This window comes from Argiope bruennichi, chromosome 1 (assembly GCF_947563725.1).
Source record: "Argiope bruennichi chromosome 1, qqArgBrue1.1, whole genome shotgun sequence".
NCBI classification, from domain to species: Eukaryota; Metazoa; Arthropoda; class Arachnida; order Araneae; family Araneidae; genus Argiope; species Argiope bruennichi.
The window spans coordinates 132,323,466-132,467,644 of record NC_079151.1 but is presented as its reverse complement, the minus strand read 5'-3'; the positions used below and the strand labels follow the sequence as shown (position 1 = coordinate 132,467,644).

The following is a 144,179-nucleotide window of genomic DNA, read 5'->3' as shown; positions in this document are numbered from 1 at the left end:
CTTGTTATTTCCAATCTTCGTGACAATATTTTAAACTCTTAATTTAATCCAAATTAATTTCCCAAACTTTATCTTAATTTAACCCAAAGTAAAATATTCTCTTATTTCGTGATCAAATTCCACTTTCGGTTTAATTAACACCTTTGTAAAAATAATGTGCCATCAATACTACGTATCAAATGAAAGTGATACTTTCGTTGCCCTTATCAGAGGTCAAAACGTATATTGAATTGGCGCGTGGCCGGAAATTCCATGTTATATAAGGCTAGTGATCATTTGTTTCGGGCCTTCTTTCTCTTCTTCTGCTTTTGTGGTGGACGTGCCTTGTCCGCGTCTCAGCTTGTAAATAATTATGCTTTCACGAAATGGATATTAAAATTAATTTAGAAATATCTGTTCAACGTCTTCGAACCTTCATTCTGCTTCAATCGAAAATAACATTACATATATATATATATATATATATATATATATATATATATATATATATATATATATACGTCAACTCTTTAAAAACGCACCTGCTGTTTAAGAAGCATACATAATAATAATGCAATACCGGTAAAAGCAGGTCAACCTTTTAAAAACGCATCTGCTTTCAAAGAGGCATATATAATAATAATGCAATACTGGTAAAAGCAGGTAAAAAAATATATGCGATTAAAAGACGATGATGAAATTTGCCATTTATATTTTATTCATTTCGCGATTTCAAGCTTCAATATTCATTGCCTACGCGATTTCAGAGCTTCAAAAACCCCTAACAAAAACAACATCATGTTCTCATATGATAAAAATCAAAACATCTGGGTAATAATTCGAAAGCCATTTTAAATTATAATTACCGACTATTTACCGATTCCAAATTCAGTTAGCCTTGTTTTAGCCAGACTGAATTTCCCATCGGTTAGGGAAAACGCGTTTTAGATTTTCCCTTTTTGGGTGTTACAGTGGTCCGAAGTAGTCACATCATGATGTCATGTTATTTAGCGGGATAAAATGCCATTTAAATGGTGTTTTTCATTTTTGAATGCAGTATTTAAACATTGAAAATCGCAGAGTTGATTGATTTTGCTCAAAATTCAACACAGTTATTCAATTTTCTTGAACAAACACATATTGAAATTTATTTCTAACTTATAGGAACTACTGTTGATAAGTGAATCTAAAATCCTTTTCAAGAAGATTACATTTAAAAAAAAAAGGGGGAGGGATGCTATCAAATAAAAAATACCATGAATTGAACTCTTATGTGACAAGAATCCAAAATCATTTCTTTCTTTCTTAAAATTATTTCTTCATTAAATCATTCGTGCCATTGTGAAAAATGTTTGGCAGCATTATCCTACTGTTGCCAAACTTATTCTAAAACATTTCATCGAGTTCTTGACAACTTATCTTCGCAAAAGTGCTGTCTCAACTTCAATTATTGTTTTTTTAAACTTAAATACATGGTTTAGTACATGGTTAACTTTAATACATGGATAATTGGTTTGGTTTGGTTTGGTTATATTAACGTCCCGTTTGAAGCAACACTAGGGCTATTTTGGGACGGACCTCGTAATTTTGAACCACGGTGAGATGACGAGGACGACACCTGAGCTGGCACCCCCCTCTCCACACCACACCATACCAGAGGGAGGACGTTTGGTCATGACGGATTTAACGTGCAACAGACCCCCTTACACGACGGTTCTTCGGTGGAATCGGGTCACGAACCTGAAACCCTTCGGTTCCGAAGCCGAGACCTTACCAACAGGCCACCGCGGCCTTACATGGATAATTAGAATTGACATAAGGCTAAAACTCCCAAATTTTAACCTTGATTTTGACTCTGTCATGGAGAAGAAAGCAATATCAAAATTCCCCTTGAGATTTGTATCTATTTATTTATTTTATTTTCAGTCTTGATCCCTCGTAAATTTTTATGTGAGTTTTGCAGTCTTCTAAACAATTCTACTAATATTAAAGAGGAATGTGTGTGTGTGTGTGTTGGCACCCTACAAGATAAATCAGATTTAAAATTTGTCATAGATATACTTTGGAAGGAGGTGTACTTTTTAAAAAAATCAAATAATTAAAGTTTAAGCGAAATTTTGGCACTTTTCATATAACTTTGGAAAATGCGTATAGTTCAGTATTAATAAAAAAAAGCAGCGACCGTTATGCCGTGTTTAAAATAATTTATGCAAAGTTTTTATTGTATTCAATTTTCATTTAATTCTGCAATTTGAAGACAAAAATAAAGTAGCATTCCTAGTAAACTGATTAAGTAATTACAGATTTAAGGAAATAAAATTAGAATTATTTACTTTTGAAATTATCGAAACCGTAATATCGTTTGGCGAATTGTCTTCTCAGCTTCATCAGTTTAAAAGAACTTTGCAAGCCTTCATTCGAATATCTTCTTTCTGAAACATAATCAATAGTTGTTCATTAGTTAATCCAGTTTTCAATTTACCTCTTACGCAGTTCTCCTTTTAAGGCTATAGTATATAGATTAAAAAACAAAGAAATATGGCAACCTATGAATTTAGTCGAAATAAAAAAACAAATTGTAATCAAAATTCAGGTATTCAAATGATACTTTTTTAAAAATCTACCAAATGAACCATAGTGACTATTTTTGGTGCATGGACGATGTTTATATCACGCTTAAAAAGAAAATCTTTTCTAATATATCACTCATTTTATTAGAGGATCAATTAAAACTTTCAGTTAATTATTGGTCTGAAGAATTCAATCAAAAGTTCATCCTTTGCCAATGTTGATTTTATTTTCATGTTTTAATATATTAGCTCACATTGATCCTACAATTAAAAAAAAATATATTTGGATTCAAGAAATCCCCCCCCCCAAACTTTAACTTCTTTGGGTTCAACGAAATAATTACAAAATTAACTATTCAACAACTCAATTAAAATATCCATCTTTGCTTTGTTTTTGATTTCATGTTGGAACAACTTAACCGGCGTTGATGCCCCGGTTAAAAGAAAAGATGTTTACACTTAGATGATTCGAACAGCTTTGAATACAATGCAAGTGACTTACATCCAACTGTATCAAATAATAATAATTCATTAAGGCACTGATACTTAACTGCATATGTGACTGACTATTTAAATACTTCGTACAAGAACATTAAAGAATGTGTATTCATAATATTAGTATTTTTGAGTATATCTACGCAATGATATCTCTTAATTTAAATTCTAGTTAATTTCCTAATCTTTATTTTAAATTAGTTCAAGTTAATTTCATTCTAAAATGTTCTCTTATTTCCTGATCCAATTTCCCCTATTTTTTTTATTTCATTAATTCTACGCGCATTGAATAAAAGTTATGATTTAAACATTTTCTCCCTCTACGAAAGAGGAGATAAAAATCCCTAATGCTTACAACATTCTTTTAAAGATACCTAAGATTCTCTTGCCTAAATCGACAAGCGGCAAAGAAATCCCTTTCCGAATCTCACTGTAAAATCACTGAAGGGACAAACTTCCCTCTCTTTTGCTCTTGTGTCGCGATATAGACTGGTGTATCTTTTATCGCTTTTTCTCTGTACAAATTATGATTCCCCTTGATGAAATGAATCTAAAATCCAAGTTAACATTATAAAAGTTTCTTCTATTCGGTCACGCAACTGCTAAAATATGATTACATATTTTAGTAAATACAAGATGATGTAAGCAAATTTTGTTGACGATACGAGCTTCCTTTTAGAATTCAATCCTGGCATAGATGCTTTTGTTTCCACTGACCGTTGCAATATTAATTTTTTTTTAAATCTTCACCACACCTAAAAAAAAAAGATCAACTTTTAATCATATGATTGTAATCTCAGTCGTTACGGTTTGTTGTACAACTTTATGCAATGTGAATATGTAATATAATACCTGTTGTGTCAGGAGCCATGGGTCATTGTTTAGGTGTCCATCACTCAGATTAATCGTCCCCGGACCGCTTTCACCCTCCAGTTTCTGCAACCTTGACTTGCCCAACCTTGGGCACGTCCCCAAAAGACAGAACAAACCTTGCCATCCCCCTCCCTATCAAGTGAAATAATCGAACGTGTGCTTTTGTTTCGAACCGCCGTAACAGTAGAAAGCGAAAATTGCATTATGATTATTTCCAGAGGGCATCTCGCTTTTATTATTTCTCATTTTCTTCTTTTTCTTTTTGATGTACCTCTCCACTTATTTTCGTCCGAATAAAAACTTTTATCCGTTCTTTTATTATCTCCGCCAACACGCATGTTTGGCTCCGCACGCAACCGGACCGGAAACCCCTCCATTGTTATCACGTGACTTTGGTGAAGGTTGTTGCGTCACACAGAGCAATGGCTTGGGGATTAGCCATTGACATTGCTGCAAACGAGAGACCCCAGAGAGAGAAGAATAAGAAAATAAACACGAACAAAAAGTCAACTCCTGCCCCTGACCACGAAACACCGTTGCATAAGAAGGCAGTAGGTCGTTAACAGGCATGTGGCACGGTGGGAGACCTTTTTAACTACAATTTTGCATCACTTCTGCTGGCAACAGTGAATTTAATTAGAATCTTTAAAGGGATGTTACTTAACCCCAAAAGAAAGAGCTTCTTGCAAAATAGTTTCATCATCAAATGCCTGTTTTGGACACACAGCATAGAGTTGTTTGTATCTTACTCAGATTCTTTAGAATGTAATTATAATTATCTTATTTAGAATTTAATTTAAGGAACTTGAATTGGTACATAAAAGTCGGCTTAAAAATTTAAAAATCTAACATATAACGCTAACATACATCGCATAGACATTGCTCTTATTATTTATTGCTGAATGGCAACAATAAAATGTAAACAAATGACTATACGAACGTTTTAAATTGATTCTTTGAATGTTTTTAATACTGCGCTTGATTCAATGTTTCTCTAATTAATGGAGATGAAAAATGTTTTGGAAAAAACAGCATGCCATTCAGTCAAAAAAAAAAAAAAAAGAAGTAAAAGAAAGAGACGTCAAATAGAACGTTTAACAAGCGCTAAAACAGGCTTAGCCAATACCAGATAGATAATTTCTATGATTTCATATAATCGTTTAAAACGTCAATAATTTGGATGAAGCTGGTCCCCGAATACTGTTAGTACAACATATACGTCACATAGCATGTCAGGTCATATATAAAATATGCAACATATACGTGACATAATGTATCATAAAACGTATCAAACCACACACATGTCATAAGACATACCACATACGTATTACATAAGGAGTCATAAAACACGTAAAAATATAATACATATCTGAGTATTTAATATAGATACATGGATATACAGCATTCAGAACAAACAATTATCAGAACATTATTATTAACAAACAATATTCAGAACATTATTATTAACAAACAATATTCAGAACATTATTATTAACAAACAATATTCAGAACAATTATCAGAACATGCTATTAACAAACAATATTCAGAACGATTAAGACATGGCAGTTTAAAACTAATTAATTTACAAATTCGTAAAACAAACTAAATTAATTTTATTGAAACTAAAATTTGAAAATAAAACTAAAATTAAAAATAAAATAAAAGATATTATAAATTAAAAAAAATAATTTACGATAGGATTGACCATAAGATTATTCAGTGGAAAGGAAAAATGATATATAAGTAAATAAGCATTAAAAAATATTTTTTAAAGCAGAGAAGCAGCCTGACTGTTACGGATTATAGTGTTAAAGAAGTAGGTGGCGCTGTATCTAGTCGCTTTCATTTATATATATTTATTTCATACTTTTTTTTCTTTGTACTTTGCTTACTGTTGTAAATACCACGTGCTGGAAACATGCGAATTTAAGAAAACATGCGAATTATTTGAGTTTTATCTTAACAATAATTAACCGGACATGCAGGCCAGCTGCAAGGAGTGAGCCCCTTAAGCCCCGTTTCGATGACCGTGTGCGCCTTTCATCCGGCTCATTTTGCCTTCTTTACATCTCATTTATGGTTATCCGGGGTTCTTTGATGTCTATTCATTTTACCGACAATTTGCGGGAAGCTCCCGATCGTCATCTACAGACGATAGTGGTCAATGGGTCATGATGATGAATTTACAACCAGACAACAGGCCGTCGGCATGGGGCTCTTCTGAAGCATTTCTACAAATCTTAAATATACCATCATTCATTCTGAGAAGTGTTCGCTTCAAAACATAAATTTGTTATTCGAAAATAAAAATCTTCTGATTTTAAGAAGACCACTCCCGCTGGTTTTTAAATCTTGGATTCTACTTGAGTCTATCGAACATTTCATTTGTTGATATCATGAAAAATGTAGCTTCGGTCCAAGTAATCTGAACCTGGGGATTATCTAAACAAAACTTCAATATTCTCAGTGTATATTGATATGTATCCAAAACAGTCGCTAAATATAAATATCATCATTTTTGGCTTACGCCAATGAATGTCAATATTCAGCATGCACTTATAATAAATGCCGAATAAAAATGTTTTTGTTGCGTTAAGAATAAACTGTATTTTTTTGTACATCTTTATAATTAGAGCACATTATCACATAGATATCAAAATAAAATAAAATAAATACCCAAACAAATGAATTGCTGAATCTAAAAGGAACAACACAAGGAACAAAAGAATTTAAATGACAAGAAATTAATAAATTTATACAGAAATTGTGTGATCAACGATATAATCTCTTATTATTTGTTGCAACTATTTAAATTGTCATGTTTGCATGTCTGGTTCGGATTTCTCATTTTAGCTCTTGTCAGAACTTATCGTCAAACACCAGCGATGTTTCGAATGCTTAAGAATGTAATAAAATGTTCGATCCTTCTTCGACCTACTATCTATTCTTAAAAAAGGAAACACTCCATGATTTTGCGCATGCTTCAGGAAGCGTTGATTTCATCAAAATAGGAATTAAATAAAAGAGGCGGAAGGAACAATGTTGAATTACTCAAGTGAGCAGTTACTACACAAGTTCCGACCAAAATAAAATTGTAGATTTCTAATTGACCACAGAAAGAAAAGAGCTGGGAGAAAATGCATCTATCGGAACAAAGGTTCGGCCTAAAAAGAACTCCAGAAATGCGCTGATTTTACTCATTGCTTATCACTCTTGTAAAATCATCCAAAACTGATAATCTCAAAGTTTTTGAAACGAACAGTATTTGATATGCGTAAATCGATATTCATCGGAAGAGAATAATGCCTTCTTTAATTTAATCCATTCTGTAATTTCAGCCTGACATGATACATCGAATAAAAATGCTAATTTTTAAAAAGATCTTAAATCTTAGGAAAAGAATCCCAAAAGCGCCAAAAATTAGATTAATATATATATATATATATATATATATATACACTTATAATAAAGCTCAATGTGTGTGTGTGTTGGCGCTCTACAGGCCAGACCATTCAACCTACAGCTACCAAATTTGGCACGTGTATACCTTGGAGGCCGGGAATGTGCACCTGGGGGTTATTTTTTCGAATTTTTAATTAGGATTTTATTTATTTGAAAATTAAGTGAAATTTTGGCGTGTTTCTGCTATAACTTCCGAAAATATTACCGCACAAAAAAGATTTTTACATGAAGTTAAAGATCAAAAATTTATCTTTTAAATGATACCAATGTTTTAACCTTAAAAATAATTTTCTATTTTTAATGAATTTTTAAATAAATATTTTAACTATATTTTTCAATAATTTTTTTTTGTACAAAATAAAAATAAAATTTAAGCTGCACCAGCACGTTTCGCATTCTTGGGAAAAAATTAGCTTTTTTCAAAGTGTTGCCATCACATTGATTAAAGCTCCAACTAAAAATAAATTAAATCTTTTTGGAAAGGAAATCTGCAAAAATATAATTTTCGGCACGTGTCTGTAGGAAATGAAACAAATATGAAATATTATTTTTTCTAAAAAATAAATTCAAGAAAACTCATTTTATGATGTTTTACACTCTCTATATTATTAATCCAATACATCAGTTTTATTTTAAGGCAAGTTTTGTTTAATATGAACAGGATATCCATTCAAATCAGGGCCACACAGCTAATTTGTAAACCTTTAGTAAGACACAGATTTGCTAAAATGGTCTAAATGGAAAATGATTATATTTTATGTAACTTGATTCAATAAATCCTCTAAAAAATAACGAGTTTTTGATTTTACATAAAGCTTCTGCTGTAGAAATCATGAATAACAAAATCTTCTTGAAACACTAATATTTTAAATAAAAAGAGTTAATTTCCAATCAACTAAATCAATCACTTAAACTGACTGATTTATGAAAATTTGAATATCACTATTCAATAAAAAAAAAGGATAATTTTAGATTTTCCATCGATCGTTTCAAAGGAAATACGCCAATCAGCGCGCAGGTTTCTCAAGATTAATTGGCCTAAGATTATGAAAATGTCGAGTTTTTCTAAATTTTTAACATTCAAAACTTCATAAATAAGTCTTAGCTGATCGTGGAAAATAGAAACATTCATTGATTTATTTAAAATTTGGTGTGTCCAGAATATTTCTCAGAATATGATACCTTACTGCATAAAATTTAGACTTCATAATTTTTGAAATATATTTATAGGCCGGAACAAAATATTATTATTGATTTCATTTCAATTCTTTTGAAAGCAAAACTAAAAACTGAATTTTATGCTGAATCTGAGAAATTTTTTTTGAATTATTGTTTGAGATATTACATAAATTATAAAAAATATTTTGTAGTTCACATAAGACTTAAATACCGAGCGATTCTGTTTGCAATACTCATATTCAATAATAATAATAATAAATAAATAACAATAAAGATGATAAATAAAATAAAACGCTTGGTTTTATTAAAAAATATCTTTATATTAATTGAAATTTCATCATTTCCACTTTAAATTAAAGTTGAAGTTTTACCGGAAATGACAACACATTAGCAAAATATATATAGTAAATTGAACGGAACAATCTAAACAACAGTATAAGTTTGGTATGACTATCAAAATTTGAAGATTAAAAAGGTTTTGTTTGAGAAGCTATTAAGAGACAAGTTATTTGAAATATTTAATTGAAAATTGTAGCGAGCGGTAATACTGGCGAACCGGCTGGTCGCCAAAGGCGGCTAGTATATATATAAAGATAATCTTTCAAGATTCAATTTACGATATTTTTAAGTCATATCAGCTACACTTGGCTTTTAAAAAAATTAAGAATAACGAATCGCTAGAAAATAGGGAAATGGTTTTTGATATATGCTGGTTCGAACCAACAGGCATCAATCATCAGGTTCCTACACGGACGCGGTGACAGCAAAGAAACAATGCTTCGACGCAAGTTTTATAAAGTATGCGTCTGATAACAATCTCAATCTCTTAATTCGTTGAAAGTAAATGGGACGTCATTTAAGAACGAGTGAAAGTCGCTTGGCTCTCTTTCTTGCATTTAGACAAGCTCTTTAATTGCTATCTGCTTTTACCGAATGTAAATGGTGGAGATCTTCAGAGATATGGCGAATATGTCAGCACTCTTCATTTTCTAACACGCGAGATCGGCAGTAAAGCCTTAATCACCATGCACTCGCTGCTCGCCAATTATTAGATCGAGAGGATGTTTCACACGTGAAGTCCATCACGTCCTGGCTTGAACGCTAGCCACACATGTGCATACTTTATACAGAATCCATTTGAGCGTTGCAAATAAATAGGGATTAAAAATGTCAACAGTAACTTTATGTGAACATTGTAGCAAATCGGAGAGTGGGAAATTTGTTGACTAGATTATTATTTATTACTCGTATTTGGTCACCAGATGGTTTGGCCGCAATGTTGTTTTCGATTAATATCACATATCTTGTATAGATAACCTGATGTCCATGATTTCTCCAAAAAAATATTGTTAAGTATCAGTTTGAGAAATTAGAGCCACGTTATTTTAATAGCTTTACATCTCTTCTGTTTATTGGGGATATAATCTTTCGTGAAAGATTAGAGTCCCATGACATCATTGAGTCATTAGGAATTTAAATGTTTGGGTAATATATTTCATATTGCGCGTTGTCTTTTTCGGTATTGTAATTTCACTTTCTGATTGTTCAAATAAACATGAATGATTAGCAGAATCTTTCTGACTTCAACAATGGACAAAAAATCACGCTATTAAATCTTCGATGAAGCAATGAAAACGGTTTGAATTTTAGAGCAATGGTATAATCTATTATTGGAAATTGGGCAGAAAAACATATTTTAAAAAACTCTCAAAATTCAGGGAAAAACCGGAACGGCAATCAAACCCATTAAAAAAATTTCAATTTTAAAATACTTACATTTTTTAAAATGTAAGAATCAAATTTCTGTTGTAATATTTTCAGAAGTTATGGCGGAAAAATACAAACTTTCGCTTAATTTTTAATTAAGTAAAATTAAATGAAAATCGCAATTGATATGCACATTTTCAGTATCCAAATCATATTTGTACTACATTTGGTATTTACAAATCAAATGATCTGACATGTAAAATGCCAACATTTGCACACGCACATCCTTTTTTATTATTAGTAGAGATATAAACAATCAGTCAAGTGAAAATTGCTCAGATGCTCAAAGAGTTAGTGCCTCTGCATCATAAACCCTCTCATCCTCATCTCGTTTAACCCTTTATTTACCGAATTATTTTACCATCAATTTTTCAAATTTAATTTTGAACTATTAGTTAAGTTTTGGTACAGAATAAACCCAGGAAGAAGAAAAAGACTTTTTTTAATTAATTAAAATAATTTATTAACTTAAATAATAATAAAAGATTTTTAATTCTATTTTTAGTTGATATCCACTGTTTTCAACTGGAAATACGTTCTTCGTGTTCGTTCATATACTTTTAGAAAAAATAGTCATATTGTGAAAATATCAGCCGATTTAAATGGTACTTTAAAGTACCGTCCGTAAATAGAGGGTTAACATGTGTGTTTCAAATCACTACTGAAAGAATAGTAGATACTTTATATAAACTGAAATGGTATGGCTAATTTAACATGGGTCTAATTTCGAAAGACTTATATTACATAATACCAATTTTGGGAGCAAGGTTTAAAATATTTTGTTTTTAAAGAAATTTCTACAAATATCAATATCGGTGAAAGTTCATGCATTAAAAACTTAATCAGAAGATATAACAAGACTTCCTTGTTGCAATACAAACAAAGTCCGTATGAAGCGGTTGGTTCTAAAAGAAGATGCGACACTTTTATTGCCTGATGACATTTACAAGGTTTAATCGAGCCTTTTTATACAACATCCGCATCATGTGATACCTACAGGATTCTTACAAAAGTGGAATTTTTTAGTTCTTAAAATTCTCGCAGTTTTTTTATGCAAGTGCTCATAAATTTTGAGATAAAATTTAAATAAGCAATTTTCTTATAAGGCATTTTTTACTAAGCCAAAATCTTCTCCCAAAATTTTAAGAAAATGATGTTTAATATGTAAGAACACTTTTATTATCCATTTTCAAGTAAACTTATCAATTTCAAGTGAATTTATACACTAATTAGTTGTTTTAATATGGTCCCAATTCACTCATATTCATTTCAATGCTTTTAAAAATTCTTGTTATAACGTAGGTATTTGACGAAGCATCACTTTCTTTTTTTTTAACTTCCGATAACATATTACTAGGAAGAAGATTTTGAAGGATATGATTTGGAATCACAATGATTTAATCCAAATACCAAATCAAATGTATAGAAAATTGAAAATAATAATTTTGTTTTCATAACAAAATTAAAATTTAGATAATTTTTAGTTAAATTTCTCTAAAAATAAAGAATCGATGCCACTCTAATAATTAATTTAATTTTTATAAAATTGATTTAAAATATCAAATATCCAGTAATTAGAAGTACTGTTTTATTTTCACATTTTTCTATATTTTAAGTTGCATGTGTATGGATAAAATTCAAGAAGGAACAAAAATGTACATATACTTTAATTAAGAAGCATTATTGCAATTTAAATGTGTAAATATGCATGCACCTATTTAATGTTATGCATTTATTTAAAATTAGCGAATGAATTTTAATAAAGTTTAATTATTGTTGTAACAATACAATAAACTAAAATGTTTATGAGATCTATAAAGTGCTCTTGTATAGATCTGCTCCTGCGTATTGTTCATCATATTGTTACGAATCTGTGATGCGGCTTCCCAGTATAGTTAGTTCCATAGGAGGTCCCAGAGCTTGGTGACAAAATTGGCGACTTTGGCGCCAAAATAGATTATACCCGAAACATCGAGAATTTTCCCGATCCGTCCAGTAAGTACCGAGTTATGCCTCGAACGTTCCTGATTGAATGAGAGGCTTCTAGCCCTGCCTCCTGAGACCTGTAAAAGGAGCAGCCTGCAGCTGCCGAGTCGTCGTGGACCAGTGGAGTCGTCGTAGTCGGAATCGACGGTAAAGAACTGGCTACCAGAGATAAGCAGAGCAGCGACGGAGTGAAGCTAGTGCTGAACTAAGCTTTGCGCTACTCTCTACAGTAGAGACTTGTTGTACGCTGCTGTTTATGCTGTTTTGTATGCTGTTGTATGCTGCACGTCTCGGCTGAAGATAATCGTCTGTTGTGCTGTATATAGTTGTCGTCTTTTTCTGTCCTGTGTGTCTTCGTGTAAATAAACGTCGTTGTTTTATTTTCTACTGTCGCCTGCTGATTGAGCGTTCTCCACACCATATAACTCCCATTATCCAAACGAACCGGAAATTTCGTAACAATATTATAAATCAAAACTGGATAATTTTATAGTTTTTGAGACATATTTTCAATAGTGTCCTAAAGACGTTTCACCATATAACACAAATTAAAATTATTTTCATTTCTTTAACAAATCTTTTTTTAAGAATTTTTTTCTATAAGAAATCAAAATATAAGCTCATTTTTGTCATTAATACAGCAATGCATCTATCTACGATTATTTTCTTTTCTTTCAATTAAAACATTATCTTTCTTCCCATAAGATTCTTCTCCACGTTCAGAAATGACAAATTAAAATTCTTTCTGCGAAGTGCGCTTTATCAGCGCTTGTAAACAATATCACCTCTTCCTGCATTTCCTTAAAGCCACAACAATTCAATAAGATGACAGCTCGTGTCACCCGCGCGGAAAACACAATAAATAATGCTCTTAAAGCCATTCAGTTTCTGTGAGAAACCACAACAGCTTTCTTCTGGGACTTGGTTATCAAAGACGATTTCAAAGAAAGTTGTTCGCTAAGTGTTACATTTTTTTATCTTTCCTTTTTATAGCTTTAGCAAGAACAATCAATGGTAATGTTCTTGAGAAATTCTGGCATCTGAGTCACTGTCTATTTACGGTCATACAATGCTTTAATTGGAGTGAAACTGAATCTTCATAAATATCGATTAAATGGGATGGAATGGCACTGGACGTTTCATGAATTATTGGTTTGTGGTTTATGCTTTTTGTGCGTCTGTTTTTACGTTGTGTTTTTTTTTAAAAGAAATTTTTACAGAGCTTTTAAAGCACAAAGCTTTTAAGGTGTACGTACACACTAGAAGATATTTTTTTAAATTTTAACTTTAAAAATCTCGTTTTTTCACAGTAGGCCATTAATATATGTTTAAACTCCTTTCAGTAAGAAAAAACCATATTACACTAATTATTAATTAATTAAATAATATTTAATGAGCTAATTAGCCTATTTTTTGAAACATGATATCTTAAATTCTAATTTGTACAGACACACAATTCTAGTTGGAAATGAGGCCTAATATTAGTCTTCATGTTGTCTGCCTCAATCAAGTTATAAAAATATATAGTTTTTTTTAAACAATTTTTTCATTAACGATGAATAGAAAAAGCGAGATTTTTCTCTGTCATTTTAACTTTTAAATAGCTATTAAAAATTTATTTCTATAAATATAACTTTAATTGAGGCGCAAAACATCTGCTATTTCATGCAGATTATTTTGATATATAAATAATTGTATTTGATTAATTTCTTGTTGAGTTATGATTGTTTGAATGAAGCAACATAGTGGAAAAATATCATTCTTCATAAAATGAGTTTTAAAATACACCGAAACTAGAGATTTTAATGAAAGCACCTCAAGAAAAATAATTATAACTCGAGAAATATTTCGAATATTGACAACATCTCGGTATCGTTTGAAAGCTAAAGGATCAGAGAACATTATTAAGTAATAAAAAAAAATTCGATATTTTGAACGATTTTCGAAGTTTAAAGTGTGTACATACACCTTAAGAAGTCTTGAATAAATTTCATATTCTTAACAAAAATTATGACATTGAAATGTATTTTTTCGTAACAAAATTAAAATTTAGACATTTCATGGTTAAATTTCCCAAAAAAATAAAGAATCGATATCACTCTAATAATTATTTTAATTCTTATTCCCTAAAAATGGATTCAAAATATCAAATATCCATGTTTTATATTTGGGCGTTTCATGAATTATTGTTTTGGGGCTTATTATTATTATTATTATTTTGCGCGTTTGTCTTTCTGCCTTGTTTTCTTCAAAGAATTTTTTGCAGAGCTGTTAAGACGTGAAAGCTTTTAAGAAACCTTGAGTAAATTTCTTATTTTGAATAAAAAGTATGACATTGAAATGTATTTAGAAATGTTCTATAAATTAAAAAAAGTATTAAAAATAAAGTTTGATTTTTCTGAAATAAATTGTTATTATAATGAATAAATTTTTAAGATTAAGCAGTGTTGAATTCCACGTAAATCTTTCGCCAATAAGCAAAAAACTTACTTTTTAAAAAAAAATCTATGTGCTCTCATGCAAATAAAATGACAAAACAGCGTAGCATTCAAAAAGTTATGTTATAAGTTTTGATTTTTTTATCATTTGTAAACATGCATGCAATAAAAGAATATATGCATGCATACTTACATGTATATAAATATAGATATAGATATAGATATTGATAGATAGATAGATATCGGTGAAATGTAATGCAACTTTTTGTTATTCGATATGTTTGGCCCAAAACTATTCAATCCATTTTTAAAATTTATATATTTCAGTACATTTATTGAATTTGTCAATAACTTTTCAAAATGTTATTATGTAAAATTAATTTATAATTTAATGCAATATGCAAACTAGGGTGTTTATAAAGTCCTGGACCCATTTTGATGTTTAATAACTCATAAAATAATAAAGATAGATTTAAATTAATAACATAAATGGTTAAATAGACTCAAAAAGTTTCATGACCCTTGTCAATGAACTTCCACGTGTGCCCACTTCGTCGCACGGAGAATAACAAGTCGATAGTCAATTTCACGCCAGGTAGCGACAAGCATGTCGGCATCCACAGAGCCATTTGCGCACATTATGGCGATTAACAATGCCAGAAACATGAAAGGATGTTTCATCGGAGAACATTATGCACTTCAGAAAATCAGCAGCATCTTCTATCCTTCTTAGCATATCTGTTGCAAAGGCCATCCTCCTAGACCTATCGTTCGGTTCCAAAACTTGAACAATTTGAACTTTGTATGCATGCAGTCTTAATTTTTTCTTAATAACCTTGTACACCGTCGAAATTGGTATATCCAATTCTGTTGCCGCTGATCTCACAGATATTCTAGGATTGTGTAAAAATGTCTCTCTGACACGCTCAACATCAAAATCACTTGTGAAAGGACGTCTGGAAAGTTTCTTATCTTCGATACTTCCAATTTCTAGAAAATTCTTTTTCCACCGCAAGATGCTGTTTTTGGATGGAGGATCTTTTTGGTAAATTCTTCTGAAATTTCTCTGTGCTTGCACTATCGATTTAATTTCTATGAACCACCATAAAATCTGTGCTTTCTCTTGTGGTGTATGCATTCTCCTTAATATCCGCTCGAATAAAACATCACATACAAAAGTACTACATAGAACAAACACATCAAAAGTAAACATAACATTGCAATAGTTGCCAAAAACAAAAGAGAGAAAAATGCAATTAATAAGTAGACAATATTTAGAAAAGTACAGATATTTAGACTGGAAAATGAAATTATCTGAAATTAACCACACGCGCAGACGATATTTACAAAAGTAAAAATATTCAAACCTGAAAAGGAAAATATATGAGTTATTCCATCAATAAATGCCATAAGTTTGTTTATATCTTTATTATTTTATGAGTTATTAAACATCAAAATGAGTCCGGGACTTTATAAACACCCTGTATATTTCAGTACATTTATTGAATTTGTCAATAACTTTTCAAAATGTTATTATGTAAAATTAATTTATAATTTAATGCAATATGCCAACTTCCTAAGCTTTTAAACTGTCTCTTTGAATTGATATATTCAAATATATTCATTTTAGATTCTCTTAAACAACTATTAAATTATTATTTCACAGTAGTCCATAGAAAATTATTCTATTATTATTAATGCTGATTATATGCTATAATAATTTTAATATAATAACCTTTACACATGGCGATACATTATGTAAATTGCATCGAGCAGTGCGTCGTTTAAAACGCTTAACGGAGTTATAAACAGAAATTTTAGCATCTAACTAGAAAGTACCATATTTGACTCGTGTTTACTTCTTGGGTTGAAGATGCTCATTGAAAAAAAAATGTTTTTCGATATTTTAATTAAAAGTTAATCAAAATGTTAGTCCTTTTCTTTATAACTTCTGTTAACCCCTCTGAAGACCAATCCGTCCCAACGGAACAAAGCTCTCACGATTTTATTTGCAGTGAAAGAATAAATATTATTGCACAAAAATTATTTTTACACTACATTAAAATACGAAAAAAAAAATCTTCGGAAATACAATTTCCTTATAATATTATTTCTCTAATTTTAGTAGTTTTTCAAAAAAAAAAAAAAAAAAAAAAATTATATCTTACAGAAACAGGTTTCATTATTTTAATTTCCGTGTTTATATATATTTGGACTTTGAAGTAATTTATATATATTTTTTTTCTGCCAACATGTTGCCACTCTATAATTAAGAATAATTTAACGTTTGACGAATCAAGTTTAAATAAAACAATGTCATGCTACGATGTTTCGGACTAGAAGTTCAATCTCCTTTAAATTTGTTTTAATTACTGATTTTATAGATAAATATATGATCTAAAATGTATTTCCTTACAAATCGTTTACAGTGCTTTTTAAATAAGAAAGCTTGATGGAACGTCGCGCGATATCACACACAATTGTATCTAAAAGTTCCTTCCTTGCTTTTTTTTTTTCCTTCCTATTCTGTTTTTATCGTTTGCTGTTTTGTTTAATGTCTTTTATTTTTTAAGGTCTATCTTGGCTTTGCTTTTAAACTAATGATGCGGTTAGTAACATTCGCATTTAAAGGTCAAAAGCTTCTGTATTTCCAATTAAATTTTTTTTCTAAGCACGATAAACGAAAACACTATGTAACAAACGAATAACTTCAAAATCTTATACATTTTTACGCCTCAAAGGGAATAAAATATATTTACCAGTTGTTCGTATAGCGATGAGTCATACGTTAAAGGGCATTTTCAATACATTTATGATGAAACTAAGCCTATTTTATTATATCAATAAACAGGCAGAAACACATCAAGTGATTTTTCTATGAGAATATCAGAATGAAATTCTTTTCAAAGAACTTATTTATTTCAGAAAATTTTACGATTGTTGATTCGAATGGATCGATCTCTTGTATAGAGCTTCATTAACTATTCGTTATTAGCTCAAATATGCAAAGATGTTTATAGTTAGATAAAGAACAAGGTTAAAAGGTCCTGATAATATGAAACAAGAAGGGTTTTTTTTTCACCGCCTATAAAAATAGTTTGATTAGAGTTGAATTATTTTCGTTATTTAGACACAAAAGCATTGTAACCAAACAACAATCCGAACGTTTTACGAGATCGTTAAATTCTTAATCCCTTTTGTAGAGTTTATGTAAATACAATCATCTCCATTGTACTTGTTTTGATAAAGAAACATAAACATTTCAAGATGAGATCTGCTAACATTTGTAGCCTGTTGTTCGGTTAACATGTGCTTAGCAACCGAGAAAAAGCAAAAAGATCTACGTTCTTTTAGCTTGTTAAATTTAAAATTATGTTGATAACTCCTCTTCTTAAGCCTGAATAACAGCATGACTATAATTGAATGTTTTCTAGAAAATTACAGGTATTGACCTTCATTTAAGGTTTCATAGTGAAGTCATGAATACCTTTGTATTTACAGGCAAAGATGATATCATTTGATCTGAGAAAAGAATGTCGTGCTCCTTTTTTATAAATTTTATTTCGTGAAATTATTTTTTTCTAAAAGCTAGAAATATATTTTCGCATATTTTTAAAATCAAATAATAATTATTAGAAGTAAAAAGTTCTAATAAACACTTTTTTCCCCCTTTCTTTCTTCCTTTTTTTAAAAAATTTTTTTGATCTAGTTAAAAAACAAACTGAAAACTTTTTTTTTAAAAAAAAACTCCATTTTTTTTTTTTTTTTTTTTTTTTTTTTTTTTGTAATGATGAAAAATGGAGCAGGCCATCATCGTTCAGGTAATTTGGTTTCCATTGGAAAGCTAGAAAAAGCATTTCAGATTTTAACTGTATCGCAAAAATTATTATGAACTTGCAGGAAAATAATTGTGTATTTCGTTTGCTACTTTCTTAGATATATAAACGAACCTCGCTTCAAATACGTGTTTTTTTCCCCGCATAAACAACTATTAATTTTTTTTTTACATCAACATGAAATATTCGGGAGAAAAAAAATCTTTGTTGGTTTTCAGACAAGTTCTTTCATTGAAACAAATTTTTCTGAAAAGTAATTATTTATATTTTGAATCACAAGCAACAATGAAACGAACAACAAATAAATGTATCAATAAGCAGGCAATAAAGTCTAGAATTAAATTAGAACGATTATTTCCAACTGTCTTCCATTTAGTTGAAAAATTTCAATTTTTATTAAAAGTTTTCTTGAACTAAATTTAATTGAAATAGACATTAAAAGAATGCTGTAGCCTATTTAAAAAAATTATTGCACTTGATAATGAAACAAATATATCCTTATTTTTTTTTTCCGACAGTCGAGTCATACAGCTTAACATTTCCAATAGTATAAATTTCGTTCATCAGATTTTATTTAAAATTCTTCATTGAATTAAAAAAAAATTATAAATGTAGTCTAAATCTATATGTTTTTGAAAGATGATATTTAAAAACTATTGCATATATCCATCAAAAATGCCATTTTATTTTAAAAATAATAAATGTTGCGTTTTCAAAAGGAAGAAAAACACTTTCAAAATGCACTTGCATTTGAAAAACTTTCTCTTTCATACTTCTAGCAAATTATAAGAATTTGTTATTTTTCCATATAAAACCTATTTCTGAAAAATAATTCTAGTCGCTACAATTAAATCCTCATTTTCTTCGTGTCTGCCAGTTTCAGATTTAGCAAACATTATCAAGGTAAGTTTCCTTTTTTAAGAAAAATAGAAACAAGAAATAATAAGAATTCTTCATTTGTTCGGCTTCACTGATCAGTTAAACTAAAAATGGCAACTTATTCAAACTCGATTAAACGAAACTGTTGTCAATAAACGATAAATTATGTTCTGAAGAACAAAAGAAAAAGAAAAAAAAAATAGAACACAAGTAACAAATTCAGCTGCTACAGACACAGGTGTAAAATTGATATGAGTATGGTTGAGCGCTGCACGATCAACTTCGTTAATTTTGTTCGTTTCGCTCTGATAATAATCGTGTCACGGCCATTACAGTTTTCTTGATTTCTGACATTTTGAAAAAAAATCGAGCCGCGTGGAAACAATTTTCTGGAATAACGATGTTTGATTCCCGATTTTTGTTTTTATTTTTCATTCGAAATCTATTTTATGGTTAATGTACTTGAGTTGTTAAACTTTTTGTAAATTCTTTCAACATCAAAGCAAAGGAAGCTAACTGTAAAGTTGCAATTGTGATGATCCGTTATTCTTTTATGGGTCAGTTTCGTTCATTAAGTTTAAAGAGGAAAAAAAGATTTCACACTTCATGAACTGAAAGAGGAGAGAGATGATTGGGAAAATAGAAAAAAAAAAGGATAATGCTTTTTAATGCTGTTGAACTCTATTTTACTATGAAAAAGGAAAAAATGTCACTGCATGGATGATATCTATTGTTGATTGATTAGTCAACTGTTTAAAGAAAAACTGCAAACGATCTTTGCAGTTTTGTTCAGTCCATATTGCCGTCGGGTTTTTTTTTTCCCCTTCATATTTATTTTATATTGTTTGCAGATTCTTTTCCTAAATATTTATTTGTGCCTAAAATTAAAGAAAAATTCTAATGATTGTAGAAAAGAATTTCAGTTTAGTGGATTTAAAAACGAAATTTGGTGGACTACATTTGCGAATGTAATTGATTATCAAGTTAGGATCAATAATCTGGTGATTTCAAATAATTTCCATCATTAAGGAAAATTCATGTTCATTCATGTTTAAATTTAAATTTGGCTCTGTAAGTTAAGATCTGTCAGTGTGTAAAAAAAAAAAAAAAAAAAAAAAAATCAAGAATCAAGAATTATTTTTCCGCATCCTGATTGTGAAGATTATTCTAAATATACACGAATTTGAAAAAAAAAAAAAAAAAAGATCAGAAAGAATTCGAAATAAAAAAAAAAATTATATTTCAGAATTCTTAAAAAAAAGTTTTCCGTAAAACAAATCATCATGGGCAAATATTTATGTTTCTTCTTTTTTTTTATATATATTTATTTAAAAATTCCGTTCATCTCTTATTTATAAAATCTTCACACTTCCCATTGCTGATAATAGTATTTGAAGATAATGTGTGGAATTCTTTTTCGAATTATTATAAATTTAAAAAATATATTAAATGAGAAAATTTGGAAATATGAAAAACAGCCTAAAAAAGCCTTCTTTTCTCAAAATTAAATTAACCGTCTTATAAAAGTGCCATCAAAGAAAACGATATTAAATTAAGATGAAAATAGTGTTGGAATAAATTATATGTGGGAAAAAATGACATTGCTTTACAAGAAAATACCAACCAAGTTTGTTATTATTCCTTATTTTTCATATACGGATTGCAGTAAAAAAATGAAATGTTCTATTTACACAGTTTGGAATAATCCAAAAAACAAATCACATAATAAGTAGAGGAGTAGAATAAAAATGAAATGCCTTATTTATAAGAACAGAAAGTAAGAAACAAAATATTATTTGTGCTGCTCTAGTATTAATGTAAATCAAAAGAATAAATCAAAAATGCTTTCTTTATTCCAGCGAAATGGTTAGAAAAGAGATGGCGCGAAAAAGTGTACTGTGAGTAGCAATAAAAAATTGTTTTTCGAAAACTGTGCGAATCTAATAAATATGCACAATAGTATTAAATACATAAGCGTAATAATATTTCTTTCTTTTACAAAGCTATATATCTGCATATTCTATTGAATCAATACAGAAATAGAAAAAAAAACCTTTTATAATGCTGAATTTCTGAATGATGCTGAAAATTAATTACAAATGCATAAAACTTTTAAAGATGAAAATAAAAAGCATACAGTAACTTCCAAAAATGTTCGCTCACTTACGAATTTTAATGAAATGCTGTTACATTACTGAAAATTAATATTCAGAATGAGAATTTTTTAATAATATCTACAACTGTTTATTAACAAAATTTAATTAAATATTTTAAGAGCACACACAAAATAAAACTTTTTTTGGAAATCAATATGTAAAAGGAAACTATATATATATAACTAAAGTTTTCGTAAACTTTAAAGAATTTTTACATCTTAATAAATATTGTGATATTACTGTCAAATTATATTTAATACGATATAATGCAGCATCTACAATACCTTTTTACTTTTGGGCATAGACTGTTCCTTTTTTTAAAAATTATTTTTCCATCAATGTTCCTCCATTTACCCATTTTTAATGTTTATAATTCGGTTTTAGTATTAATATTGTATCTTCAACTTTCAGTTCTCTTCAAACAAATTTTATTAGTTTTAAATACGGTGATTGAGGTGGGTTTTCAAATTTTGTGGACAAATATATAGACACCAGATGTTCGCTCAGAACAGTGTTTTTAAGTGTAACAGTGTGTAACTCTAAACCGTTACTCAGAAGCTTTAAAGATTGATAGAACGCGCTAAAACAAACCTTTTTTTTATGCATTAATATATGGCTGAAAAACCTTGTTTCCATGACCTGTGATTTGACTTCGTCGTATTTAGGTACCTATTGCTCCAGGCCAAGTAGTCTGATAAGTAAAGCATTTTGAGCGATTTTACATCATATATGTCACATCGCACACTACTCAGTTTATCGATAAAATCTAGCATTTAAGCATTGCCATTATAAAATAATAATAAAAAAAAACCCATTTAAAAAATAAAAAATTAAACATTTTGAAAAATTACTAAATAGAAAAACAGAATGGCTTTATAACATTTTTATCAATCTCGCGTATTATAATGAATTTAAAAGGATAATAAACGAAAAAAAAGTATCATAACAAACGGCATAATAATCCAAATCGGCAGTATCCAAATCTTTAACAAATTACATCTAATAAAACCTAACATTAAGGTATTAAAGAGCCTATTATCAAAGTCGCAAGAAGAGGTCATATTGTCTGGTCTACGAATTAGTCACAGTAGACTGACCCATATACATACACTTGGAAATGATCAGATCTTAAATGCAGGACTTGCCAATACCAATCTAACTTTTATCGCGTTTCCATCGAATAAACATCATTTCAGAGTGTTTTTTGATAGCAGTTTAAAGTAAAGTATCAGATGTTTAAGAAGATTTTAAATGGCACATCAATGAATTCCTTTTAGTTTTTGAACATTGTGTCAATGTAAACTGATCTCTTTTAAAATCTGAAACGATTTCATAGCTTTGGCGCGGTACCAAGCATCAAATCTTATGAAGTAACGTAACAAGAAGTAATCTATACTTATATATAAAGCTCAATGTGTGTGTGTGTGTGTTGGCGCTCTACAGAAAAGACCATTTGACCTACAGCTACCAATTTGGTACATGTATACCTTGGAGGTAGGAAATGCGCACCTGGGGTCCCTTTTTTGAATTTTTAATTAGAATTTAAATTGTTAATTAAAAACTAACTTTCCCGCCAAAAAAATCTTTTCATTTTCCCCACCACCAAATGAGTAAGGGTTCAGTTTTTTTCCCAACAGTAATGAGGCTAGGCTTAAGTTTCTTCGGCCGATTATTTCAAACGATTCTGTTTATTTTCTTAATGTTTGATGCATTTAAAATTAAACATTGTTAATGAATCGATCTTTCAGATTCATTCTGAAGTACTTTTGAATTAAAATAAAACAGAACAAAGGAAATTAAAAATCTCTAATCTGAATAGCGTTACCCCAACTGGCGTAGAAAACCTCACACATTTGCGTTACCGTAACTGGCGTTGAAAATTTACGCATGCGCATTGTGTTCTGATTGTTGACATGACAACCATTATCAACGGATGATTTAAATTATTTTTAGATTAGTTGCATGCTTTTGTAATTAAAGTGTATTTATGTTAGATATATATATTTTTGTATGTGCTTATAGTTTTAAGTCCATCGTTTTTTAAGTAGTTTTTTTAAACCTGTTTTCAACCGATTATTTTAAACGATTCGTTTTATTTTCTTAGTGTTTGATGCATTTAAAATGAAACATTGTTAATGAATAGATCTGGTCATGATGAATCTGAGGAAATTTTGTTGACAAATTCTTGAAATATTACATAAATTAAGAAAGATATTCTTTAGTGCCCATAAAGTTTAAACACTCAGTGACTGTTTTCAGTAATCATATTACAAAAAAACACTTTGTTTCAGTAAAAAATATTATTATATTAATTGCAGATTTATCCTTTCCACTTTAATTTAAAGTATAAATTCTACGGGAGCTAACAGAAAATGAGAGAGATACATATTACGTTATGACTGAAGGCGTTTATAATATTATGAGTAAATTATATGACTATCAAAATTTGAAGTTTTAAAATATTTTGATGAAGAAGCTATTAAAGTAGGAATCGCATAAAATATTTCATTATTAAAATTTTAACGAACATTAAGATTGGCGAACCGGCTGGTCGCCAAAGGTGGCTAGTATTAAAAATAATACAGATATTTAACTTAAGATTTTTTTTTAATTTACCGAAGATATTTATAATTTTATTTAACATTTATACGCAGCATGATTCTGTCTGAGAATTCTTTTTTATTAAGAATAACAAGAACAAAATCAATGAACAAGAAAAATTTGTATAAGTTGATATATTGTTTGACAACGGATTCTAAAACCCTCCGCGCTTTTGAACATGCGTTAGGATATGTTTAATTCATCAAAGTAGGGGTGAGAGGAAAATTTGAAAGGAGGGGATGTTTATATTTAACAATTAAATAAACTCGGATTACTTGCAGACTGAATTAAAATAAAACGGTCAGAAACAATATGATATTCGCTACACGTGAAAAAAAAAAAAAAAACTGAACAAAAATGTATCTAATAGGGCGAAAATCAAGGTCGAAGAATTCAGGAAATGCGGTCATCCTGCCACGTCTCTACCCTTAATGAGATAGAATCGTCGAAAAGTGGTCGTCTCAGAATACTGAAACCAACAGTACATGTAATTAAACGACAGTTATTAAAAATGTATTTATGTTTAATGGTATTTTAAATATTAAAATCGCCTTTATGCTTATTGGCATATCACCATGCAGGTGATATTTATTCCTCTTTTCATCGTGAACATTTAAATGCCAAAATGTGTTAAATCTTCAACGGCATGCCAAAAATTTGCATTGTTTTAAATTCTTTTTTGACATGTAATTTAGTATGATATGAATGACATTCTATCTATGAATTGAACCAAACGATAGGCATGATAAAATAACAGTTCAAAACGTTCTTCATTAATTAATTTTAAACCTACAGCAACCCGGTTTTACAAGTAATTATTTCTAAGGTATTAAGTGCTCGAAGAAAAAGTTGCAAGAAAAGTTTTTTTTTTTTTTTTTTTCCAAAACTGTGTCATATTTTTTAATAATTAAAAATAAATCGAAATTTGAACGTTTCTACTCAATAACTGCACAAAAATCATTTTCTAAAAACAATTTAAAACTCAAACGATTATTTTTAGAGTAATATCAATTTACATGTATTTTTTTCTTTGATTTTAATAAATTTTTCAAAATAAGTTTTAAAAACAATTTCGTAACGGTGATTTTCTTTCGCGTAACTACGCATAACAAAATATTAGGTTTGTGAGTAATCGTTGTGCAAGTGTTTCAATACCTTTTGCGTAATTAAATTAAAATAAATATTATATTCTTGAATTTATTTTTAACTCCTTAGCATAACATCGATGCATTATTAAAAATGACTAAGTCAAAAGCAAAGGAAGAATGAATTAATTAATGCAATTGTGTGAAAAAAGATAGGGCCAGTAAAAAAAAAGCATTTGTAAATTTTAAACAATTTGCGACAGTGAATTATAATTTTAAAAACAATAAGAACCTAAATAAATGCAATATTTGTAGTTATTTTGAATAATATTTCATTTAAATTTATTACAATTTTACCATTGTTAAAGTTTTGTACAGAAGAGAAATTGGGAAATAAAATAGGGCCAGTTACAAATTTGGCTCTCAAAACAGTTAATTATTCAGAAATGTGCTCTTTTTTTATATATAATTTCACCCTATCAAGATGCCATAGAATCAACAAATCTTTCTGAAAGTTGTTTCAATATTTTTTTCCACGAATATTCATTGACATGATTTATATTTGTTGGTGTAACAATGCCAGCCTACATAAATATCACGAGTCATTACACCTCATAAATTTTCTGTAGGGTCCAAGTCAAGTTTTTTGATGACTAGTCCAATATTTCATTTACCCTAGTCCCTAGTGGAAGACTAGTCTAGTCTTTTCTGTAAGGTCCAAGTCAGGGTTTTTTGATGACTAGTCCAATATTTCATTTACCCTAGTCCCTAGTGGAAGACTAGTCTAGTCTTATCTGTAGGGTCCAAGTCAGGGTTTTTTGATGACTAGTCCAATATTTCATTTACCCTAGTCCCTAGTGGAAGACTAATCTAGTCTTATCTGTAGGGTCCAAGTCAGGGTTTTTTGATGACTAGTCCAATATTTCATTTACCCTAGTTCCTAGTGGAAGACTTTTGATGACTAGCCCCTATTTCATTTACTTGAAACCACGACTTTTTAGATGAGTACACATGGAGAGGCAACAGTCTTGTCGAAAAATATAATGCCCATTTGCAATGAGAGAAGTTTCTCGTAATACTTTTTCAGAAAGTATGCCTTGATATCTTTCAAGGTTAGTTTTTGGTTTCAAAAATATCGAAAGCCGTCAGGTCCGTCCAAATGAATTTTCTTTCCCTCTGAGAAAATTACGTCATTCTAGTTATTCCCAAGGACAATATGCTGTTTTGCCTATTTTATACGATTAATCTTTTATAGTTTTCTTAAAGGAGACTGTTATCTCATTCTGATATATCTTACATGGGAAGATTTTAAAATTACACGACGAACTACTCTACTCGAAAAAGACAGATGCAATTCCTTTTTAGTTTGAGTCACAGAGAAGGAGAAAAGGTGTCTCAGAGAAGGCTCCTTCTCTGTGGTTTGAGTAGAAGATTGATGTTGGGAATTATAACTCTTTTTGATCGATTAGGCAGAGTTGTTTTTTATCAGATCATGTATATCGAGAAGAGTGGCCAGCATCTTTCAAGAAGTTATTCAAAACACTTTTTGAGCTCCTTAATCGTTTTGCAATTTCTCTAGAAAACAAACCATATTCTCTGAAATAAGAATTCTTCTTCGCTTTTCTTGATTACTCCTCTTCCCATAAAGGAGAAAATATTATGATTTCTTCAAAAATGCTTTTAGCTGAAAATTGAAATAATATTAATAAAAAAGTATTTGCTATAAAAATAAGAGGGGAAAAAAATAATAAATAAATATGACAACGAAGAACAAAAAATGTTTTTTTTAAAGATTAATACAAATTTTACAGTCAAAACATTGGGTGAAAACAAAAAATATCGTTTGCGATAGTAAAATTAACATGCACAGTTTATAATTTTTTAAAAAAATCATTTGCTTTTATAACTGAATTCTAATAAACTAAAATCGTTTGAAAAAGCTATTGTACCATCTAATAATTGATTCAGAATAAAGATAAATTAAGAAAATGTAAAAAAAAAAAAAAAAAAAAAAAAAACTTTCATGATCCTATTTTTGTTTCCAACTTCCACTCAATACAAATATTTTTTTAAAAAATGATTAAAACATAAAACATTAAAAAAAATTACTAAACTTTTACTATAAAATAGCATCTTTCTGCTAAATATTTAGCTCCCTAAAATATTTCGTATTTAATATTATAAAATTTAGTAAACATCGGAAAATGATATCTCTATGTTCAAGTTGCTCTAAAATATCATTCCTACAGAAAAAATCATGCTTATCAATGTATCACTAGTATATAATATATGCGGCACATATATTGATATGTACAATTTTTTTGCTATAAGAATGTTGTTTTAGAACAATAAGAGCACATTAATTTATTCCCCAACCCCATTTTTTTACTTCCACTTTTAGTTGTATTCTGATGATATTTGAAAAAGCTTAGTATTTTTTAACAAGGCGGTTTCATGTTTTTATCCTCTCTGTAAATTACCTGACATAAAAAAGTTACAAGATGCAAGAGCAGATGAAACCAAACGAAGCAACGATAGATGAGCTATCCTTACTGTTTTGCACTAGAGCTTCGAATTTACTCAAATGTTCTTTCAATAGCTATAGATTCAAACTTAGCATTTTAAAAATTTATTTGTTTGTATTTATCTATTATTTATTCATTATTTTCGTGGCCAGCTGATTGCCAATGAATGTCGCTGTAATCGCCAATATTGTCATCCATCTGCTTATAGCAACGCGGCGTGAAAGAGAAATAGTAAAGAAACATAGCATGGCATATGACAACGCGCCACCGCTGTCTTATGACGAAACAGAAATAATTAGAGTCAAACGATTGTATATATCGTCAAACGTAAATATTGCTTCGTAAATAATGTAAAAACTTAATTCCTGCATATAGAAGAATCGCCTACTTCCTTTATTGAACCCTTAATCAACTCGTATATTTGCTTGTTATTTATCGATTATTATTTATTTATTATCTATTAATTATTTTTAATTACTTTTATTTATTTTTTATTGTTGTCATCTAATGGGGTTAAATTTGGTTCGTTTTTTTATAGACTTATCAATTTTTTGTCTAGGATAAAATGAAGTCAACATATTTAACCCTTTAAAGGGCCATTTTTTTCTAGTCATATTATGTTTAAATATTTTTAGCCTTGAAATTAGAATAAGAAAAGGGATTCATTTAGCTTATTAGATAAATTTAATTTGATTAATTAATTCATTTGGTTAATTAATAATTAAGTAACAAATCAAAACACATCATTTTGTCTGAGATAAAGAACTGACTCGTCTAAGTTTCTGACTTACTAAAAAAAATTGTCAGAACTTATGCCAACCTACATAATTTCATACGAAGATTGATAAATTTGGTGGGACGCATACTTTCCACGGCCCTAGAAAGGGTTAACTTGTATTTCTTATTCCCGAATTTTTAATCTATATTTTAATTCTTATGAAAAAATCGAAGGTTGCTGTTAGAATGTAGTAGCTATAAATAATTTCTGTTTGAAAATTTTTGTTCCATATGTAGAAATTTTATTCGTCGTACTGAAGTGTAACAAAACAGAAAGTTAAGAAAGTTGTACAGACTAAGCAAAGTTGTAAACAAGCAAAAGCTAAAAGATTTTTTAATGAGATCATTTGATTACAGTTTGTTGTATACCTATTGTAAAATAATGGCAGAAAACCCAATGATATATGCTCCTTTTTTTTTAATTGAAAATCTTATTCATCTCTACTTAACTTTCCTATTCTTTTATTTATTTCCATATTTAGAGATTAATAAGAATTCATGCAAAAAAAAAAGTGGGTTTTCCTCTTAAAAAGCTTTTACTAAGCTAATTTATGTTCAGACAGCTTTAACTGTTAAAAATCTGGTTCCACATATTTGAATAAATAACTGAACGTAAGCAGAGTGAAACTTTTGCTATTCAGTGGACACAGAACATATGCATATCAACTATCAAATAAATAATAAACAATCCACTGTTCTTCCTGTCTTTCATTCACTTCGGAGAAGAATTACTTAATAGAACTGAACGGAAACTATCAAGAAACTTTTTCCTTTGACTTTCTTCTATTTTTTCACATCACGGAGCGTTTTGTGTTAAGCTTCATAATATAGTGAATAGAATAGAATAGGTGCAAAATTTGATTTGCACTCTCAAGCTTCTATGTATAGTGTTAAAATTCCTGGGGAAAAATTCAAAAATATAAACTGCAAGTTATTTATAATTTTTTTCAGAATACAACGATCGTTCATAATTAATTTTTAGCAATAAAACAGACTTAAACAAGCAAAGAAATAAATAAAATGTTTAAACATGTATTAAATTCGCACATCTTGTTCTAAAACGTTCCCCATCTCTATTAACACTTTTGAAAGTTTTAATAAATGAATCAAGTTTTTTTTTTTTTTTTTTTTCGAAATTGTTTATTTCGTCTTGTTCCATATTTTTTCGCCACATTATTATTTTCCGTTGTGCTTTCTTTATTATTTTATGAAACTGAACTTCTATTTCACATTCGAAAGATTTTTGTTTAGTGGCCATACTTGCTATAAGAAATATAAAGCTTAACCGAATTTAATATTAGAATTCATATCCAGGTTATGAATTTTTATTTTAACTTGGATAAATCCTTTGAATCTAACCAAGTCCTTTTCCGTCAAACGACGAGGACGACACCTGAGCTGGCACCAAGTTAATAATAAACCACTGTGATAAAGTGGCGTTGTGGGGTGAGCGGCCCTCAAGATATAACATGATTTAATGTAATTGGCGCTTGTCCTTTGAGCAAAAAAAAAAAAAAAAAAATGTTGTATCTTATTCTAATAGGATTATCTGTTCTATAAAATTCCACACTTTGAATGCCAGGTAATATAGTGATAACAGCGTAAAATGGTTAATTTACATTTTGTAATAATAGAGTTAATGCCATTAATTTTTTTTTGTTTCTTTATTATATTTGATTTCATAAAATGATATAAATGCACTAATGTTTCGTCTGAAGGCTCTCTCTAAGACTGGGGCCCAGGATTTCTATACCCTTTTGCCCCCAGTTGCTATGCCACTGGACAGATAACATAATGATAATTGGAGAATACATAAATATCCCGATAGCGACGGAACCTGTGTAATTTTTACAGTGCCCATAGCTTGTAAACAGTACCAAAAGATAACTAAACACACACACACACAAAAAAAAAAAAAAAAAAAAAGAAAGAAAGAAAGAAAAGAAAGAAACGGAACAAATGCGAAAAGTATACGAAATAAATCTGGCCCTGACCTTGTGGAACAGCAAACAAGCCACAACAGCTGTACACAAAAAAAAACCCGGGCGCTTCTAGCCATTAATGTCGAGCACGTAATAATTTCATCAAATGGAATAAATATCACGTAATTCGAGGTTGGTGGGGGGGACAGCTCATAGATCAGACTAAAAGAGCTTTTAGCGGCGGTCCCATGGCTTGACCTCTAGACAGGAAGAGCGAAGGTTTATCTCTTTTATGCACTTTTGTATCACCCGGAATGGACGTGGGTGCACATATAAATTCGGGACATTACCGCGAGTCGGTGGGGTCAAAACCGACAAGCTTATCAAGCTTCGGTTCGGGAACAGAAACGTTTAATATGTTTTCAAGTTGCTGTTTCTTTTTTGCCATTCTTTTATCTTTTGTCGGTGCCCGCGTTGTGTGATGGCGATAGGGCCGGAGAAGTCTCAATTAAGATTTTGCAAAAAAGTCACATTTAGCGTATCTTAATCGCTGGAAGGATTTATGTTGACCGATGGTGAGATGCCTTTTAGAGGAGGTTTGGTCTTCCAGATCACGTCGCATTCGGTGCCGAAATGTGTGAACTCGCATGTGTCGGACCCTTCGTTCTCAAAATAGGGTTGACGAGAAAGAAAACAAGAAACTTTTTATGACTGTTTTTGTCGTCTGCCAGTAATTTTTTAGAATTTCGATCACATTTTGGCATGCTTATGTCAGAGTTATTTTTCCCCCTTCGGCATTTTAAGTTATAACAAATAAAAAATTGAATTTTATACAAAGGATTTTAAAGAACATTCTGCGTTTTTATCTTTTGATACATCAAAGATAACAAATTTAAACTTGTTGATGGCCTAATTTGTGCGTTTACAGTTTGTGTGTTAGAGTTTGTTTAAAATCTGAAAAATATAAATCGTTTAATGTAGGATGCATTTAAAATGAAATAGTTGCTTTCTAAAATTGGGCAGAGACACTAAGAAAGGTTAAATTCGAATCTTATTGCGCAGTAAAGAATTAATAAATTGAAAGGTCCAAAACCAAAATTATCTCCTAGAATTAGTTTATTATTACGCTCAAAAATGATGGTATTTGTGAAATAGTAATTGCCCAAAAACATTGAAGAATCAACCAATACTTTAATTCAACATATTATGGTAGTTTCTATATAGTATTGTCATCAACACTAATTTTTCTAACTGATTTAAATTATATTTTCAATCACATAAATTTGATACAAAACATAAAATGAAATCTTATTTATTACTAGCCGCCTATGGCGACCAGCCGGTTCGCCAATCCTAATGTTCGTTAAAACTTTAATAATTAAATATTTTATGCAATTCCTACTTTAATAGCTTCTTCATCAAAATATTTTAAAACTTCAAATTTTGATAGTCATATAATTCACTCATATTATTATAAGCGCCTTCAGTCATAACGTAATATGTATCTCTCTAATTTTCTGTTAGTCCCCGTAGAATTTATACTATAAATTAAAGTGGAAAAGATTAATCTGCAATTAATATAATAATATTTTTTACTGAAACAAAGTATTTTTTTGTAATATGATTACTGAAAACAGTCACTGAGCGTTTAAACTTTATGGGCACTAAAGAATATCTTTCCTAATTTATGTAATATTTCAAGAATTTGTCAACAAAATATTCTCAGATTCATCATGACCAGATCGATTCATTAACAATGTTTAATGTTAAATGCATCAAACACTAAGAAAATAAAACGAATTGTTTAAAATAATCGGTCGAAAACAGGTTAAAAAAAAACGATGTACTTAAAACTATAAGCGTATATAAAAAATATATAACTAACATAAATACAATTTAATTACAAAAACTTGCAACTAACCTAAAAATAATTTAAATCATCCGTTAATAATGGTTGTCATGTCAACAATCAGAACACAATGCGCATGCGTGAATTTTCAACGCCAGTTACGGTAACGCAAATGCGTGAGTTTTTCTACGCCAGTTGGGGTAACGCTATGCAGATTAGAAATTTTTAATTTCCTTTATTCTGTTTTATTTTAATTCAAAAGTACTTAAGAATGAATCTGAAAGATCGATTCATTAACAATGTTTAATTTTAAATGCATCAAACATTAAGAAAATAAATAGAATCGTTTCAAATAATCAGCCGAAAAATCTTAAGCCTAGCCTCATGACTGTTGGGAAAAAAAACTGAAGCCGTACTCATTTGGCGATGGGGAAAATGAAAATATTTCTTTGGCGGGAAAGTTAGTTTTTAATTAATAATTAAATTTCTAATTAAAAATTCAAAAAAAGGGCTATCCTATCTTTTAAGTTAGATCAAACTGCACACGGTGTGCAAATTTGATTAAAATCGGTTAAGTAGTTTAGGAGTCCATCGCGGACAAACAACGTGACACGTAATTTATATATATTAAGATATTGTTTATTATGTAAAATGGCAATATAACCTGACACTAAATTCAGTGCAATAAACAATTATATATGCAATCGACCCTCTATTTAACAATTTCAAAATTCCTGGAAAAAATTCCATTTATAGAAATTTCAACATACAGATATATTGGAAGTCATTCTTCAATTTTTATTAAGAAGAATTAAGGATAGTTAATTTTTTAAGATTAAAAAAAAATTAAAATAAATAAATCGCCAAAAAATTAATTAAAAAAGTTTAAAAATAATTATCTAAAAAATTTACAAATAGCAATGATTTTTCAAAATTGCTTAACAAAACAGCAAATTTCAAAACAGCAAAAATTCCGACTTTTTTTTTCTACTTCTTCAATTTTCATTCATCTTTTCTAAGGTTTTTTTATATATATATATATAAAACTGTACCTCTATTTCATATTTAAAGATTTCCGTCTCGAGACCTTAGTCACTATAATATATCTAAAGCCGAACTGAGTTTAGAATAAAAATCTTACTCGAAGAGATCAGTAGAAAAGAAACTAAAAATAATATGTGACCCACCGGTAAAGTTTTTTTTTTTTTTTTTTTTTTTTGTGACCCGCCGACAAGATTTTTTTTTAAACAAGTATGGGAGAAAGACTTTTTTTCTTATTTAATTTATATTCTCTTTTATGAGCCAAGTAAATGGCGGATATTTCATTTCAATATATATATGCATAATGCATTTAAGAGAAAAATTTTCATTCCATATACAGATATCTTAGTCGATATATAGAAATTGTTTTTTTTTAACAAAAATCCACAATTCTTGGAAAAGTTAGATGCATAGAAATTTTTGATGTATTCAAATTTGATATATGGGATAATTACTATATATATCTCTAAAAGCATTCCATTAGGAATTTTGATTTCACTGCACGTTCATAACTGTGATGTAATATTTCAATGGATTGAGATAAATGGAATATCTTGAAATGTTGCAAAAATAAATAAATAAATTCCTGAAAAATTTTCAAAAAAATTATTTAATTAAGGCAACTTTATTATATAGAAATATCTTTCATAATATGGAGAGCATCCAACTTTTAAACATCTTTCAAAGCCAAGATTCAGTTGGAAAATTCATTAAATAGAAAACTTTGTGAAATAGAATTTAATTGAATGAAAACTCTAATGCATTTCTTTTTAATCAAATTATTGTTTATTTAATTGTTATTACTTATTTTTTTATCAAAATTATTTTATTTATCTAAATCAGACAAATTATTTTCGAGCATTATACATTATTCATTTTTTTGTAAAAACTTTTTGTAAAACACTTACGGACTGTTGCCAACTTTTGTCAATAATGATTAAATATTTTTTCCTTCGCCATTCTTTGTCCCTTTTATAATACTTTAAAATGTATACTTATCTTTACGGCCTTATTTATGCATGAAAAAATCCTTTCTGGTCCATACCATAACAAAATAAATATGAAAATGGAGCATCAATATATGATAGACAGAAAATATATTTGATTCAAAATAGCTTATCTTCGGGCTGGGCAAGGTCGACTCAGCCCAGGGCTGCCGCGTGGGTATTAAGCGCCCTTGTTCAAATTGAAATTTGGCGCCCCTTTATGGGATTCTGTTGCACTCTTATAAAGTGCTGCAAATTATATGTAAAATACTCTTTTATAGTATTCAAAATTTGACTTTCGAACTGAAAAGCTTTAAAATTATAATATTAAAACACGTTTGTCTTATTGTTTATTGTTTTTTATTATTACTTAAATTATCTTATTGTTTTTTATTATTTCATAAATTTTAAAAACAAGACAAGGATAAAACATTTTTTAAGTAAAATATAAGAATTAGAAAATATATTTAAATATGGATTCTCCTAGCTTTAGCAGCTACAAACGCTCGTATCAATTCCTTTATATTTATCCAAAATTTCTCTGTCTATGGATATAATTGACAAGTCCAGTAAGCTCTCTTGCGCCATGGTAGACCGCATGTAGTTTTTTATAATTTTAAGTTTTGAAAAACTTTTTTCTCCAGTAGCCACCGATGCTGGAAGGGTTAAAGAAATCCGTAAAGCTATTCCAATATTTGGAAATGTATCGGTAAGATTGCTTTCATAAACATCGGTAAGATTGTTTTCATTTAAAATATCAATAGGTGGCATATCCACTTTGGTAAAACAATTCAAAGATAAGGTTATTCCCTGTTAATTGACGGGCACACTCACACGGCGGTGCCGCCACCATCATTACGAAAAAAAAAAGCAAACTAAACAACGACGTTCAGCCGCAACAGCTTCACAGCACATAAAGAATAAATATATTCCGATACAAAACATTCCCAATTCCTGTTGTTACATGTTACAAATTCTTATATTTTTAACACGTTCCGTGTGGTAGCACTAACTCTACACGGAACGTGTTTTTATTGTTCGTATCGGCAATCAAATTTTATTTTACACAAACGAAAACAACCCGCAGGAACGAAAATGAAAATAAAACTAAATTAAAATATAAAATAAAAATAAAAATTAAATCTCATTTTATTGCTTAGAAAATACAAAACATGCAAAATTGCTAGCGTATAATTAACAACTTTTATTTAAGTAACATTAAATAAAAAAAACTATAAGTAATATAAATTTTGACGCCCCCGTGGCCCAGGCGCCTTGTACTGTGAACAATTTTGCCACCCCTACGCGGCGGCCCTGACTCAGCCTTTCATCCCTTCAGTGGATCGATAAACTGATGACTAGGCATGCTTGATAGTTAAACACTGGAGGTTCCGCATTAGACTGACCACCTAACTGGGACATATGCCTTGCACCTCAGGGCCCCCGATCAAGAAAACAGATATGGGCACTGTAGGCCTTAGACCACATGGGCTCTCGTGTCACTGAGTTTAGTTTTACAAAATAGCTTATCGACAAATTTAACAAAATGATTTTAGATAACATATTTCCTTAATAATAATTTTTGATTATGGCTGTTGGATAATCTGAAAGAAGAAGGAAATTGAAAGATTTCCTAAACGACAGCATATCTCATGCTGCGTAAATTCATATCGTACCGTTGTAGCTCTATTGAAAATTAGAGGAAAAGCTCGCATGCGATAAATTATTTTATTCTTTATCTTGATTCAGATAAAGACTTACGAAATCATTTAAAATAACTGGCATAGATTCATATCTATATCTCTTATAAAGACACGATTAGTCGTCTTTTTCTGGGAAATGGGGAATTACGCTATTTTCAGACTTTTAAATTTAACTTATCTTTTAACGCCATCGAGGTCACGTTCTTTTACAGAAAATATGATTAACTATCTTTTTGTCTCCTCATTTAAGTACACAAATTGAGAAATTGTTTGGAATAAACTGCAAATGCTTTTATCATCTTATCGTAGCATATTGTTGCTTAAATTTTCGTTATCACCCTATAAAATAGTCCTTGAATTTAACTAAAATTGAGTGAACTTTCCATGGATATTACAAAAATTCAAAAAACTGATTTTTTTTTTGTTCCAAGCTGAATAAGCTGTTAACATTCCATGCAAATTATATATACACTAAGAAGAAATATTTTTAAATGATATTTAGATAAAAACAGTTTTGAAATCCGTCATTTCAAATTTCAAAGAATTTTAAATTCATTTTTCAAGTGAGTACTTAAAAGTAAACAAGAAGTACTATAAAGAATAAATCTTAATTCCAGTTCAACGTTTCTAAAGTAATTACCGTTATTACAAGATTCTCCGTTATTCTCATTGTCATTGATAAGAAAAGCAATTTAAAATTGTGATGCAATTTTAATTTAACATTCTTTTTTTCTGCGGCACGGTTATTTATTCTGAAAGAGCATTGCGACATCCATTTCATTGTGAGTGTCGTAATTAAGCCTGAAAAGGCAAGACGTGCGTACGATTGCCACACAATTTAGCTTGAATCTTCATTTGAAATCGCATACCTGGAGGCGAATTCAAAATTAGGCTTAATATTTATGTAGCTTCGTACCTGAATTCCGTTGAATTCAGTAGAGAATTGCTGGCGCCTTTTCAAAATGAGGTGAAAGAAATCTTTTATGAAATATTCTTTTTCAAGCCATGTATTCAAGAAAAAGGTGTCATTTCTCAGTATTCAACTGATTTTAAGGGTAACTGGGCAGTTTTTATTTCTTTCATAAACAAAAATCATAGAGAATTTCAGATGTTTACATAATTAAGAGTAGTTTTTGGTAGTGTTCTAGAATTCCATAGAAAATTCGACATTTTAAGTTAACTAATTTTTTTTATAAGACAACTTTATAACTGGAACAATCTTCATTTAATTCAAACGCGGATTCTAATAGTCTATCATACCTCATTTCTACTAATAATAAAGAAGAATTTGTGTGTCAGTTGGCATTTCACAGGACAGACCGCGTGACCTAGAATTATCAAATTTGGCCCAACCATACTTTGGAGAGAGGAAATGTACACCTCCTAACAAGGTTCTCGAAATTTTAAATACATTTTAATTAATTAAAAATGAAATTGAATTTCAATGTTTTCTGTGATTATTTCCTTTAATTTACCATTTTAATTTATCGTATACGAAGTATAGAGAAAGTATTGTTAAAGAATTCGAACTCGAGAGTTTGACGAGTCTATCTGCACGCTTTAGAACTCCCTCAGTTAAAAAAACACATTTGTGGTCTTCTGTTTATGTTTGTCTGTCCGTCTGTGACAGAGATAATTCAAAAACGCTTAGAGAAGAGAGATGGAATTTGGTACACAGTTTTTACACTAAATTTGTAAATTTCTGTTAAATTTTGAGCATAATTCTCTCACAGGAAATCTGTCTGTCCGGCTGTTCGAATATAAGTTAACGCGATGACTCCAAAATAAAAAGCTGAACAGATAAGATTCAGTTTACAGAATTAGATCTATAGTGTAGAACACCTGTCAAATGTGAAACCAAATTCAATGAAGGGTTGAACGTCTGTCAGTTTGTATTTTCAGGAACATGTAAATGCGAGAATTCAAAAACGCAATGACTTAAATACATCAAATTACAAAATTACAATAATACATTTGTAAATACATATCGTATGTAAAGATTCAGTGTACATAAAATCCTAGAGGCAACAGAATAATCAAAGACTGATTGGACTCATTCAGCGAAACAGGATTGGAATATCATCATTACATGAAGACAATACAAGAAATGAACACACATAAGTAAGTATGCTAGTTATTACAAGCAATAGAGAGATTTTGGAAACAGTCCGAGATCACAGGAGGTGTTCAAACTCGGTAACATGAGTTTTACCATATATTTGATGCGTGTGATTCTTAAAATAAAACTGTAAGAGGGCGATTCTGAAAAAAATAAAATATATTTATCACTTAGAAAATACATCAGCCATTGTTCAATATGATAAGGGCTTTATTGAAATATTCCCCATCGAATTGTATATGCTTGTCCAAAAATTGTCTACCAGTTCTGGAATGTTTGAACTAGGAAACATGTTGGAACTCATCTTTTTATACCTTTAAAATCACTTCCACCTTCTTCAAAAGAGCATTGGATGAGTCAATTTTTTTTTACCTCTCATTTCAGCTACAAACGCGGGAATTAAAAAAAGTTTATGAGGTTAGATTCAGACTACATGATAATAAGGCAAACATTTAACATTTGGTCGATCTAAATATTGTACAAGAAAATATGCAACAACTATAGAAATATGAGTGGTTCCATTATCAAGGAATAAGTGTCAACAGATTGGGGGCACTCTGTGTGATTTTATTGGGCAGTTTACTCAAAAGTTTCAAGTAATGCATCCCAATAACTGCTGCATACGGAATTACTCTATGCTCATAGTTCGTAATATGACACTCAAAGAATGAACTGCTGTTGTCTTTACCATTGATTTCCATCTTGGCCTTTTTTGGTATCGGAAAACCTAGTGCATATCTATTTGCTTTGCAAATCCTATTAGCGAAGCCAGATGTCATCACAAGTAATAACGGATTTCGTTACTTGTGATTGATTACTTCATATGATTCACAATTCGATTTTGAAGCTTGTGTACCTGCGTGCTTGTATGGCTCTGATTTTATTCAAATGATATACACTGAATTAATATAATAAGCTCAATGATGGATTAAACACTATGAAGTCTTATGCTGTACTAATTTTGGGGGGCCTCTTTTCTCCTTCCCCCACCATCAAAAGAGGACTTATCACGTGAAAACATGATGTTGTTTTGATTAGAGGTTTTTAAAGCTCGAAATCGCGTAGGCAATGAATAAAACATAAATGGCAATTTTCATCATCTTTTAATCGCATATATATTTTTACCTGCTTTTACCAGTATTGCATTATTATTATGTATGCTTCTTTGACAGCAGATGCGTTTTTAAAAGGTTGACGTAGAACTATGACATCATAGCTGTTATTTCAACTCAAAATCGGTCGAGCTCCAAAACTTTGTTTGCCAGCTAGAAAAATTGAAAATGAAAGTTTAAAAAAATTATCATTAAATATATATATATAGAGAGAGAGAGAGAATTCTCGTGATTATTCCAAGACAGTTTAAACTGGTTAATGACTTAAATGAATTAAGACAAATAATGACTTAAAAATAATAATGTTCTCACATGATAACTTGAAATTTGCGATCGTAGATTTAATTTTAATTTTTCATTTATTCATTTTTTACTGACTTAAATTTTATCTTAATATAGGGAGTTTCTATGTAAATATACTATGAAAAATTGAAATAACAAATCATTAAATTGTAGGTTACGTTTAAAAGAGTGGATTTCAAAATCTCGACTTAAAAAGATGTTAATTAATTAATTATAAAACTAGATAATTAAACAAGAAGTTTTAAAAATGCAAAACGTTTTTCAACCAGATCTAATTTGTCAGAGTTTTTAACTTGTGATTCAGTCAACCATCTAAAAACAAAACAAAAGAAAAGACTACACATATTAGCAAATGAGTTTATAAACATTTAAGAAACTCTAAGAAGAATGTCTAAAAGTTTTATTATACTTAATTTTAATTTGAACAATCCCTGTAAAGCAACTGTAGATGCAAAATTGAATTATCTTGAAATTGCCTCAAAACTTTATCAAGTGACCCAAAGTTAGGGAACCCCATAGTTGTTGCTTTTCTACCTATTTGATAATACGGTCCTGAACACACGAATAATGATTAATCATTCTTTTTCGATTCATTATTACCAAATGAATATTCAGTAATTTATTTTTTTTATAAATCTCACTACAGATAAGGATTCAATCAAAATGTTAAACAACGTGTGAAGAAAATTATCTTCGATATATTTTTTAACTTGTTTACACATATCTGTCAGATTTGGGATAAAACCTATAATCGAGAAGATATATTTTATTCAAACATTTACTGGATTTTCTACAATACACTGTGGAATTCAGCATTCGCATTACCACTTACGTTCATGGAAAATACTATTTTATACTTTTATAATTACCTTTTTTATTATTTTCTTGCTTATTGTAACTCCGTTAAAAGATAATAATTAATATACATATTTATAAACAAGTTATTAAGGTTTAAGCACAAAATAATTTTTTTGTAAAATTGTGGGAAGCGAAAAAAATTCCATGACAATAAAATTTTCATAAATGAGTAGAGACATTTTAAAAACATAAGATAATATAAGAATCGCTTCTTTTTATCAATAATTAAAGAAATTAAAATCAGAAAGCACAAGAACTTCGAAACCAGAGCAGACAGTTAGAGAGACATGTGTGTTGCGTTTAGTTTAGTTATATAAACGTCCAGTTTTAAGGCAACACTAGGGCTATTTTCGGAAGGACCTCATAATTCTGATGACGAGGGCGACACCTGAGCTGGCACCCTACTCTCCACAGTACGCCACAACAACGGTGGAAAGATTGGCGCGGACAGATTTAACGTACACCAGACCTGATCACACGATAGTCATCGGGTGGAATCGGGTCTCGAACCAGAAACCCTTCGGTTCCGAAGCCAAGACCTTATAACCAGGCAGCCTCGGATCCGATTTGAATCTGGGATAAAGGAGTTGTAATCATTCACGCTAAACATTTCATATTGCAACACTGTTAGATTAATAATACCAAACCAGAAACAAAACCATAGTTTTTACTTAATAATAATATGTAATGAATGAAAAAACTAATTAAGTTTAAAAATAAGTGAACAGTGTTTCAAATAGGATTAAAAAGAATTCAAAAGTTGGAAAAATTTCAAATCGTTTCTGAATCAGTCCAATACGAACATCGAAAAAAAAAATACATGCATTTATTTTATTCTAAAAGAATTCTAAAATTCAAATGTCGTTTGTTTCCATATGCAAACGATTATTTGGTAATTTTAAATTTCATGGCCATTGCCAAGAGCAAAAGATAAATTTAACTAAATAATTACAAATGATCTGCGACCGAGTTGCATTTTAAATAATAATCTTTAAAAAAAATCTTTCATGCACGTTTGGATGAGAAGATTAGCGAAAAATAAAATTTCAATTATTTAATCTCAAATACAAATTTTTAAGACGCGCTCGAAAGATTTTCGAATACAAAAATGCCTTCTTTGCTGCTTCTCGTTAAAGGGTTTTTTTTGTTTTTTTTTTTTTTTTTTTTTTTTGTCAGCTTGATGTCCTATTTATATGCGTTGAGAAATAAATTTCTTTCTCAGCAGGGCAGGTGATGTTCTTTTGCAATTCGTTGATAAATTATGACAAAGAAAAAAAAAAAGACGCAGTTCTGTGTTCAATGAATGAGACATATTGTTGTTTATGAATATCCATCGGAACGCCTACAGAGTTGTCCTTAAAAAAATGGAGCAAGAATCCTTCAAAACCCATTAGTTTTGACATTCCATCTGTTTTAGCAATTACTGTGCTTGGTATTTTAAACGGCACAAATCACGGAAAACACATTGTGACATTCGAATAGCAGTAGGTAAAAAGTAATTATACTTCTTGTAATTTTCTTAAGAGATTTTAATATTTGTTTTTGACGATATTATGAATCCTGAAGATAAATTTAGAGCAGAAATTAACTTCTGACAAACTTCTCAAAAACATTTACTTTAATGAGAAATTCTTCAGATGAAAAAAACTTTTTCATAATAATAAGTGCGAAAATGATAACTCTGCTTTGGAATAAATACCCAAATAAAATTATTATTTTTAATCAAAAAAATTAATACTGACAAGTCTCATAAAATCATAAAATTGAATTGAATTTCATAATAGTGGTAAAAATTATCATTATAAATTATGTTTAAAAGCTTTTTTGAAAAAAAATGTAATGAAATAAAATCGGCATGATTGACAAGCTTATTTTATGAATTTGAAATTTCAGTAAAATTTGTACTATATTAGTGTGAACATAGTTATTTTGTAAAAGATTTTATATTTCGACTCATTTTCAAATAATTAATAAACTAGTCAAAATTTTGATAACTCAGATAATTTACTCAACTTCTGCTATCTAAAAAGTAATTATATACCAAATGTGTAAGCTGCAGCACCGAAAGAATTTTCTACATAATAATTTTCACGTCACATAATTTATAGATAACATATCAGGCTTATCGATTAATCTTAATCGCGGTTGGCTATGAGGAGAGATAAAATTGGACTTCACAGGTCCCAGAAGATGAAATTTGTTTGAAGTCATTCTGCCATTTCGCCTTTATCGAAGTTTCATCTTGTTGTTGTTTATTATGACACTTATAGTCTTCACATGTTTCTGAAATTTCAGACTGACAGATGATCAACCTCTTCTTCGATTTGGCTCAAAATTTGATAGGTATTTACACTATACATGTTGAATCTGTGTACCGAATTTTATCCATCTAGCTCGCTTCGTTTTGTAGTTACCGTGTTAACTTGTGTATTCGAAAAGCCAGACAGACAGTCTTTCTTCGAACATCGAAAAGCCAGACAGACTGAATTTTGCTGAAAAATTGATAGATATCTACAAATTTGATATGAAGATCGTATGGCAAATTTAATCTGTCTAGATCAAAGCGTTTTTTGAGTTATCTTTGTCATAGACAGACAGACATTTTTCCAAAAATGTGTTTTTTCGAACACAAAGCGATTTAAAACGTGGAGATTCATCTAACTCTGGAGTATTTTTTAACGATTACTTTCCCTATACTTCGCATACGAGAAAGTAAAACTTGTGTTAAACACTTTACAAGGCTGATCTTTGGATATAGATCTACCGAATTTGGTCTCTTACTTACTTCTTGTATAATAAATGCTTACTAAAGAAGGGCTTTAAAGAATCTTAATAAATTCTCAATTAAAAATTAATCCAAATTTTAACATTTTTCTTCAATAACTTCGGAATATATTATTATAAAAGCATTTTTACATTAATTATATACAAAAAATAATATTAAAATAGCGGTTCAGTAATATATTAATTATTCGCGTAGGCCAAGTATCGCTCATTGTCTGATTGCGGTTCAAAATTATGAGGTCCATCCCAAAAAGGCCGTCTTGTTGTTTCGATAAGGGACAAAAATGCAACTCAACTCAACTATTGACTAAGATCGATTTGTTGCTGTCACTCTTTACATTTTCGACAACATATTCTACGGCAAAAAAAAATTATTTGTCTTGATAAGTACGTTCACCCCCTCAAAGTGAGTCGGTGAAATCTCGCACAGTCTTGTATTCTCCGACATCGTAAGAAACAAATAATTAAACCTACATTTTATTCTATATCTTCGATCACTTTTTGAAATGTATTTTTATTTTTTACATACACAATCCAATCATGCAATTCTTATTTTAGTTTCCATACACAGCAGAACTTCCTCGTGAGGGTCGCCGTCATCAGTCACTCGTAAAAGAACGGATCTTCTTCGAATGGCCCAATCCGTAACATGCGACCGCCGGTCCTTCCTCCAGAGGTCCTTCACAGGACTGTCGTGGGAGGTTAGACATAGGCGGAAGAATAGAGGGACAAATGTCAGCTCCTGTCATACATCAAAGTCATTCAACGCGGCCACCCAGAAGTTGGGAGATTCGGATTCAAACTGGCCTTGTTTTTAAGTTTTGAACAGAACCAAAACTTTCCATCAAAAGCTTGATGTAAGTCTTCTCTTTTATCCGATAGGTTAAACCTTCCATAAATCTGGGAAATTTGTTTTTAGAATTTTGTTTATTTCTGGATCGATGAACACGACAGCACAAAAATTCAACAAACCAGACTAGAAGTCCTCAATCATACTAAATTTCAAACTTTAACAACAAGAATCAGAAATGGGTTTAATATCTTGAACGTAATCTTTGACTAAGAATCAATGCACTCTAAATTGAGCAGTTGTAATCAAAGAGTAAAACATTTTGATGTAGCGTTACTCAATTATATCCTTAAATAAAACTTTTACAAAATAATAAAATATAGATATGCTGTGGTTTTGTAAAAAGATGATAATTAAACATAACTAAACAACTTTGGCAATCCTCACCATATTCTTTTAGCATTGATGATCTGTATTTTTTCACACCCACTGAAAGTATAATGTTAAACTGTATTTTCACAATAATTCTCATTAGAAGGCTGTGCTCTCGAAGGGACGAAATCTGTCGAAGTGGCATGGAAGTTTGGGTCCAACCCGTCCTGTATTTATATCTATTTACTTCTATCGCGATATTTCGAATAGGTTAACACTGAATTCGGGTAGGTAAGGAGAGGCTATTGTGTCGTAGAAAGAGTATTGGTTTACAGTGTACTCCAGCAAGAAATCCATCAAAGAATTTGAGTGAAGCTGGTGTGAAGTGTTCACGAATGGCTGTTCTAAACGGAAGGCGTAGGATGTCATCATTCCATTGGCGTGGCGTGGAGTGAACAGAAAAATGACTGGTTTAAAAATGTGTAAATCCTGATGAAATAAAAGATCTCGACAAAAAAATTTTAACTACAAATTTTTAGGTAAATATTTACAATTATTTACAGATCTAATATTTTATAAAACAATGATGCTTTTTTTTTCATTTGATTATTTCATTAAACTGGTTTTCACGAACAGTCCTGTTTGCTAAAAATAACAATACAAACTTCTGTCTAGAAAAAAAAATTGTTGCGGTTTTAAAATGATTACCAAGAACCATAAAAAGAATAGGCAGTCAAAAGTTATTAAGTTACAGAAAAACGTTTTAGGTTGTGATGAGGGTGGATTGCCGAAAAAAAAACGGGCGGTTTGCTTTCTTAAAAGGAACCACCTGTTAAAGTTTATCTTTCTTTTTTTTTCTCAGATACTTTTTTTTTTCTTTTTGAGTGGGATTTCATGGAAAGGTGTCTGACTTTGCTTATTTAAGGGTGTAAAACTTGGCCTAGAAACACATATAGAAGTAAAGGCACAAGTCATTCCTTAAATTTCTAAGACATATACTGACTGCAGACAAGGACTGCTATATTTGGTAATAACCTGATTTTTTAATTTCACGTACACGAAATATAGAGAAAATATTGTAATCGTCAAAAAATACCGCCCTGAGTTCGAAAAAACACATTTTGAGAAAATATCCGTCTATCTGTCTATGACCAAGATAACATAAAAACGCTTTGTAAATTTCTATCAAATTTTGAGCAAAATCCGTTCAGAAGAAGTCTATCACACCGGCTGTAAAGATACAAATTACACACGATAACTACAAAACGAAGAGAGCTAGATTAATGCAATTCGACAGATAGATTTACCATCTATAGTTTAGACAATATCAAATTTTGAATTAAATCCTGTTAGGAAATTTCGGCATTAAGGTTATAAATTCCAAATTCTTTTGTCTCCCGTACTTTATTGAAAAATGATGCAATGCATTTTGAACCTGCTATTGTGCGTCATTAGTATGAGTAAATCACTTCACGTGACATTAAACATTTAACTATTTAATCGGTATCGCATCTGATATTTATGTAACCTAGCAACTGTAATATAAAAACTTTAGAATTAAGACATGAGATAAATACGTGTCGTGATGTTTGTAAGATGTTTTGGTTCGGTATTGGTCTCAGGTCCTGTAATGACCGTTTATGTTTTTTATAAGTTTTCCCCGTCATATCTGTAAATAGTTCATCATGTGTTCAATTCTATTTCCTCGTAATAAATTGTAATTAAATTAAATCTTTCCTTTTGTCGGATGCCAATCTTTGGAGACTTTTTATTCATCATCATTTCCACTGCAATACTCTAATATCAAACAGCTGAATTCCCAGCAGTTTTATAAAATATCATTGTAACAAATCCAATAAGGGGTGAACCGTCTGTCGGTCTGTACTTTCAGAAAGATGTAAGCCCGATAACTCAAAAACGCAGTGAAATATATCAAATTTGGCAGGGGATTTTTTTAACTGCAAGTGTAGTTTTGTGCCAAATTTTTACTTCAATGGATTGGGAAGAACGCGTCTAAAACGAAATCTCAATTTTGCGATACTATTAACCATATGCCAGGAATGAATGGCCAAAAAGCTCGCAAAGGAGTCTCACGATAAATTCAGTAAAAGTGCTAAATTCACACCAAAGGTTATTATTTCGTGACTCTTGTACGCCAATGCCGTGCAAAGCATTCTCTTGGATAACGCCTTGATTAGATAATGCGAGAAAGTTTTGATGAGACCACTCCCTCTGGTTTCACATCGTTAAAGTCAGGCTTACCCTGTAAGGGCTTACACACAATATAAGTTTCAGGGCTTACCTTTCCCTTTCTCGAACTTCCAAAAGAATATTTTATTCATTGATTTTAATTTAATATTCCTTTAGAAATACCTTAAGCAGTTTTATTTAGCATTTAATAAAATATTAAATACTATTGGGGCCGTGGCGGCCTGATAGTAAGGATTTGGCCTCGGAACCGGAGGGTTTCGGGTTCGAAACCCGATTCCACCGAAGAACCATCGTGTAAACCGGTCCGGTGCACGCCAAAACCGTCCGGGCCAAGCGTCCTCCCGCTGGCGTGGTGTGGCGTGGAGAGGGGGGCGCCAATTCAGATGTCGGCCTCGTCATCTGAACGCGGCTCAAAATGACGAGGTCCGTTCCAAAATAGCCCTAGTGTTGCTTTAAAACGGGGCGTTAATATAATCAAATATTATGGCAAAACGGAAATAAAATAAATACTAAGTAGACCATAGCGAAATGTTTTATCACCATGTTAATAAAAAATTAAAAATATAACAGTTATTTTAAATAAAATGATTAAAAAAAACAGTTAGAACATTTTCGAAAATAATCTAAATACTTTAATATAAAGACTCTTAAGGCTTTCGGCTTCTGAGTCAGTCAGCTAATTACTAAATAATTTTTACCACACAAATGTGCGAGCGAATATGAAAACAAGAAAAAATAATGTATAATGTATAATAAAACACATAATAATGTCTTGAATATTATATAAAAAAAATAACAAGAAGGTATTCTTCAATTTAAATGACGCTTGACTTTGATTTGAATATATTCAAATTCATGGTCTTGCTAATTAAATAAAAATAAAAAAATAGTTAGTCTGAAAAAAAAGAAACTCAAAGCATCGAAACCTAAAGAATTATCAGGTCCCCTAAGTAGTTTTCAACTTTGCCTATTTGATTATACGGACCTGGTTGAAATAACATGCATATTACATCATTTCAAATTGTAGTTTACATAAAAAAAATTTATATATAAAATGAAAGAGCGGAATAAATTCACATGGCCTGCAACGTGTCTAACTGCGCATTTTCTTATGATTTGCTTTCCTTTTTGTCATGATCCTTTTCCCATCTAAGCTCATTGGATTCTGAAATTAGCTTTGCGGGATTGTTGTTTATCACATGACAGCACAGATAGTTTACTGAATACTCGGAATACCTATGCCAATGGCTTTGAACATTTCAAATCATCAAATTGAAATATAAAGTTCTTGAAGTATTATCAAAACATTGTTTGACTAATTATTTAACTTCTGGGAGCTTCCAAAACATTTTATACGGATGTATATTTGTATTCTTAGAATAATAAACAATGAGCAGAAGCACTAAGTGCATTTTTTTATTCCATTATATCTGACAAGGTAAATAAAAACAACAAAAGGCAGAAAAATTTGATAAATACATTCTAAAATAGAACTTTGCTTAGCTAGTGCTAATTCCAATGCTAAAATGACAGGTTTTACGTTGCGTCATTCTTAATTAATTAGCCTAGACATGATCCAAATGTATATAAAAGAAGAGGAACAAAATTGAGTCTTCTAAAATATCATTACGTTAATTGGATGAAATAGAATTCTGTATTTAAAATAAATTGTTTAAAGTTGCTTCTTTTCTCATTTATTCTCAGAGGCACAAACGTTGATAGCGTTGATGAAAAGCATCTCAAAAGTTTCTCAGATCCAAGCATTATCAGGTGAAAAGAAAAGACAAAATGCAATTTAAATTCGACATGAATGAAGCTGAACATCTGTTAGCCTACTAGACTGCAAAGGAAACTCATTACTACTGACAACAAAAGACTCGGAAGCTCTTCTGCCTTCATTTGCTTTCTTTTTCATTATTATTTTTCCTTCTCCCAATATTCTACCATGCAAACATCGCATCTAATCAATTTTTTTATCTTCCCTTAAACACAGTGTTAGAACAAATATGTTATTCAACTGTGTGAAATAGTTACGGATAAGAGATTATAGGTATTTATGTAGAGATTGCAATACCGGTATACCGGGATACCGAATACCGGTATTTTGAGCCATTTCTACAATTTTGTAATACCGGTATTCACAAGTTTAAATACCGGTTTTTCGATATTTACTAGAAATTTTTAAAATTCTCTCCACTATATGTTCAGGGATCGTCAACATGACAAAATAGCATACGTTTTTGTTTTATGTCTCCCTAACGGGCGAAATTAATTAGCTAATAAATGGCTTAATTAATTGCTTAAATCTAAATTAGCGAAACATGGATTATCCCTGAAAGAAAATCTTGTATCCATAACGACTGATGGAGCAACAGTTATGAAAAAAGTTGGAAAGTTGATTGGTGCAAATCAGCAGTTGTGCTATGCACATGGAATTCAATTAGGACTAATAGATGTATTATACCAAAAACATAAAGAACAGAAGAATCCAAATACTGTGGATATAGAAACTTCGGATTCCAACTTTGAAGAGAGTAAGAGTGAGAGCGATATTGACAATGAAGATAATGACAATGTGTTGAAGAAGATATTGCTAATGAGGATGAAATATTAACCTATCAAGAATTGCTTCCAAAATTTATAAAGTTCGAAAAATTGTTAAGATATTTAAACTTTCCCCTATAAAAAGAATATTTTACTAAAATATATACTAACTGAAAATAAAACAGAATATATATTAATATTAGATTCTAAAACACGTTGGAACAGTTTACTCCTAATGATGGAAGGATTTTTGAAACTGAGAAATCCAATCCAAAAAGCAATAATCGACTTAAACCTGTAAATTAATTTTTCAGATAGTGAATTCGACTTAATATCCAGAACTATATCAGCTCTACTTCTAATAAAACTGACTATTAAGGCATTATGTCGGAGAGATTCTAATTTATTAACAGCTAATGCAACAATAAATTTCATGTTGCAGTCACTGAAAGAACAGCACACATCACTATCTAAAGAATTACATTGAAAAATCGCACAGAAGAAAAGCATACCGAAATAGAAAATGTGTAATGGTATTTAAACAATTATAATGATTTTAAAAATGAAAATGAAAAAGAAGAAAATAACCAGTTCAAACCTGATTACGTTTAGAGTAAATTTTCTTAAAACGTTTTACTCACAAACCTATCCACATTCAGAATTCGGTTCAATTATCGAAGATTATGATGTCACTACTGTCGATAGTGAAAAGGAATTGTCTTTTGAACAAAAATTAGAATTAGCGATAAATAAGAAAATTTCAACGAACCAAAATACAATACAGAAATCAGCTATATCCAAAACCATCTGACGAGAAATCGATTTATTTGAAGATGAGGGTTTTAGAGGTAAATACTTGGAAAAAGTATATCGCGCATTGCTAACAGTACCACCAACTAGCGTAGATGCCGAAAAAGCGTTTTCGACTGCTGGTAATTTTTACACAAAATTACTTTTCAGGCTTAATGACAGTACAATGGATGCATTATGTTTTTTAAGATCACATTTCAAAAATTTGTAATAGTACCACAGACTGAATAGTGATATTTACACTTTTTTTGTGATTTAAATAAATAAGATGTTCTTTTACTTTTTTGTGATTATATACTGTTATAATTTATAAGTTACAAATTATTTTTGTGATATTTACACTCTCTAACAAAACTATCAAATAAAACAAAGAAACACCTGCGTTTTCTTTCTGTCTCTAAAATTTCTAATACCGGTATTAAAACCGGTATCCCGGTATTAAGATTTAAAAAATACCTAATACCGGTATTGTAATTTTGGTCCGGTATTGCAATCTCTATATTTATGGTTTGATTCTTTTTACCAATATTCTATCAGTTAACAAAATTTTAAGCGCATGAAGATGTTTTAATAATTGAATTTGTTTTCTAAAAGTCCTTTATTTATTTATTTTATTTTTTTTATTTTTTATTTTTGTTATTTGTTCTTTGCTAACAACTATATTCTAGTTCTGGTATATTCTAGTTCACATATTACCAGAAACAAAGAAAATTAACAAAAAATTGATATTTTTTTTAACCTAATAATCTTTTAATATATATATATGCATCGATCTATTGCAATTAATAAACAATATGAAATGTGAAAATTACGGCGTGATTAGGAACTAAAAATTGCACATTAAAAAAATATCACTCAACTTTTTTTTTTTTTTTTTTTGTTTATTTTCTAGAAGATTTGCAAACAGAAGTCATAGATAGATTTTGTAGTATCTTTTGTTATTCCTTCTTTATTAATAATGATATTCTAGCTTTGGACCTCAGTTTTGAAGAGTATTATCATAAACAAAGAAAATTAACAAGATTGATCTTTTTTTTAATCTAACAATCTTTTGCTATACATATGCTTCGATGTATTGCAATTAATAAACAATATAATATGTGAAAATTACAGTGCTGATTAGGAACGAAAAACTTGCACATTGAAAAAATATTACTCATTTTGTTCCTTTGTTTATTTATTTTAAAGAGAATCTCTAAACAGAAGTTGTTGAAGAAATAAGTTTTTATTATTCTTAAGAAATTAAATTCTTAACGCAATATTGAATAGATTGAGAAAATGTTAAAATGAATGAAATAGAGTCGATTTTAACCATTTTTTACGATTTTTAAGTTCCTTACGGGAGCAACAGATATCAATAAACTTTATTATTTTTTCTCTCATTTCATTTTTCAATTCGCAACTCTTCCACTTTATAGCAACCTGATTTAAAAAAAAAAAAAAAAAATTCTGCCACCATGTTATCTATACTTATAATAAAGCTCAATGTGTGTGTGTGAGTGTGTTGGCGCTCTACAGACCAGGTCATTTGACATAAAGCTACCAAATTTGGTACATGTATACCTTAGAGGTCAGGAATGTGCACCTGGGGTCCCTTTTTTTGAAATTTTATTTAGAATTTTAATTATTAATTAAAAACTAACTGTCCCGCCAAAAAAATCTTTCATTTTCCCCACCGCCAACTTTTCCGACAAAAAAAAATCTTCCATTTTCCCCACCGCCAAATGAGTAAGGCTTCAGTTTTTTTTTCTCCCAACAGTAATAAGGCTAGGGTTAACATTTTACGGTGGATTATTTCAAACGATTCTGTTTATTTTCTTAATGTTTGATGCATTTAAAATTAAACATTGTTAATTAATCCATGTTTCAGATTCATTCTGAAGTACTTTTGAATTAAAATAACACAGAATAAAGCAAATTAAAAATGTATAATCTGCATAGCGTTACCCCAACTGGCGTAGAAAAATTCACGCATTTGCGTTACCGTAAAAGGCGAAGAAAATTTACGCATGCGCACTGTGTTCTGATTGTTGGCATGGCAACCATTATCAACGGACGATTTAAATTACTTTTAGGTTAGTTGTATGCTTTTGTAAATAAATTGTATTTATGTTAGTTATATATTTTTTGTATATGCTTATAGTTTTAAGTACATCGTTTTTTAAGTAGTTTTTTTTAACCTGTTTTCAATGATTTAAATTATTTTTAGGTTAGTTGCATGCTTTTGTAATTAAATTGTATTTATGTTAGTTATATATTTTTTTATATGTGCTTATAGTTTTAAGTACATCGTTTTTTAAGTAGTTTTTTTAAACCTGTTTTCGACCGATTATTTTAAACGATTCACTTTATTTTCTTAGTGTTTGATGCATTTAAAATTAAACATTGTTAATGAATCGATCCGTTCATGATGAATCTGAGAAAATTTTGTTGACAAATTCTTGAGATATTACATAAATCAAGAAAGATATTCTTTAGTGCCCATAAAGTTTAAACGCTCAGTGACTCTATTATCAGTAATCATATTATTAAAAAAATGCTTTGTTTCAGTAAAAAAATATTATTATATTAATTGCAGATTAATCATTTACACTTTAATTTAAAGCATAAATTCTACGAGGGGTAACAGAAAATTAGAGAGATACCTATCACGTTATGACTGAAGGCCTTTATAATATTATGAGTGAATTATATGACTATCAAAATTTGAAGTTTTAAAATATTTTGCTGAAGAATCTATTAAAGTTGGAATTGCATAAAATATTTAATTATTAAAATTTTAACGAACATTAAGATTGGCGAACCGGCTGGTCGCCAAAGGCGGCTAGTATATAATAAATTTCATTTTCTTATGAAATTAAGAAGCATTTTCAGGAAATACTTGAGAAACTTTGCATTGTCATGCACCAAGAAGATTAATTAAGCCCAATTCAAACAATATCTAAAAGTGTTTGAAGATTCCTATAATGGACTCTGCATAAAGGATTAAAATGCGTTATTGTAATGCTTTACACTGAAACCTTCCGTTTTTTGTATGCGAGGGACTAGGGCTAGTTGTAACAATTTTTGAAAATGATATATATCCATAATCTTAATCTAATTTAAATCTTAATTAATTTTCGAATTTTCTTCATAATTTACCCCATATTAATTTCATTCTAAAATGTCCTCTCCTTTCCTGATCCACTTCCCATTTTTTTTATTTAATTAATCCAATACCCGCTAAATTTAACTGCTTTAATTAACTGCTAAATTTAGCATTTTCCCACGCTCCGAGTGAAGGGATAAAACTCCTTAATGCTAACAACATTCTTTTAAAGATACCTAAGATTCCCGTTCCTAAATCGATATGAGTAAAAAAAATCTTTTCAAATTCTCATAGTAAAACCACCGAAGGGGGAAATTTTGGTCTCTTCTGCTCTTGTGTCGCGATGTAGATTGATGCGTCTTTTAATCATCGCTTTTTCTTTGTACGTGAATTATGTCCCCACCCCCATCCCCGTGGGCAAATAAATCGAAGTTTTAAAATTTTCAAAAGTTTCTTCTATTCAGCTACGCAACTGCTAAAATATTATGTTTACACATATATATATTTTAATATAATTGCAATATCTTGAATATAACCATTTTCTCGATAACTTAACTCTTCATTCATAACAGGCATGCAGAAACATTCCCCAATTTTGTTGATTTTAGCATCAGAAATATTTTTTCAAAATTTAGGGGTTGTTGCAATTTGTCCTGAACTTGGTTAAAGTCATAATAGATGTGGAAAAATTTAAAACAAGGAAAATAATAATATTTAAAATTGTTTTCTCTTTAACGTTCTTTTAATCATTAAAGTACATAGGGCATTTGGCAATTATTATCATTCGGTATAACCATAATAAATAATACCAAATTGTTTAAGGTAAAATAAAGGCTGTAATGGAATGGAGATCATTATGATCCTTGCTGTGGAAGCACAGAACATATGTTTTCGGGAACATTTCTTTAATGATCACATTTCACACAAATCAAACACAAACAAGAAAGAAAAGACAAGACATTAACCCGTGAACACCTTAACAGAACAATATCTCATCTCCTTATAATTACAATCGCAATGCACTATGGGATGCGTACCTAATCAGGCATCGCCATCTATTACACAAAACAGAAGATAGACTAATGCAACTGCTACAAGATTAAATTATTTCCTCTATCAACATAAAAATCAGTCTCCAAATACCACAAGCAAGTGATAGATTGCTTCCTATAGTACACTTTTTGTACCTACTTTTGCAAGTTAAACTTCACATCCATCATCAGGATAAACATCAATCCTTCATCAGGATTGCCTATTTTAAAGCATGTGACAACGCTCCGGAGGAATTTTTTGAAAAAAAAAAAAAACGCTCTGAAACAGTTTAGTTTTGTTTAATTATATTAACGTCCCGTTTTAAAGCAATACACTAGGGCTATTTTGGGACGGACCTCATCATTTTGAACCTCGGATGACGAGGACGGCACCTGAGCTGGCACCCCCCCCCTCTCCACACCACACCTCACCAGCGGGAGGACGTTTGACCCGGACGGTTTAACGTGCACCAGACCCGCTTACACGGCGGTTCTCTAAAACAGTTATATTTTAGAATTTTTGCATAAAAAGGAATGAAAAAGCATCTATAAAACCAAAATATACCAGTTACATTGCAAAAGTTTTTTTTTAATTGGAAGAAAAATTACTTTTTGGAAGGTGGGATGGGGGACTAAAAAGAGGTACAAAGAAAAAAAAAAATCTTTTAGTTTACAAGTTTATTAAATAATTGCTTAAAATTTTGCAGTCAGTTTAAGTAATATATTATCTAGTTCTAGAACTAAAAAATACGATATATTTCTATCCATCCTTTAAATATTGAGATTCAACTAATAAATAACATGATTTTTTTTTTTTTTTTTTTTTTGCGTTGTGAAGCTTTAAAAGAACTATAGGATATTTCAAAATGGTTAGCTTACTTATTCTCTAGATCAAGAACTGCAGAACATATTGAGAAATTATTACACAAATTGGAACATAAATGTATGCATTAAATTTTAACTTATGAAGTTTTTCGTAATAAAAATTCTACCAGCGATTAGAATTTTTAAAAAATAGATTTAGAAATTTTTTAAGAGGTGCAAAATAACATTTAAACATATATAAATGCGAATTTAAAAATCAGGTGTAACTTTCTAAAATATATATATATATAATAGGTTTTTATAAAAAAAAAACTACTTCTCATATTTTTTGGGGAAAAAAATCGACTTTTTAACGTAGTCATCTAGCTCAACATCTTGGTTCCGGGGCCTGGATGTATTTTGTTCAAAACCTAGTTTCGTCGAAGAACTACCTTGCAAGCGAACTTGATATTAGTAAATCTAGAGGCTGAACGCCTCCTTCATCTGTTGCGCGGTAAGGTGAAAAGGGGTGCCAATTAGGGTTTGTCGGTTTTCAAACCTGGTTTTAAAAAATCGTTTTTTTAAAAGTAAATTTGTCACATTTGAAAACCGGTTTTTAAATTAAGAAAACCAGTTTTCCTGAAAGCCTGAATATTTTCTCTTCTTCAAATAAACAAACAAATATTTTGAATTTTATCTGCTGGGACCGATTCGTCTAGCAGTTGAAGACTTAAGGCAATGAGATGCAAATTTATTAAAAAGAGAAGGCATATTTGAATTTCTGTTAATTGAACTAAAAAATTTAAATACTGAAATAAGTTTTAAATTATTATATGCTTTAGAAGAATGAATTCAAGAAAGAAGACAAGTAGAATTACCAACTCTTCTCCTGTATTTGCAAAATCCACAAGACATTTCTAGTTCAGCGAAAAAATCTGGTGTACTTTCTTTAGCTCCAAAAACCGAAATTATTAAGTTATCTGAAAAGATATTGTCTTGAATATTTCCATATTCTTATGTGGAAACCGATTCTGATGAAGAGCAAACCGAAGAAACTACATTAGAGTAATGCTTTTTTAAAAGAAGTCATGGAAAAATCAAATCAAAAGTTTCTTGAAGACCCCGAAGAAAAACTTACAAATCCAAAGACACTGTAAGCTGAACTTTCATTATTTGTGGCAACGAGTAAAAGAAAAAAAACTTTAAAAATTATAAAACCAAGCTCAATAGCTAGTGAACTAGTGAACGAGTATTTTCAATTTCAGCCAATATTATGTCCAAAATAAGAAAAAGACTTAGCCATCGTTCAGTGAATATTTTATGTTTTTTAAAATCCTATTTTCTTAGGAGAAATTAAAATGAGTGAAAATAATATAAATATTAGTTGAAATTTTTGTTTGAGTTTTCGTTATTTTGTGCAAGTAATATGTATATGTAATCAATATTTTTTTTTTAATATTTTGACTTTGATATTGATTTTGTTTGTTATTTTATATAAATTAAATATTTTTGCCTTTCATTTTTTTGATAAAAATTCGAAAACCGGCTAAAACCGGTTTTTTGGAAATACTGAATTCGATTTTTCAAAAAGTTGGTTTTTGTATTATCCCTAGTGCCAATCTTGGAGTTAACCTCTTTTCAAATCCCAAAATAATAATTACCATTGCTTCAAAACAGGATGTTTATGTAATATACTGTATCTGTAACAAACACAATTGGTCAACTGTAACTCCATTCCTCAATGAACAAAATAGTGTAAATTACACGCTACTGGTCGTAAATATAACACTTTCCTTTTCAAAACATTAACATCAAACCCAGTAACATGAGTTAACATCACTAAATTAAACAGAAGAGACTCCAGCGTTCTGGAACACGATATATTTCTAATGAAAAAAAAAAAAAAAGAGTTCGGGCAATGTGCTCGCACTCGAATCGGAACAGGTATCATCTTCAGCGGAGGCTGGCATCCCAAACAATGTCTGTTCTTTGGCAAAGGTGATCTGATTGATTCTTTTTTTCCTTGCTTCCTCTAGCGAAAATTGACGATTGTCAGCGAGTCGCGACAAATGCGCGCGTGGGCGTCGGAAACTTTTCGCATCGCCGCTCCTTTACGAATGACCGGAAAGTTTTTGTAGTTTACGGAAACGGGGGTGAGGTCGACCAACTTCAGGCCTTTGTTGTCACTGTCACGGGGTGAGCAACTTTCGCTCGGGTTAAGAAATTTCCGGGATTACCAATAATTTCCACCGGATTCGATATCGAGCCCTGGCCGGCATTAACAAACCTGAGCCGGCTCATCAGACTGTGGGGAAACCGATCCGGTCTCTTTTGTCAGAAGATCAGCTCTAGAACTTTGTCCGATTTTGCAGTACTCGTGACTTGCCGCCTTTGGAGACCGGTTTGTTCACCCAGATTATAGACTTTTTAAACTGATTAATAGGGAGTCTGTATATATTTTTAAAAATCATCTTTGACATGACCAAAAAACATGCATCAGTTTTCTGCAAATTAAAAGTCGAACATATTACGAAATAAAGGTGGAAGTAAATATCCTACTATGGAGATGACAATTAAGAACACTCTATTGAATGTTTCAATGGATGAGTTTGAATTCCATCATAAAGTGCGTCTCAAAAGTATATGGGCATGCGATTTTTTGAAGTAACCGTAGAAAGAATAAAGCAATGATCACGAAAAAGATAGTTAGCATATGAAATCATAAAATGCGTATATTACAATACAGAAATATTATACTTGTATCACAGATTGTGTGTAAAAAAATAAAATTCAAAATATGATGTCCCAAAAATATATGGACAATGAAAAAACATCGCTTCTATTTCTTCTGTACCAAAAAAATTTGCATATTCTGCTGTCTATACATCTGACGTAATAACTTCGGAATATAAAATCGCAGCTCGTTCTTCAATTCTCGAGTAGTTGAAAAATGGCTCGTAACGCTCAATTCTCTGCTGCTGATATAGCTAAAATTTGGCGTTTAAAAACTCAAAATGTTAAAGTTTTTGATATTGCTAAACAAATAAAGCGTAGCAGATCTGGAATTTATGAAATTTTGTCGAAAGATACAAATTCTATTGTAAAAAAGCGTTCAGGAAGACCAAGAAAAACATCCCAGCGACAAGACAGAGAGATTTTGCGTGCAGTTTCAACCCAGAAGAAGTCTATTCTTGAAATTGCGAGGAATTTAGCGTTTCCAATTTCAAGATCTACTGTTCATCGTCGCATACAGTCAAGCAAATTTCATAGATATCGCAGAATGCGTCGGACACCTATGCTGAAATTGCACCACAGAAAAGCACGCGTCCTTTGGGCTAAAAAGGTACATGCATTGGATGGGTGAATGGTTAAATGTTTTCTTCAGTGACGAAAAAAAAATTCAATTTAGATGGCCCTGATGGCTGGGCATACTACTGACATGATTTACGACGAGAACCTCGTGAGTTCTTTAGTCGACAACAAGGAGGGGGTTCTCTCATGGTGTGGGGCGCGTTCTGCTTCATCGGAACAACCGATATTGCTTTTCTTGATGGTCGACAGACCTCTGAAGATTATCAAAATGTCCTCAAAAGCAATCTTCTTCCAATTGGAAATATCCTAGGAGGGAAAAACTGGAAATTCGATTCACACCTCGCACTCAACAACAGCTTGGTTTACTCAGAATCAAGTGACTGTTATAGACTGGCCAGCTATTACCCCAGACCTGAATCCCATGGAAAACCTTTGGGGAGTACTTGCACGGGATGTGTATGCTCATGGTTTGTCAGTTCTCGACTATTCAGGAATTAAAGCAACAAGTAGATCAGAGTTGGTTCTCTTTAGAGCCGCACTTTCTTCAAAATTTAGTTCGAAGCATACCTGATAGGATTTTCAATATAATTAAAAGCATTGGATCCAAAATTTGAATTTAAATACAAAACATTTGAAAAATCCATATATGTTTGGGACAGCCAATTTTTATTATTATTTTTTTACACATATTCTATAAAAACTATACTGTATTTCTTTGTTGTAATAAACTTACATTATGATTACAGATGCTTATTATTTTTTTCATGATAATTGCTTCATTTTTTGAACTGTTACTTCAAAAAATCGCCTGTCCATATACTTTTGAGACCCGCTTTAATATTTAAAAACAATGTTACAGATAATGTACAAACTGAATTAAAAAATTAAATATAAGAAAAAATTGTAGGGAATGGAATTAATACCATTAGAAAGGGATTGTTGAGTCTTAAGAAAATAAAAAAGATAATTTTTGTAAGGCAATTGTTTTGAAAGATTTGAATATTAATTTCAGTAGGCATGTGAAAGTGATTATTCATTTGGTGACAGTTAAACCTACTTTTGAGCTGAATTAAACTTCCTATTTGAAGCATGTTTCGTGATTTCTTTTATGCCTTCTTTACTTAGACTTAACAAGCGTTCCCGTTACAAGGCGAACACTCTCCAAAACATTTTTAATAACATTCTGCAACTTTGTTCAAAATGTTGAATTCAATGTGCCTGTAGAAATGTTGAATGAAGCAGTCTGGAATTCATCAAATGATTTGTTTACATTTGACTGTTGCCATTCGATACTAAGTAATAACAGAGATTTCTGTGTCGTATATATATATATATATATATATATATATATATATATATATATATATATAATGTATGTATTGTTGTTGTTGTTTATAATGGCACTTGCCATGGACAAGCTCGCTGACAAAGTCGGTGATTTTAAGCCAAGGGAGCGCCTTCTGTTTTAGTAGGGGCAACTAGGACCAAGAGTACGTCTTAGCTACTCACACGTCACATTCGCTTGCACAACCCCTTTTTACGAACCCGGAAATTTCGTAATATATATATTACGAAATTTCCGGGTTCGTTTGGATAGTGGAAGTGATATGGTGTGGAGAACGCTTAATCAGCAGGCGTCAGTAGAAAAAAAACAACGACATTTATTTACACGAAGACAGGACAGCACAAGGACGACGAGTACACAGACGACAACTATGTACAGCAGAGACGAACACAGTAGACGACAGTAGCACACTTCAGTAGACAGCAGCACACGAAGCGGATAGACAGAATTCAGCATTCGCTCTACCGTCTCTCCAACGGCTGAACTTCTCGCTTTAGCTGCCGACTCGCTACTTCTCACACAACTTCACTTCCACAACCACTTCTTCTTCGCAGCTTCAGAGTGCCCATCTTTTCCGGGTTCCAGGCCATAGTTCCGGGAGGCGGGGCTATAATCTTCAGACCAATCAGGACGTCTCTGGGTGTATCTCGGTTCCTACTGGATGGTTCGTGAAACTTCTCGAACTTTCCAGTATGATCCATTTTGTCTCCAAAGTCGCCAAATTCATCGCCAAGTCTGTCGCCAAGCTCTGAGGTCATTGACGCGGCACCCGCTCAGCATGCACAGGACAGATCGTACATCCTGTCTTTTTTTTTTTTTTTACGATGTCACTAATCGTACTGGGAAGCAAAATTACAGGTTTGTAACATTATATATATATAAAAGAGGGAGAGACTTTTTTCGCACTCTGTAGTCATCAGTGGCGTAGCGAAATATTTTTTTTTCACTCCTAGATGTATATATTTCAAAAAGTAACATAAATGCATTGAACTTTATTTCTATGACGGACAATAAAATGAGGCCCGGAATTTCTATGTTCTTTTTCCTTCTGATCACTACTTCAGTGACGTTTTGTTAGGAATTATAGTCATTGAATAAAAATAAAATCATCTTTATCGATCTGTATAATTTCCTCTCGACTTTATAACATATTTAACAAAATGGCGGGTTTTATGTTTACCCCTACTGTAAAGTGAAGAAAATTTAATATAAATTTTGAACTATTTATAGACCTGTTGAATGAGTTCAAAATTTGATATAATTTAGAATCTCAGCGTCAAATCCACAAACAGAATTTGTCATTTTCCGTATTATTTCGAAGCTCATATATATGTCAGAATTAATATGGGTAGCCGTAACATATTGTTACAAATCTGTCATGTTTCTTCCCAGCTCGATCAACAATCTCAGAACTTGGCGACCATTTGGTGACTTTGTGGAGATTTTGGTGACAAAATAGATATTACTGAAAATTTCCAGAATTTTAGCGATTGAGTCAATAGGAACCGAAATTTGTCTGATTGTTCCAGAACTTTTCTATTCGCCTCCGGGAAATATGAAAGGCTGGCAGTCTCAAGCCAAAGTTCATCTTGTGTTGAGTCATGAAACGAGTCGAAATCGTGGAAAGAGTCAATGTCAGGATTAGTTGGATCAGTCCAGCCAAGAGCAGGCGTTGTGTGGAGATCAAACGATTGCTGAATTGAGCTGTGTGCCGAGTCCTAGTATTTATTGTGGAAGCAGCATCGAGTCGTGTGAGGAGTAGCAGTCATGTAGTAGTGAGTCGACAATTGGATACAGCTAAAGCGAAAGACAGTGGAGAATTACAGGCGCCTGGAAAGACCGTAAAGAGTAGCTACGAAGATTCTTCCTTCTGAATTCTGTCTGGCCGCTTTGTGCGCTGTGGTCGTTATTACTACTGATTACTACTTGTGGGTTATTGTTTGTTATAGTGTGCTGCTGTTTGTTGCCAGTGCTCGTCTCGGCTGTATATTTGTTGTCCTTGTATTAGTGTCTTCGTGTTTAATAAAAGTCATCGTTCTTTACTAAAGGACTGTTTATTTCATCGACCAACAAATCGCAAAGAACTTCGGAATTTCCGTAACAGTATGTACAAATAAAAAGACAAATTAAGTTTAGTCTGAACTTATTAAGAAATACTTCGGAATGTGTCTTTCTTTTCCAGTGCTTTGATCCTAGTTATAAGGTTGAGCAATTCGAACTCATATTTCGTCACATATTTATCTATAACAGAGTGACCTATGGCTTATCGGGAATATATGATGAATGGATAAAAGTATCTCCTTCCCTGTTCGTCCCATTTTGCTTTTCAAAAAAAAAAAAAAAAAAAAAAAAAAAAAAAAAAAAATTGTAGACATTCTGCTTCTGCAAACACTGCGCATTAGGGGAGGACCCCTCTTCAAATAAGCTGATCAATATAATCACACATTTTTAACTCGATTGATATTTTAAGTAATTATTTAAGATATTTTTTTATTTTAGTAATTTTTAATGTGTTTATATTATTTACTTATTAAAAGTGATGAGAACAGTTCACAATTATACACAAGCATATTTTAAGTTGACGCCTAGTGTTTATTAAACACTCTAATATTAATAGAACGGAATGAAATCTGCCCAATTATGGTTGATAATGAGATAACATTACTCTAATATTTTGCAACTCATAAAATTTATATTTTTACTATCCTAATGATTTCACAACTAGAATAATGTCAGTCTTTTTAATTGATCTGCATGTGGCATTCTTCAACCCAGTGGCCCTACACAACTACCTAGTCAGACATCCATCACAGTTAAGAGCAGTAATATTATGTCTTTGAGATGCACCTCAAGGGTGGCACCAAACTATATATACCTTTATATATATAACCTAAAATAACCAGAATGTATAACCTAACATTACATAAGCACTGAAAACAATAATCAGAGAAAATAATAATATATTCAATAAAAAATATAATGTAGATTAATTTATATATTTCTATTGCTTTTATTTATTTAATTTTATATAAATAATGACAATTTGTAGGAAAAAACAACAACCATCTTGTTCGGAATGCAATTTGGCAGGTTGAAATCATGAATAAAATAATATCAATATCCATTCTGTGGCGGATTTCCAAATAGGCAGCTACCTACGGCACTCGACTAAAGAATCTCCGCAGACTTGACGATTAAAAAAAATTATCAATCTCAATAGCTAAATAAATAAATTTGTGTAAAACACAAATTATAAGAATTATAACATGTGACAATATTAACATTTTATTAAATATAATTAGTTAAGTTCCTATGTATTTTGTTCTATTTACATTGTTATTACAGTATTTAGAAAGACTGGGCAGCGGCTTTTACAGTATTGTGTAGAAACCTGAATGTTGTGCAATCGTACACTTTTCGGATAATATACATTCTCATTAAGTTGCTCAGTTAAAAATTATTATAAAATAAATAATTTTAATGTTATGAAATTAAAAATATGAAATTAAATTGATCAGTTTATTAAAGGGTGGCCTTAGTACATACTACCTCTTGCCGCAAAATCTCTAAACTCTCTACAACATGTACCTGACAACTAGTGTTGGTGGTGAAGAACAAACTGAAATAAATAGCTTTAGAAAGATAGAGGTACATTTGAGAAAGCTTTTTAAACTATATTGACTCTCAGTAAAATGGTAAAAGAATGTAAGAAAAGAATCCTAACTCTGGATATTCTTAAATTAATATTTTCCGTTTTTTTTTAAACTAAATTTAACACTAAATTAAAAATATCTGTTCTCCTATAAAATTAGAATTATATACAAAAATATGCGCCTGTATATTTTAAAATAGAATGAGATAACAATACATATAGAAAAAAAAAGTTTTATACGAGTAAAAAAAAATAAAACGCATATTTAAATATATTTATAGTACATATTATCGCAGAATTCAACAAAGCATGTCGTGCTGCCATCTATCTTGTATTTAAAGAACTTAAAGAATTAAGATATAAAGTACATTCAAAAGTTTTTTTTTAAATATTTATCACGTTTAAAATAAATTTATATCTATTGATTCTTATTATAAATTCTCTCCATGTCTGAAAAGAATGATAAAAAAAATTTTTGTAACTTTTATTTTATATTTAAATTGGTTTTGTTCAATCTCTTTGGCAACAGGTGTTTATTTGAATAAAGAAAACAAACGCAACATGTGGTCCTTTTCTTGAAACCGGTATTTCCGAAAAGTTAATGAATAAGAAATTAACGATTTCCTATATATATTCATGTCTTAATTATAAGAAATCACCTGCAGAAACACTCAACAACAACCTTACAAAGCTCTCTAATTATTTAAAATAGGGTTCTTTTTTTATTATTGTTTGGAAAATACATCTATATAACCGTCTCTTTCTTCGGGAAACTACTTATTATTTATAATGAATGACCCAATTGTTTATCTAACACGGGTAGAATCCTTCAGTGCAGCCCATAGATTACACAGGTAGCTGAAATAAATCCTTTAGTTTGTAAAAGTAAACATATATATTTTAAATGTATGCTATATCTCTTCACATTATTATTTAGTTTCCCATTTTTTACGCCTTTTTTTTTTAATCTCTTGTTTTTTACTTGTTTTTATAATCTCATTTTATGTTTAAAAGTATATCGAAAAAAATTAAATTCTTGCAAATCTTAACATAAAAGTTTGCAATATAACTAGTGATAAAAGTGTTTCATGTTCATTATTTGAAGTACATGATACTTATTTTCTATTTTTAAAAGAATCAGATTAAAACATCTCCTGTCACAAAATATTTTTATCAACATATTTGTGATTTATTTTTGATTATCGGAAATTTATTGTCTTTTAATTAGTTTCTTGTTGTCAATATGAATGAAGTCATAAAATATCCCATTTTTGTTAATAAACAATTTTTATTTTTGTACAAAAATTTTGACTAGTATTGGTTAGTATAAATAGTTTTCTAGACATGGTACTTTAACCCTTTAAAAGGCCATTTTTTTTCTAGTCATAGTATAGTAAAACATTTTTAGGAATGAGACTGGCTCAAGGAAAGCGATGAATTTAACTTATCAGATAAATTTAATTTGATTAATTAATTTATTGTGTTAATTAATAATTAAGTAACAAATCAAGACCCACCATTTTGTGCGAGACAAGGAACTGTGGCATCTAAATTTCTGTCTTATTGAAAAATTTGTCAGAAGCCAATCTACATAACTTCATCCAAAGATTGATGAATTTGGTGGGAAGCATACTTCCCATTGCCTTACAAAGGGTTAAAATGAACTTTATTTTTAATAATATTTTATTGAGATAACTAAATTTTTTTAGCTGCAGAAAATAAGAATTTACAAATGTATTAAAATTATTCTTAATATATTCTATATTTTTATATAATATATTAAATATGCTAGTTTGACATCATGGGACAACAAAAGAATTCTTATTTTATTTTCTCTTACTTTCATATGTCTTACATTTTTAGCCCCCATCTAAATGATGAAGAAAATCGACTACTTTATGGAAAATGCAATAATCCCAATGGACATGGGCATAATTATAAAGGTAATTATTTCCTTTTGTAAAATAATCATTTTTTAAATTTATAATTACCTTTAAAAATTATTCTGGATATAAATTTTTTTTAAAATGAATTGCAGTGATATGCAGCAACAGAAATTATTTTATATCCATTCATATAATTTTATACTGCTTGATTTTCATTTTCTTCTCTCTTTCTTGCATAAAAAATATATAAAGTGAATTGTCATCATAATCATCAAAAATTTGACCTGGAAGTTTTGATAAGTTTCCATATTTTATATGTTCTTAAGAATTAGAAAACACATTTTTGGAATGTCTGTCCATGAATATAATAATTCAGAAGCTCCTTGAGCAAGACAAATAACATTTTTAATGCAATCTTTGCAGATCTCTATAACATTTAAGACAAAATACAGGAAGTCTATCTCTATCTGAGTACATGTGAAAGCAAAATTTGAAATACATAGTTTCACCATCTGAATTGTAGATATGGATTTTGTATCAAATCCTTCAATGGATTGACTATATGTTGAACTGTATAATATCACATATATGAATATAATAATGCAAAGTTCTGCACAAATTAAATTTAATATGCCAACTTTGAACAAAAGTTATAATTTTATATCAAATTTTGGTTTCAGTTAGTTAAAAGGAGTTATCTAAATTTTCTTTATTATACTAGAAAGTACAAAATGTGCCATATTTTGTCATTATGCGTGAAAATCCAAAGAGGAAACTTCTAATTGAAATGTCACCCTTTTATCATGTCTTGGTCTCTGATTCATCCTGCAATAAAATTCTGATTTCTTATGATGGTTCTAGCCTTTTCCCAAGGGCTACAATTTTCATTCACTGAAATGGCTTTTTAATAGGATTATATAAGAAAATGCATAGGAGATCACTCATGCTATTTTATTTTACTTCACCATCACATTAATATGTGCTGCATCTATGTACTAGAATTTCAGACACAAATATTGCTTTATATGTGTTAGTTTCTTTCATTTCCTAATAGTTACTTGTACAATACTGATTTCTTTATAAAAGTTCAATTTATATTATAAAATTTATAAAACTACTGAATATTGGGAAAAAATTCTGTGATTTTGAGCATAGAATTTTATTTTAATTCATGATATCTTTTCAGATTGTCTCAGATATGCCTTTATAAAATTCGTGTCATATCTTTGTGAAAGAAATGAAAAAAATTATTAAAAAAAATCTATTTATTCTGAAATAATAATTAATTGATGTCAGACAACTAAGGTCGTATGTGCCTCTAGCATTTTTACAAAGAGTATACAGTTATGAGAAAAAGTTTGATTTTTTTCCCAACAATTTCCAATTAATTATCAGTCCTAATTTTAACTAAACTTAATACATTTTGTGTATAAAGCATGCCATATTATTAACAAAAGTACAAAGAAAAAAGACAAGGGAATCAATAATGAATGAACTAAGGGTCAACATTAAGCAAATTGAAACAGTTCTAGTTTGTACTTCAAAGAATGTATAATAAAGATTTATTATTGTCAAAAATTCTTTTGCAATCACAGACTGCAACTTTAATTTTAAGAGATCCATCTTTTAGACTTAAAGCAGATATATTAAGATATTTACATTTAATATCATTTGATTAAAATAATTAGTTGTTGAAGTTTTTATTTTATTTGAATAATAACTTTTATTATTAAGATCCAAAGTAGTATTTAACATTTACTTTAATTGTTGTATTTTTTATTTGACTATAGAATTTCTAGCATCCTTTAATTATATCATTTCTTCATATTAGTCATGTATTGTATCAATTCAAGAGAAAGTATTAAATTTGAAGTTTCTTTTTAAATATATAAATATTTTAATATTCTAATACATAAAGCGATTGTACTTAAAATCCACAATTATTCAATTGGAAAAAAAAAAAAAAAAATTATATGATTAAATTAAGAGCTATATTTTGAAAATCATACACATATTTTTTCTTTACAGTTGAAGTTACAGTTAAAGGAAAGGTAAGTAATATCATTTTAATTTATAAGGAAATTTATAATTTTGCTGAGCAGTTACTTAAAAGTTTTGGTATATTTTATCACTAAACAGAAAATAATTTGCATATTTCTTTATTTACTTATCAACTCATTTTATTAAACAATCTCCATTCATAATTTTGAATTAATAACCATCTGCACACGCATGGGGTCTTTTTGAAACTATCTTTTCAACTTTGTTTAGAAATTTTAGGAATTTATCAAATTTTATATCTGTTTCTTTCTATACTTTCATGAAGAAAGTAGAAGAAGATTAGAACAGCAGATATCAATGAAATCATGTATCTCATTTTTTACCACAAATTTAGGTCAAATTGGCCCATGCCCTTTGAGATTCATCTAATGTTAAACAATGAGAACATTTGATTATGAACAGCAAAGATTCAGACATCTTCATGCTAGTGTTCCAACTTATTGAAAAAATTATGATAGCTCAAATTTGTGAGATATTGATGAAATTTTTGTAAGTTGTCATGATACAAAATCAGAACAAAATGCAAATTTTGAAACTGTAGAAATTTGTATCAAATGTCTTTTCCTGCTCTTGAAAAAAATAGCAAATCCTTATATAAAATGCACTGTTTTATGATATGAATAAATTGTCTTGAAATGTATGTTAAAAATTCATTTTATTCTGAGTAAGAAATGATAAAAGTGTTTTTCTTTGAATGTGTATATAAAAATGAAACTCAAAAGTTATGAATTTTCCAAATTATATGTTTACATTTATTTTTGCAATATTTTTATACAGAAAAATCTACTTGCTTTAAAAAAAAAAAGAAGAAGAACTTTCATATGAATTGAATAGAGGTAAAGGAAATGAGTACAGAAAAGCAGTGGTAAAAAGAAATGAAGTTCAACTTCGGTTTTTCTTATTAAAAAGCACATTTATGTCCTAAACAGAATGTATTTCCTTGAAAAAAATATTCATATTCTCTGACCATATTTTATTTTTATGCAAATATCTAATAAGGTCAATCTAATAATTGTCAGGAAATGCCTGACAGTCTGGAGTCAGAATGACCGCATGCATCTGCTAAACTTTTTTAAAGAATGGACGTGAGTGCTGAATTGTTAAATACCCATTGTTCTTCACAGTTCTATAAAATTAAAAGTTATTGCAAACACATGATAAATTTATAATTTCCGTAAATAATTATTTCAGAAAATGTTTGATATTCTTATCATTTTTTTTTATTTGTGTGTTAGCTATTATAGAAAAGAAATCTTTGATCTATTGGTTTAGTTAAATACTTCAAGACCCATTTGATATCTAGAATCCACTGCATGTATATATATGAAAATATGTTATATTTGTGTTTATAGCTCTTATTTATGTTTTTTGTCAATAAATATACAAGCATATTTAAATCAGTAATTATCCCTTTTATAATTAATGTTTTAAGATATGAATAAAGAAATATATATATATATATTTTAAATAATATTTTATGAAATGTGGAACTTTTTAAATTTAAATGTATGAGAAATAACATCAAAGAATTAGTTGAAGATTTCAACACCATCATTTTCAAAAAAGTATTTATTGGCTCAAACAATTCAAATATTATTCTTTATGTTTTTTAAGCATTTTTCCATTTGAAAGTATGTATCTGTCTCTAATGATTTAAAAATGAACTACTGGGCCATGATTTGAGGGTCACCCTATATGGTGATGAATTTAAATGTATTGCATCCCTAGTCAATGAATATTATAAAATCCCCCATCTAATAGAATAATCAATTCAATTCTGGATTTTAGCAAATTTTTAACATGTTATTACTTTGTTTTAAGTTAATATTTTTTTATATTGTTAAATTTGTGAACATATATTTGTATTAATTTATCTATTATGACACCAAGCAGCCCAGCATCCACGTTTGTACTGAATGGTATTGAAGCAGATGTTTAATTTTATCAATTTTCTAATAACTAAATGATTGTAATGAATAGAAAACTGACCAGTTAAACTTGATAAAGTGTTAATATTATCATAATATTTTTAAATTGATAGAATTTATAATTTTAACAAATTTATTTATTTTTCAAATAGAAAAATATTTACTTAATTGATCCACAAGTACCTAGTTCAAAATCTGACTTCAACCATGTATATACATGTATAACCTTATTTATTCAAAATTTGCTGCAGACATCTTTTAATTCCCTGTGATAAATGGCACTTTAGTTCTCACTCATGGGTCAGATATAGCCAGAATTTTGAATTTCTGTATTCTATTAATTTCCAGATTTGGAAAAATCATTCCTTGATTTATTTTGAGCAAGTATGTCATTCAGAAATTAATTTTATGGATGATATTAAGACAAAATGCCAAACATCCTTGAGTATAATCAGAATTTATAATACTGTACAAACTACAAACTGATAATTCTGATAATGCAAAAATACACTTCAAGCTTATTGCATTAGAAAATCTTTCTTGATATCTTATTGGTAAAAATATACTGATAATTTACAGAAAAGTTGAACAGCTTTCCAATTAAAAAAAGATATTCCAAGAATTATTTTCTTCCTTTCATGTGATTTTTCTTCTCTAATATGAATGCTTTAAATTTTAATCTAGCACTTGAAGGGTTTGTTGAAAACCACTGTCTATATAAATTTATCTTGCTGAATTTTTGGCTATTAAAATGAAAAATATAAACTCAACAATTTCCAAGTACTTAAGATCCTTAAAAAGAAAAAAAAAAAGCAAACTTAACTTGGTGAGTATTTTTTTTTAAAGAAAATTAATAAGTTAGCAATTTTATAAAACAAAACAGTGAAACAGATTATATGCGTTTTGCTTCATTTATGAAATTGTTGACAAATTATATATATATGTATGCATGTATAATTGTGCTTTTTTTATTATCCTAAATTATAGATTTTAACCATTATTTTTAGTTATCTGGATTATTAAAATGAAATCACAATCACTGTTTGGGATCATTGCTGTGCACAAAATTCTAGTTGCACTTATATTTTGTTAAAAGAAAAAATATTTTTTGACGATTGAAAAGAAATTATTTTGCTAAAATATGTAATGAACTGATAAAAATGTTGTATAATCACTTTTCTCTTTTTTACATTAATACATACCATGCTATTGATATAAAATTTTGAAAATCATTGATCATATTTTAGCAAAAGAAAAAGAGATAGAGAGTCTGTATAATTCTATATTATTAATTTTTAGTTGGATAAGAAGACCGGTATGGTAATGAATATTACAGATTTGAAGGAAATAATGCAGGTAATAAAAATATTTAGAAATAGATTACTTAATATCATTTTCTATTAACATTTGTATCCAAAATGTATTTATTCTATTTTTATTAGAAAACTATTATGGAATTACTTGATCACAAGCACTTGGATAAAGATGTTCCTTATTTTAAAGATACTGTCAGGTATGTTTATTTCCTATTTTATTAAACTATAGTTGTAAAAATAAAAAATGTTACTTCAAGCAACCTCACATTAATAATTTTATTTTTTAGTACTACAGAAAATGTAAGTGTTTTCATCTGGAATCAGTTGTCAAATTCTCTGCCAACTGGTATGCTTCATTGTGTGAAAATTCATGAAACTGATAAAAATGTGGTAAAATTTTATGGTGAATATTTTAAAAATTGAATTAATTATTCAAAAATCGTGTCTGTAAAATTTGTTATGTTCTAAAAAGTTGTTATTTTTCAATTGTTTATTCTGTTATTTGCCTGTTAGTTGACCAAAATAAATGTATTTATGAAATCAAGCTGTTGACATTTATTTAATAGTAATAATTATATTTCAGAGAATCAAAGTGATGATAAAAAGACTAATCACAGTAGTTGTTTTTGTATTAATTTGACACATGCTAATGTTGATATTTAATAAAAATTTCAAATTTCTTTGAAGTAAAGTTACAGAAATAGTCTTCAGCATAAAAATTCCGTGTGAATATTTTTTAATCTTACATATTTAAAGCATTATTTTGTCATAGATGATTATGACATTTGTAAATTCAGAGGAAACATGATATACATAATAATTTTTTAAGCAGGTATTATAACTTTGATTCTTTTCCCAGAAACGTATCTAAATGGCCGCAAAATTCAAGAAATCAAGCATTTTTTTTTTTTTTTTTTGTCCTCCTTTCTTTATGATAATAAATTTATCAATCATGTATCCACAAGAAAAATAATTATGATTTTGAAGGAAGGAAATATTTTATATCCATTACCTTCCCTCCTCTTCATCTTTGTACCTTTTAATGTCATTTAGACAATATCAAATTTTAAAAATCTATTTATAAGCTAAGATACTTTATAGACACCTATAACCCATTTCTGTTACAAATAGCTGTTTAACTGTTATATTTTCTTGTAATAACTAAAATCCCATTTCAGAGTTATATATAAGTGTGTGATTTCATAATCTCTAACAACTGAATTAAAAGAAAGGGGAGGGAGTGTATAATATCTTAGAGGATGCCACAGAAAAAAAAATATAACTACATAATGTTTCTTTTTAAAACTGGATATAATAAAGGCAGAATGAATAAACCTTGCCCTAGATGCATATTATCCTTTCTAAGCTATTGATAATGAATGAAAATGAAAAGTTCAAATTATGTCTCAGGTACTAGGAGTCACAAATAACTAGTTTTTATTGGTAAAGAATTTTTAAAAAAACACACTCTTGGAAAGAAAATTTGACATTTTTTTTATTGTGCCGAAAGAATATTGTTGTCTATTAAAAATCACTTACTTTATTTATGCATATTATACTAAATATTTTCAGATTTATATATAGAAATTTTTCAGTATGACTACAAAATATCAAAGTTCCTTCAAAACCATTTTTTATGTTAAATATTCAAACCACTGAGATAAGAGAAAAGGATTTATGGTATGATTTGTTATATACGAAAGCATTTCCAAAATTAGATTGAAAATTTTTTTGTTTAGGATTCCTTATGAAGTCAGTTTATGCTTACATGGTAATTTCCATGTGCCATTTTTGATTTCATTGCACATTTTGTAGGATATATGTAATATCATATCAGAGCATAACATAATGCAGTTTTCTTTATTATAAGATTATGATTTCATATGAATTAACATGATTATATTTCCTGCGGTGAAAAATAATTTTCAAAAGAAACAAGAAATAGCTTATTGCTTTTTAATATTTTTGCTGCTCAAATAGTAATATTTCATCCAAAAATATATGAAATAAGTATGGTTAAGAACATTTAATAAAAATAAAATTTTAAATATGATTTACACCAAGCATAAACATATAAATTTAATTTATATATGTTTGACAAAAAAAACAGAAAGCAAAAATCAATAATCTCCTTTATTATATATTTAAAAATATTAGTAGCTGTAATATATGAATTTGAAAATAAAGGGAGATTTGATTTATAATTTTAAAACTTTTCAAAATGGAGATCAATGGATCTGAAATATATTGATGCAATTTTTAAATAAGAATAACAAACTTTACATTTTCATAATACTTTTTTATGTATCAGATGTTTGTATAACTTTTATACATTGAGAATCATTTTTATTCAAAGCATTCTGAAATGTTTTCTTTTGTTAAAGCATCCAAGAAATGTTATAGAAATAATAGGGCATCTCATGTGCATAAAATACAAAACTATGCCTTTTGAAAAAAATTTCATCAAAAAGACATAGTTTTGTATTTTATAAGTGGAAGAATAACTTCTATAATGATAAAAAAAAAAAAGAAGCTAATTATTCAGTTAACTATATCTTAACTCCAAACAAATGATTTTTATTATTTAAATTTAACTTTTTAAATAATAAAATGTAATCTACTAATGACAGTTCAGTTCCTTGTAATTTTAATGAGTAGCTCTAAAATTCCTATATGCATTTGCTATATTATTTTGATAACACAGAAAGCAAAAGTATCTTTAAGATAGGAAACCATACATGATGATATGGTTAAATCTAGTAACATTTGGGGAAAGAAAAAGTAACAAATAATAACTAATAGAAATAATTTAGAAAATTTAAATAAACAACAAAATGCTTTTTTTTTAAAATTTTTATTTTATTGAAATATTATCTGCCAAAATGCTGTAATGAGTGATAATTCATGTTAATTGTATGGTTAAAAGTTTGAGTCCTGACAACGAATTCTATATTTAAAATGGATACTTATGCATCACTCTGAAATTGATCAGTGAAATGAATAACATGCATAAAAACACACGTTAAGTCATCAATCAATAATGCAATTGTTTTTCATCATGACAAACTTGAATTATCTTTTAAATTGAATATAAATTTCAATAATTTTGTTTTATTATGTTTGAGATATTTTAGAGAAATAACATATTGTGAATGTATTCCTCCCCCACCCCAGACAAATCATCATTTTCACTTCATTTGCCAACTAAACAAAAATGTTTCGTTTCTCTTAACTTTGTAGTAATTCATTCACAGGTTCTCAAGTTTCCCTTAAGTCCTATATCATTTATATTTTAACTTTTATCTTAACATTCCTTTGCAGTTTCATTCTTTCATGTATGCAGTGAAAAACAATTTCAAAGTTAATAATCTAATCATAATCGCAAGTTATGGAAAATATTTTCATATTAAATTAATATATATAATTCCTATGATAAGATCAGTTTCCAATCCTTTCATCAGTAGTAAATTAAGATATTCTTTATAATATTTTGAGTTTGCATACATGAAATTCTCATAAATGAGCAACTAATAAATGTTAATTCTTATTAGTAAATATTTAATAACCTAAATATAACTCTCCATCACGATGCACCATAGAGGCATTTAAAAAGCTTATTTTTCACTCCATCCATACATCCCTCGGCTTTCTATGTAACCACCAAGTTTCATATAAATTGATCCATTTCATGTTTTGATATGAATTTTTTTTTCAACTTCATGATAGGTCTACTTTGTATGTTAGTAATATTTTGGTTCAATTGCTACAGCTTTTAATGAAACAGTTTTCATCAATTTTATATCCAGTTAATTAATTCAAAGTCAATGTTCTTGTTTTGCTCTAGAATATCTCATTCAGAAAAATAATTCATTCCAACTCCCCCAATAGTTTTTTTTAAATTATTATTATTGAGAACAAACTTCAAATATGACACCATCTCTCCAAAATATCAAGATGTTAGAGGAAATACTGGTGCTAATGGTGGGTGTTAAAAATAACCAAGCAATTTTTGAAATTTATAGAGAATCAAAATAGAATACAAGTTTAGGAGGAAAGATTCCATTTCATATACCCACAATAAATTTGCTGTAATATGGATATGTATTCAATACATCTTAATTATTATGGTACTTGTTGATATAGACTGCTTTTCTAGTGATTAAAAATATTTCAGAAATACTTTAATCTAGAAACTTTCTACATGTGTATTGAAATTTTCTTATTGTAAAATAATGTGTCAAAATTGCTTGATAGAAAAATTACTCAAGAATGAAATTTGTATTCATGGAAAGGTAGTTTTTAAGATGGTGTAAATTTTTTCAGAATAATTTCCTGAGCAAAATAATGGCCAATTTTTCATAACCTAAAGCTGCTGCTGTCATTAAATATCTATGCCATTTGTTTGTAGCAACTATTTTGTAACTTTATCATTTTTCAAATTTTTATTAATATCAGATAAATTTGTGCTATTGTCACTTTCACTAAGAGAAACTCACGCTAGAACATCTCAATCTCAACTGCAACTAAAAAGGTCAATTTGATCCCAACTGTTCAATAAAAAAATTCCATACATTTGTTTCATTGATTCCTGCTACTCTTAGTTTCCTCAAACGACAGATGTAAACTCATTAAAAATGCCCGTTACTCTGGTCAGCAACTCTTGGTAAGTACCTTACTGTAAAACATTTCAGGTCCACCTCCCCCTCAAGCCTTAACCACATTCAATGTGTATTCATAGATTCACGATATGCTACAATTCCAAATGAACAGAGATCTTAAGTCAAATTTTAAATAATGCTTCTACATTTACCATTTTCCTAAAATAAAGCTCTTCAATTTTATTTAACTCTAATTTTAGGTAGGTTAAACTGCCCTACTTTTTGTTTAGCTTTTCAAATATGTTGGAATATATTTTAGCATATCTTGAAAAGTTACATTTTCATAGAGCTTAATTTTATTTGGCAATATTGTAGAACAGTAAATGCATAAATGAGAAAAATGTATACAAATCAAAACACATCGGTAAATACTGTGTACTGTTGTAATTAAGATTGGCATACTATTTGATAACGAATTTTTTTTTGTTCACAACAGTATAATTTGAGTGAATTAATTGTTTGAGATTAAAAGCATTTGATCTTTATATTTTTGTAAAGTGATAGAATTATAAATTTCATTTTCAATAATACTTTAAGATAAATAATTCAATGATTCTTTCCTTCATTTTTATAAAATTCTGTGCAACTAGGGTTTTTATTTTCTTTAAAATTATGTAAAGGCAATCTTCAGCCTCAACAATAGTAATGATCCGAGTTATTTAACAGTTAAAAGCATCAATGAAACAAGTTAAAACTCCACAATAAAAATATTTAAACCCTTATGTTTCAGATTACATTATAAATAATCAATTTAAAACTGATTTCTCAAAGTTCCAAGGAATTTGTACTTTAATCAATATATCTTTCAAATAAAGATGTTTAATTATCTCGTTTATAAAAAGATAAACTATTTCTCACCCTAAAAAAATAAAAATTCTGTGTTATGTTAACAATTTTTAATAATAAAAACAACTTAATAAAGAGTAAAAAAGACTTTAATCAAAGAGACCGAATCCCATGTCATCGTCTGATTCATCCGATTCTTCTTTCTTGGCTTCTTTCTTATCTTCTGCAAGAAAAAAGAAATTTTTTAATTATATAATTTACTTAAATATACCAAAAGTGAATATATAATGCAAACACTTATTTTAAGCAAAATTCTATTATGAAATATTTTAACTTTTTTAAATAGAAAATATCAAATTACCCTTTGCAGGTGAAGCCGAGCCTCCTCCTGCTGCTGCAGCAGGTGCACCACCAGAAGAAACTGCTACTGCTCCACCAGCAGGCATAGATGCAAGCTTTGATTTTCCTAAAATTGAATTTTTTTTTTTACCATTACACATTAAAAATTTACCAAAATCACATCAGGCATCGAAATTTAATATATGTATTCACTCCATGAAAGACAACAGTTATTATGAACCATCATCAGATTAAAAGTGAAATTTATATAACCCAGCAATGATTAGAAACAAGACTTGAATGAAGTCTTTTTCTTGCCCAGAATGCTGGGTATGTATGATTTCTTTGCACAATTTTGATATCAGATATATTATACATAGTTAATTATCAGTGAAATGCTTTAATAGACAAAAATGTTCAAAATAAATCAAAGAATAAAGACATTTTATTCTAAAAGTATACTTTTAAATTGAAAAAGGTGAAAATACTGAAATAAAACTTGATAAAAATGTGTTCACCCCATGAAAGACAATGGAGATTTTAAACACCATCATCAGATTAAAAGTGAAATTTATATAACCCAACAAAGATTAGAAAGAAAAATCCTTTCTTTCTTGCCCAGAATGATGGGTATACAATACTAACACCAATAGCAATAAGTCTAAGGTCATTAATTAAACCAGCTACTCAAGTGGAATTATTGATCAAATAACCAACTACTCTTTATTCTAAATGTTAAATAAAACATAGAAATGTAAAACTAAACATTTAGATATGTTATAAAAGATTGAAGTATATCAAATCTGAAAGCATTTAACAAGACTTGCTGATGAATCTAAATTTATGGACATGTATGCATCTATTGTTTGTAAGACATTTCAGTAAAATTTAAAAAAAAAAAAAAATACAGTTGAGAATTTTATCAATGTTAGTCAAACCAAACATTAGAAAACTCATCACAAACAATAAAATTGGGTTACTTACGAGCTATTACTGTTTTTTTTTTTTTCTCTATGAGACTGCACTTGAAAACTACTTTTGTAATAGGATATATAAAAGTCAATCTTTACATACTATATTTATAGGAAAGTAACAGAAGTTTATTTTGATAGCTTCTATATCAAAATAAAATGAATTCAATATTAATAAGTGACATTTCAAATAAATTTTATGTATGAGTGTGAATCTAACTGCAAGCCACAATTCCAATGGTTAAGATAAACTTGCAATATGATAAAATCCATACAATTATCTAGAAAATAGAAAAATCCAAGACTTACAACTACAGATTTGATCCAAAATTTCTCATCTCTTAGAAGTCAGCATTTTGAAATTGCCACAGTTAAACAAATTTAATTTAGTACTAGGAACTACTCTAACAAAAATTCTTTTTGTCATATATATACAATTTAGATAGAAATAGATATTTAAGATATTTTTTTAATTAATCTTTTGTCAATTCAATTTCTCCAGTAATTTTTAACCTTCAAAAGCCAACTAAGCTTAATAGTTTTCAAGTATAAAAGTTAATAATCCCTTTCACTAGTTATCCAAACCTTTTTTTCGATTACTTCATATCTCTGACAAAATTTGCAAGTATCTTTAGTATAACCCCAAAACTACATTTAACTAAAAATTGTCCACAATTACCACCCTTCTGCTGTTTTGTACATTTCAACTCCCAACATAATTTCAAAAAATGCTGTCGTTTATGCATTGGACAACTGCAATAAAATTTAATATTTACTTTCTTAATTACTAATGTATTTACAGAAAATTGGTATGTAAAAGAAACTTGTACCATCCAAATAATCATGACCTATTTTACAAAGAGAAAATGAACTTCATCAACCATTCAGTAACACTGGAAATTGCTATGTTTATCAACAGGTAGGTTTAATGAATATTCCAGCCAAGTATTCTTTTTTAACCATACTTATCAAATGAACAGAACTTCATACTAATATACAAATTAAATGTAGAAATGCTTAAAGTACTAGAATATTAAATGTAATTAGACTAAAACATCTACTCTCAAAAATTTAATAGATACGAGTATTAAGAGTAAGTATGTAGAGCATCAACTGGTATGTATAGGACAAGCAAGTTATAAACACTCAAAATCATCTAGAGTACTAAAATATATAAGTAAACTGTATGATGCCAACTTACCAGCTGCGATGATTTCATTAATGTCTTTACCACTCAGTTCCGACACTACTTTCTTGGATCTTTCTTTGTCAACTTCAATTCCTACACTAGACAAGATCTTTTCAATGTCTTTCTCAGATGGACTTTTGTTTCCTCCGAGGGAGGCTAACATGTAAGCGGCTAAGTAACGCATTCTGAAAAAAAAATATATTCAAATAAGTAAAAACATTTTAGATTTTTCTTTATTATAGCGAAACCAAAATTTTTTTATTCTTTACTATAGCGAAACCAAAATTTTTTTATAAGTCCCAGAAAAAATTAGTCTGAGAATGCACGCTTCTTTGAAATCCCCTTTTTAATCCAAACTGTTATATCCATTAAGTTTTAAAAAGTTGTTTGCGATAGTAATGTGCAATGGTATCACTAGAATAAAATACACGAAAAAAACAGTAACCATATACGACATAAGTTAACTTTATTGCATTTAACTGACCAATGCATTCCGGCTACTTAGTTCAATAATTCATAAGAAGAAAGAACTCTCAGATTATTGAATAATAAAAGTGGGCAATAATCTGTTTTAATCCTTATCCTTTATTTTTCAACATATTCATCAGTATAATTAGATTATTCATCACTGCATTCATTAATCAGTAAGGCAAGAGGTGTAGGCTTAACTCGCATGCACGTGGTATCTCATTTTTCTAAGTTTTAAGGAAATTTTAAATTACTCAATAATATTAGGGCTAAAAATGTCAAATTCTATAAACAGAGTGCAATAATTGAACTAATAAGAAAAAAATTATACCTTTTAAGTCGCAAGGGACACGAAACAAGCTCACTTACAATGGAATGAAAAACTTCACACGTTACGTTCGCAAAAACGTTGAAGAATGAACGGGGCTCGTGAGCACTTCTGATTCAAACAGTCAAAATCACAGTTAATCGTTTAATAAAAAACGTGTCGTGATAGAAAGCCGAAAAATAAATGCATGGTAGTAAATGAAGAATTTTGTGCCGAAATCATATTCAGCCTTAAGATTTACGTTAGATACTACTTTACAAATAATGGCTTATTTCTTTTATATTTCAGAAGAACCTATGTTACAATGATATAAAAAATTCGGAGAATATTCTATAAATGGCATTATGGTCTTCAGAAAATACTAGCGGGTAGATTTTATCCTCGACGTTAGATTTATTGACTATTGAGCTCCACATATGCTGCAGCTTTAAGGTAGAATAGGATTTTATACCTTAAAGGTCGCAGATTTTGAAGCCAAACATTTTTTTTACCAGGATTGTTGCTATTAGCGATAAGCGAGGATCGAACTCGCAACCTTTGGGTTCGTAGCCGAGTAACAAGGCCACTAGACAAAAGAAATTTCTCATGTCTCGTAGCTGTTATCTGGCTAATAAAGCGTCACCACATTACTCCCCCTTCAGTTCGTCGGAGGTGAGACGAACGATTTTTTGTCCTGTTTTTGCTGTTATTAGTGGTGATATATTGGCTGTAGCGTCTTATCCATTTTTTTTTATTGGCTGATTATTTATCAGCTTCAATTATCTTTTATTTATTTCTGGTAAAGGGCACCACAACAGTTGTATGAAGGTTTGCGTATTTTGCATCATCGGGTCACCAATGTTGCTATTAGCGATAAGCGAGGATCGAACTCGCAACCTTTGGGTTCGTAGCCGAGTAACAAGACCACTAGACAAAAGAAATTTCTCATGTCTCGTAGCTGTTATCTGGCTTATAAAGCGTCACCACAGGATATAGAGGTCGAAAGGAAAACTTGGAACACATCCAAGTTTACAGAGACCTTCGGTTACCAAAAATTTAAACATTTCCAAACAGTTTTCTGGTTTTATGAACAATACTGGATCTTAATCAACGACAGAAAATTCGCATTTAAAACATAATTAATATTATCCCTATTAGAATGAGATATTATAAGATATTTCAAAGATGTTGATGGATGTTCCTAATGCCAACTAATAGGGAAAGATATCGTTACAAGGTTGTTTGACAATTTATGCTAATAGAGGTATTAATTCAAAGAAGTCGGTTGAAAACTGTATGTGGTAGAAATTTTTTCTTCAAACTTATAATCATTTTCAGGGCTGTAAAAGACAGAATATATGACTTAGATTCATAGTTCCATGTGCCAAATTTCATTAATATAGCTTGTATTAATTTTTATTGATCGTGTGGATATGCAGATAGAGAAACTTCCTTCATGGATTTCTCTCAAAATGTGTTTCATACTTCAATTTCAATTCAAAGACCATAAACGGGATTTTATTTTTCTATCTAGTTTTGTTTTTAAGTTTTGTATTTAAAAATATGCAGATTGACATAATTTGTTAAAAACATGATGTTTCCTTTTTATATTTAGGGATGTCTAAAATGGGATGATTTATCAAAATGTCCAAGTCGAATTTTTGACAAATACAAAAAATTAAGACTAGTATAACTTAAGACCAGTTTTCTTTGTATACGAGAGAGTAAAAGATGAATCATGATGCAAGTTTGATGCGTCGTCGAGTGCAAATGTGATGAAAGGAATTAAATTAGTAAATACTCTTCAATGTGGAAAAAGAGATTCTAAAAAAGAAATTCTAATAAGAGAAAAAAAATTTTATTAATAAAAAAAATTAAAAAAAAAAGAATATTTTCGAATAAACTCCCTCGTACTTTGGCATCTGTGTCCTAAAAGGCATAATTTAATGATTCAATACAGAATGTCCTATAAAAATGTAAATGATTAGACATCAACTGATCTTATTTAGCTCATTGAATTTTTTTTACCATTCTGAAGGCACTTATGAACGAGGCTGGGTAGATCAATGCAGCGGAGTAGTCGGAGTAAGCATCGCCTGGTGCATAATAAGATTTTTTCGCCCCTGTCGTCTTCCGTGGTTTAGCAATTACAAATAGCTTTGGAACTGTGTTATTTTTTTGCCCCTAAAGATTAAAAATTCTCCCACTTCAAAAATTAATTAAAAAGTACTACTGCTTTGTTCCAATAGCGCTTCTTAAAAGAGATGTCGGACCATTCATAATCCCTTGTCGCCCTGCAAGGCCATTCTAAACAACAAGACAATGTGAACGAATTAGATACCAATACAAGCGAATGAACGCAACATGTTATTTCTCGAAACGTGTAAAGTGTTGAAAATTGCCAAAATTCAAATAAAGCAAAAAGTTATCAATCTGAGATTCAAGATCATTAACATTATGATAATGGGGTCAATTCATGTGACGTAAAAATCACATGTCATGTACCTCTTGCGCATGGCATTTAAGTTTCATCCGCGCCGCTCTCGTCGATCAGTCTGCCATTAACGTTCTCCGCCAAGTATGAAGCGGATTTTTTGTTTACATTTGAAGTTATAATTTTTGAGTCATTTTCTTTCCTCTTATTATGTGTTAACAGAGGAAATACTGGTGTGCTGATGGATGCATGCTTTAATGCGAAATACAAGAGTGACTGTCATGATAAAATGTTTTTTTATTTTCCTTTCAACAAACCTGACTTGGGTTGATAGCTTTGGTATAGATTTTTTCAAGCCTTCGAAGTCAATGATATGCTCCGATCATTTTGAAGAATTCCTTCAGTTTGTGTCCATTTATTAAATATAGCTGTTCCAGTAATTTGTTAGAAAAACTCTTCGAAGAAAAAGAAATCGGTAAGCGATTTGCCACCAAATACAATCAAACAAAATCATGAGTGCATTTCTAATTTACTTCATTCACATTTGATGAAATTTCTGATAATTTTGAATATGCTTAGAAGGTTTTAAAATGTTTACATGAGTATTACATTGCATTTTTTTACAAAATCTTATCTAAATTTAATTAACGTAAGTAAACAAACTCCTATTGCAAAAATAACAACTGCTATAATGCTAAACTTAGGTGGAAGTGAATATTACTAGCTTTCTAATTACATTTGCAGATTTGTGATGGATTCAAAGTGAATTTATATCAAACATCTTTTCTATTGTTCAAAATGAAATGTCAATAGTTTCTTGTATTTAAACTGAAATTCACTGTTATCATAATATCCTGTTATAACACTGTGCACCTCAGTGATTTTTGTTTTAATAAATAAAGGTCTTTTCATTGAAAATCAATTTCCATATCAGCATTTATTATATAATTTTTATTCCCAACTTCATTGCTACATGCATGTTTCACTTTTTTTTTTTCTATTTCTGTAACATATCAATTTTGAATTATAAAATTCTGTGAAAGCATAATAATGTTTCTTTCAACTCCTCTTTATATCCTATTTAACTTCTCTCTCTATATATATGTATGTATATATATCATGACCTTATTGTTGTTTATTAAATTTACTCTATTATATGTTTTTGTTTTATTTTATGATATTCATTCAATTTAATTTTTATCAATGTAACTTTAGCATTTAAAAAAATTTCATAAATGTTCTGTTTTAAAAGTATACTGTTCAACATTATGTTTTTATTAGTGATAAAAAAAACTGTTCTTTAGTATCTAGGATGTTTCTGTTGAATAAAATTGATTTCATCATTTACATTGACATTCTTGTCATACTGTGTTTATATTATTTCTAAGTGTCTAGAAAAATAAATGTTGATAAATAGTTAATATGTTTTTTTTTTAGTTTTTTGTATTAGTGAGTACATTGAAACATACATTGGATCATATTTTTTCAACTAATTATCACATATATTTTATATATATCTCTCTCTTTCTATATATATATATATATATGTGTGTGTGTGTGTGTGTGTGTGTAATGTGTAAATAAAAATTATGAAAGTGTGATTTTGTTTGTTTTCCTTTAATGATTTCTACAAATTAAAATGAAATTATTTATTCATAAGTTGCATAGATTTAAAAAAAGGTATCCATACCTTTTATATTTCATAATTTGAAATTATAAACATAATTTATTCAATATATACTAATTTGAGTTTCATGTTCTTTCTTCTAAGCAAACTGAAAACATCAAATAACTAACTCTCAATATTTATAAAAGTAATTACATAAGAAAAAAAAATACAATAATTTCATAGCATTACATGGAAATCATTTTAAAGAGTCCAGATTTTCTTCTTTTCACTTTTTTTTTTCATTACACAAAAAAGAACTACAACTATCAATCAATTTATTATATTCAGCTAAAAATTAATTTCATAGAAGTTGTTTTATCAAGAAATTAATTTGTGAAATATTCGTTTTTAGATTCCATAATATTCCTATCCAGAAATTATGAAATTCATTAAAAACTATAAAATAAAACAGATAAAACTATTTTGAGTACTACTTCTTTAGCATAGCAAAAAGTAGGAAATAATACTTTTTGTTGATAATCAAGCAAATAATATTATTATTAGGATATCATTATTAATAAGACGCAATGTAATCATAAGAAGGAAATTTTAGATATTCATTAAAAGTTAAAATATATAATAAATTTACCAATATAAATATAAAATACCAATTTACTTCGAGTATTTCTGTTTGAAATCAAGCTATGAGGGTTTTGTTTTGATATCTATATTTTAATAAAAATAATTATCGTTTCTTTAGAAAAAAGATCTCGCCAATTACAAAAAAATTATTTAAAGTTAGAAATTGTGAGCATTTTTTTAAAAAAAAAATATTTTTAGAATAGGAATATTACTTACACTAATTAGAATATTTATTATTCTTGTAAAAAGTCAAGTATTCTAGTTGATATTCCCGGTATTGCTCAGGATTAAAATTCTTTCAAGTATAACATTTTTAAGTTAAAAACCACTTTTGTTGAATCTATTATAATACATAGAATCCTTTTCAAGGCACATATATTGAAATAAAAGAGAAATTTTAAAAACTATTTGGAGAGTAGTTCAAAATTTTAATGTTGACCAGAAAAAAGAGTATCTATAAATTTCTAAATATTCTAAAGAATTACTAACAAAAATAAAATTGTTATGGTTGAAAAGTTAATTTTGAAGATAACGTAATTTTTTTTCGAAATAATTTCTTCCAATATTTTTATGGTGAAAAAAAGTCTAAATATTGCTTACTTTCACATAGCCTGAAGTTACTGCTGTCCTCTTTCTGTTACATTTATTCGCAAGAGCTTTATTTTCTCCCCTCTGCTTAGAGCGATTGACTTATGTCTAGTTTTAGCATTGTACGATAACATTTCTTTGAAACAAAATAAGCCGTGGTAGAAAGGTACTCATTAAAATAAAACAAAAATTTAAAAATAATAGTGGTAAAGAATTAAAACTAACTTTCATTCGTTTAAACATTTTAATAATTAATAACAGCTGAAGGAAGTGTTGAGTAGAAATGAAATTAATATCACTAAAATGATAAAATTTTAGGATTTAAAATATTAAAAAAAAATTCCCTTGAAGGTATCGAGGAAAAATAGATGAAATTTTGGTTAATTTCTAATTAAATATATATTTAATTAATTTTTTTCTTTAAAAATCTGACTGTACGCTTTCTCTTGTCTTAAATAATAACAGTGCAAAATTTGGTTGAATTCAATCATGAATCAATTGTTTTGGATGCAATGTGGAGAAAATAGTAACAGATAATAGGAAGATAATAGATGTCACAGATAACAGGAACAAAGTTTAAAAAATTACTTGCTGATATTAACATGCTACTAACATTTGTGAGTACATAGCTGCCGAAAAACATAGTGGTGGCAAATTTAAGGGCAAGAAAATTCAAAAGCATAAATTATAGTAATAAGCGACATGTAATTAGTATAAGATATTTTACAATACCTACTATTACAAGATATCATACAATATCTTGATGATATTGTATGGCTGTCCGAATGTCAGACAATATCGTGAAAATATCCTAACAATATTATTGGGTGTTTTGGGCAAAGATGTGAAGGATCCTCGAATAATATTCATAGTAGCAGTTAAAGAGGATATATGTCCAAGAAAAATACATTTTGTGTATGTAATGATATTGCATTTAGTGATATTATATTTATATATGTTAATAAATACAACTGTAAAGATCATAAAATATCTAAATGTATGATGTAATATCATTGATATATTGTGATGTCGTGTATTTTTTCATCGTGTAAATGCAATAATAATATTATGATATTATGAAACTATAATAATATTGATACTTCGGTAGTATTGGAGGACGTTAAGCGAAAATTTTACCACTCTTGAAGAAAAATTCATCGGAAGATATTTCCTATTTATCATTCAAAACGATTGGAGTTATGCTATCAAAAAAACCTCGCTACAGAACTTGGAAAAGAAATGAGTTCTTAGTTAAAAATCTGAAACTTTACTATGGCAATCTATTGAGGGGAAAAGAAAAAACTTTGAAGATGAATTCCGAAAGACAAGAAAAAGCTTCGTCGTAATGTTTTCATAAAGTACATATTAATAAAAGAAAGAAGCCCCATGAAGATAATGAAAAGATTGAAGCTTGGGAAGATCATAAAATTCTAAGAGGCCCTTAAAATGAAATTTTCTTCTACAAATTCTGAACAATTATCAACTAAAATTAATTTCACAGCTTAGATACAAATGATGGCATCATCATCCACCATAACCATTTTAATCAGCGGTCTTGTGAAAAATGTTTCTGGAATGTAAAATCTGCCCACTTGAAACTTTTTTTTTCTGAAAAGGAGACGTTGTTTTTTATAAACGGATAATAACAGACTCTCAAAATAAGTTCAGCAACCGAATTGGGATTTTTGATTAAATTTTGACTGCATGGAATTCATAAATCATTATATTTAAATGAATGATTTTTAATTCAAACCACATTGATGCAATAAGAAAGATTACAGTAAACTTTTTTTAAATTCTAGGAGACCCATTTTTACTTTCTCGCTCATGAAGTATGGTGAAGGCCTCATAATCGTCAAAAAATTATTCGAACCAAATTTTTTCAAATCTCCATATTTCTGACCTCTCTGAATTCGAAACACCCATTTTTGGCGTTATTTTTGTCTGTCTATGAGCAACATGGATGAAATTTGATAAATGGACTTAAAACCAAATTTGTAGATTTAAATCAAATTTTGTACTAAGGCACACGGAATCTATTTGTTTGGCTGTTCAAGAAGAAGTAAACTAGATAACTATAAAACATAAAGAGCTAGATGGATAAATTCTGTCATGTGGACTTAGCATCTGAAACATAGATTCTTATCAGATTTTGAACCAAATCGGTCTAAGTATTGACCGTCTGTCGGTCTGTACATTCGTATGCATGTTAAAGCAATGAATTTAAATCAATGAAACTCGGTATGTAATCTTGTGACTACAACTGTAGTTCCGTATCAAATTTTGGTTTTAATCGGTCAACAAAAATTTATCCAAAATACATAATTTGTTCGATAGATTCAGTAAAAATGCTAAATTCACTCTCAAAATCTTAATTTCGTAACTGTTGTTCATTGTTGCTATGCAAGGCATTCTCGCCTTAACCCAAGATATGGCGAGGTTGAAGGGGGGGGGATAAAATCTTTACTGCGGAGGTAGACTATCCTTTGGTTACTCTCAAAGCAATGTTTTATTTTTTAAAATTTATATCAATAGATTCATCAAAATAGGTTTAAAGTATTTAAAAGTCAACGTGTACAAAAATCTTTTATGTCTCAGAAAATAATGTTAGAATTACTTTTCTGCATTTGTGTCCTTTATATTTAAACAAAAATTCCAGAAGCAGGAGGATAAATACATGCTCGAGGCACAATATTTATGGTCCTCGCCATATCCGATTCTCATCCATCAACCTTATGGCTTTAAATATTTAAAGTAAATGAAAAAAAAAAAATGCTGACTTACAAGCGGCGATATCGAAGATCTACCTTTTTTACAGATTTATTCCTGTTCACCATTTTAATCCATAGAGAGTAGTCTTCTCGAAACTTTCTCGCATACTTTCTATTAAAGATGTTATTTCTATCTCTGCATAAATTTGTGGACCTTGGGAAAGACCATGATAGCCATGAGTACACATTTTTTATTGCCACACATGAAAGTTAGGTGCTTCTTAGTATAGCATTGAGAAAAACCCGGCATTTATGCATTAACTACAGGCCATTGACAAATAATAGTTAGAAAACTTAAAAAAGATCGAGCTTTGGTTTGAATCTAGCCTTTTTCTAAATCTCGCGTATATTTGATCTTTGGCGATTAATCATTAAAATACAGTTAGTGTACAAATAACAGAAAATAGAATAAGTATTTTGGATGAATTTTTCTACCGAATTTAACATAGAACTACGCTTGTAGTTGTAAGATAAAGTAACAAATTTCATTTATTTAAGTCATTGCCATTTTTGAGTTGTGTTATTTATATGATAGAGAAAATACAATTCGGCAGACGGTCAATACTTTGATAGATTTGATCTTTGATAGATACGAATCTACATTTTAGATGCAGAAGTTTATCTATTTTGCTTTTTGGGTAGTTATTATGCATTTATATAGCCCGACAGATAGACATCTCAGAATGGATTGCTTCCTAAATTGAACTGAAATCTACACATTTAATGTAAATTCTAAGTAATAAAGTTCATTTGTCATTTTCAATGCTTTTTTTTTAAATTATCGTCTCCATAAACAAACAGAGCGACAAGCATATATACATAATTCCTAAAACATGTTTTTTCAAACTTAGGAAGGTATGAAACGTAGAGATTCGTCAAAGTCTCGAATTTTAATGGTTGAAAGTTCCAATATTTTCTCTTTGTATATTTTGCGTACGAGAAAATAAAAATGCTAAGATCATAGGCTTATTTTTATATATAATTTAATTTAGTTTAATGGAACGCATATTTTATAAATTTAAATATATAGGAATATATCATGAAGATATATTTAGCCGTTGTAATTCAATTTATTATTTAGTTAATAATCTAGATGCATATATATATATATATATTATTTAATTAGTTGGTATGAACTAGACAGAAAAGATTGGAGAAGGATGGGGAACTACTTAAAAAAACGATGTACTTAAAATTATAAGCATACACAAAAAATATATAACTAACATAAATACAATTTAATTACAAAAGCATGCAACTAACTTAAAAATAATTTAAATCAAGAATCATCCGTTGATAATATTGTCAACAATCAGAACACAATGCGCATGCGTGAATTTTCAACGCCAGTTACGGTAACGCAAATGCGTGAATTTTTCTGCTCCAGTTGGGGTAACGCTATGCAGATTAGACATTTTTAATTTCCTTTATTCTGTGTTATTTTAATTCAAAAGTACTTCAGAATGAATCTGAAAGATCGATTAATTAACAAGGTTTAATTTTAAATGCATAAAACATTAAGAAAATAAACAGAATCGTTTGAAATAATCTGCCAAAAAATGTTAACCCTAGCCTCATTACTGTTGGGGAAAAAAATTTGGTAAAACCCTAGCCTTACTCACTTGGCGTTCGAGAAAATTAAAAGATTTTTTGGCGGGAAAGTTAGTTTTTAATTAATAATTAAAATTTTTATTAAAAATTCAAAAAAAGGGACCCCAGGTGCACATTCCCGACCTCTAAGGTATACATGTACCAAATTTGGTAGCTGTAGGTCAAACGGTTTGGCCTACACAGCGCCAACACACACACATTAAGCTTTATATAAGTATAGATATATATATATTTACCACTTTTGCTTGATACATACTCATACGGCACCACCTATTGATGAATAAAAGTACATCAAACGAAGCCTTATAAAAGAAGCAAAATATTAGCATTTCTTTTGAATTTTTTTGGCAATGCAAAACGTTTCAACATATCTTTTCAGTCTTTTTTTCAGTCTCCAATAAACGAAATAAATAATAAAAGTATGTGCGCGTTGCCATTCAACTGACCAGACATTTGGACCAAAAAGCTACCAAATATGGAACATATGAATCTTGAAGAATGGGAAAGTGAATCTTGGAGCGATTTTTTTTGAAAATTTAATTGGAATTTTAATGCATTAAAAATTGAGTTGAATTTTGGCATTGCACCGTCAACTTCCAAAAGTATTATTGCACAAAAAATGAATATTATTCTAAAATTTAAAAAAAAAAATATCTTTTTAATGATATGATTTAATAGTCATACAAATTTTTCTTCAATTTTAGAAATTATTGAAAATTATTTTTTATTTAATTTCCAAAACACTTACATTCTTACACTAGGGATTACATTCTTGTCTTGAAATTCAAACTGCTTTCATTGTTTCCAATAACACTGAAAATCAGGGATTACATTCTTGTCTTGAAATTCAGACTGGTTTTATTGTTTTATCAAATATTTAGTCGAGTGTTTTTCTACCATTGTTCAAATATAAAAAACAAGTATTCCGTTTAATATCTGTGTAGTTTACAGCCTCCCCCTTTCCCCAAAAAAGTGTAATTACAGTCGCATGAAATTTTGAACTTAAATGAAACGCACTAATCGTTAATAGTCATTTTAAAGCTCCATGTACATAATGAACAGAACATATGTTATTAAAATAACATGTTTTCAATACCTATCAGTTATATCCTATAAGTTATATCTATATCATTATCTTCAATGAACCAACTGGTTGTCAAAGACGACTAGTTTTAAAATGCATTTGTAATCAGAAATTTCGCACTTTTAAAGACTTTTAGAGTTAATACAGTAAGTGATGATGACTTAGATGTGTTTTGAGAGGCAAAAAATGTTTGAGCTTAAAAAAGGACCTAAATTGCAATAACAGTTTGATGCATTTATGAATCAGGAACTAACTACCATTTTAAAGATTTCAAATTCACTGTTAAAATGCTTCTTAAGAGTATACTTTGTTGTGCAGAATTCAATTAACTCCATCGAATAGCAGAGTTTTCAATAATGAGTTTTGCAATATTTTTAATATGGTTTAAAAACAGCTATATTTTTAATCGTGCATTTTACTATTGGTTTCCAACAGCATAACAGCATCCAATTTAAATTTTATTTCAAGGAATAAAAAAAATCCTTGGTTGAAATGAACATAATTGTTTTTCTACAGAAGCAATTTATCACATTTCCAAATTAAACATCACTCTTTGCACAATAAATTCTGCGAAACAAGTCTTCTTTAATAGATTTCAGTTAAATAGGCAAAAGTTGCCACATTTCGTTCACGAGTATTTCATTACGATGTGATGAAATCCTCGTGAACGTCACTGCAGTATCAATACAGTAGAGTGCAGTATCAGTTATTAGCATTCTACTTTTAATAAATTAACTAATGTAAGAAAAAACGTTAAAAATTAATTTTAAATATCCTTATAATAAACGCTTTACGCACGACTAATCATTATTGTTCTGGTTTTGATTTAAATTCCGCGCCTTATTTTTTCACAATATTAAAATTATTTTGGATATCATTTACAGAATACTAAAACTTGTGCTCATGTTTAATTATTCTAAACATTATATTTTATATGAAAAACATAATTTTGAACGTAAATTTCAAGTGACCTATAATTTGATTTTTACATTATTTACTACAGCGAAGAAGCCGGTGTTCTTTAAACGCCATTTTGTGCCGTGGTGCGGTGGTGGTCGTAGGTGGTTACATGTCAATCTGCTGGACATTTAAATACTTCTAACTTTCAGTGTATTCCCCCTTTTCAGTTTTTTTAAGTTGAACGTTTGACGTTCAAGATGACGGGCCAAGGCTTGCCGATTCATTTTCAAGAACACTTGCAGGTAATTTTATAAAGTAGATCATATTATTATGAAGGGTGATGACCTAAAGCTTCATGATCTAACCGGAAAACCTACACTTTTATTTTCCATTTTTACATAATAAATGAAATTTTATTAAAATCACGTATTTAATTTGTCATTTTTGTAACTCAAATAGGTTTTATATTGAGTTTCCGATAATTTATTATGTATTTCACTTGACCACGTAATGCTAAGATCAAGTATGAAACGCCCCTAATTGACAAACTAATTTGTGGCGTTCTCTTTAAAAAAGTTAGCTTCATTGTAAATTGTTAAAGTTTTAATCATTTCTTATTTTAAAATTAGGAACGTTTTGGAAAGAAATGGTTTTATTTGATACTAAAACCAAAACTAGTTTCCCTGTGGTTGAGTTGTATACACACAATGCTAATTGGAGGTAGTTTCATTTTCATGTTTTTATTTATATGTGCTATATCAAAGTACGGAAGTTCTCGAATAAGAACTTTTGAAATAAAATCTAATAATTCTAAAGGAAAAATATTTGCCAAATTTGTTTTATTTAGTTTAAGAATTAATTTATAAGAAAGCTTAAAGAGTGCTGGTATATTAACTAAGTTTCCATTGATTAAACATTACCTTAGATTATAGTTCATTAGAAATGCTGCATTTGAGTTGACCTAATTGACCTCAGTTTCATTTTTAGAAGCAAAAATAAAGTTAATGTTTCAAAACAAGCATTATCTTAATGATTAACCTTTTGTAACTAAATTTTAATTTTATTGATGCAATATTTTTCTGCAAAATACTTATTCTTCTGATCACTTAATATTAATTATAACTTCAGTTATATGAAGTTATATCCTGTATATCCTGTAAACATTTACTTAGATTTTATAAGTAATTGAAAAATGTTTTAAATTTGGTGTATAATCTAATCTCTATTTAATTTTAGGTCTAACAAGATTAAAATTTGTTTATTAAGGCAGCAAATTAGATCTTGTAAAATATCTTATTTGTATTAAAGTAATAGTAACATTTGTTTTTAATTTCACAAGGGAAGAATATATATAATGATATTAATGTATTTTTGTTACATTGAATATTGACACATATGGTACTCGTTTGACTTCAAATCTTTTCAAAACTGTTAGCTGTCTTTTATGATGTTGTCTATTAAAAAAAAAAGCAGCTACAAAAGAAATAACTTAAAAAATAGACATTGAGAGATTATAAAATTAAAGTGTTTATAATATTGCATAATTCTTTTTTATTAGTCATTAGTGATACAACTGTGAGTTACTGTAAATCTTAAACTATTTATTTAAATATGAATTCTTGATAAATTTATTAAATTAAATGGTTAAAGAATTAAAACTACTAGGAATTGAAATATTTTTAATTCAGGAAAATAGTTTTAAATATTATGAAAAATAAGTGTTCTTGTGTGTATTAACTGCATAATAGTAGTTAATTGCCAAAGATGTCATGTTAATCTTTTGACTATGTTCACTATTTGCTTTAATTAAAATGTATATTAATTGCAGGCCAATGGTAAACATACAGTATCCAGGAAATTGTCTTCATTCATTGTTTTAGAAATTGCAAAGAAAGCATGTTAACTTCTTGCAGACGGAATTCTAAAAATGAACTTCAGATAAAAAATTTCTAATTGAAACACAAAATCAAGGCATTTCAAAAATAGTTATATATAATAAACATATCTTTTAGCTGAAATTAATACATATATAGAACCATGTTGGTTAACAAAGTTTTATGATTAAAATACTTCATTATTTTTATAGATTATTTCAAATTATCATAAGTTCCGAGTAATAGATAACTCTAATTAGACTATAAAACAATATGTGAATTTATCAGGCTTTAATTGTGTAATGTGATTTGTCAGTATTTTGAGTTTTATATTTTAAATTCCATAATTAATGAAATTATTAGATACTTTCTGATGGGTGGTGTGAAAGGGGTACTAGGGAATGAATTTCTCTTCTGTATGATTTCATCTCTTTAGGTTTTTATAGAAATGCTGGTTGATAAAAAATGGCAATGCTCAAAAGAAAAGATGCAAGCTTAATGCAAAAAAGGTCATAAGTCATTAAATTCAGTTTGGGATGAAACTTTGTATATTAATAGTATACATTTTAATTTGTTCACATCATTTTGAAAGTATTAAAGTGCAATAGCTAATAACCTTTATTGCCAAAGCATTAAAAATGCCAAACCAATAACCTTCTAATTTCGGTACAACTTGCATATTAATATTTTACTGTTAGTCAATGGCTAAACAGTATGTTTTGTTGTGTATCTTCCTTCCAACAAATTCTGAGGATTTTATCTTGCAAATTTTTGTAAAGTTAATAATTTAAAAGTAATAAATAAAAGCTATTAAAATTAATGATTCTTTTCTTATAAAATTACTCCTTCATGTATCGGAATATTAAATTTTTAACTAGAATAATTTTAAGTACAGTTTTAATGATGACAAACAATTGATTTTTGCCATGAATAATTCAACTATATAAATGAGATTATCTAGAATATCATCCAAATTTTCTTCAAACTAATATATATATGGAATATATACAATATAATTTATTTGCGAAAACATACACGGCTTTCTCAGCCAGAGAGCTTGTAGGGAAAACGGTTCCTCCTGGCTGTTCATAGTAATAACTGGGTAATTGAAGTTACTTCTCCAATTGCTTCAATAAATAACAACTTATTTTTTATATATAAATTAAATTTTTTTCCTACATCTATTGATTTTCAATTTCATAAAAGAATTAAAATTATCAAGAACATTAGAAATAAAAATGTCTTGACATTTTACTCCATTAATAGGTATAATTATGTCTATGTTCACAGGAGTACTGTTTTTTAGGAGTAAACTGTAAATTTTATATCATATATAATTTTTTTACAATTATTTAAATTGATTAACAGATGCTATTTGTATCATATATAATTCCAATTAGTTTTATAAATAGAATAAATTATGTAATTTTAATCTAATTTTTAAAAATTATTAAAGGCCTTTATTATGATAAAAATAGTCATAAATGGAAATTATAATTAAGGTTTTTATAGTTTTGAATTTTCAATTGAATTCAATTCATTAACTTTCTTCAGTTTTTATCAAATCATTGATAGTATTATTAAATAGATAAGAATTATTAGTATTTTTATAAAAATTTTACAAATTGTTAATTGTAGAAAATAAAGAAATAGAGATAGAACTAAAGAACAATACATATTTTTCACCAATCTTGGTTAAAATCAACCCAAACATTTGAAAAGTCGGCAAATATCAACTAAAGAATATAGTTGGATGACAGTTACATTTTGTGAATTACCACATTTAAACATTACCAGTTGGCAATATTTCTTAGTTTAGCATAAATATACAAGACCAAACCTCGATTACTGGTTAGAAAAATTGATGTGCTATCAGTCATGTTGACCAACAGTAATAATTTTACAATATTGAAAATTTGGATATTTTCTAGGAAGGGCTTGGCTGTTTTTAATGAGTGAATAAGAAATCATTGGCTGTATAACAATTAATTTAATGAACCAGGACTCATCCTAAACTGAATTCTTCTTTAATAATTCAAGAATCTTAAAGAAAATCAAATCCTTATCTATACATTTTCCATAATTAATAAAGTATTCTTTTGCTGCAGCATCTTTTGCTTATTTTTATTTGTTGTTGTTTTATGTTACCCGACCTCCTTAGTAAGGAGGGGAGAAAAAGGAAAAAAAAAAAAAAAAAAACACTTTTTGTCTCTGTGCTTTGATCTACCTGGCACATATGTATTGATTCTTGGGGTTCCATTTTTTCCTTATCATTCTTACAAATTGGAATAAAATTTGAAACAAATTTTTCATATTATAGGTTTTTATGATCTGAATTAATCTCCTTTTATTTAGCATTTGTGTGCTCGAGTTAAAAAGCATTGCATGATGCTCTTTTTTTTTTTTTTTTAATCCTCATTTTTATGCAAGATGGACTTTTGCTGTCACATTGAATGTTATACATTGTTTAATATCTTTTAAAATTCATGGAAACTAAACACATATTACATAATAAAAGTAACATCCTATAATTGTTTGTGCAATTTAAGATTATCATGTTTTAAATTATAAAAATATTTTATTATAATTTTAATTAAATAAGAACATTTGTATCAAGTATTTAATAAAATTATATAATTGATTTAATTTGCATATAACATTAAAACAATTTATAAACATTAAAGAAATTATGTAGGAAGTAAATTGGTATTAAAGATTATTTGTCCTTTAAGATGTCTGTAAGTCATCCATTCATTCAACTGTCTTTCTTTCAATATAAATAGTTCTTTTGCTATAATTTCAGAAGCAAGCAATGAAAAACTAATTAAAAATATAGATTGGCTTTAAATAGTTATTGAAGAATTGACTTGGTATTATCAATAGTTCCTGGTTGATAAAACTCTACAATTCAAATATTCATGAATGATAAAATTCTGAATTGTTTAGATTAATTTGATTTAAATTATAAAAAAAAAGCCTTTTTTTAGGCTGGAAGGGAGGGTATTAAAAAATTAATTTGTGTATGATAAAACTGGCAAAATAAAACTAGTTCTTCAAATAAGGCAATTTGTGATGTCTTTATTTTATTTAAAAAGAGATAGATTAGGACTTCAAGTAATATAATTTTATAAAATAAGATTTATAGTACTTGGTTTTGTGAACTGAAATTAAAATTTGGTTCTTTTTTAAAAAAATATAATCTTATATTATTACAAATACTAAACTTATCTTTCATTCTTTGTAACTTATTGTATTTTTGTTGCTTACAATAATATTCTATACTATATTACTATAATCTATATTGTATGCCTATAATTTTTTAGTCATTTGTTTATCTTGAGTAAATAAATAACCGCTTATTCTCTTTTGTTTTCCTTTATAAATGAGGTTACCTATATATTAATTGCAAATTTCTGTAATTTAATTTCAAGTGAATATTTTTACACTTGTAAATAACTATTTGGATATAAGTTGTAACATTAAATTCTTAAGTTGATCATAATTTATTAAAAAAAATTTTGAAATATAATTTTTGTATTTAAAATCATTCTAAGACTATGCAAAACTATTTAAATATTTTTAACTTGAATAGTTTTAAAAAAATCAATTACTTCTAGTATAACAGATTTTTATTAAAGAGTTTAATATTTTTTTTCTGCTTTGTTGAATAATGTTTTACAAATTCTCATAATTTTAATTGTAGATTTAAAACTATAAAGCAACTTTGAGAAATAAAATAATTGTAATTTAAAGAATTGACTATATGTAGTACAGGAAAATTTTCTGAAACTTCCACCTTTTCATAATTATAAAGCTCTCTATAACTTTATTTTTTGTGTTGTAGAATTTTTTAGTTCATATATATTTTAAAAAAATCCATCTAGGGTACTAGAGGAGGCCTATTTAGATTAAATGAAATCCATTATTTATCATCTCAATCTTAAATCTTCTATAAAAAATAATTGTAAGTGTAAAAATAATCCCAGAAATTAAATTGAAATTATCATATACTTCTAAATGTATTTTTAAAAAATGCTAAAATTCAACCCATATACAAGTAGAAATAAAATTATATATGTTACATGTTATATATTTTTATATTTTATTGTATTTAAAAATCTTTTAAAATACCTATAAAATTTTAAACTATTTTCTACTGAATTTTTAAAATATTTTATAATTTTGAATTGGTTATATATTTCTTAGAAATTTATTAATTATCAATGAAGTCCATGCTTTTATTAAAGTTCATTATTTCACTAGTACTTATTTTGTCATTTGAAGGTGAAAACCCTTTCGCATTGTCCAACTGTTTTGAATGGCTAATTTAGCTTTAGACCAAAGTGTTAAGTTTTCACTGTATTGAATGGGAGGTGGATGGGAAGAACCTAACTAGATTTTTTTTTTTTTTTTATTTTACTATGAATTAAGCTTATTTAATGTTGTTACTTTATGGAGCATTTAAAATCTATGTGCAGCATTTATTTTAAATTTATATATTTGCTCGTTTTTTTCCCCCTTCAGTTTTTATCTCAATTCTAATTATAAGAAAGTTTTGAAATGGGAAATTATTCGCTATTGTGGAAATATTTAAGGAATTCTTAATTTCTGTATAAAAATTACCGAGCTTGATATTGTTACAATACTTAATGTTTTTAACATTTTCATTTCCAGTAACAAGGACATACTTCCTATATTCTGTGATCAAATAACACGAGTTAATCAATAAATGATCAAAAGCTGAAATGTAAAAATTTTAGATGTAGAACTGATGGAAACTTTGATCCAAAATTATTTTAGTTGTCACTTTATTAAAGAAATTTATTATTTTATCCATTGTAAGATATTTTAGAATTATTTCTGTTAGCATTTGATTCTCACTCGAATACTATTAAAAATTTATTCTTACCAAGTAAATGTTTTTTGTTATAAAGATTGATTTTTTCTTATCAATAATTTACAATATGTACATTTGATTACAGTAAAAAGAATAAATATTTCATGACAAAACGTTATAGTTGTCTGTTATCTAATGATGGGAGGGGGGGGAGGGATAAAAATAGCTTATTAAAAAAATACTATATTTTAATGCATGGATTCTTTGAAAGCTTTTCAAATGGGTTTTAAGGAATATTTTTAGACAAAATTCTAATTTTTAAAAATTTATCTTTTATTACTTCAAAAGGAAAAAAAAAAAAAAAGACTTTTTATTTTAAATCTACATTTAAAGTTTAAAATCTCGCTTTAGATTTTAAACTGTTTTATTCGTTGTTTCATTTTTTAAAAGTGTATTTTATAATTTTTTACATAATCAATATGGTTTTTTACATTTAATGTACATTTTCATGTACATTTTTAATGTACATGAAAATGTACATTTTAAAAAATTCTATTTTAGCTTACAACAATTGGCATCAATGCTGCGAACATCACCTTCAACAATCTTACAATGGAATCGGACAAATTTATTTGTGTCCGTGAAAAAGTTGGAGATTCAGCTCAGGTTGTTATAATTGATATGAGTAATCCCACAAACCCAATTCGAAGGCCAATATCTGCCGACTCTGCTATTATGAATCCCACATCTAAAGTTATAGCACTGAAAGGTAAATACAGATGTTGAAAATGTTGGTTATTCTTGCCTTTTTTGTTAATATAAATTTTAATTTTTCCTCAAATTATTGAATTATATAAAATGTTTGTATTAATCGAGATTATTATGTAAAAAGAAATGGGAAAATGTCTTGTATTATTTACTTCAATAACTTAGATATCATTTTTATATAAGAAATTAAGAATTTATCTAAATATTAGTAAAGTTTTTGTCATTTTATTTTTATGTATTATGAAACCATTCTTCCATTCTAATAATTAAAATATTCATCTTTATTTTTGGTTCAGAATCTTGTTTTAGAATTTATTTTTCCTCGATAATTTTAACTTCAAGTTTAGGTTTTTTCATTAGTTTTGCGTATTTTTGTGGATATATAATTTCACTTTTTCTTTAAATCTTGAATTCAGAAATTTCCTGTCATCAGGCTTTTCTTTTTTGTGTGCTTGATGGTTTATATTAAATGTTACTGTTTGCTTTAAAAATAAATTAAAATTTTAATTCTACTTTGAAGCCTATGGCCTTGCATTGTCTTTCTATTGAATTTCTTTGAAACTTTGTTCTTTAAATTACTGAATTATTTTAAATGGAAAACTCGTGAAATTTATTTACATATTTACTATATGCATGCAAGTAAACTTTCTTTCTTTTTTTTCTTTCTATAGCATCTTCTGGAAGTAAGTGAATTTTGCTTATTATTATTTCTTTAAAATTCTTATTTTTAATGCTCTGCTAGAATTTTTTAAAGTTCTGTTGTGAACTTCATTAGATCTTTTTTGAAAATATTTTAATTTTCTGATTAGAATTTTTTCTGTATAATTGAGTAATATATTCTTGAAAGTCTAACCTTAAAAATTGTAATTATTGAAATATATACAAAAATATTATTTCTAAACATTTTTAAATCTGATGAAAGGCTTCTTGGTCATATTTTATAAGCATTTCAGAAGCTGAACTTTTTATTTTAATAAATCCTTTGACAAATTAAAGGTAACTTTAAATCTGAAATTCCATTCTTTTATTTGAAAAACGCATCATATTCTTACTAACTGGTGGATTTTTTAAACATTCAGTAATGAAAGTTGAAGTGTCAGTTAAATTACTATTAGCTGGATTCCTAAATCATTTAAGATAACTTTTTGCGTTCTTTCGTAAGATTTCTTAAATATATTCCTGGAAAATAATTCATTCCTTATTATGTAAAACCCGAATTTGTTTACTTCGAATATTTCTTGTCTAATATGATTAGAGAATTTAAATTTCATTTTAGAGATATCGCAAGAGAATTTCATTCCTAAAAAAATTATCCTAATATTCCTAAAAAAGATATATAATTATTCAATATACAGTTTCTTGAAACCTGTTGATATATTTCAAGTCAAAGTTTATATTTTAAAAATTTTTATACTAAAAAAAAACTGATTTTTAAAATTTATTAAAATCAATTTGAGTATGCAATATTAATAATAGAATATTTAATTACTTAAGATTTCTGTAAGTTAAATGTATTCCGTTACTTTTTAATCCTTCTTGATAAATTCTAACTTTGAAAAGTAATTAACTTTAACTAACTAGCTTTTTGAAATGTCCTCATAATAAACTTGGAAATTTATATAAAATTGTTTATTGGATTATTTGATTTAATTATTTTAATATTGTATACATATAAATTTATTCTTTTATTATAGATGTAGGAAATTGTTTTAGAATGCCCAGTGTTTGTTTTTTAGGAAATGTAAATATCTGTAATTAGTTATTCGTATTGCATCTATAAGCTGTCAGTTTCTGTATTTATGTTTGCTAATTTTTTTAAAAAAATTTGATTCTAAAAATTGTTAGAGGAAAATATTCATTTTTAGTTTGAAACGAGGCTTTTTACTTTCTCTTATATTGTTATTGTAATTAGTTAGGAAATAATGAATCTTTGTATATAGGTTTAAATGATGATTTACAGTTGATAATGAGATTGTTTTTGAATTTAATTTGGAAACATTCTATTAAAGCTCTTTAACTTAACTGATCTCGAGTTTTTCCACTATTTTTTTCTTAAATATTTTTTGAAAATTAAGTGAAATGGTTGTGAAGAAAAGTATATTAGCAGATTTTTTAAATATTTAAATTATTTCTGTTATATTCGTTTTTAATAATAAAGGAAATGGTAAATTTATTTTAAGTTTATATTCAATTTTGGAATAAATTTGAATACATATATTAAAACAAGCCTGTATTTTAGTATATTTCTTATGTATAATGTTTATATTGTACCATACATCTCCAAATTTGTTTATAAATTTAAGTATTTTTTCTTTGATATTTTAATTTAAAGGATTAAAATTGTTTAAAATCATTTGTTTAAATGTATCAGATTAGCTTTGTTTTATACATTAAAAAATTATCTTGTTAGGAAGCAATATTTTATGAGAATCTTATTTTATGTTAAAATGTAATTTTTAAGTGAATAATTAATTTATTTTACAAAGAGTTGAACACTGTAAATTGATAAAACCATGAGTTGAATATCTTGAGTTTTATTTTCTTAGCCGCACGTACACTACAAATATTCAACATTGAAATGAAAAGCAAAATGAAGGCACATACCATGAATGAAGATGTTGTGTTTTGGAAGTGGATTAACGTTAATACCATTGCTCTGGTCACCGAGGGTGCAGTGTATCATTGGAGTATGGAAGGTAGGCAAATTGTACAATATGGATTTAATTCATTGTAATGGATTTTTAACATGTGTCCATATAATATACATTTCTTTAAAATTATGCATTAATTCATAATATGCCGAATTAAGTATTTTATATATTAAACTTGATATGCTTTATTCAATTTTTTTGGTGGGATATTTATTACACTTCTATCTATCTATCTATCTATATATATATATATATATATAATATTAAAGCTAAAAAATAAAACATTTTTATAATTCTTTAACTTAATTTAAATTATCAAAACAGTCAAATAAAAAAAACTGAAAATCATGAATAATTTATTACATAAAATTTTAAAATATATATAATATAGAGAATATGCAATATTTAAACAAATTACATAATTTTGTTTTTAAATAATCTCAAAGTTTAAGTAGAAGCTTTATTTGTATATTTATTGATAAAATTTGTGATAGTTTATTAAGGAACCAATAGCCGACAATCCAGGAGGCTGTTTTAATTAGGGGTATAGGCTTATAAAATGTACATATTTATGATGTGGTTTATTTATATATTTATTATTGTTATATTTATTAACTTCTGTATTCAAAGTCATTTCAGAATTATTAGAAAAGGCTTATCCAGGATATGGCAGAATATTTTTTGTATCTATCTTTACTCAATGTCATAAACTTTCATTGCTTTCTCCGTTTCTGTTTTTTTCAAAATAATTTAAACTATTATTGTCCAAAGTTTTTTCAGCAACATACTATTCTTTGAAAGTTTTCTAAAAGGTAGTGATGCTTGTGAAGTCCATTGATCTCCATTATACAAATGTAAAAAAAAAAAGTGATGATCATAATTTCATTATATAAACCACAGAAAATATGACTAAGCACTTTCAGGATTATTGAAAAGCTAAAGCTTTGGTTTTGTGTTGTGCATTTTGAAAATGTTTAACATTGCAATACATGTAAGATAATGTACATTCAAATGACCTTAACATCCATAGTAGGAAAGGTTACGTCTGAATGCAAGTATGTTAGAAATAGTTAAATATTGAAAATATTTAAGATTTCATTTTATTTTTAATTATAAGGGTATTTTAAATAATTCTAGAGCAGGTATATCTTTGACTTTTGTAAAATGCGAAATTAATTTTATAGCTTATCTTTGATTTATATTTATGAACAAAGTGCAATTTAAAATTTTGTTTAATAATGAAATAAACCTGTAATCCCACAATTCAGTATAAATTCTGTAAGAATAAGAAACTTATCATCCATCTAGTCTTTTTAAATATGAAATACATTGCACAATAATCAGTAGGGGAAAAAATGTCTGTTTTAGAGAAATAAATTCTGTAAAGTGTTTTTATGAACCAATGGATATTAAAAGTAATTTTGCCCTTTAATGCTTAAGTTAATAATTTTGGTTTTAAAGTTGTGTTAAAATCAGAGTTTGAATTCATAATTATAAAATTTTTAAAAGAAAGTTAATAAAAAGATCAAATTTATTAATCTTTTTGTTTTAAAATTTTAAAATATAATAACATGTAAATTGGGAGATTACTTTCAAAATGAGTTTGACTGTGGCTAATGAAATGAACGGGAAAATTAAGAAATACAATATTGACTTATTGAGAAAAAAAAATGTTAAGTAATGGAATGCAATCAGATAGTTATATGTTCACCTCTATGGCTATCTTTAAATGAGGAAGTAGAGTGATAATGGATCGTGATGATAATTTTACTCGATTTGTTTCTTGATTTCACTGTGTCCCCTTCCTCAATCTTTTTCTGTCTTAAATTAATATCTGTAGTTCTACAAAAACTTTTAAATATATTTTTAAAGTATTGGCTTGTAAATAATTGTAAGTTTTTTTTTTTTTAAATAAGATAGTCGAGTATAAATTTAACACTATTTTACAAAAAGTTATGAAATGTAGCTACTTTAATGTTTATTTTGAGCTTGTATATTATTTTTCGTAAGAGAATTATGAATGTTGTTGTAAATTTTTTTATCATTTCATCCTGCTATCTTAAATGGGAGATGTATATAAAAATATCATATTGTAATTAATAATCAGTATAGTTAAAAATGAATATATAGGTGATCTATAGGTCATGTTGATTTGTATTACATTTTTTTCCCCCTTCTCTCAGGGGAGTCGCAACCCCAGAAAATGTTTGATCGACATGCTAGCTTAAATGGCTGTCAGATCATAAATTACAGGTGTGATCATAAGCAGCAATGGTTACTGTTAATCGGCATTTCCGCACAGGTAAGCCTCCTTACTCTTTATGTAATGTATGCAATTCTAGATCCTGAAAATTAAAAATGCTTATTTAAATTGGTATTCATAAACTTAAAATTTTTATTTAACTGTTATAATCTTGCCAAATTATTCAAAATTCTTTCAGTATGGATAACGGGTTAAGAAACAGCCAGAAAGATGGTTAGTTTTAATGTATGTTAAGGTCTGTTTAATTGTGTGTAATCTTTATATGTTTGTCAATTGTAAAGTATTGGATAAAGTTAATATAAGATATGAAACTAGCTCCTATCAATATTAGTTTGTTTTTTCTTTTTATTAAGTTCTATGTATACTTTCAGATTGGTAGTTCTTGTTCTCAGCATATGTTGTATTCAAAATTGGAAATTATTTTATCTTTATTTTTATTTGCATACTTAAATATGTATTAGATTAATTAGTTCTTTTTCAAATTTGAATAGGAAACCTCTCTTAGAGGGGAAAATGATTATATGAAATTTATAAAGAGATGATGCCTTTTGAATCCCTAAACTATTAATTTAATGAAAATATTGTTTACAAAAAGAAATGAAAGTGAAGTCGTTGAATTAATAGAAAGTTGATTCAGAATGTGATCTTTAAGCTAATATTTTTTTTAATTATGGAAGTTTCAACTGAAAGTAATATTTACATAAATCTTGTGCTGTGAAGTAAAAAAAGACTAGAAATTGTATCTAAAATTTAACTTTAAATTCATTGTTTGGGAAACTTGATGCTGTGGTTAGTGTAATGAAAACTTCGAAACAATGTGAATATAGCCACATTTATAAGATTTATAAGTAGGTATAATTAATATTATTTCATCTTTTAGAATATTTTCCAGGCATTGGCTGTAGCCGAGAATAAATCTTTTAAAAAAAATTTCATTGCTATGGTAATGATTTGATGTAATAAAATTTACTTACATAATTGCTATAATAAATTGATTGTGGTTTCTATAAGTAATTGCTATTAATATTTAACTTTTTTAAGTTAAATGTGATGAGTTTCAATGATGGCTTGATTTTATGCTAGCTGTAAAAGTTTGGTGTGAACTGGCTTGGAGTGAATAATCATTGTTTTGTGATAGATTATTGATCATCATTTGATATATCATTATTTTGTGTTATGCATGACTACTGGAATAAGGAATTGAAATAAAAAAAAATTAATAAATGGCAAATGTTAAAGAAAAATCTTTAAAAATATCAAGCTCATGTTTTCTTAAATTCATTGTATGCTAAGAATTTCTAAGTTTGTATGTGATTGTGATGAATAGTTACGGTTTTATTCAGAGTGTATCTGCACTTTCAGAAATGATTATCTGCATGTTTCTGAATCTGTTTGATCATTCTTTATTTGGTAGATGTCCCAAAATATAAATTTGTGATGTATATAATAATTATAAGGAGGTATTAAAATATAAATCGTGAGGCAACTGAAGAGCTTTGGTTTCTTTAGGATGTTTTGAGAAATAGACGAGATAAATAAATTGAATTATTTAGAAGTAGATAAGAAAATAAGATTAAAATTCCTTAACTTTTACTAAGCACTATTTTATTATCTTTATTTTTATGTTGGATAAATTACATATCTTTAAGTTTTGATTTTGGGAATTGAAGATTATTTTCACCTTATTTGATTGGCTATCTTATTAAATGTTATATTTAATAGGTTTTTGACTAATTTTTAAATTTTATGCTACAACCTTTTTTTCCTCCTATAGCAAAACAGAGTGGTGGGTGCCATGCAGTTATATTCTGTTGAACGTCGAGTTAGTCAGCCAATTGAAGGACATGCAGCGGCTTTTGCGCAGTTTAAATTAGAAGGGAATCCTGAACCATCGACCTTGTTTTGCTTTGCTGTCAGGACGGCCCAAGGTGGAAAGGTAATTTTGGATTTTTTCTGCTTATTGAAAAAAAAAAAAATAATAATAAAATAAACTTATTTGAAATAATTAATGAAACATCTTCTACCTGTAGCTTCACATCATAGAAGTCGGTCAACCACCAGCTGGTAATCAACCTTACCCAAAAAAGGCTGTTGATGTATACTTTCCATCAGAAGCTCAAAACGATTTTCCTGTCGCTATGCAAGTAAGTTTAATTGTCAAGTACAGGTTGGTTATTGCTAATCGGAAAATATTCTTGACTATATTTGTTTTTTATGTCTTAATTTAACTATTACATAATTTAAAAAAATATTTACTTTTCGGCTGTTTTTCCATATAAGAGCTTGCAAGTTATAATTAATTTTTCTTTATTTATATTTTTTGTGAATATTTAATTTCTAAAATTTTAATCGTACATTTAATTTGATATTTTAGCAAAGCAAATAGTTATTTTCTCTTGTACTCGTTCAGCATTTTTTCGTATGGGAGTAAATTTAAATCTGGAATTTCCTGTACATTTAAGTAAAAAAATTATGGTAATGAATTTTTTTCCAAATTATTTTCAGATCAGTTCAAAATACGATATAATTTATTTGATTACAAAATATGGCTATGTTCATTTGTATGATATTGAGAGTGCTATCTGCATCTACATGAACAGAATCAGTGGCGAAACTATCTTTGTGACCGCACCACACGAGGCAACTGCTGGAATAATTGGAGTCAATCGCAAGGGACAAGTAATTATTTTACTATTTAATGACATCAATTTATAATATTTTATTATTTAATATTATTGTAGTTAATTGCGGCATTCATTTTAGGTGCTTTCAGTAAGTGTGGAAGAGGAAAATTTTATACCATACATAAATAATGTGCTGCAGAATCCTGATCTTGCTCTTCGCATGGCAGTTCGTAATAATTTGTCTGGAGCAGAAGACTTGTTCGTTAGAAAATTCAATACTTTATTTACTAATGGACAATATGCTGAAGCTGCAAAAGTTGCTGCTAATGCTCCAAAGGTAAAATTAGCCATTCAAATAGTGAACTGTATCTTTGACATTCTATGTACTCTAAAATTTAGTTATTATGTAAACTTTTCTTGTCAAATTTCCTTGGATATAAATTTAAAGTAAACATATAAACTGACAATTTACTGAGCTGAAGCCATATCGTATTTCTGCAAATCGTGTATGCTGCAAATTCAGTTTTTACAAATAAAGACTAAATTCATAATTAAAAAAAAAAAAAATTCAGTTTTTATTAAACACTATTTTAAAGTGATAAGTGTATTCTGGACATTAATTAGTAGCTTATGGTCAATTAAAATGATAGATTTAAGATGCATTTCTTAATATATTATTTTTTTTTATTTTAATGTGTTGCGTATATAGAATATTTTTTGTATATGTGTAGTTCTTTTTCTCTTTACCATAATTACTCAAATAATCTGATTTGGTATTAAAAACTATCTCAAAATGAAACAAATTACAAATCGTAAAATGGATTTTTCTTTTAGGGTATTTTACGAACCCCTCAAACCATTCAAAGATTCCAACAAGTTCCTACTCAAGCTGGGCAAACAGCACCTCTTCTGCAGTATTTTGGTATATTACTTGATCAAGGACAATTAAATAAATTTGAATCATTGGAACTCTGTCGCCCAGTTTTACAGCAAGGTCGGAAGCAACTTTTGGAAAAGTGGTTGAAAGATGATAAGGTATTAAAATTTTCTTGTACATCATAAGTACTATTAAGAAGCATTAGCGAATTTTCCTATTCGAAAACATTACAGTGTATATATATGTAATGTAAATATGTTAAATATATACAAATAGTAGTTAAGTATACACTTTTAAAGGATGTAAAAAAATAAAAAAATCATTATTGTAATTCAAGATGCACAGAATAGTTCTTTTCTATGTATTTTAGTTTGTGGCATTTATTATTTTTATCTGTATCCTCCCCCCCCCCCTATTTAGCATACGAGAACACTTTTCATTTAGTTTTGCATATGAAATTATTTTAAAAAATGTAAAAGGTCAAACTTTTTTTTGTATCCTCTCGTTTCTGATTTTTTAAAAGTTAATATTTTAGAATGTTTAAAATTTATTACAAATACCCAGAAGATTGGCTATGATGCCATTTGACTAGGTCAGATGCCTTCCAATATGTCCGACACAAGGAAGGAGGCAAAGTCGTAGCAGATTTAATGTTAACCAGGGTGCACATGTGGAGGCCTTCTAAATTACACCCAAGAATGCTTAAAATTAATAAGGTAAAAAATTCTTATATATAATTTTTTTCACTCTAATAAATTAACTGTCTTATTTTAGTTGGAATGCAGTGAAGAACTAGGAGATCTGGTTAAGCAAGTGGATCCAACTCTAGCCTTGTCAGTGTATTTGCGTGCTAATGTGCCAAATAAGGTATGCATTTAAACAGTAATAAAATTTCTCTTTTCATATTGTAGTTTCTTATATTTAGCTATTTAGTAGTTTTCTTGACTTTAATTCAACATTGAAAAAAAGGTTAAAGACTAAAATTTTCCTTTTTAGGTTATTCAATGTTTTGCCGAGACGGGCCAGTTCCAAAAGATTGTTCTGTATGCAAAGAAAGTTGGTTTTACACCCGATTACGTCGGTTTGCTCCGACAAGTGATGCGAATCAACCCAGACCAAGGAGCATCTTTTGCTCAGATGTTGGTACAAGATGATGAACCTTTGGCAGATATAAACCAGGTATATAGAATATTTTTGTTTGAATATTTGCTGTAATTAACAAAAGTATTACTGCTAAAATTCTGTTTCTTCAGATTGTAGATATCTTTATGGAGCAAAATCTAGTTCAGCAGTGTACCGCATTCTTGTTGGATGCTTTGAAAAATAACAGACCATCTGAAGGTAGTCTACAAACTAGACTTCTGGAAATGAATCTTGTAACTGCTCCTCAGGTATGTATTTCTATATAGAACTAATTTTGATTTATCATTATGTTCATAAAATTGTCTATCATTTTCTTTCAATTTCTTGGGAAAAATTCTTAAATTTAAACTTTTTATAAGCTTATGAAATATTTCATTTTTTAGAATTCACAAAATATTTATCCTAAGTAATAAATTGTAGGCTAATTGCAGTCTGTTTTTGGTGTCCATTTTATATTAATTTGTCAAATTTAGTTAACTCCTGATTAATAAGCATTTTTTATTATATTAAGTAGAGTATTTGTTTATCTTTTGTTTTTTTAAGAAAACTAAGATTTCCTGTTTATACAGTAAAATGCAAAGAACGATTTATATGAATTAAAATGAAACTTTTAAGTCTTAAAGAATTGTACTGACCTGATTAGATTAAATACCGATTGCAGATCTATTATCTTATTAATATTAGTGAAGCCTCTAAAAAAAAGCACAGAAGGAAGAATGAATGTTAATAAATGCCAAGAAATAAAATATTTAATGGAACACTTGAAGAAGCTGCAACATATATTAATCTTTTTATATATGTTTTATGTTGTTGTTTCTTATGGCACTTGCCATAGGCAAGCCCGCTGTTCGAAGACAGCGGATTTAAGCCTGGGGGGGAGCGCCTCTTGTTTCTATAGTAGCGCCATCTAGGGGCAAGAGAACGATTTAGCTACACTCACGTCGCAACCCTTTTTACGGGGCGGATTTACGGGATTCACGCATTTCATTCACTCAACCACAAATCGTAATTTAGACCTGAATCGGAGAACGATCACCCCTGATCCAGTAGCCCCAGTGGTATTACTCTCGACATGGAGGACTTTGTGACCACGACAGATTTAACGCGCGTCAGCCACCAAGCACGCGAGGAATCTTCGGCCGGCGGGGTTTGAACTTGGAACCTAAGGTACGCGAATCCGACGCTCTACCAACCAGGCTATCCCGGCCTATATGTTTTATGAACAGATGTATAAAAACTGGATATGGTCAGAATAGATATTATATTCAGTGTTTAATATTAAGTTTTATGTAAACTTCGTCTCAAAGTTCCAAGAACATCTGTTTAAATGCACTACAATGTTTGCTTTTGGGAAAACTAAAAAATGAAATTGGTTATGAATTACTCAAAATAAATACAGCGTTTCTTCACAAAGATTGATCTAGTGTAAAAGATTGAAATGCTGCCATATTAGGAGAAAGTTAGAGGTGCAGAATAATTAATACATAAGCATATCACTCTTATCAAGAGTTTGAAATAAACCGTAGCTTTTGATTGAAAATGACAAAGCTAGTATAAGTGTGTGGATTTTTCCTTCAGGTGAAATCGGAACTTCTATTTTCCAACATAAATTCAATTTGTGATAAATATCATGGGAAGGAAATTAGCATTAAAGAAGTCTTCTTCGATATTATAAAGTCACTAGAATTTTAATCTTGGAAATTTTTTACTTCCATATTTTTAATAAAATCTGATGTTTTGCATTGTAAAAGTTTAGTTCCTTGAAGTAAAGTGCATGGCAGCAAAATGTAGTAATTATATAATAGTGAATCATGGCAGTAAAATTTTAATATGCAATGCAACTAATGATGCTGTTCTTGTATTGATTTCTTTATGGAATTGCAGAACTTTTAATTATATTGGGCATATATAATCCGTGCTTTGTTTATACTTAGGCAATTTCACCATAAAAAAATGTTTGTATTGACTGTAACTATTTATTCTAACAAACTTTTTGTTTTCAGGTTGCCGATGCCATCTTAGGCAACCAAATGTTTACGCATTATGACAGAGCTCATGTTGCACAGTTGTGTGAAAAAGCTGGCCTTCTTCAGAGGGTATGTTATAGCTTATATTTTACATCGAGTAAAATTATTCTTAAAAAAAAATTCCTTCACATTATTATTTGAATTTTTATTTTAGGCACTGGAACATTATACCGATTTGTATGACATAAAAAGAGCCATTGTACATACTCACCTGCTGAATTCTGAAGTAAGTTTTATTTCAAATTTTATATTTTCCTTGTTATTTACGATTTTTGAAATTTTTTTTATTTTTCCAATTTAGAGTATTGGAACTTGTTCTTGTGGCTATCAAAGAATGATATTTAACATACTTCAATATTTAACTGATAAATTTTGATCTCTAACTTCTAAAAAAAAAAAATCTGGCATTATTTTTTAAAACTCCTTGATAATTCTATTGTAGATTAAGATTAATATGAAATTTTACAAGATTGTTTCCTTATATTTTAAATTTTTATAATTTTTTTTAAAAAAAATTTTGATTGTAAGAGATAGTTCTGATTTTTTAAATTAAAAATGTATCATTCTGTAACTTTTTTATTGTTAAGGATTGGGTTTTATATATTGTAAAATTATAATTCAATTTTAAATTCTACTCGTGCTCCCAGCTTTAACTTTATATGTTACATCATGTTTTTACTGTTAAATGATTTTGTTACACCTAAATATGCTGACCAAAATATTTAGTGTTTTTTGTTAAAAAAAAAAAAATGGTACGTTATAATTGGTATTTGTCTTAATGTGTCATAAGTAGTGAAAATAAAACTGATTTGAAAATTTAAGCTTCTTTTATATAAAAATTTGTAGTAATTGAATTTGATAATCTAAATCCTTCTGCTGTGTATTGATGTTGTTAAATATTTTTATATAATGCATTTCAAACTGGTATAATGAAAAAGTATGCTAAGTTAGTTGCTTCTATTTTGTAGCTCTATCAGAAATTAACATTTGTGATATTAAAAAAAAAATTAATTAACATTTGTGATATTAAAAAGATATATAAAATTATAATTGTAAAAAATAAATTTGTAAATATTAAATATACTGCTGTGTAGATGAGGAAAAAAAAAAAAAATAACAATAATGCTGTATGGGATTAGGGAAGGAAAAATGTAAAATTTACATGACCAGCATATTTAAAGTCTGTTAAAAGATATATAAATCTTATCAATAAGCAGAATAAGAAAAAGAATGATTATAATGTTTTGGTTTTCTTTTGTATAGAGCAGCAACTTGCCATCTTAATAGTTTTAAGTTTATATAAATAACAATTTGTTTTTAAAATTAATATAACTTTTACCATTTAATATTCATCTCTAAGTAACAAGTAAGATTTTTTAAAAAAATATGTACATAAAATAATTTATAGGTTGGTTATTTTATTTGACTTGTATTTATTTAATACTTATTTCTATTTCAGTGGCTGGTCAATTACTTTGGCTCTTTATCTGTAGAAGACTCAATAGAATGCTTGAAAGCTATGCTTAGTCATAACATTCGTCAAAATCTACAAATATGTGTTCAAGTTGCTACAAAGTACCATGAACAACTTACAACCACAGCTCTTATAGATTTATTCGAATCATTTAAAAGTTATGAAGGTAATTTCACTTTTCTGTATTTTTATAATTCTGTCCCGAGATTTATTAAATACAATTATTTCTCAAACTATAAAAAAAATGGAACCCAAGGTTAGCTAGTATAGAAAAGATTTATTTCAAATACCTAAAAGATTGGCTATGATGCCATTAAATCTCTAGCCTTCCAAATGTCCGATACAAGGAAGGAGGCAAAATCGTAGCAGATCTAGTGTTAACCAGGGTGCACTGCATACAGGCCTGCTACATTACATCCCATATAGAAAAGAAATTTGTACATGATTAGAATAACTGATAGTAAAAAAGGAATTTTAACAGGACATAAATTACAGGAGGCAATGCACAAGTATATATAAAATGAAAAATGTCTAGTTTGCAGAAGTAAAATTTAGAATTGACTTAAATCATTATCAATTTAAGATTCCCATTGTTTCTCATCCAATCGTATTCTAGGGAAACTATAATACTTGTCCTATTGTGAATTGTTGGACAATTTCATCTTAATTATAATATTAAGACTTCTAAATTATGAAACCTAATGTAAGAATTTGTGCTACTATTCAATTGTTGCTTACTTTAGAAATGTTGGTACTTGTTTATTAACCTCGTATTTTTGATGGAAAATTAGCAAAAAAAAAAAAAAAACCATTAATCTTTGACTTTTTTCTGAAGATGAATCCCTGGCATGCAGTCAATTCATACTGAAATTTTCTAGATTTAATTTTTGGTTTCAATCACTAATGCATATGATGCATGATATACAGTGCAAGTAAAATTTTACATTAAAAAGTATAATTTAAAATGCATTCTAATTAGCACTACCTAGATAGTTATAATAGGTTCTTTTTTATACTGAGAAATTAGGAATTGATAACATACAGCAAGGTTTAGAATAAATGATGTCAAACCTTTTTATATAAAATGAATTTAAATTTATTTTTTCTTAATATTTTCATGTTTTTATCATTTTTTCTTTTCCCTAGGTTTATTTTATTTCTTGGGTTCTATTGTGAATTTTAGCCAAGACCCTGAAGTGCACTTCAAATATATTCAAGTAAGATACAGTTTCTTTATAAACTTATTAGTAAAAATTTTCTTATTTTCAACTAAAACTCGTCTTCCTTTTTTAGTCTGCCTGTAAAACTGGTCAAATAAAAGAAGTGGAGCGTATATGTCGTGAAAGCAACTGTTACAATCCTGAAAGAGTAAAGAATTTCTTGAAGGAAGCAAAACTTACTGACCAGCTTCCCCTCATAATTGTGTGCGACAGATTCGATTTTGTACATGATCTTGTACTATATTTGTACCGCAATAACTTGCAGAAATACATAGAAATTTATGTTCAAAAGGTAAGCTTTTTGATTACTTTGTTAGTCATTCTTTTATTCAGTATTTGTTATTCGGAACAGCCATTTAGCTGTCTTGTATTCTGTTCTATGACAAATATTGCATGTAATGTGTTTTTAAATATAGAATGCATTGGAAGGCAAAATAAAACAATGTATAAAAGCTTGGATATTAAAGCTGTTTTTCAAAAAAATTGAATTAAATGTAATTTGTTTAGATTAATAATTCAAATTAAAAGCTGCAATGGAGTAGAAATAAATTGTAAATTGCAGTCACAAAACAAGTGATCTTGGTCATCATTCAAACTAATGTCCCCTCTCCTTTTTTTTTCTGTTAATACAAGAGTAATAAATGTCTTTAGCCTAGGTTTTCCTTCAATAAATGAAATAAGTAAAATGGGTGAATTTAAGGATTTAATATTATGGAATTTAACATTTTGCTCTCGGGAAAAGTAATTTGATGCATGGTTATTCTTCCTAATACTTTTGTTTAGTGCTCTGAAAAATAAAATATATATATATTTGTTTTAAGTTGAATTTCCTCGAAAAAATAGTCTACATCTTCTTGCAACTTTATAGGCACTTTTAATGATAGTGCATTTTTTTAAAAATTTTTTTGTCTTGAATAGTGAGTTTACTACCCGAATGCAGAGGGTTAATACTAATTTAAAGGATCCATGTATAAACATCAATTTTTTTCCAATTGCACAGTTACTTAACAGTTCGTCTTGAATTTTACTTGAATGCCTATAACATTTTAACTATCTTGCTTTTATTTGTTAATTGTTTAAAAAATATAGGTTGGTTTGCATTTTGTATTTTAAATGATTATCATTTTGAAGTAAAAATCTTTTTCTCAATTTCCTTAAATAATAAAAATATTAATGTCATACTTGTGATGATGGATTAACATTTTTAAACTGTCCTACTTTTTCCGTAGTAATAAAATCTTGAAACTTGCATTATGTGTTTTATCATATATTAAGCTTAATCTAATTTCAGGTTAACCCCTCTCGTCTTCCTGTGGTCATTGGAGGCCTTCTTGATGTTGACTGTTCTGAAGATGTTATCAAATCACTGATAATGGTTGTACGAGGTCAGTTCTCAACAGATGAACTGGTTGAAGAGGTCGAGAAAAGGAATAGATTGAAGCTTTTGCTGCCTTGGCTGGAGACGAGGGTTCACGAAGGCTGCAATGAGCCTGCCACTCATAATGCTCTTGCTAAGATCTACATTGACTCCAATAATAATCCTGAGAGATTCTTAAAGTACGTACATTCAGTTCTTCTTACTGAATGTATAAATTATATTGAAAGAAATTAAACTTCTGTTTCTGTTTATAATAAATTGTTTTAGAGAAATTGTTTATCTGAAAAATGATGCATAGTTCAATTGGAACTGCCATTAGAATTTTAATGATTAATATAGTACACTCCAGAGTTTCTGGCCTAATGTGGTAGAAGGGCAGGCCAGATAGCAAAAAAGCCAGATAGGCCGGAGTTCTAAGAATTCATTTCTTTGCCCACTAATACCAGAAGACAGTTTTATACCAAAGCTCACTGTAACATATTTTCTCGCTTATTGATTACTAAGCCCTCCATTTATCTCAAAGTGAATACAGCTCACTGATTTATGGAAGCAGTTGCCAATAATGTGTCGAGTTAAAATACAAGACACTGTACTGGTAGTTTATATATTGTAGCGTATGTTTCAAAAATTTATTAGAGATAAAGTTAAACTGTTCACATTTTAACATAAATTTTGTTATGTCCATCTTAAATGCAGGAAATATAAACAAAACATTAACATAAATCTTAGGCCTTATTCTTAAGAAAACTGACTCGATTGATTTTTTTTTCACTGATAAATGATTACACAGATATGAAAAGGTAACCCTAATTTTAGAGTCAAAACTTAGTTTTTAGGTTTTGAAAAAGTCTAATAGATGCCTTGCCTTCATCATTTAATTATGATAAAAAGAAAACTAGGCCAGATACTAATGCTGGATAGACGTGAACTGGATACTCAAGAATGTACTTTAATTGATTTGTGTATTAATTACTAATATAATTCATGTTTTAATACTAATCTTCACTTAATTTTTTTCTTTCTTTTTTTTTCATCCAATTTTTTTTTCTTTTCTTAATGAAGAAATATGCATCTTTCAGTGTTATAAAAATCGTATTTAAAAATCATTACAATAAAAAATAATAAATTGTTTAGATTCAGTAATAGACATTATCATCAAAGTGTTTTAGTTTCTCTTTTTTTGTATCCTGGGACTTGTTAAACAATTATACTAGCATTAACTAGTACATTCAGTAGTGAATTTTAATGTATCTCTTGTCATTTCAGGGAGAACCAGTTTTATGATAGCAGGGTTGTTGGTAAATATTGCGAAAAAAGGGATCCTCATCTGGCTTGTATAGCTTATGAGCGAGGTCAGTGCGATAGAGAACTGATTAAAGTCTGCAATGAGAATTCTCTCTTCAAAAGTGAAGCCCGTTATTTAGTGAAAAGACGTGATCAAGAGCTGTGGGCAGAAGTGTTAAATGAAAATAATCAGTACAGAAGACCTCTGATTGATCAAGTAGTGCAAACTGCTCTTTCGGAAACTCAAGATCCTGAAGACATTTCAGTAACAGTAAAAGCATTCATGACTGCAGATTTACCGAATGAACTAATTGAATTGCTGGAGAAAATTGTATTGGATAGTTCAGTTTTCAGTGACCATAGGCAAGTTATTTATTATTCATCATCTAATTGATTTTTTTATATTCTTTCAAAGTATTTTTGAATATTAAACCTTATTTTCTTTCAGAAATCTACAAAATCTACTGATCTTGACAGCAATCAAGGCTGACCGTACCAGAGTAATGGAATACATCAATCGTCTGGATAACTATGATGCACCAGATATAGCAAATATTGCAATTAGCAATCAGTTGTTTGAAGAAGCATTTGCCATCTTTAAAAAGTTTGATGTCAACACATCAGCTATTCAGGTACATGATTTAAAACAAATATAAAATAATCTATTCTGCATATAGATACCAGTTATTTTTTTTCATTGGTCTCCTCTTATTTCCTTTTTGCTTTCAATGTATCAAATAATTTTCTGTTATATGCTTCTCTTCATTACGATTCTAGTCTCCAGGTTCAAAAGAATGAAAGTTTGAAACTTGATTCTGTACAAGAACCACTTTGTAAGCATGCCTGATTTAATTAAATGTTAGGTCTAATATCTTTTTGCTGCTGTAATGTGGAAGTTCGTAGAGGGGACACTAGATGGAATGTTGTTCTTGCCATTTGACTATGGTTCAAAATTGCAAGGTTCATCTGAAATGAGCACTAATGTTGCTTCAAAATAGGATTTTAATATCAATGAAAGACCAGTTCCAAGGTGTAAAAAAAAAAAAAAAAAGTAGCAAGTAATGTTTTTAGTTATATTAATGTTCCATCTTAAAGCAACACTAGGGGCATTTTGGAATGGACCTCGTGATTTTGAACCACAGACGGATAAGGATGACACCAGAGCTGGCACACCCCTCTCCGAACTTCCAAGCAAGTAATGGTATTGTAATTCAATACTAGTTTCGTTTTAAACTAGATTGTATATAAACTGCCTATATTTGAATTGTTTTAAATGTAATTTATTAACTAAGGTACCTCATTGAAGATAAAAATGAAATTTTTAAGCAGAATTAAGGCAAGACGGATTTAATTAATATTTTAAGACATTAACCCCAATAAAATATTAAAATATTGCTTATAATTTTTAGGTGTTAATTGAGCATATTAAGAACTTGGACAGAGCTTATGAATTTGCTGAAAGATGCAATGAGCCTGCTGTATGGAGTTTGCTTGCACAAGCTCAGCTCCAACAAGGAATGGTAAAAGAAGCTATCGATTCATACATCAAAGCAGGAGATCCATCATCTTACATGGATGTTGTTCAAACTGCTCACAAAACAGGTAAATTTTTGTTCAAATATCTAGTGAATAATTATACTTTTGTATAATTACTATTTTGTTGGTTGTACTGTAATGTTGAATAGTATTTTTAGGTCACTGATAATGCCAGGTTTTTTAAGTTATAAAAATGAATACTTGTAATATCTAATAATACCTGTTTACAAGTTAGTAGTTGTAAAATATTCCAAGTTGGTACACTACTCTTGAAAGTTAAAACTTTGAGCTCTTAGACCATGTATTGGAGATTTTTCTCCACAGAACAATTTAATTGCATTTGCTATTAATTTTAAGAAGTTTTTCTGTATCTTTAGTGCAACTGTATTTGACGCAGAATATTTTGATTATTTCTTGGTTGTGTAGAAATTTTGAAATATATGTTTAAACACTATTTTATTTATACTTAATATGCTAATATAAAAAATAAAATTTCATCTAAATTTTAGGAAGTTGGGAAGATTTGGTGCGTTATTTGCAAATGGCCCGTAAAAAGGCCCGCGAATCATACGTCGAATCTGAACTGATTTATGCCTATGCTAAGACGAATCGATTAGCTGACTTGGAGGAATTTATATCTGGTCCTAATCATGCTGATATACAGAAGGTAGGATATTAAAACAATATTTAATGTATTTTATTAGATGTTTGTATTTAAATAGTGGTAGTGCTCATATTTGAATTTTTTCCCTCCATAGATTGGTGATCGTTGCTTTGATGACGGACTCTATGAACCTGCTAAACTTCTGTACAATAATGTCTCAAATTTTGCTCGCTTGGCAATTACTTTAGTTCATTTGAAAGAATTTCAAGGAGCAGTTGATAGTGCACGTAAAGCTAATTCAACCCGAACATGGAAAGAAGTAAGTTTGTGAATTTCAAATTATGTCAACTTGTTTCCTGAATAGTTGTAAATATCTAGTTTCTAGATTTAGTTGCCTTTTGGCAAGCAGATGAAAGTAAAGTCTTCAGTAAATCCCTAATTGTTAACCTTGAATGACGGTTGTTTGAAGGAGTTTGGTACTGATCCTTATGCTACCAAGATCCGAGTTAATTCCTTTAGTCTAAATCGCATATAAAGAACTCGGCATCAAATAGCAATCTTGGAAAATTGCTAGTTTTCCAAAATAAATAATTAAATTTTGATTTGCAAAGCAAACTCCATGAAATCTCCTTTGGGATATATTAAATAAGATTTGTCTTTGATATAAAAATTCGGTTTTGGAATGAACTGCTATAGTAAATAATCCTGTAGTACCTGGTTCAAGCAAGGAATTAATGCTGGAACTTAATATGAACGTTTTAAAGCAAAGCCAATTTTAAATCTGATCAATGAGAATAGTTTTTCTGTTTAGTTATGAAATACGAGTAAAATACTTTGCATTTTTATCTAAAAATGCATTATAATTCAACAGCCAGATATTATAATACATATGCAAGAGTATTTTGATTAGTTCTATTTAGTTCTAGAATTTTTATTAGAATGAAATGACATTCATTGCCATAAAGAATGTTATTTTCTCATTTGAAATTGACCTAAAATATTCTTGTTTTGACAACCTATAAATCAAATATTCTAAATTCTTTGTTTAAATGGCTCCTAAGGTTAAAATGTTTACTAGTGCAAAATTTCAATCTTTTTTGATTTGAAAAAAGTTTTTCTTCAAAAAATTAACCTGACCTTAAAAGATTGATTTTTGTTTTTAGAAGCATTAAAATAAGCCCTTCTATTCAATAAATTATGACTGCCAAGAATTAATTACTTAAGTGATTCGAGAATCAAATGTTATTGGAGAGTTTGTGAATTTAAGAATTGGTTCACTTTAAAATGTTATTTCTAGTTTTGATTTCTATATAATATGATTTTCAAAGTTACAAAAAAATCATGTTTCAAAAATAAATAGTCAAAAATTTACATTTCTCTAACCAGATATGATTTAAAATCAGAAATATTAGTTCACTGAAAATATACGTGAAATTTCAAATTCTTCTTTCTTATGGAAGGATATCATCTTTGATTGTTAAATTTTTATCAGCATAAAATTGTTTATTTCAAAATATGTTTTGCAGCAAAATATCCTTATAATTAATAATAGTTATGATTTTAAAATTTATAAAATTGTGAAAGAAAATGTTGTATTAAGTGTTGATATATATATTCAACATTTTTCTAGGTATGTTTTGCTTGTGTGGATAATGAAGAATTCAGATTAGCCCAAATGTGTGGCCTTCATATTGTTGTGCATGCCGATGAACTTGAGGACTTAATCAATTACTATCAAGATAGAGGTTATTTTGAAGAGCTTATAAGCCTCCTTGAAGCAGCTTTAGGTAAAATTTATTTTACAGTTTTATAAGGTATATTCTAAACATTTGAATGCAATTTTAGGATTTTATTGTTTGATTTGAAATGTTTCAATTTTTTAAACTTTAAATTTACTAATAACTATTCAGGGTTTTGATTTGAAGTTTAATGAAATAACTAGCTTATTTTATTTAAAATAACCATGTGAGTGATTATAGGTTTGGAGCGAGCCCACATGGGTATGTTCACAGAACTGGGCATTCTTTATTCTAAATACAAACCATCAAAAATGAAGGAGCATCTTGAGCTCTTCTGGTCTCGTGTAAACATTCCAAAGGTAAATGCTGAAAGTTTTTCGTCTTCAGATTTTATAATTTCATGCATGCTTATCCATGACAGATTCAAGATGAATATTTTTTTCTTTCTTGAATTTTACAGGTTCTTAGAGCTGCTGAGCAGGCTCACCTGTGGGCAGAACTTGTTTTCCTTTACGATAAATATGAAGAATATGACAATGCTGTTGTGACCATGATGAGTCATCCTACTGAAGCATGGCGAGAGGGTCACTTCAAAGAAATCATCACAAAAGTTGCAAACATAGAATTATACTATAAAGCTATCCAGTTTTATTTGGATTACAAGCCAATGTTGCTTAATGATCTCTTATTGGTTTTATCACCTCGCATGGATCATACTCGTGCTGTTAACTTCTTTAAAAAGGTTAATTTTATTTCAGTAATTTAGTAGATATATTTTTTAAGTATCTTGCTTTTAAATAATATAGTTTAAATTTTAAAATCTTTTAAATATTATACAAGAATTGTTCATATAAAGCTATATATATATATATATATATATATATATATATATATATATATATATATATATATATATATATATATATAATTTATTTTATGTATCTCGGAAACAGCTCCGATAATTTGGATCAAACTTTATATTTAGATTTTCTTTTAAGTTTGAAGGGGGTTTTTTTCCTGAAAAAAGAACACTATTTTATACAGAAAACCCATTTTTTTATAACAATTAATGCCTTTTTTGGTATCTGCTCTCATGTGGACAATGTCATATAACTCCATCTTGTAAATTTTTGTGGTATTTGCATTGTTGCCATAGGTTGATAATCTAGTAGTATCTCAAAATTATGCGAAATGTGGCAAGATTGAAAAATATGAATATGTGATTTGTATTTAAATATTCTCCAAAAATACATGATTTCACACATGCGCACAGAAAAAAAAAATTGCTGAATAATAATCGATTTATGAGGTACTTTGCCTTGATTCAAATCATTCATTTAGGTTGCTATATATTAAGATAATACTTTTTCATATATAATTATATTTTTTCATTTTTAAACATTACATACATGATTAATTTAACTTTCTTTGCTATTAAATATTTAAAGCATCTGTGGTTTAAAGTTTTATGCTATTAACTTTTGATTTTCTTTATTTAGAAGGACCATCTTCCTCTTGTTAAGCCTTACCTCAGGTCGGTACAAAGCTTAAATAACAAGGCAATCAATGAAGCTTTGAATGGTTTGTTAATTGAAGAAGAGGACTTCCAAGGACTTAAAGCATCCATCGATGCATTTGATAATTTTGACAACATTGCTCTAGCACAGCAACTGGAGAAACACGAATTGATTGAATTCCGGCGCATTGCTGCTTATCTTTACAAAGGAAACAACCGATGGAAGCAGTCTGTTGAACTGTGCAAGAAAGACAGATTGTTCAAAGTATGTTTTAAGTTGGACTTCAATGAATCCATTTTAACTATGCTTCTACATATTATATGTATCTAATACATCTTACTTTAATACTAAAATTATTTAAATTCATTGCTTGATGGTAACTCTTAAAAAAAAAAAAAATACAATTTGTTTAAGGATGCCATGGAGTACGCTGCTGAATCAAAAATGGCTGAAGTTGCTGAAGAATTGTTAGCCTGGTTCTTGGAAGAGAAAAATTTTGAATGTTTTTCAGCTTGCCTATTCCAATGCTATGACCTTCTGCATCCTGATGTTATCCTCGAGTTGTCATGGCGACATAATATTACAGATTTTGCAATGCCATATCTCATACAAGTTATGAGGGAATATATAACTAAGGTAAATCCATTTTATTGCAATTTCAAATATTTTTTATTTTGAAATGGTCAGAAATAACAATTAAAAATAACGAACCATATTTATGTTAAAATATTCTCAGTTGTTGTAATTGATATTTATTTTGAACAGTTAATTTTTAAATTCACCTGAATTTTTTTTTTATCTAAGCATCCGATTCTGCCTCATTTGTCTTGTCGTATCTTGAGTAGCTTTAAGTTACTGTTTTTATATTTCTGTTCAGACCCTAAATTAAAAACACTTCTTGCATTTGGATGTAATAAGCTTTGAATGCTTTTATAGACAAAAATAAATGGAATATTTTTCTATTTATTTTTGCAGGTAGACAAATTAGAAGAATTAGAAACTCAACGATTGGAAGAATCGGCTCAGAATGAAGCTAAGCCCATTGTGTATGGTGAGTGTAAACATTTAAAAAAAAAAAAAAAGTTATTAAAGCTTTATTTTATTTTATTCTAAATGTTTTAGAATAGAACCTTCTGGATATCTTGGAAGGTGCTTTTTGGGATGAAATTAGGCATTTCTTTAATATGTTGAATTGACTTCGGCATATTCTGTATATTTGTTAATTAAAGCTTTTGAAAATTCTTTTTTAGTGTTTTGGCATAAATTATTTCTTTCTTTCAGCTCCTGAACCCCAGCTTATGCTGACTGCTGGACCAGGTATGATTGGTGCTGGATATCAAGCATATGCTCCGCCTATGCCCGGTTATCAAGGTTATGGGATGTAGGATACAGATGCTAGAAAACTTCTGATTATTTAGTGGAGTCAAAAAAAAAAAAGCCTGCAGGTACCGGGCCAGCACTGGAAGAAATAGAACTATTTAAATGTTTACAACCTGTTATGTGTATATGAAACTATGGATCAGGAAAATGATGGATTACAAATAGAATATATGAACTTCTATCGAAATCAAATGCTTCATCTTGTCAATAGATCATTTTTCTTTCCATTGATGTGAGTTTTGTTACAGATCTATTCTTCTCACTTTCAAAGCACTTAAAAAAAATGTCTTTGAAAACTTAACATCTTCCCATGAGTACTTGTTCAGATTTTTATTTGGTTTTGGGTGTAACTCTATTTTTCCTTGTTTACTTTTATGTTTTAAACTGTGTATCGGTGACTCTCCATTTGTTCATCTGTAACCAAAGTAAGAAAATTAATTTATGAGGACTTAAATTTTTCTAAATTTACTTGATATTTTTCTTGAGTTATTTGTTCTATACAAGGTAGGAGGACTTAAAACTTTAAAAAAATATATATTTACTCTTGTTAGATTGAATGTGCTGTTGATATTTGCTTTGTTAAAACCTTGTTCTTTATAATTTTGTAAAAATTGTGAACCCTTGTATATGAGTTGTCCATTTATTTAGTTAAACTGATAAATATATTTAAAATCTTATTGTATGGAAATTCTTTTAAAATGGGCTTACTTTTACTTTTTGAGTGTGCCAGTCAAACTGCTTGCTACATTGTAGATGATTGTAAAATAAGAGTTGTATCATGTTTCACATCTGAATATTATGCCACTCGGTGTGAGCTGTTTCAGGAAGTGTTATGTAAAAGAAACACTTCATGTTTTCCTGTAGCTGATTTAGACTCGAATTCAGATATGCAGTGTTGTAAGCATTGGGTTTAATGCATTCCGTCTGAAGTGTCACTGAATAAAAGAAACTACACTATCATGTATATATAATTCATTCTCTAACAGTAAAATTTCTTTCAAGTGGCTTTATATTTCATTCTGAAAAACAGTTATGCAGATATTAAGATTGTTCTTTTCTTTCAAAGGCCTGCTAAAATGTTTAGAATATTAATAAACATCATTACTATTCTCTAATAAATGCTAGTACACTTTTTATGCAGTACATCTCTTAATAAATTATATAATACAATATTAATAAAAGAAATGTCTTGTTTTGATTAAATGTACAGGTAAACAGAAAATACCTAAATTGTATTCATTATTGTGATCTGAATTTCATTCCAAGATAAAAAAAAAAAAAAAAATTCAAATTATCAAAATGATTATTTTAAAAATTCGGCCAAATTTTTTTGTATATTTCAGTGAAGCATTAAATTTTTCATTTATATGCACACTCGGGGTTCAGGGGCAGAAAGAATTTCTTGATACACAAACGGGTGTATTTTTACAAAAGATTCAAGTACTGGAAATGAAATGGAATAATTTAAACGGGTATAAAATCTTGCATTATTGATGTTTGAAATAAGTACAAATGGAATAAAATACGTCTCCAATAGACCTAGAAAAAAATCCCATTTTTTTAGCTAAATTATATAAAAGGTATAATATTTGATCAAAAATGTCTATTTACTCTATTGACTTAGTTATTAATTGTTAAAATTTTATTATGATTTTCAGACAATATATATTCTTTAAAGTCTTGAAAGTGAATTATCTATAATTACTTTGAATAGGGTACAATTCGTAAATTTAGATGAATATGCTAATAGATAACCATCTAACTCTCCGACCCGCCCTAAGGCACACGGATTTAAACCATAAAACTGAATGACCGGACCGCCGCAACAGCAATTGACGGGAACTGTGGTTGAGTCCTAAGGGCCGTCACCGGCCACGGTACAACCCTCCCCGAAGGAAGTACGTCCCGTCATCGATGGGAGGAGCCAGATCCCCCACCTATTAGTGTACCCTCCAGGGTGGCGAGATCCAACCACCATGCCGGAAGCATCTCATCCTCATTTCGAGGTGCCCCCCCCCCCCGAGGGTCATGCTAATAGATAAATGATGCTAATGCTTTTGCAGACGACAGTGATGTATGATCCGTTTCCAAATTTTAAATTGCTTTTTGTTTGAATGCAATTTGTGAGCAATAGATAATTAGAAGCTTAGGAGAAATCTTGGGGTAGGTTGTATTTTTTATGACTATAATGCAGCTTTTAGGTGTGCATAAAAATATTTAACTGCTAATATCAAGGCACTTGGCAGATCATGATATAGATAACATATTTAAACTAATCTAGCAATTGCAGCATTTATCTTCTGTAGGTGACTATTGTGATTTTTTCTCATGTTAATGTACAAAATCTACAAATGAAATTCTGAAAAATTCAGTATTTACAGACTGTTGATGTAACTTTTAAAATCTATTCTTTTTATATCAATTTATTCCCAAATGCATGATTTTGAGTGCTGTACATATGCAGTAGAAATTCTAACCTTATTTTAAATTCAGCAATGAATACCTGACATTTTTAATTACAAAATAACTTATCTTTAATTCTTGTAGCTTTAGAAAAATTTATAAAAATTGTACTGAAAATATATATACTTTTTTGTAACATCTTTTATTCAGAACATATATATTTGATTTGATACATATTTTTAACTTGCTGGTTTTTGTAAATTATAGATTTCTTCAATAGGATATATTTTAAAATTCTAAATATCATTACTATTTATAATTCTAAAATTGAAGCAGGAACTTGGATTAGTTATCTGTTATATATCCCAATTAAATAATTATTCAATTTCTAGTTTACTACCTTTTTCAAATAGAAATGCTATATATGGTATATGAATTTTAACTTGAAAATATGGTTTACAAAGGAAGGAATCGATTATATATTAAAATATTGTTAGAGATATACTTAGGCAGTGTGAATTATTATGTTTCATTCTATGGAAATTAGTTTACATAAGTAACATTTTATGATCAAGTTAAGTTTTGGGAAAAATATATTCAAGTTTGCAGTAAATTCTAAAAAATCTTCTTGCCTTAAGAAATGAAACAAATTTTAAAGATTTTTTTTTAAATCTGAATCTTTATTCAGAAAAAGATATTATATATTCTAATTTCATATCTAAATATATTAGAATTATAAAAGTCTAGTTGAATGAAACATTCATCTTGCAGGGCTTCCAAGTAAACTAGAAAAGTTACTGAAACTTTGATTATCTATTTTTTGTAGAAAAACTTCTTGCGCCTTACATAGTTTACAAATTTTGAATAGGAATCTAATAACTGCATTCTAAAAATTGTATAATAAAGGTGTTTAGAACATTTTTGAGTATGTCAGGAAGCTTAGAAAATAAATCAGTTGCCTGAAATAATATTGTTTCATTGGTTTTGATTACTGGGAAATATCTATTTATGTACTTGATCTTTCAAACTCGTAGAAAATACAATAACTTCGCACAATTGGAGATTTCTAAAGAATTTTATTTTTTGGTTACAATAATTCCTTACATTAATGAGGTACATTATATGTTTGGGGTTTCAATGTTATAAGGCTATTGCACAATAACCAATGCCTGGCATAGTCAATAGTTTCTAAATTCTGTGTTTTAGATATATTTTCCCCCAGTCAATTAAAACCAAAATTTGGCACAGACCTACACTTAGTCACAAAATCACATATTTAAGTTGTAAATGTGATAACTCAAACACGTATTAAAGTAAGGACTGACTGTTGTTCAAACCCTTGTTGGATTTGATTCAAAATTAGATAATACATTATAAATGAATAAAACTCGGTATATAGATTTAACTAAATTTTAGCTGCTAAACAAAGGTAGATCGATAACAATTTATATTTGAAGAGACCAACTTTCTCTGAATGGATTTTAGTGTAAAGATCATATATCTAGTTCAAAGAGTTTTCACTTTTCTTCAGTATTATAATCGTCTAAATTTATTCTTTATTTCATATATGAGAAGGTGAAATGGACCTGTTGATTATTTGGGCTGCCTTTATTGTCTATACCTGATGCCATTCTAAAGAGGGTGTAGGAATAATTGGTACTATCGCCTTCAAACAAATATTTGACAGTTGGTTTAAGTGTAAAAAATATGATTTAAGACTTTTAGAGTATGTATATTCCTTCATCATAAGAAATAACTGGATTTTTATTCTATTTTTTATAAAGAATTCAACAAGAAATTAATGAATGGAAAGTGGTTTCAGAACAATTACCTGCAGGGAATAAAATGTTTTTGTTTTTCTAATATCGGATTCAACCTGATATTTGCAACTATATTTTGAATGTAATACCAATAATTTAAACACACACATTTCTTAATCCAAATTACTCATTTAGTAATGTTAGGTCAAATAAGTGAAAAGAGAATGAGACTTTTCAAATGAATGCATTTGCTTTATTGTAATATTCATAGCGGTATTCTTGCAATCAATATCCTTATAAAATAGACAACCTTTCTTCATGAATTATTTCAACAGTACATTTATTTCAGCACATCATAAAACTTAAGAAATTTTGACTCTGCCAAATAATATTTCTTCTATGACAAAACAAATATTTAAATTGCATTGTAATGGTAATAAGGACTCTGTAGTTCAGAATGGCTTATCCTATTGAAGGCATTCTGCTGCTAAAACTAATGAATAGTGAAATCAAATTTGTAGAGAACATTGGAAAATAGCTAAAAGTTCTATGAAGGTTCCCCCCCCCCCAAACAATGCATGTAAAGAAATGAATATTATTCTTAGAGTTTCACACTAAATACAATCTTTTATCAATCAACATAAGGATTCTCTGATCCACAAGTAATAATTTCAATATGCTGACTTTCTCCATATTAAAGGATATAAAATATTGCTGGTGTAATAGCTATTGTCATCATATCAGAATAAACATAATTCTGAATAGCAATTTATAATTCTTATAAAATTAAAAAGAGTGATAAGACATCAGTTTTATATAATGACAAATTTTTCCCTTGGGATTTTATTACTAAGAGAATCTTATAAGGAATTGTTTGGTATGTGCTGATTTAAGAAAGGGACTCTTAAATATCTTTATTTTAAAAAAAGTAGTTGGCATTAGACATTTTTATTCCTTCATTTGGAATGTAAGAAATCAATACTCGGCAGTTATTTAGAGCACATGTTAGAAATAATTAAATAGGATTTGGATCAAGAAATAAGAGAAAAATTTAGAATAAAGTATAAATTTAAATCTTAATTAATTTCCAATGTTTTTATTTAATGTTATATAATGTAAAAATAGCATAGATGGTATTTGCTAAATTAAAATGAATATTTACAGGATTTATTTTGTTTGTTTTCCAGTTAAGTAAATGATGAAATTGGAATAATTATTAAAAAATGTCATACACTCAAACTTGAATTAATTCTTTAAAAGAACATTTTTCTAGTCACGGTATATAAAATATTTTTAGGATTGAGATTAGTTTCAGAAAAATTATTCCTTTAGCTTATTAAATTAATTTAATTAATCAATAAGTAATGAATCAAGGTACACCATTTTGTGTAAGATAAGGAACTGAAGCGTGTAAGCGTCTATATTATTAAAAAACTTGTCAGAACTTATACCTACCTGCATAACTTCATACAACAACTGATGAATTTGGTGGTAATCATACTTCCCATGGCCCCAGAAAGGATTAAGGAACACCTTGGCCTATGTTACATTTTTTTTTTGTCAACAAATTTTCAAAATGAATGTATTTTATAGCACAACGTGCCTCGAGATCTAAGCAGTAACAAATGAAATGATTTACACATTAGTAATATAGTAACTTACAATTAGAATTAATGTTGTTCAAATGAATGGTCTAAATTGATAGTTATAAATTTTAATGAAATCAACAGTTCCATTTCATAAATTGAAACTGATGGTATATTACTTCAAAATCCTTATTGTAAGAATATTAATACAAAACTTTTTAAACTTTTATTAATAAATTGAACATCACATATATTAAGCAATAAATACATAAATTCTTTGAATAAAAACCAAACGTACTCTCAAATTTATTCCAAAGCTTCATCTCCTTCCTGAATATCTTTTAAACTTATCACTTCGAGCTGTCCTTTGCCTTTTGTCTCATTGGTCACTATTTCATCAACTTTTCTGAAGTTTCCAGGATCAATAAGGAAAACCTGAAATGTTGAATGCTTTTATTACTAAAGAAAGAATATTCACAATTCTACAAATACTAACAAATAACTTATTTTTTAATTATGAATTATAAAAAAATAATTTCATTTGCATATATTATGTAGATGACAAAAAAAAAATCTGATTTGAATAAAAGAGTGTAATATGTTAGAAATATAATGCATTTTCTGATTTATAATGAGAAAACAAAAGAGTTTCAGAAAGATGGAGTTTATTTATGTAATGTTATTTAATTAAGGAAAATATAGAAAAAGTAAATAAAGAATCTAAAAAGATTTCATTATAATGCAAATTGGATTTAAAACATTGATATAACAACAACAAAAAAATATCCTTAAGCATGAAAGGTAATTATGAGTACTTTTTATTGAGAAAGATTGAATTTTTGTTATTATTTTCTTTACAAGACAAAATATTGTCGTAATTGAATAAAGTTGTAGGACAGTAAAAGAGATTATATGATAAATTATTAATCAGAAATTTATATCTCGAACACAATCATCCACAGTCTTTACATTCTCTAAATAGAAATGTAATTGCACTTCTAGTGCCAGGTTGGATATAGTAACTATTCATCCATTAGAAATGCCGAGCTGCAGTACTAAATGAAAGTGTTTTAAAATCTGGTTTTTACTTTTAAAAAAATTGTAATGGGTTATATTTTCACAAAAAACATGGGGGTGGGAAAATAATAAAAATGAATCAACAATAAGGTGAAATACAAGCTGGGACTGATCATTGAATAACTTTCAAAAGCATCAAAATTTGCTTCTTGCACAATTGCTAGAAACAAGAATCAGTTTCCTATCATTAAGTATGGTGGTAATTCAAATGCTGAGGCCATGCTGAGGCTGACTATAGAAACACATTAACTGCATAATGCTCCCTTTTTTAATTTATAGTAATAAAATGAAAAAATAAACCAGGAACTGAGTAACTAAAAGTTTTAAAAAATCTGTTTATAAATACCATTTGTAAATTTCCTTCATCCATATTTTGTGATTCAACTGAGGCGGCAAGTTCTTTCAGTTTGTTCCTGTATGCTTTTCCTCCAGGTATAGAAACCCTCAATTTCATCTGTGATCGAGCAATTGGCATTACTTCTTGTAGTTTCTTTATAACTTCCAATGCCTTTGAAAACAAATCAAAGGTAAAATTTATGACAGGGAAATTTAAAAATAATTTAGAATTAATGCAGAATCAGATATGGACAAAAGAAAATTTTTAAATATACAAGCATAAGGGTAAATGTTTCTTTGACTGATTACACATCTGCCTAAATTGGCAACTGGTAAAAAAATTTATAAGTTAATGTGTTTTATACTAATTAACTACCAATGACTTAACTTCTTAATTTTTTAAAAGAATACTTATCTGATGAATAAGATTTCACAACTAAAAGGTAAGTATTGCAAATATTATTATTTGTTTCATAGTTTTTTTTTTTTTTTTTTTTTTAAATATAATCAAGAAGTGATATTAGTGTAGGTATAATATAGTCAGACCTTTAGTCTTATTTTGTGAAAAATCTGATTTCTCTATTCTTAACCAAAAATATTTTTAAAAGGTTTAAATGTGAAACTGGATCAAGTTGAACCATCATGATATGTTATTCCTTTGACTAGGTCAGAAGTACAATATTTCTTATTAAGTAGAAACAAAATATATTGCATCCAAGATCATTTTTTTCCCCTTCAGATTTTGAGGAAAATGGTAATTTGTGTATGCCATCTCTACTTGATCTTTGATTATATAAAGCTTATTGCAAGAAATTTCCGTTTGAATCATAAAAATCATTTTAACAGTGTAAACATAAATATGTTTTGGGAGTCTGAATTAAAATTTCTACTTCTAAAAAAATAGTTAAAATATCTCTGAATTTTAAGCAACCTGCAGATATTAAAAATTGACTACTCCAATCTGCCCTGAGACACACAGACAAATCTGAATGATTGGACAGCAATGACAGAAACTGAGGTTAAGTCCAAAGAGTCATCACTGCACGTGGTAAAATCCCTACCTTGGGAGGTACTTCCTGTTGCAGTAGTGGGTAGCCGACCCTATACCATTTTTGTACCCACTATAATTTGATGCATGATCTTGCACAATATCTTAATTTTAAGTGGTTTAATTTAACAATTAATTTTCACTTATGCTTCTTTTCTTACAAGATTACTCCTCGATTTTTAGCTTATTTTTTTAAGACTACTTTTCTTGAATTATTTAAACTCCTTATTGATAATTTCTGCCTAAATCTTTAAAAAAAAAAAATGGTTATTTGCAGAAACATTGCATTTTATGAAGATCACTGACAATATTCTGGGCTTTTTTTTTTTTTCTTTTAGTTTTGTTTAAAAATAATGCATGCTTTAAAGTTACGACATTCAGTATAGTATATTGATTATTTTCAGTCAAAAACATTTAATTTAATGAATTTAAATTATACAAAATATTAAAACAAGTTTTAAAAAAAATAATTATCAAAAAGTTTCTCAAATTAAATATATTAAATAAAAATATTTTATGATTTAAATATTTTTATTTATATAATCATGCATGGATGGCACTTTACATAAATGGTAAACAGACAAAATTTCCAGGTCCATTCTAAATCAGTAAGAATAATTTACATAAATCATGTGAAAGCATGATATAATTTAACAATATTTCAATATCAAATGCTATTAGATACAGCCAATAAAGTACCTAATGGCATTTGATGCGAGATTTTCAATTCAGTAATTCTAGCTCCTTTCTTTATGCAGTTTCTACACAATGTATTAGAATAGTATGATGTTTTATTCCAAAAAAGAATGTTTGCCATAAATTACAGTTACAAATATTATTTTTTCCATCATATGATTGTTGTTTTTATTCTTTGTAATGTAATGCATTAATTTATAATACTAATTTTAAAGTATATAACAGAAAAACTCAAAGAGGATGAACTCGCATTTCCTACAATCAATGATTAAAAAGGAAAGGTATAAAACAAACCATTCTCCTCCTTGCATTTAAAAAATGAAAGAAACTTGCAAACAAACAAAAATTATAGGAGTAATATGAGAAAACTAAAATATCTTTAAGATGAAAGCACTGAATTACATACCTGTTGTTTTGAATTTTTATTTGGTTTCACAGATATGTGACATTCTTTCATTGATTTCTCAATAATACTCATAGGATATGGTCTCTTTGTGTCTGGATTGATGCATTTATCAGCAACAATGGTTGCGATGTCCTTAAAAGTAGATTCTAAAAGAACTTGCCTCTCTTTTTCAGATATTTGAAGTTCACCTTTGGATAAAATCTGAAAAATAACAAAGCATACTTTAATATTAACTTATTTAATAGTTTTTTAAAAGATGAATTTCTACACAAAAAAGCATATCACACACTTTTCAAGTTATTTTATTTAATGAATAATACAACTGCCTGAGTAATTAAACAGTTGGCTAAGAAAAGAATAGTCTAGTGGTTAATTATGCCGCTAAACAATGTATAAGTAAGCAAGGTATCAAAATAATATTAAAACATTTCAGGAAATATCCATTAACCCTTGACTAAGGAATATGATGTGGTTGCCAAAATGAATTTTTTTTTTGGATGATTATTTGTCAAAAGTGGTAATCCTAAATAAATTCTAGTACAACCTTAAAAAACAAAACTGTAATTCTCTTGAAGAAATAATTCACAATCCATAAAAGTGGACAAGGTGATGGACTAGCAAGTCTCTTAAACATAGAGAATATAATAACTCTGGCATTCAGACAACATCTTAGTGTTCTTAAGTCTTAAAAAAAAACCCACCTAACAGTATATATATATATATATATATATATATATATATATATATATATATACTGTTAGGTGGTTAGGTGGTATATATATATATAACATAATTTTGCAGATGCATGGCTAAAAAAAAAAAAAAAAAAAAAAACTTTTGGAATTAACTTTAATTTATTTTGTATGGGAGGCATATTATGTGTATGAAGAACTGGAATTAAGATGTATCAATTTACATCATGGCATCACAGCAAAAGAGAGAGAAATTTGTCCTGCTTAAGACATCATATAGCAAAGAAATCCCTATCAAAATCTTAGAATAAAATCACTATGGGAACAGTTATCTTTTAAAAAGATTCTAAGGTATTAAGGATTTTTATCCCTTTGGTCCCAGCATGAGAATCGACAGAATCAGTAATATTGCTGTGTGCTAGAAATAATTAAAAAGTGGGAATTGGTTTTAATTGGTTATTGAAAATATCAGAATATTTTAGAATTAAGAATATTAAGAATATAAATTATATGTCATTACACACACACATATATATATATATATATATATATATATATATATATATGCAGTAAAATAACCCTGAAAAGGAGTTCAAATAGGACAAACCTATGTAGCATAGGAGATAGGAGAGGACATGACTGTGCTTGCAACAATAAGTAATTGTATCAGGTAGAATCAAAAAACACAGAGGACAAATCATTTATAATTTCATTGGCAATTAACAAAAGGAAACTCAAATCTTAATAAAATCATATAAGAAAACCAATCAATTTTATACTTTTTGCAAAATAACAATAGAGTTTTTATTCTATTATTATGACTTTCAAATGTTGGAAAACAAAAGTTTTTAATATTATAGATAAATAATTTAATTACAATGTAAATAATTTATATGAGAAGGTAATTTCATCTTTACCTCTTCACAAATTTGTGTCTGGTTATCTGTTCCAAAGCATTTAATGAGATCTTCCTTTTTTGCTGCTTGCCCTTTGGAAACATTAGTGAAAACAACATGCGTTTGAAGTACTTCATCAATATCTTTTTCTCTGCAAAATGAAATATAAATTTTAAAATGGTAATAAATAAATGTCCATGGTTAGGTAATATAGCAATTTCTTTAAAAAATAAATTTACTCTTTAATGTTTTTAGATTTTCATACCAATAATTAAAAATTATACAATAAGATTACATAATTTTTCTTTCTTAAATATACACTGTACAATTTAATGAAAGGAATTTAAAAAATTTTGAAAACTACTATATATATATATATATATACACACACACACTTTTTTTTTTACAAATTACATCCATATAAATATTGAATTCCTAAGAATAACTAGTAACATTATACGTTTTTAACAGCAGCCAATGGTTCATCAAATATTCAGCAAATTTATACAGTGAAATTGGTATTAAAGAATTAAATGAGTTAATATGATATTTATTTTATTGCATTAATTTATTATGTAATATATAATATCTTTCTAGCGACAATGATAATATGGTACAACCGAATTCAATGCATTAATGAGGTATTTATTATTATAACTATAAGATGAGGAAAATTTTTATTTTTTAAAGGTATGTCTTAGTTTATATTTTAAAAAGTCTTGATACAATGAGGAAAGACCCTATTATGGAAGCTGCTTAGTTATTATGCAGATTTTAATAATAGGTTTAGAATCAGGAAAAATCTATTATTGTACACTGAATCTAATGTAATGTATTTTTTCCATATATTCCGTAAATTTTTTATCACAAATTTTATAGAAATAAAAATAAATAAATCTTTATTAAAAAATTGGTTTTGGTATAGTCTAAAAACATCAGGTCAGGATCTACATTCAAATGCTGGTTTATTCTAGTTTGAAAAAGAATTGCTGAATGTAAATTTTTTATACTATACACATTTTTTTTAATACAATGCAATTATGCTATAATATACTAATAATTTCAATGCTAATATATAATTTGAGTTAAATCTAAAGACTGCTTAAATTCATCACACATGCTTTTTTAAAAAAATTTTTACCAACTTTTAGCAGAAGTTTGGTGTTGCTGTTGTGTCTGCCACATAGTGTCATCTTGATATGAGCATACTAATAATACAAATTAGAAAAGCGAAACAAATGTCCTTCTATAAAAGTAAACTTTAAAGAATTCAAATCTTTTAAGAGAAATTCTGAATAACTTTTTCGTTATTTTTTAAAACTATTTTACAAACAAAATCAAGCTTTTGCTTGATCAGAAACACTACCTAACTAATATGCAATTATTAAATAAAACTGCATATTTTCCATATTAAAAATTAACTCAATTGCTTATGGATCAAAACCTGATGTTTATTCAAATCTATATATATATTTAAATGAAAAATTGTGAGTAATGTACATATGGACCACTATCAGCAGTCGAATAAAAAATATGCATTCAACATTCAACTGACTGTAATAGTATTTTAATTCTGACAATTATTTATTATGCTAAGATAATTTAAATTCTTTTCAATTACAAGAATATATATATATATATATATAATATTCATAACAAATATTATAATTTTTATAAAATAGCTTTTATATATCAAAATAAAAAAATTTAGTGCATGAATTAAAAAGATGTGAAATTTTAACCTAAATATTGTGAAATTTTAACCTAAATATCTCTTAGAACTAGGGTTCTCATCCTTTATTTCTTAGCACACTCTTTTAATTATTCTTTTAAATATCGAGTACCCCTTACTGTCACATCCTCCTTCATGCAAAGAAAGTTTTAATGATAACATTAAGGATTTATGTAATTAAGAGCAATAAACTATTCCAACTATTGTTTGATTTAAACTAAAAACTATTCATCGTCCTAATCACTTACACAAACTGAAACAATTTCAATGCAACCTTTATACTTATTTCATATAACTGAATTTTATGGAGTTCATTGAAGCTTATTTCAATATTATTTATTAATTTATGTATATGGTGCCTGCTATTGGAAGGTATTAGAAAAATTACAAATCTTAACATTTTAACTATGCATTTTTGGTATTTTTACATACCTGTACTATCCAGCAAACTTTCTGTCATGCATGATTTCTACTTTTCAAATAAATAGGAAAATCTAATTTTTATAACTTTTTTTTTCATTTTAATCTCTTATGCATTGTGTTTTTACCATCGCAAGCATAACTTTCAAGAACGCTTCACTGATATGCTGCAATATAGGACAGACATATAGGTTGGAAAATTCTGTTCTAGAACATCTCAACTATCCACCTTCAGGAAAGTACAATATAGATTTTCTTTTTTTTTCTTAAGAATTAAAAGCAAGGCTTTAAACATGATATCATTATATAATAACAAAGACTATATTTAATTAATTAATTTTAAAACTAATGCGAAAATTTTAACTTCAACTTATTAAATCATATAATTAATCAGGAACATATTAGATTTGCTAATAATTAGAAATACATTCCTAAACTTCTTGTCAATTGCTCAAAAGATAAGTTAATGACAAATATACATAACAATAAAAAAATTATGAATATCCAAATCAAAACCAAATAAGTGACAAGATCACATTTGTCATCTCACAAAGCAAATGGCATTACTCGTATAAAATATCACTAGCACAAGATGTATAAGCAGCATACATTTACAAAACTTACACTTTATTTCTCCATGACATGACTTTATTTTTATAACATGCGATTTCAAATCTTTTCCCTCCTTTCTTCATGCGTACGACGGCCACATTAGTTAATCTTATTTGATTTGTTGGTGTGAATATTGACATTTTCTCCAAGTACCTTTAAGAATTCACAAGCAATAAGTAGGTAGAAAACGCCTCAGCAAATTTACAGTTTGTAAAATTGAAACAGGTTAGATTTCCAAAAAAATAAGTAAATTTATCAAAACACTACGATGTTAAATTGTATTCCAAAACATTCAATTCAATGCATGACGCAATGTAGGTGCAAATACAGTTAGTCTAAAATAATTCTTATATATATTACGGGACAGTATAAATTTTAATTTCTACATAACATTTATTGGTGAATATTCAGAAAAAGATAATAATCTAGAGATTAAACTATTTCTCTCACAGCAAACTTGAATTAATCCAAAAATGTAATTATTTCATTTTATTTGAGTAATGATATGTTTTGAAACTACATGAGGACTATTCGGGATGGATCTCTCTCAATCTCAGGCTGGATGATTACTGTATTGAGATCGTGTGTAATATGTGTAAATATGTGCACATAAAGTTTGTTCTTTTGTTATGGTTGTCATCACACAGTATTTTGGCCGTAGATACTGTGTTTGCACCTTCATCGTGTACTATTTACTTAAGGTTCAACTTTTCGTCTCTTTTGTTTTAACTTAAAATCACCATAAAACATAATGGCAGCTATGGAAAAGCTCACGCAATAATAATTCAAAAGCATAACCAATCGCAAAACTTGGAGTATAAGAAAAGAATGCCTTAATGATGCAATTCAACATGTGCTCCTGCTTGTCATATATCCTATTCTGTCGTCAGAAATCCTTTTCACCCCAAAGATAGATTCAATAAAATACTAGATTCGTACCAAAGATTTATATTTCTTAATTAATGCTAGCCAATATCATGCAAGGTATTTACCGTCGTATCCATGATTTAAAAGTTTGTGGAAAGGAAGGGGGGGATAAGACCAATATTGGAGAGTATGCGGGAAAGTTTCGGGGAGAGCATTCCCACTGGTTTATTAAAAAGACTACTTTACCCTTAAATAAATACATTTTTAATTTCAAAGCCACTTATGAAATTTATTGCATTTGAAGTATAATTATATACATTTTTTTGTAGTTTTGTCACAAAAAATTATGTGAATGTTGAATTGCAGTATAAAAAACTATCAAGTCTGCCTTTCGCATCCGACACTTCTATCTTTGCTCAATTAGATCGATAATTCTCGTCAAAAAAAAAAAAAAGAATATTATATGCGCTGCAATTATCGATCTGCAACATTACTAATTTTACATGTAATATTTGATGATAAATTATTCCTAATCAAAATTTGCATCTGAATAAGATTTTAGAACCAAGTATCTTTTGTTTGAAAATTAAAAAAAAAATGAATATTCAATGTACTAGGTGTTTTTTTCGAGACTATAAAAATCAAAGATGTAAACAATAAAGAAAAATAAAGGGAGCGAAGATTGTCTTTTAGAGTGGGGGGGGAGGGAGGAAGAATCAGTTGGCTGCACCCTAAACCATTTTTTTTAAAAGTTTTCGATCTCCCCCCCCTTTAAATTCAGTGGTTGAGAGGGCTACGCTGGTCTTGAAATCATTCAATAATTGGCATGCTCAATGAGATTGCATGGGGTGCAAAATCAATAACCCCGATTGCTTTTTTCTTGCTTGTTGATTCATTTGCTATCTTATTTTTATGCTTTGATTGCTTTTTTACATTTCCGTTGATTATGGAACTCTAAAGTAAAAAAAATAAGCGAACAGCATCGAATTCTCAGATGAGAAAGTAAGAAAATTCGATAAAAAACGAAGCTGTAACTTCTAAAAATGATTTCAAAGAGTGCTTTGACTCTTTAGCGTAAATGTACGAACCATCAATAGTATTTAAAATCACATAGAGCTATCTGACTTTTGCTAGATAAATATGTTGTTGTTTTTCAATAAAAACCTGGTCATGGTTCTTTCACACAACACATTTATTATGTACGCGCGCATACACACATATATGAAAGACGAATAAAAAAATCAAATGATATTTTCAGTTCAATATCATAAGAGCATGGATACATCTACAAGCGCTTGCACGGAGGAAGGGAATGAGTGATTAGTATGAGGGAAGAGGGGGAGTGCAATATATAAATATTCATTCGCACAAAGATATTATAGAAATATAGTTCGTTCCCTTCATCCCAACAAAATAATTAAATATCGGAGCAATGTCTCACTTAATTATTGATAAAAGTCGTACCCTAACTATTCGTCGGATTTTGTTTCGACCTCTGGGGAAACATGTGGCTTATCTGATTATTATTAGTGATTTATCCGAAGCTTTTGGACATTGCCGGAGATAAGTATATGCATGTAAAAGTTTAGATCATATTGTATTCCACATGATTATATATGTATATAATTTCCCTGGCTTGAGAAAGAAACCCAGACATTATAAAGAAAAAAATTTTTCATGAAGCTGTCATTTCAGTAATTAGAGCGAATGATAACTTTTTTTTTCAAAAAACATCACAAGTCATCAATTAATAAGACTTCTGTCCTCCTCTGAATTCGACTATTTCGGGGATGAAAATATTTCTGCTTCCCCTTCAAATATTTATTGAACATGCAATCAGAACTGTTTGAAACTACTCATAACTTTATAAATCATTGTTTGATTATGATATTCAGGGTTTTAATTATATCGATGGACAATGGAAATCTGATGACAATCATTGGCGACAAACTGTTGGGAAAGTTATTAATATTTTGAAATATGCTGGCAGCAGATATGCATATATCTCCTGCGGTTCAGAACTATAGGACGAGGAATTGCCAACAGTTTTGATCAGCAGTTTCTCCTGAAATCTAATGAAAATCAGAAAAGAACGGGATTAGTTTTAAGCAGTATCCAACTGCAATGAATGCACTTCAAGTTGTTAATTGCTCTTCTTGCAGTTAGTGCCACTAATGATTTGCATGAGTATATGAATCGCATGAATACATTATCAATATAAAAAGATGCTATTCCATGCTATTCATTAACAGAGGAAAATGTCTGCTCACTGGAAGGGGAAACATGTTTATAAAGAGAAGATACTCTAGAAGAAAGAAAATGAAGATATTACATTGGACAGTTTTCGGATCTGATTTCATAAAAAAAATAAAAGGCGTGGTGCCTTTTATATGATTCTTTAAAAATGATTTCTTTTTCACTCTAGGAAATATAACCAATAATGTAAGTTTCATTATTAATATGCTACTAAATTGTTGGATAATATTAGCAGTAAATATTTAATAGGATTACATCTCTTTAGAATTACATAAGCTCACTGAGTTCCAGAAAAACTTCTGATCGAAGATGTACTCTAAAAAGAATTTTGATGAAAATACTGAAAATTCGTCCTCAGTATTGAGAAATTTTACCTATAACAATTTTAACGTTATTTGTGACAGTTTAACTGCAGAACTTTCGAAAGGAAATAAAATATATAAACACTAATTTGAAATTTTCAAAGTATTTTCAATTCAAAATAACTACTGTAATTCTGGTAACCTAGGTAAAGAAAATTTATATTGAAGAATTGTATGCATGAGATACTTATGCGTTGTTGTGAGTTATTGCACTTTACAAGCCCGCTGAAAGTTATCTGTCAGCGATTTAATCCAAGTGAGTGTCTCTTGTTTTTTCAGTAGCGCCAACTAGGGCCAAGAGTATGACTTAGCTACTCGCACGACACAGCCATTTTTACGAGCGGACTTCATTCATGCATCCACAGACCGTTATTTAAACCTGAATCAGAGAACGATCACGTCTGAACCAGTACCCCAATTAGTATTACGCTCGAGATGGAGGACTTTGTGACCACGACGATTTATACGTGCGCCAGCCACCACACACATTGGGAGTCTTCGGCCGGTGTGGTACGAACTCGCAAACAAAGGAATACGACTCCAACGCCCTATCGACCAGGCTATTCTGGCCAATGAGATACTTGTAATATTTGGGGCGAATTAGAGGAGCTCTTTTATTTATAAAAGACGACAAAGAAAAATTCTGTAACGTAATTTAAATGCTTAAAACCATGACAATGCTATCATTGCCCTTCTCTTAAGTTAAAAATAAACTCTGTTCGTAATGAATTTTTCATTAGAAATCTTTTTACTTTCTCGTATACGTAATATAGCGAATGTATAGTAATTTTCAAAAAATTCAATCGCGAGATTTTAAAAAAGAATATCCATATTTTAGACTCTGAGTTCGGAAAACACATTTTTGAAAAATGTTTGTCTGCTTGTGATCAAGATAACATAAAAACGCTTTGAGCTAGACGGTTGAAATTTGGTAAACAGTCTTTACATCAAATTTGCAGATATCTATCAAATTTTTAAAAAAATCTGTTCTGAAAAAATCCGTCAATCCAACTATTCGAATATAAGTTAGCACGATAACTGCAACGCAAAGGATTGATTGTCTGTCGGTCTGTACGTTCAAAAACATGAAAAACGCGACAATTCAAAAACGCAATGACTTAAATATATAAAATTAGGTAGGAGATTTTGTGAACTACAAGTGCAGTTTTGCATCAAATTTTTGTTACAAGCGATTGAGAAAAACGTGTCTAAAGCACGAATTCGAACTTTAAATACCATTAACCGCATGCAAGGGATTAATCGCCAAAAAACTCGCCAAGGGTGGATTCAGTAAAAATTCTAAATTCAAGACAAAATTTAATATTTCCTAACTAATGTGCGCAATTGCCATGCAAGGCTTTTCTAGTATGACAAGTTTATTAAAATGTATGCAAGAAAATGTTGGGTAGTTCATTCCTGATGGTTCTGAATATGAAAAAAATTATAAACTATTGTAGTAAGTGAATATCGATATACAATTTAATGGAATTTATATGCGTAGAATAAAAGCAATTAAATAGAGTCGATATGTCTGAAATTATATAAAAAAAATTTCTGGAAAGAAGGTTTTTTTTTTGGGGGGGGGGAATTATATAAATTTTTATTTTATTTAAAATCAAATTATAAGCTATTGCAATGAGTTTTTTTAGAAATTATTCTCATGTTTTATATAATTTTTGTTAAGAGTTTAAATAAATTTTCAACAAGCATTTATATTTCAAAAAGATAAAAACAATTTTTATTAATAAGATTTAACATATTATTTTGATTTTCCTAATAAAACATAGTTATATATTATATTACTTACGAATTAAAATTAAAGGTTTTAAATTTTTATTTTCGTGTTTCAAAATTTAAGCGTGTATTTAAAATGAAATACATGTTCTAATCAAACGTTTCTCTGAGCCTTTTTTGTATGACTGTATTTTAAATATTTTAAATGTAATAATTTATAATAATAGATCATTCGAAATAATTTAGATTCGCAATCCTTTTTTTTAACTATCGAATAATCTAAAAAAGTTTCAAAATGATTCGAATTTTATATTAATTTACTATTTACTTTTCAGTACTATTTCATTGAAAAAATTTTCAAAATACATCATTCCATAATACATGATTTCGTGTCTTTAAAACTTTTAAATTATAAAAAAAGTGCCAGAGGTAAAGTAGTTTATCATAGACAGACATCCTTCAAGATGAGAACACAAAAAGAAAAGAGAAAATGTGTTGAATTTGCTAGTATAAAGATATAAATGTAATATTTTTGGGTTTTTTTTTCATTCTTACTTTCTTATTTATCAATATTTAGAATAAAATTAATTATGATTTTTAGATTTATAACTCATTTAATGTTATGTAGAATACAATTGTTATTTTTTGGCAATTATACTCGAAGTTATTTTGGGAAGAAAAGTGAATTATTATTATTATTGCTTTCTTGTATACGCAGTATAGAGAAAGTATTACAATCATCAAAAAAATGCTTTGAGCTAGAGGAATGAAATTTGGTATACGATCTTTACACTAAAATTACCGATTTCTATTGAAATTTTGTGTACAATCTAGGCAGAAAAAGTCCAGTCCGTCTGTCAAGCTGTTTGAATATAAATTAACATGATAGTTACAAAAGGAAGAGAGTTAGATAAATAAAATTCGGTACACAGATTTAACATTTGTAGTTTAGAGACCTGTCAAATTTTGAGCTAAATACAACTATGGGGTGACTGTCTGTCGATATTCAGAAGCATGTAAATGCCATAATTCAAAAACACAATGACTTAAATATGTCAAATTTGATATGGGATTTTGTGATTACAGGTGCAGTTTTGTGTTATATTTTTGTTTCAATCGATTAAGTAAAACGTATCTAAAACACAAATTCGATTTTTGAATGCTAAGGTGTATGTACACACTTAAAACTTCGAAAATCGTTCAAAATATCGAATATTTTTTTATTACTTAATAATGTTTTCTTATCCTTTAGCTTTCCAACGGTACCAAGATGTTGTCAATATTCGAAATATTTTTCGAGTTATAATTATTTTTCTTGAGGTGCTTTCATTAAAAACTCTAGTTACGGTGTTTTTAAAACTCATTTTATGAAGAATGATATTTTTCCACTATGTTGCTTCATTCAAACAATCATAACTCAACAAGAATTGAACCAAATACAGTTATTTATATATCAAAATAATCTGTATGAAATAGCGGATGTTTTGCGCCTCAATCGAAGTTATATTTATAGAAATAAATTTTTAATAGCTGTTTAAAAGTTAAAATTAGAGAAAAAATCTCGCCTTTTCTATTTATCGTTGATGAAAAAATTGTTTAAAAGAAACTATACATTTTTATAACTTGTTTGAGGCAAACATGAAGACTCATATGAGGCATCATTTCCAACTAGAATGGTGTGTTTGTACACATTAGAATTTAAGATATCATGTTTCAAAAAATAGGCTAATTAGCTCATTAAATATTATTTAATGAATTAATAATGAGTGTAATATGGTTTTTTCTCACTGAAATGAGTTTAAACATATATTAATGACCTACTTTGAAAAAATTGGATTTTTAAAGTTAAAATTTAAAAAAAATCTTCAAGTGTGTACGTACACCTTTTAATACATGCCAAAGATTAATCGCCAAATAACGCGTCAAGAATAACACGATAAATTCAGTAAAAATGCTAAACTCATATCATAGGTTCATATTTCGTAACTATTGTAAGCCAATGCCTTGTAAGACGTTCTCTGGCATGACAAATTTATTAGAGACTATGCGACAAAGTTTTCAGGAGACTACTTACACTGTTTTTTTTAAGCGATAAATCCTAAAGTTATTTTCATTACTATTAACGCAAATATTAATCTACTCAAACTATAGATATATAGCTTAAAATTACTACATTCAAAGCATTTTAATTACCAAAGATTAATTACACTTATTAATTGAGTAATTAAAATCAAACCATGGTATATTAATAAAGTACAATTTTTATTAGCTACTCGATTTTGTGGACTATCTGGATTCCCTTAAATATGAGTTATGGTTGATTACCATAGAATGGTTAGCACATAAATATTACTGATTCCTACAGTAAAATATTAAAGATGAAATTGTGATGTGACAGGTGTAAGTAATATCAAAATACAAGTAATACAGTTTGTGCTTCTTTCAAGTAGTGTTATTTTATTATACTTGCACCTGCTTGTTCATTCTGTAAACAAAGTTTCCTGATGCATTCTAGTTCAATGGCATTAAAATTCTACCGAAAACATCGCTTTTCAGATAATCAATCTTCGAATTGTTCGGTGTCCTTACACAGAGCTGACCTTCTCTATAAAGGGGCTTAGGTGCAAGAAGCAATTTAAGGCCCTAATTTTTTGTGAAGTACAAAAAAAAAAAAAAAAATACAAACACGAACATACATTATTATGTTTATTTTAATGCGATATTTTGTTTTTATAATACATCAATTACTTCAGAAAAATTACAATTTTTTGCAATTTCTTTTTCGATGCTTTATACAAGAAGTGCATTTGAGCATTCTGAACACATGCTTCACCGAATATAATTCTTTATTAATTTTAATTTGCTGAAAGAGCGCTCAGCACTTGCTGTAGTAACTGGCAACGTAAAGAAAAGTTTTAACACAGTTAATATATTTAGAAATAACTCATTATAATTATTATTTAGTATCCAATGCAAAATGTCTTGTGTGTTATTTACATCTCTTTCATTCAAAATCAAATCCCGTAACAATCACATTTCTTGGATTAACATTTACAAAGTTTTTGGAACATTTCTCTAATTTATATTTTGTGTCTTGTGGCAAAGTCTGACGACAGCTACGCAAACACCTTCAATAGCTCTTAATCTCTAAGAATAAATTTCAATTTTTCTGGCGTGTTTGTGGTTTCGAAGGGTTTAAGACTGAAATCATGTATAAAACTTAAAGAGTAAATGTAGGAAGAAGGTATATAAATTATTTATATCATCATTTTTCAAAATATGAAGTTTTTTCATGTATAAAACAGAT

At 28.6% G+C, this 144,179-nt stretch overlaps 4 protein-coding genes across 5 annotated transcripts; 2 read left to right on the top strand and 2 right to left on the bottom strand.

Annotated features, from left to right (window-relative positions):
• Window positions 1–63,795: 63,795 nt before the first annotated feature.
• LOC129966993 (6-pyruvoyl tetrahydrobiopterin synthase-like) lies at window positions 63,796–70,974 on the top strand. Its single transcript, XM_056081622.1, has 6 exons — window positions 63,796–64,099; window positions 65,109–65,188; window positions 67,160–67,182; window positions 70,420–70,476; window positions 70,563–70,633; window positions 70,724–70,974. Exons 1-6 carry the CDS (start codon window positions 64,035–64,037, stop codon window positions 70,857–70,859), a joined length of 432 nt encoding a protein of 143 aa, XP_055937597.1. The 5' UTR covers window positions 63,796–64,034; the 3' UTR covers window positions 70,860–70,974.
• Window positions 70,975–76,011: 5,037 nt separating this feature from the next.
• LOC129977926 (60S acidic ribosomal protein P2-like) lies at window positions 76,012–79,323 on the bottom strand. The gene is made up of 4 exons (XM_056090595.1): window positions 79,179–79,323; window positions 78,392–78,564; window positions 76,242–76,346; window positions 76,012–76,103 (listed from the first exon to the last, which is right to left on the bottom strand). The coding sequence occupies exons 2-4, from the start codon at window positions 78,561–78,563 to the stop codon at window positions 76,030–76,032; spliced, it is 351 nt and encodes a 116-aa protein (XP_055946570.1). The 5' UTR covers window position 78,564; window positions 79,179–79,323; the 3' UTR covers window positions 76,012–76,029.
• Window positions 79,324–90,916: 11,593 nt separating this feature from the next.
• On the top strand, window positions 90,917–122,949 carry LOC129965531 (clathrin heavy chain 1-like). 2 transcript variants are annotated; one of them, XM_056079508.1, is made up of 31 exons: window positions 90,917–91,095; window positions 98,066–98,273; window positions 98,944–98,955; window positions 100,819–100,968; window positions 103,107–103,225; window positions 104,961–105,122; window positions 105,217–105,330; window positions 105,692–105,865; window positions 105,950–106,147; window positions 106,645–106,845; window positions 107,462–107,554; window positions 107,684–107,866; window positions 107,941–108,078; window positions 109,834–109,926; window positions 110,012–110,083; window positions 111,317–111,497; window positions 112,478–112,548; window positions 112,625–112,843; window positions 113,843–114,108; window positions 115,196–115,576; window positions 115,662–115,845; window positions 116,623–116,815; window positions 117,259–117,416; window positions 117,508–117,672; window positions 118,984–119,140; window positions 119,333–119,451; window positions 119,553–119,834; window positions 120,592–120,873; window positions 121,024–121,245; window positions 121,585–121,660; window positions 121,891–122,949. In XM_056079508.1, exons 1-31 carry the CDS (start codon window positions 91,051–91,053, stop codon window positions 121,992–121,994), a joined length of 5,022 nt encoding a protein of 1,673 aa, XP_055935483.1. In that variant the 5' UTR covers window positions 90,917–91,050; the 3' UTR covers window positions 121,995–122,949. The 2 variants fall into 2 exon arrangements, with proteins under 2 accessions (XP_055935483.1, XP_055935491.1); XM_056079516.1 differs by lacking the exon at window positions 98,944–98,955.
• Window positions 122,950–127,941: 4,992 nt separating this feature from the next.
• LOC129980953 (ribosome maturation protein SBDS-like) lies at window positions 127,942–135,966 on the bottom strand. Its single transcript, XM_056091477.1, has 5 exons — window positions 135,666–135,966; window positions 132,911–133,040; window positions 131,302–131,502; window positions 129,162–129,323; window positions 127,942–128,173 (listed from the first exon to the last, which is right to left on the bottom strand). The coding sequence occupies exons 1-5, from the start codon at window positions 135,791–135,793 to the stop codon at window positions 128,045–128,047; spliced, it is 750 nt and encodes a 249-aa protein (XP_055947452.1). The 5' UTR covers window positions 135,794–135,966; the 3' UTR covers window positions 127,942–128,044.
• Window positions 135,967–144,179: the final 8,213 nt, after the last annotated feature.

Bases quoted from the DNA above. Each gene is read 5' to 3' on its own strand.
- LOC129965531 (XM_056079508.1), top strand. From the start codon at position 91,051: ATGACGGGCCAAGGCTTGCCGATTCATTTTCAAGAACACTTGCAG. The intron at 110,084-111,316 runs GTAAGTTTTATT...TTTCTATTTCAG, and splicing joins CTCACCTGCTGAATTCTGAA to TGGCTGGTCAATTACTTTGG. The intron at 116,816-117,258 runs GTAAATTTTTGT...TCTAAATTTTAG, and splicing joins TCAAACTGCTCACAAAACAG to GAAGTTGGGAAGATTTGGTG.
- LOC129977926 (XM_056090595.1), bottom strand. From the start codon at position 78,563: ATGCGTTACTTAGCCGCTTACATGTTAGCCTCCCTCGGAGGAAACAAA. The intron at 76,347-78,391 runs GTAAGTTGGCAT...ATTCAATTTTAG, and splicing joins TAATGAAATCATCGCAGCTG to GAAAATCAAAGCTTGCATCT. The intron at 76,104-76,241 runs GTAATTTGATAT...TTTTTCTTGCAG, and splicing joins CTCGGCTTCACCTGCAAAGG to AAGATAAGAAAGAAGCCAAG.
- LOC129980953 (XM_056091477.1), bottom strand. From the start codon at position 135,793: ATGTCAATATTCACACCAACAAATCAAATAAGATTAACTAATGTGGCC. The intron at 133,041-135,665 runs GTAAGTTTTGTA...TTCATTTTGCAG, and splicing joins ATGTCATGGAGAAATAAAGT to AGAAAAAGATATTGATGAAG. The intron at 129,324-131,301 runs GTATGTAATTCA...TTGTTTTCAAAG, and splicing joins ATAAAAATTCAAAACAACAG to GCATTGGAAGTTATAAAGAA.
- LOC129966993 (XM_056081622.1), top strand. From the start codon at position 64,035: ATGAATGACCCAATTGTTTATCTAACACGGGTAGAATCCTTCAGTGCA. The intron at 70,477-70,562 runs GTAATAAAAATA...TATTTTTATTAG, and splicing joins ATTTGAAGGAAATAATGCAG to AAAACTATTATGGAATTACT. The intron at 70,634-70,723 runs GTATGTTTATTT...TTTATTTTTTAG, and splicing joins TATTTTAAAGATACTGTCAG to TACTACAGAAAATGTAAGTG.